The sequence below is a fragment of the Mytilus edulis genome, chromosome 10, assembly GCF_963676685.1.
Source record: "Mytilus edulis chromosome 10, xbMytEdul2.2, whole genome shotgun sequence".
In the NCBI taxonomy this organism is placed as follows: domain Eukaryota; kingdom Metazoa; phylum Mollusca; class Bivalvia; order Mytilida; family Mytilidae; genus Mytilus; species Mytilus edulis.
In genome coordinates, this window is record NC_092353.1 from 8,474,737 (window position 1) to 8,578,668 (window position 103,932).

Consider the following 103,932-nt stretch of genomic DNA (forward strand, 5'->3'; position numbering starts at 1 on the left):
AACAAAGATTACTTTGAGAACCAAGATGTATCGGTCATGCCTGCGCCTGTATAACCCTTCTGAGTTCTAAGTAAAATCTATATAATTATATAATTTGTTAACGTTTTCAATAAGTGCGAAAACTTATTTTAATAGTATTTCGGATAATGGGTTGTATTGTACTATAGTTATAAATACATTTTGTAAAGATACCCAAATTTAAAAAACCCGAATTGAAATGGATATATGACACATGTTGATAATAGGTTTAAATGAAAATTATGTAAATGACTGTTTTATTCATAAATATTTTAAGATAGTTTGAAATACAAATAATAAATAGATTTGTAAAAGCTATGTACTCATGACGTACGTAGGGATGTGATTGAGTGATAAATATATACAAATATTTAAAGTACAATATTTATAGAATGCAGTATATGATAACAACAATTACTCTAAGCGCTTCACATTTAAAAATAAATTAAATACAAAAATACATAAAAACATAAGTTAGAAAGCACTAAAAAGTACGAACCGAACAAGCATATTCAATTTATTTTAGGTATAACAAAGAAATACAAGAAATAAGAAATAAGAAATGAAAAGAACACAAAAAAATACAAAACTGTCTAAAATTTATGAAGCCAATAAAAAGGATATGAAATCTAAAATAAAAGCAGTTGCATTTTGAAAACATCTAAAGAATTTATTCTCCGCAAGAACGACGGTAAAATGTTCGAGAGTGTAGCCTTGTCATACGCATACCGTCGTAGCTTTTTGTTCTAACAATACGTTGCCTAGTCCAGCCATAATGCAACTAAGGACCACACTAGTGTTTACAGGCTTCCAAATTTGCTAAAAACAAGCCTTAGTGAATCATACTGACAAAAAGGGTTCTATACCAAAATTGTTCTTCATGGATTCTTAATGGATTTGACAACCATGTGTATTGTATATCATTGATGAATTACCCGTAGGTACATGGAATAAATCAGGAACGAAGACAAGTATAATTGCTTTGATATATTCTCAAAACATGTATAACATAGTCAGAGTTGTCCATAGGGTCCTATGTTGAACAAAGACCTCCGTTGGAGGATAACTTGGATGATTGATCGACTACAAAGTTACAACACTAGGTCAGTGCCCCATTTTATATCATTTCATTTAGTGGTTTTCTAGAAGAAGTTGTAAAAGTTAAGAAGACGACGGCGATGACGGCAACGGACACAATAAGATGAGAAAAAGCTCACTTTGCCATTCGGGCTAAATAAGCAAAAATGAAAACATGATTTGAATGCTGAATGAATATTTATCGATTAAGGACTAACACACGTTGAGCACACTTTACACGATTCAGGATGAATACACAATGAACGCACTTTAGAATACACTAATAACAATGAATGAACGTTGAGATCAATAGAAAGACTTCACAATCTCATTAAACAGTACTTTTTCTATAATAATTGAGATCGTAAATACAAATATACAAATTCATATTTGTGAAGAACTACACGGAATCTACCAGTCAATATACTTATAGATTATCGTTGATCATCTCAACGAGATTGATGTTCTCGTTTGATCCGGTACGGCGAAAGCGAGAAAAGCAATCGAGTTGAGATGACCAAATATAATCTGTTTATCGGAATTTTACCTATGACGACGTTGTCAATATTATGTTAATATCATAGCAACGCCACGTGCCTCCTGAATTTCGAGCGATAATTTTCGGGGATCAATGTTTCAACAGACAATCGGGTTTCCAATGGATACTAATTGTGCTTCTCTACTGGCCGATTTGTTTTTGTACTTGTATTAAACATAATTCATTCATAACCTTCTTAAAGGCAAAAAGAAAAAAGCACCTTGCGAAATTCTTTACATTTATTTTTAGATATATTGATGATGTCCTATCGCTGAATAACTTATATTTCAGTCAGTACTTATATTCCAGTGGACTTGACATTATGGATACTACTGAAACTAGACGGACTACTCCATATTTTGATCTCTATCTCAATATTGATACCGATGGACGATTACACATTACAATATATGACAAACAGGACGATTTCAACTTCTCAATTATCAATTTCACATTTCTCAACAGTAACATATCCTCTGTCTCATCATTTGGTGTTTACATATCTCACTTGATTCGTCATGCTTATGCATTGTCACACTATCCGGACTTTATTTACAGAAGTATGCTCCTTACACAAGAACCGCTGGAACAAAGTTATGAGGAGGAAAGATTAAAAATGACGCTCCGTAAATCTAGTCTGAATCTAAACCTACTAAGGACATGTTTACCTCGTCTTATATTGTGGTTTACCATTTATGCCTCTGCTGGTGGACTATTAGTCCCCGAGGGTATCACCAGCCCAGTAGCCAGTACTTCGGTACTGGCATGAACAAACGGATTTTTTGTGTTATTAAAATTTTCTGTTACAAAATATTAGAAATTATTATAAATTCTGGAATGAATCTCCCTCATGCAAAGCTCTGATTCCTTTCACGGATTTGGCTATACTTTTTGGACCTTTTGGATTATAGCTCTTCATCTTTTATGTAAGCTTTGGATTTCAAATATTTTGGCCACGAGCATCACTGAAGAGACATGTATTGTCGAATTGTGCATCTTGTGCAAGAAAAATAGTACCGTCAATTTTATTATATCGAACAAGACTTTTTCCTGAATGTTTTGCTGACTGTGATGTCGTTTTGCTATAAGCCTTGTTTTGGTATGTGTTTTTCAAACTTTCATGTATTTAGTTATGAAGTTTTATCAAATTTTCTTTTACGGCTTACAGTTTATAGCTGTACTTTTTTTTCTATTCGTTTGTAAAAATAAAGATAGTTGGTCACCTAGCTCATTTATATGATTTGAGTTAAAAGCAACTATACAGAATTTATAATTTAATTTAGAAGAAATACCGACATAGTAAGATACTACAATTAATTACACAATTACTAACACAATTCTATATTATTTTTCTGGCAATTGTTAAAAAAACACCAAATAACATATTTACATACCTTATCTTGATTTTTATCCAATGTTTAGAAAGAAGTAGGTCCAGTAAGACCCCCTTTCTGCCCTAAAATATAGAGTTTTACAAAATTGTTGAAATGTAAACTTTTATTGGTTTATTGGACAGTAGAATGCTTCTGCTACATAAATATGGGCTCTTTTTGACCATACAATGCACATATATCGGGTACTAGCACCATTAAGTCATGCTAAATTACTGAAATCTTCACAATTCTAGCATTTTAGTTAAATTTTAAACGGTTTTCGTGTAAAACGAAAGTGGCCGCGTATGTGTTCATCCTTAATATTGAAATGTAAGTTGTATTTTATGATAATACATAACATATATAAAGGTTGAGGATGAACACGGATGCGGCCACTTTCATTTTTGACAAAAACCATCTGAAAAGTGACATTTGTTTGCATATTTGGTAGATTTTTCATATTTGAGCTTGAATCGGATCATTTTTAATGACTAAATCAGTTAAAATCTTTCACATAAACTAATTGATTCAAAAGAAATAGACTTTTAAGTGTTTAAAAAGTGGTCAAAATCTTTCGTCAGATGAACCTGAAATTTGAGGCCAAAATCTGTCCTTACCGGACCTACTCCTTTACCTGCGACGTCACTTTTTATGGTGTCGATACATTCGTGTTATGTACAGTTCTTAATTACATTATGCTGTTTTTGTGTACTGTCCTAGATCATTTAGACATTCGTTGAAATTTTGTGGCTAACATGTCAAAATGTACTATTATAGTATTTATTTATGAATTTATCTGTCCTGAGTGTTTGCATTGTTTATTCCTGTCATGTAATGTTGTGATGTTATCGGTATATTTAACATGACCATAAAGCGCGAGGTTTGTCTCGCCACGAAACCAGATTCAACCCACCATATATTCTTAAAAATGTCCTGTTTTGGAAAATGAAAGTTGTTGTCTTATAGTTCGTTATATGCCCCATTTATGGGCATTTTTTCTGGTCTGTGCGTCCGTTCGTTCGTTTGTCCGTTCGTCCGTCCGGTCGTCCCGCTTCAGGTTAAAGTTTTTCGTCGAAGTTTTTTTATGAAGTTGAAGTCCAATCAACTTGAAACTTAGTAAACATGTTCCCTATGATATGATCTTTCTAATGTTACTGCCAAATAGAGATTTTATCATATTTTCACGCTCCACTGAACATAGAAAATGATAGGGCGGATGGGGAATCCGTGTATTGGGGACACATTCTTATTGAGTAATGTTCTAAATTAGTTTTAGTTATTAGTTGATAATTTGTGTTTAACATGTCGAAATGTACTTATATATTATTTATTTATTTATTTTTCAGTCTTGACTATTCTTGCATTGATAAATATTGTTTTCCTGTCATGTAATGTTGTCAAAAACAAGTGTCCTGTACCGAGGCAAGACTATGGCAATTCTGATCTTATCTAAGAGTTCGTTTTTCCTACTTAGTATTTCTACGTTTGTTAGATTGTCGTTTAGTTTTGTTGCAATTCAGTGTTTCTGTTGTTTCGTTGTTTTCCCCAAATAGTTGATGTGCTTCCCTCGGCTTTACTTTGTAACCAAGATTTGTTTTCACTCAATCGATTTATGACTTTTGAACAGTGGCTTGTTACTGTTGCCTTTATTCACACGATTAAAAATGAATGAACATTTTGCTGCACACAAGGAAGCTATTAAACCAAGAGTTCCAAATGGTGAAGTTGAAATCTCTCCGTCGTAAATTTTACGGACGCCATCACGAGTTGGTTGACAGTTATGGAATAACCGTTTTACAAATGATATCGGATATGTTCTTTATGTCGTAATAACAATCCTCTTCCCTTTCATGAATGTGATCTACCGAATTAGACTATTTACCGGTTTAAGAGAAGAGTACTGGATCAGAGAATTAAGTACTGCAACACCTTATGAATGCAACGATAAAATAGATACTTTAGATAACTTGAGTAGCCCTATCTGTAGTTCAGTGAATGTGATGGATTTATTCAATAGGTCTCTTCGTCGGCCGAGGAGCTATGTACATCGTCGCTATAATCCACCTGATATGCATGATGTTTCTATAGATGGCCTTGCCGAACATCAATAAACCTCTTGGAAATCATCACATTCGCTCTAAACTGTACTCACTTCCGCTTTCTAGGCTGAACTCTCTATTGAAAGCGTATGAAGAATGCCACACTACAGATAGTCGATCTACGAAGTATAACATAGTTGCCACGGTGATGGATATTGCTAACCATAGATTATTCAGATCCGTTTTTGAACATTCGGAGGAATAGCAAAAACGTTCACTCTTCAATTTGAAGTTCCCAAACAAGGGTGTTGATGCTATAAATATAAGCAATATTCTTCACCATAAAAGAGTAAAAAGCAACATTCCTTCTTACTTTAAGGATCAATCTTCTCCTATAGTATCGTATTCCTATACCAACCCTGTTGCATCTAAACTTTTTAATCACAAAAAAGTGTTGCAGTATCTAAATATTGATGACCTCAAAGCTAAACCACTTGATTGTGCCTGTTCAAATTCCCATTTTGTGTATAATCCTGCTGGACATGTACTTTCTGGAGACCTAAACATAGTCAATAACTACAAGTTGAGACAACTTTTGTCAAAGGGTCCAAATTATAGAGAGCCACAGCCAATCAATTGGAAGCAGAACTTAGAACTACTAATGGATTATGAAGGACGCCTCCGGGTGCGGGAACTTCTCGCTACATTGAAGACATGTTGGTGACCTTCTACTGTTGTTTTTTCTATGGTCCTGTTGTTGTCTCTTTGACACATTCCCCATTTCCATTCTCAATTTTATCTGTTGAGGGTTATTCAAAAGACTGGGCAAAAAGAGAAAAGGTTGAGGTTGACACTCTTTCGGAATGGGTAAAATCAGTGAGGTCATTGATTCCGATAAGAGTAAGTAAACTTAAAGGGTCAATGAGCACCAAAGCTCCTTCCATCTTTAAAGACCCTCAGGTCATAGAAGAGTTGTCTTGTCTCCATGACAAATATGTTGTCGTTCCAGCTGACAAAGCCTAAAACAATATTGTTTTTGTTTGCAAGAAACACTACATTGACTGCCTGATTATGGAACTGGGGAAAAATAACACACTTGGAAATCATACATATACACTAAGTACGCTTACGAAGCAGAAGATCCTGGAAAACCACAAATCGGTTCTAATCTCCTTTTGTGTTAATCCAAAGGATGAAAACCAGGATCTTCAATCCTTATATTGGATTCCTAAGCTTCACAAGAATCCTTATAAGGAAAGGTATATTGCAGGTTCTTCCAAGTGTTCCCCTAAACCCTTTCTAAAGTTCTTACTGCCATACTCACTGCAGTCAAAGAAGGACTTCAGAAATATTCCGAAACGGCATATTCAAGAAGTAGTGTTAATCAAATGTGGATACTGAAAAAATCAAAAGAGTTATTGGTGAATTTACAATCTCAATCATTAAAACCTTTGATTTTTCAAATTTTTATACCACTATTCCACATACTAAACTTAAAGCTCGACTGAAAGAACTCGTCAGCTTATGTTTCTTTAACAAAAAAGGCACTAGACGTTTTAAGTATCTAGTTTTGGGCTGGAATTCAGCTTACTTTGTAAAAAATCACACAGAGTCGGGGAGAAAATATAACGACGAGGATATCACTGCCATGCTGGACTTTTAAATTGACAACATATTTGGAGGTTTAATCCCAATGGCTACCAATTGCTCTCCTCTACTTGCAGATTTGTTTTTATATTCCTATGAAGCAGAATTTATCCAAGGGCTGGTACGGAAAGGAGAAAAGACATAAGCCCAGTCTTTTAATTTCACCTTTCGGAATCATTCAAATTAAGGTCATCACTCAAGCAATTTTACGGTCGCCATCATGAGCTGATTGGCCATTAAGACAAAAGTGTGTCAGAAATCATATCTGATATTCTTCCTCAGTCATGATAACCTGTCATCATTGCCGAACTGAACAAAGAAATAACACGACGGGTGCCATATACGGTGCAGGAAATACTTACCGTTCCTGAGCACCTGATTTCACTCCCAGTTTTTAGTGGAGTTCGTGTTGTTTCTTAACTATTATTTATAACTGTTGATGTAAATATCCTTTGGTTTTGTGAGTTTTTGTTTACTCCTGATTTTGATTGTTATTGTCTTGTTATCACATAAGCAACACGACGGGTGCCACATGTGCAAGATATGCTTACCCTTCCGGAGCACCTGAGATCACCCCTAGTTTTTGTTGGGTTTTGTGTTGCTTATTCTTTAGTTTTCTATGTTTTGTCATGTGTTCTATTGTTTGTCTGTTTGTCTTTTTTTTTTTAGCCATGACGTTGTCAGTGTATTTTAGATTTATGAGTTTGGCTGTCCCTCTGGTATATTTCGTCCCTCTTTTAGCTCTCTTTACACGATTTTGGTTCATTTTTGTGGTTAAAATTTCTATTTTGTTCACCGCATTTCATGATTGAAACTTTTGTTGAAAAGTAAAGACTAGCATGGTATACAAAACATATATTTGTGAACGATGTTTTGCACTACTGGTCACTTGAAGAATCTTATAATCTAAACACAAGTTTTCATTCTCTATTTCTTTTGTATGTATCCGTATTTACTATATATCTACACCAAGAAAATTTTGAATCTATATTGAATCGTGGAAAAAAGGGGTTGAAACAACTTCGAAATCATCCTTGATTCTGTGATAAGTAGTACAAAAATTGCATACATACTTAAATTCACATCCTTAAAATCTAATTAAAATGTTTTTTTTTCCAAATATTTAGAACAATTTGACATTAGTCTATTCTAACTATTTGTTTTTTTAAGATTGGGAGCTCGTAACATATTTTATTTGCTCATTTTTAAAAGAAATTGTTTTTGTGAACGTCACATGGCGATGTTTGCGTAGATTTTACTTTTGCTTGTTTTTTGTGTGTTTAAAGTTATTTACCTATGTTGAAAGATGTTTATAATGTCAAAACTTTTAAAAATACAAATGGTTTAGTCACAAAGAGAGAATTTGTAAGATTTATGCAGCTATTTTTGTTTTGATAAGGTGCATTTTGGGTACTCGGTGTAATTTGGGTACTACGACGTTGTAGTAATTATACGGTCATCTGTTAGAAGGAACTTATAAACACCCACTTAATTACTTTATGCAGTTTATATGCAAGATTTATTTACGTAATACACATGTTTTTTAAATCTTAACATCAATGATTCATTTCAAACGATACCCACAGTTAAAGTAAAATTTGTCAAACTAAACGTCGAGCATATACAATTTTGTAAACATCTAATAGATATTCACGCGCATATGATCATTGGAAGTTATGAAAGGCTGTATAATTTTAAGTTGTACATTTATTCTATTTTCGATCTTCAATTTGGATGTTGGTGAGTACGAAATATTATAATACATAATATAAGCCGTAAACAAATACCAAACTCCGAGGAAAATTCAATAAAGAAAGTTCCATATCGATGGGAAAAATCAAAATGCTCAAACACATCAAACGATAGATAATAACAAGTCACAATAACGAAAACAAACCCACAATAAATCACAAAATCAACACAGAACAGGCCAAATCACAAACACATAACAAAATCAGGTCAAATAAACAAAACGATCAATCACATAAACAAAATACAATCAGTCATGATAACGATAACAAACGCTTTAAATCAATAAAATCTACACAAACTGGGGCCAAATAAAACATGATCAATCACAAATACAACACACAGTCAGTCAAAATTTAGATTTTGTATTAATCATTAAAGCAATATACACTACAAACCATTAAAAGTCTGAAATGGCCTATATCTGTACTCGACTGTACTGATTTTTACTCGACCAGTCTGAATTTGTCTGAGATTTACTTGATAATACTCGACTGTAGTCTGAACCATACTTAACAGTCTGAATGTGTACTTGACCAGTACTTAACCATTTTATACGAGTCTGAACCGTACTCGACCTAGTCTAAACCGTACTCGACCTAGTCTGAACCATACTCGACCTAGTCTGAACCATACTCGACCAAGTCTTAACCAACCTAGACCTATTCTTTGTATCTATCAACTGAATTTTATCAATTTAGGAATTTGTTTTAATAAAAATGAAATTTGAACAACAACTTGAAATAAAAAATGTATTCAATACAGTATTGAAATTAAAATTTCACAATAATCAATCATAATATAACTTCAACTCAACTTTAATCAACACTTACATAATAATAAATATTAACTTTTAAAATATAAATAAAACAAGCTGATCAAATAATCTAAAAAAATGAATTGTGACTAATATTTTCAATATTATTCAAAATTTCTGTAGTATTTTATGGTAACTGGACTATTTTCACCATTAACTAAAGCCTAGTATAGGGTGTCAGTTGAGTTCAGGTAATAATGCAGTGAATGTTTTTTTTTATTTATATATATATAAAATAGTATATAAAACAACTGAATAATTTTTTTAAAACTGAGAGCTTAATTGTTTTGTTTTATTAAACCAAGAATTTAATATAATCATGATAATAGAATTTCCATAGCAATCCTTTATAACCTTTTTAAAAAGGGAAATGTATTCCAAAGTATCAGTAAAAAAAGATTTCAATTAATTTAAGTATTGTTTTGTCAAATTAAAATGTCATACATAAAGCACTTTAATATGTTCTAATTACCTCAGTACATGTGTGTTTTACAGGTAAAAAGAAAGCCCTATTTTCTGAAATTCGTGTATTACTTATCTAGTACATACATGTATATTCGAAAGGCCTTGTTATTTAATTTAAACAGGATGTTGCAATTTTGAATCAATGTTATTTAGAATTTAATACCTCTGACCAGGTGTGATCTTATTTATGAGTTTGCCCCCAAGCAGAGGTTATACTTTATATTTCACCACTAATCAGAAAAACAATTTTATTTATTTGTTTAATTTTATCCCTTTTTGATATAAGTTATATATAATATATTTTTTTTATCCTAAATATAATCAGAGATATATTTCTTTTATAAGGTTAAATTTTTTTATAAATTTTGTTGGCTGTTGTTATCTATGTCAGTTAAAAAGAAATTTATTTTAACAGTTAAAAAGGTAGAGGTTTTTTGGTCTAGTATGATTCAGACTGGTCGAGTATTGTTCAGACCTTTGGTTAAGTATGGTTTAGACTGGAAAAATAGGTCGAGTACATGCCGAGAATGGGTTAAGACTGTTTCAGACTGGTCGAGTAATAGTTCAGACTATTTTCAACGGCAGAAATAAGGGTCAAGTACGATTCAGTACAGTCAAGTATGGTACAGACTGGGGTCGAGTAATGTCAAGTAAAAGTCAGACCAATTCAGACTGGTCGAGTAAAAATCAGTACAGTCGAGTACAGATATAGGCCATTTCAGACTTTAATGGTTTGTAGTGATATGATCGTGCAAATAAACAACACGATCACTCGCGACAAAATAACACAAAATCTTGTTCATAAAGTTAACGAAGTTTACAATTACAAAACGACGAACACACAGTCAGACCCAAATATAAACTTGATCAATCACAACAGAACACAAAATCAGGCTAATCAAAGAATCACGATAAATTACAAAAACAAGATTGAAAGTAAATCTGGTATTTATAAAGAGCATATCAACACTTTATTTTGGTATCTTTATTTGCGGGCACATAACTATATTTATTATATACTTAGTAGTAAATACAGATAAATTGTATGTGTAATACAATCATTGGCAAGTGTGCTGTATCAGCCACCCGTGATTATATCGATATCAGCACGGTTGCAAAAGCTTTATCACACCTTTATTCTGTATGACGTCACGTCATCGATTGCAGTCACTGTTGCAAAGGCTTGATCAAATCGCTAATCTGTATGACGTCATGTCAAACCTACAATCTGTATGACGTCATTTCAAACCTCTTTATCTGTATGACGTCATGTTACATAAAAAAACATCTACTTGAGGTATATGTATATAATAAAGTGTATATGATATGGCTTTTTCAATATCACACACCATATCAACCCTCAACCAATATAATCCCTCGAGCAGAGCTCTTGGGATTATATTGGTGTCTCGGGTTGATACGGATGCGATATTGAAAAAGTCATATGATATTCTCTATATACATCTAATATAAGTTCAGGAGAAGTTTTAAACTTATATATGAAATTGACAAAAGAAAAATCTAAATTCTCTCTTCTATAGATTTTCATAAATGGAGTTCAAAATATATGCATAATAAATGCACCGTATCAAATGTATATTTAAAAAGAAACTACTTATAAACTGTTGCAGTTCGCATTCTATGTAATGTAGGGATATGCATCATTAATAAATCAATATAAATTAATAAAAGGTAAATAAATAAAAAAACAATTCAAAAGCTTCCTTCGTCAGATGTTATACTTACTTCTTAACAACAATTTTTAAATAACTTTTTCTGATAGATAGGTAAAAACTGTTTGTCTCGAAGTAAATTTAATTTATTTGAAATTTGTATTAATATACACTGTCGGAGATCACTGAGAGCAAATAAAATAAAATAATGCTGTATTTCATAGATGGCTGCTTTCAATAATAAAACATCGTCGTCGGAAAGTCTTATTATGTGATATTCGAAAAGACTCATTTCACACGTAATACAACAAAATATATTTTTTAAAATGTTATAAAACATTACAGATTTTTTTAACTTCAGTAGATTTATCTAAATATACAAAAACCCTATTCTTAGTCTAACTGTCGTGTCTATACACATAAAGTTGAAAGCGTTTTTCCCTCAATGACATTCTACCTCCTTAACCCTGGAAATGTAATGGCGAGTCAGAGTTGATCACAAAGACATTCCCACAATCAATTTCAAAGATAAAAAAAAACCCACTACAAACCAGTAAAAGTCTGAAATGGCCTATATCTGTACTCGACTGTACTGATGTTTACCCGACCAGTCTGAATTGGTCTTTGTCATTGAATATAGTCTGAACTTTTAATCGACCAGTCTGAAATAGTCTTAACCAATTCTCGACCTGTACTCGACCTATTTTTCCAGTCTAAACCATACTTAATCAAAGGTCAAAACTATACTCGACCAGTCTGAACAATACTGGATCAAATAACCTCTACTTTTTTAACTGTTAAAATAAATTTCTTTTTAACTGACATATAACAACATACAACAACATCAATAAAGTGTTTAATCTTATATAAGATATATATCTATTATCATAATTTGAAATAATTTGTTTTATATTATCTATACATTTGTAATTTATTTAAAAAAGGGATAAAATTAAAGAAATTAATAAAATTGCTCTTGTTATTAGTGGTGAAGTATAAGTATTAAGTCTGCTTTGGGGTACAAAGTATTGAATGAGAAATATATTGCTTTTGCTGGAAAGGAAAAATGGTAAAACCATCTTAATATGACTGGTATTTACTGGAAAAAATACACACTTTGTGTACAAAATATACTAGAAGCACTAAGCCCCGCTGGTTCCAATATAGCATTATCGATAGAATTTTAGGAACTTTTTCACTGCTTTACAAGATGAAAATAAATAGTACCAACATGTACATTTTGTAAAGCAGGACTCGTTTTGGAGTTGTCTGATGGTATCCAGTCTCTGGCAGGCACTACATATCTGGATTTTTGAAATGACAAATATTGAACTGCCTTTAAATATCATGATTATTCTATTTGGTATCTACAAAAATGTTAAATTGAATTTTTTAAATAAAGATTATTCAAAATAATATATTTACCAAACAAAATTAAAAGAGTTTTGCCAAATTTAAATGCTTTAAAAAACTATTTAAAGGAACACTTAATTAGAAAAATACATTTCATTTAAAAATCTCCCTGTAGAGGTATATAGCAAATACTGGAGTCCCTGGGCCCCTATTATAGAATAAATAATAAATGTTAAATTTTGATTGAAACACTACTTATAGATATTGCAAGAACAAATAAGATTCCAATGTTATAAGATAATTATTTATTTTCAACCGATTGGTGCACCATCATAAGTATTCAATTTTTGCTTTATTATTTAATAATTCCCTTGTGTGAATATGCCATTATGTATACCTTTTTCCATACATGTTGTGCTAGTCTATTTGTTACAATAAAGAAAGCTCATTATAAAAAAACTCTGCTTAGTGCAAACTCATTTAATTTAATAAGATCACACCTGGTTAGAGGTATCAAATTCTAAATAACATTTATTAAAAATTGCAACATCCTGCTTAACTCAAATAACAAGGCCTTTTGAATATACTACAACGTAGATAAGTATACCTGTACAACACACATGTGTTTAGGTAATTAGACCATATTAAAGCACGTTTTGTATCCCTTGATTTTAATTTAACAAAAAACTATTTAAATTTAAATGAAATAAATTTTGACTGTTACTCTGGAACACATTTCCTTTTTTAAAAAGAATACCAAGGATTGCTATAGAAATTCCATGATCATGATTATATAACTTCTTTGTTTCACAAACAAAACAAAGGTCTCAGTTTCTAAAATTTATCAAGATGCTTTATATAGTATTATATATATATATAAGTGTCTAAGAATGTAACTTTAACACACTATAACTCGTCTAAACATCAACCCAACAATGTTAGATCTGTAAATTTGCTTTCGCAAATTTTTGGTTCTTCCCTCGCCGGGATTCGAACCCATGCTACTGTGATATCGTGACACCAAATCGCCTGCACTGCAGCCGTCCCGCTAGACACAATAAACCTATACTACGCTTAAAAAAGAGGGAAGAAAGGTACCAAAGGGACAGTCAAACTCATAAATCGAAAATAAACTGACGATGCCATGGCTAAAAATGAAAAGGGCAAACAGACAAACATTAGTACACATGAAACAACATAGCAAACTAAAGAATAAACAACACGAACCCCACCAAAAACTAGGGATGATCTCAGGTGCTCCGGAAGGGTAAGCAGATCCTGCTCCACATGTGGCAACGGTCGTGCTGTTTATGAGATAAAAAATGCGGTAAATAGTCTAGTTCGGTAGGTCACATTCATGTCAGGGCATGGGATTGTAGTTCGACGTAAGGAACCTATCCGATATCATTTGGGAAACGGTTTTTCCATAACAGTCAACCAACTCGTGATGACGTCCGTAAAATTTACGAAGAGATAATTTCAACTTCACCATTTGGAACTCTTGATTTAATAGCTTTCTTGTACACAACAACCCTCTATCAAGAAAATCATGATAGGATATACAAGCACGGGAATATCGTATCAATTAGGACATATATACACCGTATTGCTGGAATGTTGCTACTTAGAAATTGAAAGTTCACAATTGGAAAGCTGAAATCATCTCTTTTGTCGTAAAGTTTTGTTTTCAATCGACCCTCATCGTCATTTTCTAGATGTAAGTCAATATATGAGGCCGACTTAACTGTATCTGTTGTATCCTTTATCTCTAGTCCAATTGGGGTAGATGCATTCGAAATAGTCACCAAATTTTAGTTGAAAGAAAACTAAATAATTCTTTAAGTTAAATTTTCTAAACCTAAGTTGATGGTGAACATAGTCCAGTTATCATAAAATACTTCTGAAACATTCAGGATTTTTTTAATAACATTGAAATATTAGTCGCAATTAATTTTTTGAGAATATTTTAACAGCTTAATTAATAATTTGATATTTTAAATTTGATATATATATAATTATGTAAGTGTTGATGAATATTGTGTTGAAGTTATATTATGATTAATTATTGAGAAATTTTAATTTCAATACTATACTGAATACAAGTTTAATTTCAAGTTGTTGTTCAAACTTCATTTTTTTTTAAAAACATTTCCTATATCAATACAATTCAGTTGATAGATACAAATAAAAGGTATAAGTTGGTTAAGTCTTGGTAGAGTATGGTAAAGACTAGGTCGAGTATGGTTCAGATTAGGTCGAGTATGGTGCAGACTAGGTCGAAAATGGTCCAGACTTGTATAAAATGGTTAAGTTCTGGTCCAGTACAAGTTCTGTTAAGTATGGTTCAGACTACAGTTGATGTTATTAAGTAAACTTCAGGACTGGGTTGCACAAACGTTATTTAAATTTAAGTGTCATTTAAATATACGTTAAACCATAATTAAAATTAAGTAACCGTTATTCCTGTTGCACAAAGGTTTATTAGAGGTAAGTAACACTTAAAGGTTACTTAAACTTAAATGTGGCAAAGGGGTACTTTTAAATATTTAAATATCGATTAAATATGGAAGACATGCTGCTTTTCGGCAACCTTGCTGGTAATATAAGGCCACCATTGGCACCAAGAAAGTATAGAGAAAGGCTACTCACCCTAAATGATTTGACAGACAAGCAGCTACGTTCCAGATATAGATTTGGGAGACAATCTATCCAAAGGATAACTGATATTGTTCGTGACGATATTACACACCCGACCCAGAGAAGTCGCGCACTAAGCGCAGAAATGCAGGTACTAAATGTAGATTTTAAACTCTTGTAAACATGGTTTTGAAAAACAATCACATTCTCCAACGTTTGTTTCTATTTTTGTGTGTTTACGAACATAACCACCATTTGCGACATCCTTTTTCTTAGAATAAAAACAGCTACACAAGATCATCTGCACACTGAGTATTAAATCCTTTCATAAATGCCGAAATCCAAAATATGTGTCAAACATTTCCCACCATCAACTTTGTTTACATTTTTTCAAAGGGACGTAATACATTTTACGGGGTTCATAAAGGGATACAGTTTCTTATAAAATTTAACTTTTTGTAAAGTCATTGGGGGAGGGGAGGGAAACCCGGAAACGTGTAATTTATCTATGAAATTCCTTACTGTTCGTGTGACATATTAATAGTGATATCATAGAGACACGCTGTTAAAAAACAATAATTATTATTTTCAGTGATTTTTTTAAAACACATAATTTCAACGTGCACAACTTTATACCTTTGTTATTATTTTAGAAATAATACGAATTAATATGAAGAAGGGGCAGGACCTTTTTTTGGACGTCGGGATCGGATGTTTTTATGATCGGGATTTCTTGATTGATCCTTTCGGGACCCGGTAATTCTTGTTTCGAATTTTAGGATGCCGAGATTTTTTGTTTAATTCTGGACCTCTGGATTTCATTAGTTTAAGCCCGGGATTTCGGGATAAGGACCCTCTTTTAAGTATCAATATATATATATGTATGTATAATAATTAATAATTAACGTTATGTTTCGAACATCATATACGGTTGTGTGCAAACGTGTCAAATGACGAAAAGGACCCGATACTTGTACCTTATTTCGGGGTTCAGGGATACATTTTTGCAATAAAATGCATGTAATATATGATTTTTAAATTCTGTATCTTAAAGCAGCGTTTTAAGTGTATAATCAGTGGCGGATCCAGAATTTTTCATAAGTGGGGGCCCACTGACTGGCCTAAGAGGGGGCCCGGTCCAGTCATGCGCCAGTGATTCCCTATTTAAGCAACCAATTTTTTTTCTCAAAAAGGGGGGCCCGGGCCCCTGCCCCCCCCTGATTTCGCCTCTGATAATGTATATATATAAATGGTTAATGAACTGTTAGCACGCAAATTTTAAAAATAAACTCATCATATATAATGTTTTAACAGGTGCTTGTTGCTTTGAGGTTCTTTGCATCTGGTAGTTTCATGCAGGTCATAGGAGATACTGTCGGTATAGATAAATCAACAGTTAGTAGATGTGTTAACAAAGTATCAAAAGCCCTTGCTTCTAAATCTGACCAGTACATCAAATGGCCGTCAGAACAGAGGAAACGAGATATAAAGCAAGGTTTTTATGACAATGGTGGATTCCCTGGAGTAATTGGTTGTATAGATGGTACCCATGTGAGAATTGCAGCACCCTCAAGCGACGAACCATCATTTGTCAACAGAAAGGGCTTTCATAGCATAAATGTGCAGGCCGTTTGTGATAATGAAGGTATTTATCAACATAAATTAATTTTTATTTTCCATTCATGCCACGCATATATATACATAATGGTTTACTTTTTTAAATTGTTGTTTAGATGGAGTGTTGTCTCATTGGCACTCATACCACATCTTCCTATATCTATATAGAACTATAAACATGCATCCGCAATGAATATATAACATTACTTTATCATTATTCGTTCCTGCAAAAAAAAATGTCAATATTTTTTTAAGTATATCAAAATATCATAGAGTGATTTAGTTAAATATTCAAGCAGTTATAAGCATAACAAAATATGCAGATCGTTTGTCCATTTCACTGATAAATGCCAGAAAATAAACCCACTTTTTAACTTGACCAATTAAGATTCCGCGTAGACTTCTGGCTGTTTGATCATCTCTGATAAAGTAAAATCCAGACCAGCGCTTACAAAGAAAATTCTATGAAAGGTATAAAGGACGACATCAAATGATAAAAAACTGAATTCACATAGTTTTTTACCGATCCCCACCCCCACCCCCTCTTCACTTAATTTGGAAAAAAATCGATTTTATATATATACAAAATATGCGAAATCTTAAACCCCAACCCATGCACCCCCAAACTATTTGATCTAAGTTTTTTTTATCCTACATGTATTGATCTTTTAATATCATTCCTAAGTTCCAACGGTACCGTTCCGACAAAACATTTGAAAAGGCAATTTTAAAACCTTTGAATGGTGTCATAAAATTCTCAATTCGGAATTTGCTATGAAATAAAATTGTGTTGTTTTAAAAATCAATAAAAAATCAAATAAGCTCTCAAAAACTTAAAAGATTTTGTTTTTGTTTTAGTATTTCTTGATTTATATTACAGTATACAATTATTATTTTCGTAGGTAAATTTACAAACATTGTAGCGAGGTGGCCTGGAAGTGTTCATGACAGTCATATCATGAGATGTTCACAAATATCTGAACATTTGGAGCAAGCTCATAAATGTGTAGAAGATGGATTAATACTTGGTGACAGCGGCTACGCATGTAGAAGTTTCCTGATGACGCCTTATATCAGACCGACAGAGCCTTACCACGAGAGATTTAATACAGCTCACACGCGCACAAGATGCTGCATTGAAAGAACATTTGGGTGGTGGAAGAAACGATTTTATTGCTTGCACGCAGAATTAAGACTGCAACCAGAGAAAGTATGCACCTTAATTATGGCATGTGCAGTTTTGCACAATCTTGCAATAGAGATGAGAGAACCGATGGAGGATCCTGACGATGAAATTCAAATGTTTTGGAACATCAGCAAAGATTTCCAAGGACCAGACGAAGGACGTGTTGTGAGAGATCACATTGCAAGGACATTTTTTGCATAACAGTTTTATTATATTACACTGAAGCACATTAAAGAATAATATCACAGATAACATAAATGTTCAAAAATTGTACATCATCTTTTTCTTTGTTTCATTGTTCATGCATTTAATGCATCAAGAGTTAGTAGGGCGTCGTTCTCTTGTATTTCCCACTGGTTCAGCCTTCTAATTTCAAGTTTAAGCTTTTCGTTTTCCAGTTTAATTTTCTCTACCTCAAGTTTAAATGTTTCTTCCTGGACTGTTAATACATCATATTGTTTCCTTGCTAGCATTTCCTGAGTTATAACATGTGAAGTCTTCACTGAGTTTTTCTTAGAGTATGGAGTGCTTGTGTATCTTGGTAACGAAATTGCAGTAGCGGGAGTGCACGTAATAGTATCATAGGTATCATTGTTTACTAACAAACAACTTTCTGGTTGAACTTCAACCTCACACCCTGAGAAAGATTCAGCTGGAGATATATTTGGTGAAAAGATTGAGTCTGAATTATCTGAAAATATAAAGATTGAAAATGCATGAATTATACGGTATCGATTAGACTGGCATGAAGAAGGCAGTGTTTGAATATATATTACAGAAAGAAAGTAAAATACTTATTGTTTTAACCTGCCAAAATATTTACATAGTATATACAATCTTCAAGAAAATGTTAATATGTCAATTAAAATGTTGATATACAATGTATATAAATATATTGAACTGCCGTCAGTAAAATTAAAATTAGATACATCATGGGCCATAGTTCATTCTGATTAAAATCAAACCTCTCACGGTTTGTTTGTATATATCGTGTGTTGGAGGCAGGGGCGGATCCAGCCATTTAAAAAGGGGGTCCCAATCCAGGAGAAAAGAGGGGCCTGATGGGGGAGCATCACATTGTTCTAGTAAAAAATAACCAATAAAGATGCCGAGCAAAACGAGCCAATTTTGTTAGGGTCTAGGCAATTCATTTCCAAAAATGTGAGAAAGAAAGTTTTTTTCCGACTAAAAAGGGGCCATACTATTCTATTCCAAAATAAACCCACGTGAGACCCCCATCCTAAATCTATATAACGTTACTCCTATTAATTTCTGACTGTGGGATATTTTGAGGAAGACGCACTGTACGAATTCAATGTTCAATGATTAGAGTAAAGAGAGGTGGTACAATTGCTAATGAGAGAACTAACCAGCAAGGTTTGAACAAAGTAGATGTATGCACTGATGGGCAACCGTGCCGCGGCCTTTAATAATGACGAGAGAGAGAGAGAGAAAAAAAATACAATGCAAATGCCCGACAGGAAAAATATGAAGCAATATATTAAACTTGGGAAACTAATGTTGTTTAGCCTAATTGACAATAAAACAATGATTCAGGAAAATTGATCGAATACACGACCTCTCGCAATGTAAGCAATGATATTATATATATAGTTCTTATCTAAATTATAGGACTTTAATTTATATTTGTCTCAGAAAAAAGGTAACTGCAAATTACCAGTTTTGTGTCAATTGTAGCAATAAACTAATAATAGTTACCAACATCTAAAGTATGTGTTAATGTTTATTGCATGGATTTCTTTCTATTAGCATTAAGGATCATAAATATTTTCCACGACTACATTGTACATTATTTTGAACTAAGATCAACTATGGCTACACAAATGCTCCTCGACGAAAATAAAAAAAAAGATGTGGTATTATTGCCAATGAGACAACTAAGAAAGCATTTATTATTTGAAAAAAAAAATGATATATGCTCCATTTAATTTTTGCGTAGTGAAAAGGTGGGGTAGGAGGGGTCCTGATTCCGAATTCCCGGGCTTAAAGACACAAAATCCCGATCGCGGTCCAGATTTTAAATAAAGTTAATTCCCGTCGATCCCAAATTAGAAAAAAAAAGAATTCCCGGATCCCGAAAGGGTCAATCCTGAAATCCCGAACTTAAAAACACCCGATCCCAAAGACCCGAAAAAACCCCTATACCCCTCCCCTCTAGTATGAAAATGCTTTTTAAATTAATAAAAACAATCATTTATCTCGGAACAAGTCGATTGTCTTTTTTTTAAACTCAATGTTGAAATAACGTTTACCCAAATTATTAATTGTGTTTGTGCAAGAATTATCACGTTAGACATGTTAGAAATGATACAAAAAATTCAAGTACTGTAACATAGAATAAATCGATAATGGTGTGCTTTAAAAACACCCATAATTGTACCTCATTACTACCGTGACGTCATGTTAAAAATCGAAACGCTAAAATATTTCTCTAAGAGGCAATAGTGCAGGAGAATTGAATTAAAAATAATAATATTTGTGAGAGTAAGAATATTGGAAAATATTGGATTATTACACAGAAACCGGTAAGGTTTTTTTCTATTTCTGAAGTAAGCTCGAGTGAATATCCGTTCGACTTTGTTGACGGTTGCGAAATGTGCTTGGTCACAGTCATATGGTTTCATTTTGACTTATAGAGAGGTCAGAGAATAAGAAATCGTAAATATTGAAAAATTAGTAAATAGCGAATGACGATATTCATTCCACAAGCAGTGTGTGAGCGTCCTTATATATACACTTAATTTTATTATTATACAAATGTGGACTACCCTTCAAAAAGGCCCCACAATTTATTTTTAAGGAATGTGTTTACAAATATTGATCAGATGATGCGTAGTTGAGAGAATTAGAATGTGTATTTCCTTTATTTTTAAATTTAAGAGCAAGACGATAAGAGAAAAAGAGAAAGAATAAGCACCTTCAGAAGTTACAAGAATCACTGAAGATTCACAACCATTCAGGACAACGAAACTGGAACAATCCTTCACCATTTCAACTATTTTCTCTGTTTCATTTGACATTGGTTTAGGTGCCGGCCCACCACCTGTTTGCTTTGAATATTTGTTTTTTTCAGCATACTGTGTTTTTGCCTTTGATTGCAAGTTTTGCCATTTGGTTTTAACTTCTTTGCCTGTGCGACAATGTAACCCAAGAGCATTGATTTGGCATGCTATGGTCTTCCAGACCCCTGTTTTCTGTGCATTTGTAATGGCGTTGGTCAATTTGCTTCTTATTACAGTTAAATTTTGTTCAACCAGTTGCCTGAGTAAGGAAATTTCTGATGAATCCCAGTTTGATGATTGTTTTTTTCTATCAGCGTCTACTTGGTTCTCCATTTTGATTCCGTACAAAATTCGCGAAAATGCACGCGAATAAGGGAACTGTTTTAGAACCAGTTGATTCTGGATTAAATAATACTTAAAGTTGTTAAATAACACTTAAGTAATTGAAGGCGTAATTAAGCTTTGAGCAACAGATTTTAAACTGTTGTTTAACTAATTATTATTTAAGAAGTTAAGTATCATTTATCTTTTAAATAATGTTTAAATTAAATGACGTTTGTGCAACCCAGTCCAGAATAATTCAGACTGGTCGAGTAAATATATAGGCCATTTCAGACTTTTACTGGTTTGTAGTGTTATAGAGACTAATACAAATAAATCTCAAAAACAAAAACAATTACAAAGACAACAACACATTAAATGACATAGACCAACACCCAGTCAAAAACAAAGACAAACAAACAATTACAAAAAGCCAAACACAACCAATCACAATACCTTAACACTAAATATATGAGAGAAACAACAAATCAATCACTAGATAACACAACAAACAATCAATCACAAAACAAACACGCAATTTTAATGTCTAACGTAAATGATTCACAAAGAGTAAAAAACGGTCAAGAACAAAGGCTAACATAACATCACAAAGACAAACCCACAGCGAATCACAACGACAAAAGCAAAACCAATCACAAATCCGAAAGAAACACACAACCAATCGCAAAGACAGCACACACAGTCAAGCACAAAGACAAAACACAACTAATCACGACGACATGTATAATCCAAATACCAACACGTTCAATCACAACATCCAACACGAGATAAATCACAAAGACCAACAAAAAGGAAATCACAAAGGACAATCACATAATCAAAAGGACCAACACAAATGTATCATCAATACCAACTTAACCAATCACAACACAATCAAACATTATCAATCACAAATAATACAACAGAATTAGTCATAAATGAAAACATAATAAATCATGAAGATAAAAACACAATCAATAGCGAAGACAAACACCTAACTAAATATAATCACCATTACTGGAGACTTGAATTTGCGTATTCCTTTTCAACCATATCATGCAATTTCTATCTTTTAACGGCTGATATATAAAAAAAGGAGTTCGGTAACTCCATGCTAAATTATAAATCCACTTAAAGAAAAACTCGACCATAATATTTTTTTTATAGAAAATCGTAGAATTGGTTTTAACTGCAAAATAAATTAAACTTAAAATTGCTTATTTTTGTTTCAAATTAACGGTATTTCTATGTACTTTATGTTGTTTCCTTCACTGGTGGTAAGCGGATGGTCGTAACTTAAAATAACGACCATACGAAGATTGGAGACAACTCTAGGGATCAGTTTTTCTTTTCCGATTTTCTTGCAGTAAAAGGTTCATTTGAGCGTAACCTCTTGTCTCATATACACTGTTCGTGAGTGCGTTTATATTGAAACCAAATTTGATACATACAATCATTCCAATTTTCGTAAAATAGTCATTCAAAAATTCAAGCATGATGGTCGTAACTTTAAATGTGTGATGGTGGTAACTTCAATTATAGTATTTTGGATGATGATCGTAACCGAGACAAGATGGGTGAAACTTTTAAAGATGACCGTAACTTTTTTGTTTATCTTTTAAAACAAAAAAGTTTTATTTATATTATATGTCGTCAGGAAAATGTGTCCACAAATCCGAAAGTTAAGCAAATATCCGAAATCTCGACCTCAATTTACACAAAAAGAAGCACATGAAGGTATATTTTTATTACATACTTAATTTATCAATTATAAAATAGCCTATATGCAAATTATTGATCAAAATTTCATCCTGGAATCAAAGCTGTATCTTATGTCCATAAAGATGACTGATACTCGAGTATTTAGGCGATCGTTTTTCGAAGTATTTTATAGTACTGTGCACGTAACCATGTTAATAAACTCTGAGTTGAAGCAAACAGTTCCGTCTTTCAATATTATCCCGGCTACATGCTACTCATACATGTATTTGATTCCATTCTTAAGTTCAGTGTGTATAGTGGATATCAGCGTCGATAATGTATCAACAACCTCCTAATTTCGAAGCTAACACAAGGTTATTTGCGACCCGGTTGATTCAGAATTACAATCCATGTCAAGAAATCATCACTCAAAACTCATATGGACCTTCTACGGCATCCATCAGTGGTTACCGATTTGATTTCATTCAATAAATAATTTTTTGACCTGCATGTATGAAGACGGTGATGATATAGATATAATTTTTATTGCAAAATTACACCCATAAGGGTCGAGCAATATAATGTAATATAATGTAATGCAACACAATATATAGAATAATAGAGCACATTTTATGACATGAATTGTCGAAATACTTCGGTATTTAGTTTTTCTAACGCGTTTTGAAGCCCATAGAATGTCTAAGACAGTAACACTAAATCATCTTCGAAACTGAGAGTTTGGATACTCGAAGTATAAGGAACTGGAGGGTTACAAGTTTCACCCAAAACTAAATGCAAATCAGTAATATGACAATTAAAACTATAGGCTCTCAAGAGCATGTGTCGCTCACCTGACTCCTTTTGGTTTTTGAAAATCATATGAAAAAAAATATAAAAAAGTAACAAAACTTGGTCCGTACTTCATAAGGAATATTCATGCCATATTTGGTTCTAAACCATTCAGGCGTTCTCTAGCAAAAGTTCAAAATGTAAAAAGTTGACGTCGACGACGGGCGACGGCCGCCAAGTAATGAAAATAGCTCACTTGGTTCTTCGGGCCAGATGAGCTAAAAAGTAGGATTTAAACTGTCCCTTTGTCTTACACCTCTAATAATTTGGAAAAAGAGTGTGTAGTACTAATTTTCAGTGCGGATTGTGATATACATGTTTTGCAAAATAGCATGAAATTTCACACTAACACCATCATTTTTCAATTTTTACAACATGTCATCATGCTAAACATAGTCAAAAGTACTACGCAAATCTACAAAACAAGCTTTCAACTCATTTATTAATCTTTTGTAAACTTTAAAAATCAATATTAAATGTTTGAAAAAGACTTATAAGCTGCTTTAGTATTATTAGAGTTAAATAAGTAATTGTCTTATTTTTTTCCAAATGTTTGGTGACAAGAGTTTTTGAAACAAATAGGCCATCAGACGTTCTATGATTTGAACGAAATCCAAAATGATGACTGGAGAACCTATACTTATAATGCTTTAACAATTTGTCTTTTATTCAAATAGAGCTATATAGTTTTGATAGACAGTTTAAAATAGAAATACTTCTATAATTGCATATGTCTTTTTTTATCTTCAGACTTATGGATTACAACAATAAAAGCTTTCCTTCAGCTGGTGGGAGAAATACCAGCTAATAAAATAAGATTAAACAAATATTTTCCGTTTCGCACTGAACATGTACCCCATCTCTTCATCCCTTTTACTTTTTATTATTTGGTAAAAACAACTTCACATATATATCATATAATATATTCATATAACAAAGGACACGTTTAAAACTATTGCCAAGCCTTATTCGGTCCAATACATTAAAACAAAATCGGAATTTTTATATTTCAAAACTTTAATCAAAATTAAAAAGAAACAACACTAATATTTGAAAACTTTTAAAAATTTTGAATTCATTAAGTTGTACACTGACCGAAATTCTTTATGACACGTTGTATGCAAAAATAAAAATAAAACTTCATAAATATATCATATCATATATTCATATAAAAAAGACACGTTTAAAGCTCTTGACTTGCTTTATTTAGTCCTATTTAATAAAAAAAAAAAATACGACTATCACAATTTTAAGTTACGACCATCATCAACATATTTGTTGTTTTAATAATGACCATAAAAAAATGGATAGGAGGTCTCAGATGTTAAATTTGAACCAACCGCTTTATCAGAAAAATTACACTGGTTATATTGTAGTTTAACACACACTTATTTTGATCATTGAGAAGCTTAATATTCCTTTAACAACACAACGTAATCAAAACGTTGAGCTGATTTTACAGAGTTATCTCCCTGTAGTGTTAGGTACCACCTTAAAGGTCTACGTGAAAAAATTTCATTTAAAAATCGCTAGACAAGTCATTCACGTACCTGATACATTAAGAAAAGGCAGGTAAACGTTAATCGGATAATGTCCAATCACATTTCAGACCAAGAAGGCATACTTGCTACAACCATTGATAATTTGACATTTATGTAAGAGGTCAAAACATACAGCATGCATCTTGTAACGTCAGACATACATTTTGTAGTTTTGTTGCTTCTCTCTCGAAACGAAAGAATACAGATGTGTTGTCTCCAAATTCGACGTGTTGTTTGTTGTCAAGTTATTTTTAACTGATGAGTTTGAATATCCCATCTTTGAAATATTATTATAGTATTTTTTTTAAAAATGTAGTGAAAACAGTCAATGCAGATTCAGTCTTTTTGGAATGTGGGAATATAACGTGTAAGAACGGTGCCTCAGACGGTCTTATACAATGCCGGTGATAAACTGGTCATCAATTGTGCTGCACGTCTAAATACATACTATGATCATCGTGTAAAACAAATCGTCTTACTTATCCATTTTGACGGGTCATGTAATGAATATTCAAAGAAAAGAATAACTGAGTGACTGGTCTCATGCAATGAATTTCAATTACAGATGCTGTATGTACAGGTTTACCAGTGGAATTACAAGGCAGCACGTGGGAAGATTCTGTCACCAAGCAAACATTTACTTTTGGAACCAAAACATTAAAAGGATTTTCGTTCTCATACATTGGGACAAGCTTTAAAGATTTCACCTGTACTGATAACACCGATAATGTATATGTCTTTGGGTAATGTATTGTTTGTTTTATTGTGAGTCTCATCAGCCTGACTCACTTACTCATATGAAATGCATTTTAAAAATCGTATAAGTAATCCAGTCTTATAACATTGGATAACACATGACTTTCCATCTATAATACTTTTTTTATTAACCAACTAAGTACATTATTGCCAAAAATTATATATTTTCTGTAATGGCCCAGTTTTTCTGTAATGACCCTGTTTTTTCTGTAATGGCCCTGTTTTTCTGTAATGGCCCTGTATTAATGCCCGGTTTGTCTGTATAAAGCACAGTTAGGTTTTGTAATAAAGTTAATAAAATTAAATTGTAAAGAATATAATACTTTTTTGTATTTTATTTAATTTAGTAACCAGCAACCAACATTAAAGAACCATACATGTATATAGGGATCACTGTTCATCCTGTTTTTCAACACATAACTTCTGTCAACTTAATATCTTTGATATTTGGTATATTAACACATATACTTTTATTCAGTTGGTTAATAAATGTATTAAAAAATGGGTGTTTTTATAATGGCTCTGTTATATGTCCTCGATCAGTAATAATGGCCTCGGATGTCTGTAATGGCCCTCGGCGTTGCCTCGGGCCATTACAGACTTTCTCGACCATTATTACAGACCTTGGACATATAACAGAGCCATTATAAAAACACCCATTCATTAATACTATAATATTGTATGCAGAATATGATGTTTTTTGTATTCCTTAGTGTTTTCATGTAAGTTAACATCTTTATTTTTGTACGTTAAACATCTGAGTTTTTTAGTAACAAATAGTCAGAATAATGCTGCAATTTATTCTGTTTGAAAAAAAACCTGTTAATAAACGTTGTGCTTCCACATGGATTTTCCTCTTATACCATTACATGTTACATTCATAAGGCTTATATCTAAATACCAAGAATATTAGAACCAAAACAAACTATGTGACGTTTTTTGCAACAGTTAACCGAGTTATATAACGGAATTACAAGTATCAAGTAAGTTTTAAGATTGCTGTATAGCCTAGCACTTTCATCCATCTTGTCGCGACTATAACGTTGTTTTGGGTTGAGAAGTTCTATATACATATTTATCGAAGAGTGCATTTGGAGTTCATCTTGGCACAAGATCCTCCAATAAACCTGTGTCAACAGTAACAACAGTGTTAACTCCACATACACACTGAGGGACAGTCAAACTCCTAATTTGAAAATAAACTGACAACGCCATTGCATGAAAAAAAAGACAAAAAGACAAATGATGGTTAACAAGACACAATATAGAAAACTAGAAGGACTAAGCAACACGAACCTCACCAAAAAATGAAGGGGAGGTCTCAGATGCTCTGGAAGGGTATGTTCATGTTATTACAAACCCGGTAAATAGTATAATTCGGTAGGTCATATTCGTGAAAAGGGAACAGGATAGTAGTGAGGAACATATTGAATATCATCTGTGAAACGGATATTCAATAAATGTTACATGTTAATCAACTCATGATAGCGTCCGTAAAATTTACAAAAGGATGATTCAACTTCACTATTTGGAACTTTTGATTGAATATAGCTTCCTTGTGAGCAACAACTTGCTATCAAGGAAATCATGATTGGAAATACAAGCCCCGGAATATCGTATCAATTGGGAGATATATACTCGGTATGAAGGGGCTGCTGGAATGTTGCTTCATAGAAATGGAAAGTTCACAATTGAGAAGCTGAAATCTTTATTCGTAACGTTTGGTATGTAAATGACCCTCATTGTCAATTCCTAGATGTAAGTCAAGATATTAGGCATCTTGACTGAGAACATCACGTATATAGCGGAAAGTACCTTTTTATGATATTGTTAACTTCTTCCAATCAAGTTCCTGTATAAAGCACCCTCAAAATAACAAAAGAACAAGTCTGACAAGAAACGAGACACAATAGGTTCCAATCAGAATGCTGAAATTTTGTTGAAAACACGCCCCCAAAACGTAACAAATATGTTGTCAATCAAGAAATCAATCATCTTGATAATGTTAGTTTCAGCGAATTTTTTGTTTGAATCAGAGTGATTCTTTACAAAGTAGGATTTATTCATCCCTAAGGCAAGATACTTGTAGCTACATTGATAATGTATTTTATGACACAAATCAATTCCAAATCTTTCAATTTAGTCTATGAACTGGAAGATGAAAGAGTCTTAGATTGCATGTACTCTAAAAGATCTTTAGAATTGTTAAGTCTTCACCTCTAATTCATGCCACCTCATGCCGCCTTTGAAACAACAATAACTGATAAAACAGATGTTAATAATTTCGAAAGAGGTTTCCTGGAGCACCTGGAAGACCCAGCACTATATCGTTGTTCGCAATTACACCTATGTAGTTCAAGAATCTAATACAGTTATTGAAGATCAATTAATTCATCTTTGATTGAAATTCCAAGAAGGACAGAGAACATACCTATGATTATCCAGGATTTACTATTTGGAAAGTGTCATACAAGCCAATTTTGCATAGGTACTATTTCTGTACTTGAAATCTGTAGTACTGAAAATTTACCCTTTGATATTTAGTACTATTTTTTTACTTTAAAATTATTGTACTATGTACGTACCTGTATTTTACAGTACTTGATTTGTAATTAAAATTTTGGTACTGAAATAATACCAAAAGCGATCACAATATTCCATGTTTTAAAATCATAATATTAAGAGATTTGAAGTAGACATACCATTAAAATGCTTAAAATGTAACGTTGTAACCAAAAATATATAGTACTTAAATTTTCAAATACAAATCAAGTACTGTAGATACAGTTACCTTAATATTACAAAACCTTTAGAGTAACAAAATAGTACTGAGTATGAAAAGTAGATTTCCAGTACTACAGATTTTTGGTACAGACATAGTACCTATGCAAAATTGGCTGTGTACGGTATATATTGATGTTCCAAGTGAATTGTCAATACCTTATTCAAGACGACTATACTTGTAATTCTCAAATTAAAAAACAAAACTAATGTCGATAAGGTAATTAATTAATTGAAGGTTTGCGTTATAACAAAAACATAGGGAGAAATATTTAAAAAGTTGTCTGGCTCTAATACGCTTCAATAAAAATGTTCCTAGTTTTTTTCTTCTTTAGAAGTGATAACAGCCATTCCTCACCAACCGGCTCAGCTGAGTACTTTTATCTGTGTATGAGGATTATCAAAGTTACTCACGATTTATTCTATTATTACTTATTAGCAGGTATGGTGAAATCTTAGTTAAATTATAATTCAAAAACCGCTTCTATAAATTAATGTGTACGCAAACAGATAAATATCGATTGATTGATCGATCTTTGGTGTTTAAACGCCACTTTTTGCACAGCATTTAGGCTATTTTGTTGCGGCCAGTTCTTATTGGTAGAGGAAGCCAGAGTGCCCGGAGATAACCACCGACCTTCGATAGGAAAACTGACAATCCTAGTCAATTAAGATTGGAGTCAGGTGCACCTCAATGAATATCGAAAAAGATACGCTAAACACAAAGAGAATATATATCACTTCAAATATAACGATTTAAATGATTAATGAGGTTCTTTTTGGTGTAAATGACAAATCAGTGGATCAGAAAAATGTTTTTTTTTAATATGAACATATATAAAAAAGACGATGTGGTATGATTGCCAATGAGACAACTCTCCATAAGATACCGAATGACCCACAAATTAAAATTTATTGGTCAGCGTATGGCCTTCAAAAATGAGCAAAGCCACATAGTCAGTTATAAAAGACCCTGAAATCAGAAATGTAAAACGAGAAAACTAACGGCTTATCGTATGTACAAAAATATGAACGAAAAAAACAGCAATCAACGACAACCACTAAATATAGGCCCCTGTCTGGCTGGAACATACACACATAATGTGGCGGGTGTTAAACATGTTAGCGAGATATCTACACTCCTCCTTACCAGCTTAGATAGTGGTATTACAGTACAACATAAGAACTACTATAAAAACCAGTTGAAAAAGGCTAAACTCATCAAATGGATACAAATAATAATACATATTAAACACGTAAATGTGATAGGGAACTTAAACATCCCAATACCAATACATGGTTACTGACAGCTAGTTCAAAGCCAACAACAGCTTATATAAAATAATCATGCATCTTAGAATCAGTACACAATCGATCAACCGAAGAATTCAGCGTAAAAACGTCATAAACAGATAAACCATATGACCTTGTGAAATGCCGATACACAGTAAGTGCATGCATATTAGAACACTCAGTCTGGTAATTAAATAGAATTGACACTATTATTAACAGAAACATAAAAAGTAATGGTTTAGTATGAACTTCAACGAAAAAGCTTATTTTTCGGCGAAAAAGAGAAACACGGTATCAAGTGCATTTACTTTTGAAGGCAAATCAGGTCTGAAAGTCAATTTCTGATGAGTATAATGATCGAAATCCTCCAAGGGATATCGATAAGTTGGGTTTTATATACGATTTAAAAAGCTATGTCCAAATCCCGAAATTCATTATTTCAAAATGATAACCCAAGTGAATATATAGTACACTTAAGAAAAACATTTACTAAGATAGATATTTCATATTTATCAGAACATGATTTTATCCCCACCACTTATTGACTATCGGGTTATGCATGTTAAAATTTAAAGAAAGCCATTCATCTAAGTTATCATACATTTCGGTTTCAGGGCTAACCGAATTCAAAGGGAAAGCTCGATTGTAAATGTTGATTTTCCTTGTTAATCTCGAGCAATAGTGACACAGTCATCATTACACACATATAAAAAAAAAATGTAAATTGGTTCACCCATCATATCGACCGGAAGTCCAAAAAAACAAATAACACAAAGAAAAAAGACTTAAGGTCAAGGAAAAGTAATAGGATGTGTCACAGATTCTGGTATAATTTTACATAAAACTTTGGATCGCTGAAATATAATTGAAAATCGGAGAAAATAATGCCTTTATCTCTTTTTTGTCTGATATATAACACGATATTTTAAAGAAATGGACATGTCACAGAAGATTTATAGATAATTTAAGGATTTTAAAGAGAAAAGGCGGTATCTCTGCACACCCTGTATACCTTTTATGGTCAATGTGTGTTTCCAGGTACAAACAGTGGTACCATTCCGAATGTAAGAGCTATCTCGTCAACCGTAACGCAGACTGTCGCCAGCACCCTTTCAACTTGTCATTTCTGTGAAGATATAACTTCGGATGAATCTTTCCTTCAGAGATCGGATGGTATTTTAAATATTCAATATTAAAATGAAAAGATGTTCCAATTCTACGATACTTGATTGAAAATATTGATACTGTTTTATTAAAATTTGATCTAATAACATTTTCTGCTTAATCAACGTGTCAACATGTATAAATAATTATTTTTCGATTTCAGATTTTTTTACAAATAATTGTTTATTTCATATTTAGTCTGAGCATCCATCTCTTTTGATTCGAAAATTTCTAGTGAATCTTATATGTAGATGACATGCGCATTATATTTTGTTTTATAATTGAAATACAGTTAATGGCTCTGGGACACCAGTAACAGCAGATGCATTATGTTTACCGTGCACAAAGACACAGGCAGAGTGTGATCACTCAGGTAATTTACCTACCACCATAAACAATATTCTATTTGATGTACTCTAAAGGGCAAATAAACTCATCGTAGATACCAGAATTGAAATTTTATATTTGTGCCAGTAGCGCGTTTCCTTTACAAAAGACTAATCAAAGTGATGCTCTAATAAAAAACAAAATAAAGGCCAAATAGTATGATGCTTTTGACACACAAAAATATGCACGTAATGACTAAATTGGACCAAAACATCAATTTCTTGTATAAGCTTAGTATCAATGTTTTTTTTCTCATTTGAATTCGTTCACATTTGATTATTCATTTGTATGCCATATATAACTAATTTAATATTATGAGTTTTTACATTGCTTAAAGGAATGATGTGACCTGTTATCAGATCTGTATTGGACTAATATATATTTCACTCTTTGAAAAGCTCTGTTCATTTGTATTAGCTTATTTACATTTCAATTAATACGTTGTACGTTTGCATTTTTGCATCATCGGCAAAGTTAAACTGAGAGGAACTTGACGATTCCTCTTAAATATGCCTTTACATTCAAAACAATCATCTTTACAACAAAGCATATGTATTTAACAAGCCAAACAAGCATAAAGTATATGATTCCTCCCGTCATGCTTTAATTCAGTAGACTGAAAATATTTCAGATAGGTTGGATAATGTCATTTTATAAGAAATCTCTCAAAACACTTATGTCCTCATTGCAGTCTTTTTTTTATCAATTGTGTGTTATTTTAGTTAATTACGACTTAACTCTTACTATTTACAACTAATTCATTCTGAATAACATTTATTATGAACGACTAAAGCAACACATTTAAAAGCTAAGTATTCGTCAGTACCGAAATACATGAAGTATATGTACAAAAACATAAAAATCAAAGGTAAGTACAACTTTTGATTGATATTGCAAATCCTAGCCATACTATTTTTTTTTATATAATTACAGGGACCAGTATGGGGACATCTTCAAGTTCACCAAGTAAGACAAAAACACACAATTGTTTTATTTTTTTCTTCTTTGAAATCACCGAACCTCAATATATATAGTCACTGGGCTAATACCAGATTATAATTCCAAAGACTCAGATATCACATTATAATGCAGTAAACAACTTTCGAGTTCGATGCATTTCCGTCAAAAACTCTGGTTTTAGTGAACGTCATTTGTGCGTTTAGGGGCGTCGTCACTTCCATTCTAATGTTGAACGAGTGGTTGGAAAACTATAATTCTATATTATACGAAGTTATTCGGCAAATTGTATTCTCAAAATTGACAATCAGCACTGCTGTCATTAGGGAATTGTCATTAAGTACCTACAGAACAACCATTATTTCTAGTTCACAACGACGATCACTTAGACGCTTGATGAACGTTAATAGTGCAGGGATACAGCCGAGCCTTCTCTATCTGGTAAATGACGTCATAAAGGCGCGCATAAGAGTGTTTTTTCTGGTGATGAATGAACTCGAAAGTGGTCTATTCTTTTGTAAGGGAAATTTTCATTAGTCGGTGACAAATATTTTAAAGGGTTAGATTTTTCGTTCCACTAACCACGAAAGCCATCATTTCGAATTTTTTATTGGTTTGCAATTTCTCAAAAGCAAACAAGATGGTCGCATTTTATGCATCAAAATCTTCTTTTTGTCAATTTTGACACAATTCCATAGTAATATTCATGTAATTGTTATAAAATACACCAAATGACAAAATTACAAACCTTATGTCGATTTTTATCCAATTCTTAGAAATATACCTGTGACGTCACTTTTTGTGGCGTTGATATAATAATTATTTGTTTGACACACAGTTCATAATTATTGTATGTTGTGTGTGTGTGTGTGTGTACTGTCCTAGATTAGGTATTCGTTGTTGTTCTGTTTAACACGTCGAAATGTACTATTATATTATCTATTTATTGCTCTGTCCGAAGTACTATTGTTCTTGCATTTATTAAACATTGTCATAAGCGCTTGGGTTGGCTAGCCATGAAACAGGTTCAACCAACCTTTTCTTCAATATCCTGTATCAAGTTAGGAATATGGCAGTTATCTTATAGTTCATTTATATATGTTGCATTGTCGTTTGTTTTTCGTTGCACTTCAGTGTTTCTGTTGTACCCCTCTTATAGTTGATGTGATTCCCCCGAGGTTTTGTAACTCGGATAGTTTCCTCTCAGACGTTTATGACTTTTGCATAGTAGTATACTACTGTTGTCTTTATTTGAAACCACGCAGTAGCGTAGGAAAATTATAAATACCTCTCGTTTTTATGTTAAACATCAAGAGTATACATATGACGTTTCATTGTTACAAATATTATTTACTTTGTTATGTGGAATTAGAATGGAGATAACTGTATTGTATTTTAAATAAATAAACTGAGTTCGCTTCGTACAACTTGATTTTTCTGTCGCAAATATCCGTTTACCTAACACGTTACGCGTCTCTAGGTACACTCAATTCGCGACAGTAAAATCTACGTTTTATGTAGGACACGCTTAAACACAATATGGTTGTCTTCAAATTTATCCGTAGTATCATGCATTATAAAGTATGATTACCTCATCGAATGATCTTTAATAATCATTATCAACTGCCAATACAAATAGCTCTTTATTAACGTTTATGTATGGAACGTCAAAGCTGTCTTATTACGCTCATATTCATTATATGGTATGCATTTACTTTTATATGATGTGCACTTGTAATAATATGATGTACAAATACTTTTATTTGATGTACAAATACTTTTATATGATGTGCATTTATTTTTATATGATATGGAAATAACATATATGATATGGAAATATCCTATATGTGAATTATTGTGTTGTATGACATGAAGTTATTCTGTAAACACACACACACATACACATAGTAGTACATAATGATTTACATATATATTACCAAATGCATTACATATATATCAGTACAACATTTATTACAAATATAGTAGAACATCATGAATTACAGCTCATTCAGCGGTCAACGACCAAGATAAACATATAGATTTATTTGTCAACTAAGACATGTTAGGGCGGGAGCCTCAGTATAATGAATATTGTGTTATTAAATGAAAATGTACCCGATCTGTTAAATTGCAGCTCTTTGTTTACAAAAATAGAAAACAGAATTGTACTTCCTTTTTGTTTTTTAAAAATTCCAGTTCTCGATTCTATACTATAATGTAAAATCCTAAGTTATTGTAAATACTTTGTCATATTGTCGATATTGGAATGCATGATTCCTATTTCGTAAAGTAAATGCAAATGTTATTAAGCGAGGCCCAAATAACCTATTAACTGTCAATTATCTTGCAAGAACAAATCTTGTGTTTTCTATATTATTTTAGATTCAGATCATCGTCCAGTCTCTTATCAACGTCCGTTCCTAAAAAAGACGTCCGAATCTGACGTCCCGTTCTCAAATAAGTGTGCTTTATTTTAACCCTTTAAAAATCAACGTCGAATGTGACGTTATGAATCGCATAAACGCTGATTTGAAAGCTACAAAAAGACGCCGATTAGAGGCACATAAAATTAGCCGTCAATTCTGTTATTCATATGTTATTGTGCTGTCAGATTTGGACGTCGATTTGAGGAACGGTCGTCAATTATAGGCCAGACGTCGATCTAAGTCTTTTCGTTGATGTGTTTCCCTCGGTTTTAGTTTGTAACCCAGATTTGTTTTTGTCTGCTATCAAACAGCGGTATACTACTGTTGCCTTTCTTTACACACACATACATACATATATATATATATATATAATTATGTATGCGATGTTTAAATACGCAGCCTCTGTTTTAATAATTTTATTGAGGCAATCGTTCTCGTAAACTCATATATATCACAATTGTCGTCACCGTTAAAGTTTTATAATTGTGCAAGTTCATATCGCACATTGTTATTTTTATTTGAAGCATATAGTTTCAGTCTCTGTTGTAATTACTGTGGATTCATTATTTTCGTTGGATACCAATTTGTCGTGGATTTCGTCGGTACAGTTGAACCACGAATTTAAATGTTCAACGAATAACAAATTTGCAATACACTTGAATGCAGATATTAGCAAAACCACGAAATCGAATATCCACGAAAGTGTAAGTTTTCCTCAATCCAAGAAAATTGGTTCCCACGAAAATAAATGGATCCACAGTATGTCATGTTTAATAAATGTTTAGAATGATGCAAGCGTCTTAACTGATGTTTGGTTTAACTTTTTTATTGTATAAATTTCAAGATTGTGATAGTTTAATCAAAGTAGACTGATATGATTCATTCAACATGACAATCATACTGATGAAGGATATCTGTTATCCGAAATATTTATAAATAATTACATTTATAGTTTCCTTTTTTTGTTATTGATGTTGTTTTGTACAGCTTTTAGGCGTTTATATATATATATATATATATATATATATATATATATATATATATATAAGTACGTCTGAGTCAGTGACAACCCTACAACAGATGTATCCATCGGATCGCCATCAATGATGGTGATACATGGCTGTGTACATAATGTATATGCAACTCGTCTAAACATCAACCCAACAATGTTAGATCTGTAAATTTGCTTTCGCATGCACATTTACAGATCTAACATTGTTGGGTTGGTATATATATATATATATATATATATATATATATATATATATATATATATATATATATATATATATATATATATATATATATATATATATATATATATATATATATATATATATATATACAACTAGTTGTATATACATTATGTACACAGCCATGTATCACCATCATTGATGGCGATCCGATGGATACATCTGTTGTAGAGTTGTCACTGACTCAGACGTACTTATATATATATATATATATATATACAACTAGTCTAAACATCAACCCAACAATGTTAGATCTGTAAATTTGCTTTCGCAAATTTTTGGTTCTTCCCTCGCCGGGATTCGAACCCATGCTACTGTGATATCGTGACACCAAATCGCCTGCACTGCAGCCGTCCCGCTAGACCACACGACCACCTGGGCTCTCAATAAAGAGCTTTCGCTGGCCGTGTGTTACCTTTCCTCGTCAGTTTTAATCTAGCGGCGTACTACAGTACATGATATATAAGGCATGAAGATGTTATTGTTACAGATCAGCTAAATTATCTATAGTAAAGGATCCTACAAATTATATATAATTTTTTGATATCACTGCAATATAAAGTGCATCTATCATTCGTTATTTAAATACAATTTCAAGATTAAAGGGAGAACATTTCATGAAGTAATATGTGTAAAGAAGCTCAAATAAGCTAAAAAAAAAGATAACTTTATAAAAAGTCAAAGTAAAAATTCAAATCACCTACTTTTACATTAATATCTTGCTCAATATATGTTTATTTTTTGTACTGTAAAAGTTGTCTTATTTCAGTGGACTGGTGGGAAATTTTATTGATAGTTTTAGCAGGCATAGCATTATCAATGATAGTTGCCATAATAATTCGTCATGTATATACACACCACAAAGTTTCAAAAATAGGTAAGAACATAACTCTATATCTCTCCTTTAGACACTGAATATCTAAAAGGCGTTTCTACACCTATTGATATTTTGCTAAAAATCTGTTTCCGAACTTTTGATATGAAACCAAAATCAGGTTATGGTCCTTCCGTTTTGATTTAGGTCATAATGAAATATCCTTAATTTTCAGTCCGTCATTTTGCCATTCCGTCATTTCTTCATTCGCAAACAACAGTTTGAATTTACATCTGGTACCATCTGCTGATTTATGTCGAAATTATGTTTTGGCATTTTTCCAATCGCCATCACATATTGAACTTATCTTAAGTATGATAGTCTACAATGATTAATGACAGACCGATTTTTCATTTGGCTCCGCTATGCTGGATTTTGTCAACATAATGAGCTTTGGACTCTGAAAATTTCAACTAATATAGATGGATTTATTTGTTTACGTGTTACATATTTGGTTTTCGGTCATTTTTTGTAAATAAATAAGGCAGTTTTTTCGTTTGGTTTGTTTTTCACTTGTCGTTTCGGGGCCTTTTATAGCTGACTATTGCTCAATGTTAGGGGCCGTATGGTGACCTATAATTGTGAATGTCTGTGTCATTTAGTCTCTTGTAGAGAGTTGTCTCATTGTCAATCATAACACATCTTCTTTTTTATATTCAAGCTTTTTTGCTAACGGGGCCATTCTGGGCATTCTTACATATCTATTTGTAAACGTGTGACGAAAATTTTTACGCAACCGTGTTTGACTTCAAACAGAAAAGGCTGACCAATATGCATACATAAAGGCAACAGTAGTATACCGCTGTTCAAAACTCATAAATCTATGAACGAAAAACAAAATCGGGGTAACAAAATAAAACTGAGGGAAACGCATTAAATATTAGAGGAGAACAACAACACAACATTAAAATGTAAAACACACAGCAACGGACTAAGCATTAGACAAAATCCGATGAGAATAACCAATATAACATCAAAACCAAACACATGAATTTGGGATAGAAATACACATGTAAATACGTCTAGGGTCCCCTAAGTAATGAATAAGCATTTTATAAGAAAGCAAACATAAGTTATTCAATATTATCCGATGTTTTGAAAGCGCCAAAGTCAGCGTCACGCAATTCCAAAATATCTGCACAGACCGGGGATGCAAGAAATAAAACTTTGTTTGGTAGGGCTCGTTTGAAGATATTTAGTTTTCGTACTTATATGAGTCACACGACGGGTGGCACATGTAGAGCAAGATCATTTTACTTTTCTGAAGCACCTGGCATCACCGCGTGTTGTTATCTGGGTTCTTTCGAATATGTTTAGAAAAAAACTTGAGTATAAATGTATTGATTTCTATGAAATTACATCATAAGGATTTATATCATAAAAGGAAGGTTTGGACTTATTTATGGTGGTGAAACCGTGATTAATTTTGGATCAAAAAGCACAAAAACTCAATCCTTTCTCTGGTTTCCGAAGAATAAAATTGAGAAAGGAAATGGGGAATGTGTCAAAGCGACAACAACCCGACCATAGAGTAGACAACAGCCGAAGGCGGCCACCAATGAGTCTTCAATGCAGCGAGAAAATCCCGCACCCGGAGGCGTCCTTTAGCTGGCCCCTTAAAAAATATGTATACTAGAACAGTGATAATTGACGTCATACTAAACTCCGAATGATACACAAGAAACTAAAATAAAAATCATATATTGTACAAGACTAACAAAGGCCAGAGGCTCCTGACCTGGTACGGGCGCAAAATAGCTGCCGGGTTAAACATGTTTATGAGATCTCAACCCTCCCCTATATCTCTAGCCAATGTAGAAAAAAAAACCAAACGCATAACAATTCGAACATTAAAATTCAGTTCAAGAGAAGTCCGAGTCCGATGTCAGAAGATGTAACGCTAACATGGTTAAGTGGGGCTTGTTTGAAGATATTAAGTATGCAGACAATAACTTAAGAATCAATGTATAATTGTGTATGTTATTGTTACACCATATATTTAAAACCACATAACGGAGGTTGAAGGTTGTTTATTCTTTAGTTTTTTATGTTGTGTCATGTGTACTATTGTTTGTCAATTTGTCTTTTTCATTTTTAGCCATGGCGTTTTCAGTTTATTTTCGATTTATGAGTTTGACTTATTTCAAACGGATTTAAATAATCTTCAAATATTTGTGTAATTCAATTTGATAAATCTTATAGTGTTTAGAATGTTTTATTTTGTTTTCAATTGAGTCCAAATAAGAGTGCAAAATTATACTTAGATTTATTTTGATTAGCTGTATCTAATAATGTATTTGGATGCTACTTTTGTTTGACCATTTTTCAAATCGGTTTACATCAGTATAACAATCTATTTTGTGTTTGTTTTAAATTAACAAAAATGTAATGATGTGTCTATTAAAGCATGATTCCTCTATCATCCCTTTTCCAATGTTCCCTAAACTTCATAAGATGTCAACCGCGATGCATGGCGAAATAAGTACATTGTATAGATGATAGTTAAACAAATATTTTCTCTCAATTTCCTTTGTTTGTGTATCTGATTAACTCTTCCTTATTGTTTCTAACATTTCAGGGGTGCAGAAATGAGATAAGAGTCTGTAATCACGACATCACCACGAAAAACACCAGTAACAGCAGGACGGTTAAGTTTCATTGACGAGTTGATATAAAACTGTATACACCATCCTTCATTCTCTTATATATCTATTGACATGCATATATTTTTTTTATTTTATGCTGTTATATGTTTTCGCGTCATGCCAAATATTTTGCTATCTTGCCGTCTTTTATTAATTGAATGTTATTCTACTAAATAGAAAACTAAAAAAAGCCTTCAAAAGAAACACATGTGTGTACTCTCCTTTTGGGAAGCTGTATTATTAGACAATTTAGGCGAAAAAAATGAAAATAAGTTTTTATAAATGTCATGCATTCGAAGTTTTTAGTTATTAGTTCGCAAAATCAAAAATTTAAACACATAAAACGAATGGAATACAACTGTCACATTCCAAACATGGTACAAAAAGTTATGTTCTTATAAGACGGGTTTTAAACGGCAGACTTTGTATTACCAGATAGTTCCTTATTCGAAATTAATGTTTATAATACCTGTTCGATCAAAGAACGTGCACAGATAGTTGAACAACCTCTATATGATACTTATATAGTGTTCTCTTATATATTGTATTGCGATTTCATTGTCTTCCCAACTAGCAGATTAGAATATAGATTTTAGCACAGAAATGGCTACTTGTTGGTTAAATCGCAAAGGACATTCATTAATTCCTTTCATATATTGGTTTTTTTTAATGATTAATGAACCGGTCTGGAGAATAACTTTCATGTTTGTTTAACTACATTTCTCTTCTTTTATGGTAGATCATAAGTATATATTCTTTGATATGATATTCGTATACTTTGCCAAACTGAAGTTATTACTTTGCTTTTTTCAAAAATATAATAAAAAGTATGGGTCAACGTGCTATTTTTACAAGCTATGAGTCGTTGAAAATTGCCTACATTTGATAAGATTGTTCATAAAAAAGTACGTTTGTGTGCATAAAAAAATTCTATAAGATAGAATTTTCATACAAATTGTGAGAATAAAGGTTTTATTATATGTTTTAAGAAAATAAAAATAAAAAATGGTGTCACCGAACTTGTTTTTTTTTATACAAGTAAAAATAAAAATTTCACTATCAGTCCAGTATATTTTTATTATTAAAAAAGTTTTATTCAATGCCTGTACCAAGTCAGGAATATGACAGTTCTTGTCCATTCGTTTTTGATGTGTTTTGTCATTTGAATTTGCCGTGTGATTATGGACTTTCCAATTGGATTCTTTTCTGAGTTCAGTATTTTGGTGATTTTCCTTTTGAATGGCTTATTCTAAAATAATGATTCTAAAAACAATAACAAAAAAAATGATATTTGTTTGAATTATTTGAATCACCAATTTTTCTTTATATAAATAAACAGTCTAACTATTTAATTGCAAATCTGTCTCCAAATTTGCAGATTTGAGCAAATAACTAGACCGATTTTGTCCTGCGATTGTAAAATCCAAGATGGTGGTATGCCATGAATCTATCTTAAGTAGTGTTTGCTACAAAAGCAGGGTTTAATAATAAAAAAACGATATACTTGCATATCTGATGACCAATGATGTATAAGAACCGAAACAGTTGAAAACCTATATGACAAAAAGGACATTAGAATAGCTTGTTTGAGTCATGATTAAAAACGTTGCTTCATTTCCTTAAACTTTAAGCTTACTATGTATGTAGTATTCGCAATATTCTGTTTTATTTTAATCCAGCGTGAAATTAAATAAATTAGAATTTCGTTGACATAATCTCAATAGTTATCACAATGAACGATCGTACATCAAGTTTTGAATATTCTGTTTCTTCAAACATTATATAACAAACCATGAAACTCTAACAGCATCCAAACATATTTAAGTTATCATCTCTCATGCAACGAATAATCACTACAAGTCTATATAACTTCTGTTATATAACCTTTTGATATTACAGTTGTTTATAATCGTTTAAGAAGCAATCACAGTAAAACCATTAGGAAATTTTAATAATGCTTAAGATTATCAGATAAACAGTTGAAAATGTTCTTAGTAGTTATGGCAACGATTTAATTGTAAAATACATCATTTGTATTAGCGAAACGATGGGAAAAAAAATAAGCCTTTAACAATCTTTTTTTCAAAACGGATACTTTCTTTTTTTTAAAATACATATATATTTTGTAAATTCCGTGATAGGATAGAATTAATTCAGCTAAGTCTTCCTTTTAGTTTACAGGGTGCATTTGCAGTGATATTAAAACTATTAAATAAATGAAAGCCAACACAAATTGTTAATTGCATGATCTGGGATCGTTTATCAATTTCCTATGCAAAGCAACAAAGGATATATCAGGCTTTCTGTTTCAGATATTCTATTATATGATAGATTTGCATATTGATTCGACCACCTCGTTCAATGCTGGTTAATGTGCATATGTTGTCTATAGTGAAGAACTACGTCAGCAGTGGTTTTCGTCACATCCTAATATTTTATTCAAATATCCGAGATGTGGTGGTTACAGCAAAGATTTCACTTAGAAATATTAACAAATTCAAAAATTGTTCGATTTAATCAATGAAATATTGCATAATTAACCTATTAATTATTGCAGACAGAATGTTAATTCGATATTTTATGGTTTTTGTTCTGTCGTTTTGTTTCTGCTATATTGAGGTAAATCCTCATTGACTTTTATTCGAATATTGACAAATTCAATTACTATTATTTGTTATACAACGTATCATGTAATATTGGTTTTGAAGAAGAAAGATATACATTCATGACATTGTGGAGGTTAAAAGTATGATATTTTCGCTAATATAAACAAATACTTCTGTTCAGCCATAACTTTTAATAACATCTCAAAGAGCCCCCAGCGACGTCACTGTAGTCGCCAACGTCGCCAATGGTAATTTACAAAGTAAGGAACATCGTTATCCTGCAATAATTTCGACATACTGGGGGCCGCAAAAAGTGAAAATTATCTTAAATTTCACATTAACTGTCCATATTTGTAAATAAATCAAATTAAAAAAGTATCTATCTCCATAAATGAACTACATTTAATTAACTAAGTTATTGTTCACATAAATGAACAATTTGAATTAACTTTGAAAGTCCTTTGGAAAATTGCTAATCTTCTTCATCATTTTCGTCTACATTGGCTGTCCACTTCCGTATCCTCTCCCGGGCCTTGATGCTCGCATTTAGTTTCGGTCGAGTACTCCTTTGCGTTGTGTCTTCATGTTGCTCGTCAGTATGATCGCTTGTAGCATCAGAATGTGTCCCCGATACCTCCAACGGAAATAGTTTTACGATTGGTAGGGATGTCTCACCATTGCTTGTCTGTATCCGTGCTGCCCGTATAAGTCCATCATTGCCTCTAATAAGTTCATTTACTATACCCAGTTTCTAATTGACTCTAGGCGATTCGTTATGTATTTGAACTATGTCTCCAATATGAAAAGATTGTTCGTTTTTCCCTAAAGATTTGTGAAATTCGCGCAATGAAGTTAAGTATTCAGACTTCAATCTGGTCCAGAAGGGTTGTATTAATAAAGTTTTTCTGTGTGCACATTTGTTGAGTTCTTTATGATTCATATAGGTTGGATCGATGAATTCCTCTATGTCTATTTGCGGATATGGCAATGCTGATATTCTTCTATCATACAAAAGATGAGAGGGGGTTACAGTCTCGCAATCTCTGATATCTGATGAAAAATATGTAAGTGGCCTGTCATTTAAAATTCTTTCTATTTCTGTCACGCAGTCTGTAGAGTTTTATATACTAACTCGAGTTCGTTCAAGTGTCTTTTTCAAGCTTGTCTTTGTTAGCGCAATAAGTCTCTCCCGGAATCCACCATACCAAGGAGCGCGTTTTGGTATGAACTTCCATTCTATTCCTCGTATAGACAACGTTTCTTTTAGTGTTGCCGATTCACATACTTGTTTTAGTTCCTCTGCTCCTGCAATGAAAGTAGTTGCATTATCAGATATAAGTGTCTTAGGTATTTATTTGCGACTTACGAAACGCCGGAAAGGTTGAGCAAACGAATGTTCGGTTAGGTTCGGAACCACTTTTAGATGAACGGCTCTGTTAGAAGCGCATATGTTTACTTTTTTAAAATTGTTATTTGGATGGAGAGTTTTCTCATTGGCACTCACACCACATCTTCCTATATCTATATATGTGATTTTGTTAAAATTCTATTTTCGTCTGTTACAAGTAATGCTCCTGTAAAGTCCACTGCAGTGACTGTAAAGGGGGGTGCTTCCTGTAATCTGATTTTTGGTAAAGGTGGTGGGTTTGGTACAACGTACGATTTTCATTCACTTTGCGGCAAATAACGCATTTGCGGAGTAATTTCTTTGCATACTGTCGAATAATTGGTATCCAAAACGTTTGTCTAATATAGGTGACTGTAGCATGCATTTCACTATGAAGTAATTGTTCGTGTGCATCCAATACAATTAGTCTAGTTAACAGATGATTTACCGGTATAAGGTACGGAAATTTTGCTGATTCTGGTATTTGTGCGTTGTGTATTCTCCCGTTTTATCTGATAAGACCGGATTCGTCTAAGAAAAGTCCCAATTGTTGGACTCTTGGTACTTTATTTGTGTTTCTGTATTGTGCTCCTCTCAAATATGACATTTCATCTGTATACGTAGACTCTTGACAATCAAAAATTCTAGTATTTACTGCTGTTTGAATTTCATTGACCTCCAGTGGTCCGCTTTTCCTGGAAATCCTATCCCGTCTACAGTTGCGGATAAAACGGATGACATAGGAGGTAATACGTAATAATTTCATGTAAGATCCATAGTTCCTAATATCCAATATATTTGTTACACTGCCTAGACTTTTTTGGTGTGTCCCATCCAAGTTGTCCAATTCCTCTTCATTTTCTCTGTCATCTATCAGTGACGTCAAAACGGTGTTTTTTGCGCTGTTTAGTTCTGGCCATTTTGTTCTATCTGTTAACCAATTTGGTCATTTCCGCCAAAGTATACTCTGGTCAAATTTTTCAATTGTAAGTCCTCTTGTAAGAAGATCTTCCGGGTTGTTATCAGCAGGGCAATACCGCCATTTGTATGGATGCGTCAATTTTATTATTTCCTTTACTCGATTGGCTATAAAACGTTTCAATGTCTTCGTACATGTTAGCCAATGAAGAACAATGCTGCTATCTTACCAAAAAACAATTTTTTGACAATTAAGTGTTGAATGAAGATGTGCAGCTAGTCGTGCAGTTCACGTTGTGGGAGGGTTAAACATTTGACTGGTGCTACTCTGGTTTTCGCCATTACTGAAGTTGCTTCGTTTTCGTTAATCAAATAAACTGCTGCGCCGTACGCTTTTGGACTTGCATCTGTAAATACATGAAGCACTAATTCTGTTGATGTTGATGGTTTGCTAAAATAATATCGAGGAATTGTGAATTGTATTGCCTTTTCCAAATCTTTGGTCAAATCTATCCAGTGGGACGTAGTCTTTAAATTATCTTGTACAAGTTCGTCCTAATCTAATCCACATTTCCATAACTCTTGTATCAGGATCTTCGCTCTAATTGTAACCGGACTAAGTAAGCCTAGTGGGTCATAAATCTTTGAAAAATATTTCAAAACTTCTCGTTTAGTTACATGTTGAAGTAGTTTCAGTGTAGGAATTTCACGCTTAGGGTATAAGATTTCGTCGCTTCGACTGTTCCACAACAATCCAAGTATTTGTGTATACTTATCCGTATCTAGGACGTTTTCTTCTATAGCTAATTGTAGTAATTTAGCACTGTTTGAACTCCACGATCTCAAGTTGATTCCAGCTCCAGCCATCAAGCTCCTTTCTTCTTTGAAATACGTAAGTAAATCTCCCTCTTTGTTCATACTAGACAATATGTTATCAACATATATATCTCTTTCTAAAATTCTAGCTGTTTCACTGTTTCCGAATAGTTTCAAATGTTTCTGTATTGTGGCGTTGAGTATAGAGGGCGAAGACGTCGCTCCAAATAACACTGCTGTGAACCTTTAAGTTTTCAGCTGACTACCTGGATTTGAAGGGTCACTAAGCCATAAAAATCGGGTAACGTCTCTATCTTCTTAGCTCAATCCAACATATAAGACAGCTTTCTCATTATCAGTACATGTAGCAAACTGGTTGGCTCTAAACTGTACTAGGAGTTTTGTCAAGTCATTTAATTTTGGTGGTGTGTCCATCAGACAATCATTTAAACTTGGATGACTTGGTGATTTACGACAACTGCAGTCGTATACTATTCGTATAGGAGTTGTGCTAGATTCCTTGTGTATAGGGTGGTGTGGAATGTAATGAATTTTCCCGCCGTTTTGTTCTTTTTCATCTACTGTCTCAACAAATCCTCTTCGTTCCTGTTCGGCGATTATATCTCCATACTTCTTTAGTAGTTTAGGATCTTGACTAAGTTTCTTAATAACGTTCTCTGTTCTTCTTCTTGTGACTGTATAATTTGATGGTAGTTCGTAATGTTACTGTCGTTTCAATGGCAATTTTGCAAAGTATTCATTTCCTTTGAGTTCAATCCAAGTGTCTTGATATGTTTCCAAAAACTCCGTATCGTCTTCGTCTGTTTCCATCGAGTTAATACCAATTGATTCCAATCTCCAAAATGTTTCTATATTATGCTCCTCCGTTCTTATGAGAAACAAGAATATTAAAAATGCTAGTACCCATGAACGAGTTATCCCTCTTGTCACTTACTGGACCGGAAAGTAAGAAATCTAACTTTGACCTCACGGCGGTTGCATCATTTCCTCGTATGACTTCATCCTCATCCAGTAGTCTACTCGGATTAATAACGATATTTCGAAAGTCTCTTTTTCAGCTAGACCTAATCACTACTTTACATTAATATTTATGACCCATATTATTTTACAGTGTCATTTCACCCTATTACTTGCTATATGAGACATAAAACTTTGAGAAATAAATTTGGAAGGGGTATACAAAAAGTTGGAAAGTAACACACTAAGGACTATATTCTTGGACAACGAAAATCAAAGGACGATAACTGTGTGCTCGGACCATATGCTGTTGGCTGTAATTTTTATTTTGCACGCTTTGTCTACTCCTGTCATAATCGTGGTTCTTGCTGTTGAATTGGCGTACAGTACACAGACTTGTGTGGTGTCTTTTGTTGCAATTTCGGCATTAGTGTTTTGACTTACATTCATTTATACGATGTGTTCCAAGTCAGTTAACACACACTGTCTCGCGTTTTACAATGTTCATGCGTGATGCTGGATCAGATACAATCGCGCAATGCGCTGGTGCGTGTACATCGCGGCACAATACTCAAGGTTTAGTGTCTAAAATCTGGCGTATATTTCTTGTATTCAGAGCTTGATTTTGGCGGGGTTTTGTTGATTTAGTTCCGGTAAAGAAAGATGATGTACTTGGTAAATTGTTAGAAGTTTCAGTGTCTTGTCCTGCATCAATTATGTTTATTTCATTGCAAATACTTTTCCGGAGGTCTAGTAAAAACATTTCTCTGTTCCATGTTCACGGGCAAGGTTTTTTTTTTTTAAATTTCTCTCGGTAATTTATTCAAAATAATTAATGTAATGTAACATACCAGTCTTGTGATTGGCCTAAAGATTCTAGCCCTCTTACATAAGTTTCCATTTGATCATAAAATTGTCTCAAGCTGACAAGATGGTTTCGTATTGATGGAATTTCTAATAATGCTTGTATGTACGCTTGCGTAATTTTGTGTGTTTGTTCGAAACTTTCCTTCAATGAAATAATGGCGTCAGCTGCGTAGTTTGCATTAGTAAGTGCAAAAGTTGAATGTTGCGTAATGATCCATTCTGTAACTGTGCTTTGAGGTAATTAAATTTCTGGTTCAAAGAAGGGTTTAAATGTATGGCGCATTCATACGAATCCCAGAAAGTTTAATTTGCCACTCTAATATATTCCCTGTGAATATCGGAAGTGAGAGTTTGGGTAAGTAGTGATTCTGACTGCTTGCGGATACATACGGATTCATATTAGTACTTACTGTGTTACTAGCTTGAGAGAACTGATTTTGGGATGACTGCGTGCATGAGTTTAGTGTGAGGTTTACTGAGACGAACGGTTGATGTTCAACATTTAATATTTGCGATGAAGTTTCACTCTGACGTGTCTTTGGTGTGGTATATATGAGTATCTTGAATAAAATTTCTTATGTGTCTTATTTTTGTCGCTACCGTAAAACAATACTCATCTGAGTCTAGAATTTTACTTTCAATATCTTCTGCTTCCGCTAGGTTGAGTATCTGCTCATTCAAATTGTTCAGTATATTTTGCTTCTGGAGAAGGTTTTCAAATGTTGCAGTCAATTCTTCTGTGTCGAAATCTGTATCTTGCTTCACTGCATCTATCTTCCGAACAAGTTTTGTAACAGCACTACTGTGCACGGATCGTATCGACTTGAGCTTGCATAAATCCATTGGTCACGGTACTATAAATGTGGAGGTTAAAAGTATGATATTTTCGCTTATATAAACAAATACTTCTGTTCAGCCATCACTTTTAATAACAATTCAAAGATCCCAAGGCGACGTCACTGTTGTCGCCAACGTCGCCAATGGTACAAAGTAAGGCACGTCGTTATCCAGCTATAATCTCGACATACATTAATAGTTTGAGTTTGTTCACAGCAATACCATTAGATATGAAATACAATTTCTAGAAGATATGTTGATATAAGTCATGCATAAATATGTTCTTTTTTCGAAGAAATTTATAATCAAGTGCACAGGTGTAAATAATTTTTAATACAGGCCAAACTTTACAGCAATTAATTTAAAAAGTGTGGTTAGTAAGACTAAAGTATGCCCTATATTTTGATCATAGTTAATGCTGGTAATGCTCTATTAATTTGCAAAAGTATAGATTATTCTAAATACTAAGGATTTGCTTATACCAAGCATAAAGGTTGATTACCTTAGTCGTATTTGGCACAACAATTTGGATTTTTTTTCCTCAATGCATTTCAACTTTATACTTGTTTGTATTTCTAACTATCTGACCCGAGTGTCACTGTTAAGTTTTATGAGGACAACATGCGCGTCTTGTGTATCAAATTTTGAAAATTGAACAGTTTCCCTTATGAAACAAGAAGAAGTCATTCTTTTTACAACGTCAAAAATCGCGCATACACATTTTGATAACCCACTTTATAGAATTAGGAAAAATAGCAATTTTGAGCTTTGTTGTGTTGATATAATAATGTATATACTATATCTCCTTTGTTTCCATTCAAAAATCGGCTATATAGTTATAAATAAGTTAAGAAAAAATTGTCACATGGAAAAAATAATGTCTTTAATATTAATTTGATACATTATATACAAGGGACTATCACATTTATATTTAGGGTAAACAAAATGTATCATTACAAATAGTTTTACCCTCAGTTCGAATGAATGCATATATAATTGGTTTACAATACGATTGTATTGCATGACAAACAAAATAATCATTCAACAAAAGAATTAATATGAAATCATAAAAAAAAGTTCCATCTTTAAAGTGTCAAACATCTCTTAAATATACAAACAGTGACTACTGCTTATTTTGCATATACATGTATCATACATACAGTCATTACTTGTTACACATATGTCTGAAATCAAAATATACCAAGGTATTTTGAAGATAGTATTTCTTTTTAACAAGTCCGGATGATGTTCGTCTCTCTGCTACTTTTTTTACTGATTAAATTAACAAATAGTATACAAGATAATTGTGTAGGAATAACATTCAACACAACTCATCCACGGACAAATATATTAAAGCCCATTATTGACGACCATGCACTTCTTTATTTCGGTGTATGTTTACCAATTATTCTTTCAAAACATTCTGTAAAACAATAGTCTTTGTGATAGTTTAATTCAGCTAACCCACGACAGTCTGTAATTTCTTGATGTCTGAAAATAAAACAAAAAAAATATAAAGACTTAATTCAAAAATTTTCTTTCCGTCTATCAGTCGTTTTATCTGTCAATCTTGTAAATTTAAGGTTTAAATGAAATATTACAATTTATTGGTATACATCTTATAAACCTTGAGTAAAAGTAATCTTTGATATAACATTATACTAAGTTTGAATTGTACATTATACAATATTTCATCTTAATCGGACAAGTTGACACTACACGACATAAGCTATTTCATGTAGGAATTTTGTTTTTAATTAAATTCCTCAAAAGATTCCAAAAACAAACTTTCATTCCATTAAAAGTTTAATGAAGCAATAAGGTCATCCTCATCGGCGATCACCATCCGCTTTTATAAGGTGGTTGTGTTGATAATTCTAATTTTGTACATGCTTCTTTTTATAACTATTTCGATCTGAGCGTCACTGGTGAGTCTTATGTAGACGAAACGCGCGTCTGGCGTATTAAATTATAGTCCTGGTACTATCTGAGCAATTTAATATAGATTTGTTTTATTCGTCGTTTTTCATTTTACCATGTATGTACCGGCCTGTTATCAAGCTTTGAGTTTTAATTCTTCCCGAATTTTCACCAGTATACTTTTAACACTTTCTGGAGTTACTAAGTGTATTTTATAGTTTCATATTCTCACAAGTTAAGGTTACAAAAGAATTTCCTATACCTTATTTCTTTCACACTTACATATTGTTAATTTAAATAAAAGTCCGCGTCTTCAGATTGGCCCTCATTGGTTTGTTGTATGGATATTCATCTGAACTCATTTGGTTACCTTGTTAGAAAAAATAAAAAGAATGTTCTTTTCTACCTTGCCTGACAGAATCAGACTCATCATTTCTTTTTCCATTTATAAAAAAATTAATTTTTAATGTGTTAGCTTTTTCTTCCGGAAACAGACTGCCAGACTGGCAAATCTATGTCCTGTCAATCGTGTTTATTTTTCAAAGCTGAAGTGGCTTTGGATACATACACTTTCTCAAGTGGTATTTAATTAAAAGTTGGGATGGTCTACGTATACCTTGGGATTTTGCATTTAATTGCATACGGATAAGACATGATGCTTTTATTAATACCCGATTATATGAATCCTTTTTAACGTATATCAAATTCAGTAATCATAACAGTGTAACTAGTAAAAGATCAACTTCAGGACCCCCGCAGTACATCATTACAGTGGAAAATGAACTTCAGACATATCACAGAACCTGACTTTAGTATAACTAGTGGAAGATGAATTGCAGTCCCATCGCAGTACCTAATTTATTTATAAGTTCTTGTGAAGTGTTGACATGCTAATATTATACTTCAAGAGGAACGCTTATTTATTTGCTTGAAACTTGAGAAGCATCTTCGTAGATTTCGAGAACAGCAATGATATAGTTTCTTATAAGTCGACATGCTGTTTTATGTATTCTGGCTACCTAAATAACATTCAAACACATAAGTCGAAACAACTGACAACACCATGGATGAAAACATAAACGACTAACAGATGAGCAACAATTCACAAAACACAACATGTAAAACACAATAATTAGTTACATAAAACTCAAAGACAAGACGTGATAACTAGTGGTCCTGAAAAGTGAGCATATCCAGCTCCACTTGCGGTACCCGTCGTGTTGCTCATGTAAGTACAAGCCACTAGTAGCACGATTTCAGTCTGAAATAGTCGTTTTGGTCTGATCATATCTTAATCAACTGGATTTACCGCTGGAAAAACTTCAAGACTTTTCAGACCGTTAAGACGCCGTTCCGATCGATAGTCTCATCAGGTAAATCAGTCCGTTAAGGCATGTCAAGATAAACAAGACTGAATCTCCAAGCGAGCTGTTTAGATCCGTTACGACGGTGTCATACCAAAACAGACCATGGATACAAAATTACATTAAGATGCTGTCAGACCGTGTTCAGTCGTGTTCAGATTTTAATAATTTGGACACAAAACGGGTGAAACTTTCCCAGTGTTTATCAGGGGTTGCTCCCCTTTAAAGAATAAAAAAAAAATTAGAAAAAAAACCCAGTTTATGTTAACTGAAAATCTACCATGTCCACTTAATAAAAAAAAAGAAAATAATAAATTCTAATTCTTACTTCTTCCTATTAAATTATTTAACATTTTCTTTATTAAAAAACATAAGCAGCTCAAAGTCATACTGCTACTCAAACCGCTGCGAATTGAGTTAAAAATCAACAGATTGCCGAAATAATATTTATTTATTTAATAAAAGCATCTGAAATTTTATATTTATGGTTTAAAAGTGATTGCAAATAAATGATTATGCAATTACAGACTGGTGCTGTGGTGAAAAATTTGCCAATTTGACGTTACAGATCATTTTTATTCCCTTAAAAATTACGAATGTCGGGATAAACACTTGAAAACGTGATCTAAATATGTTTAATTAAATGTTTGATGTAACTTTTTTTTTAAATATTGTAAATAAATATGCATCATCATTTAACTTTTTATGTTTTGTTGATAAATTTCATTTGAGTTATTGTAAATTTGAGACGGGGAAAAACTATAGCTATGTATGTCTTTTGTCGTTTTCCGTTTATTGTCATGGTATTGATCGTTCATTTTTGCCATAATTGTGCGTTTGATTTTTCCATCTTTATTTTTAATTGTGTCTATAATCAAGAGCCTTCTATAACTATTTTACATACCAGATTGAGATGCCTTCGTTAAAAATACAGTTTGAATATTATTGCACAAGTTTGTGAATATTTAAAATAGGGCGTTCAGGAAAACAAAAGTCGCTATATTGAATGCTTGTAAAACTCCGTTACATGTGGTACACTCATATTTAAATACCTTTCTGTTAAATATGAAAGTGTAAAAACAGTAATTAAAATCCGCCTGAATAGTGACTATCTAACTTATTTTTCAAATATCGAATACACAAATAAATCTCTAACCTATCCACGCTTGCAATTTGTTTTTACTGACAGGTGTCTGATGGCATTCGATTGGACATCAGTTTGATGTAGGCGTAACAATTCATCACATGTATCCAATCAGCTGTTTTGTGTGCGATGCCATACAGTCCACATGGATAAGTTTTTTTTATAATGATTGCGAACAAAATTATTCGTACAGAATATACATACACTATAAAACACGGTGGCGGATATACCGGGGTATAGGGGGCACGTCCCCCCCAGTTCATGTCACCAAAAAAATGTCTAACATTATATATCATTGCTACTGTATCTTCTTATCTAGAGCGGAAATTAATCACAGCTTGATTTGACTTCTTTAACTGGCCGTTAATTACACCCAATTTACAATAACCTTGACAAATCTCACTACTAGCCTGGTTGATAGACTGCTCGACTATCTTCTCTACTACTTTAATATTTATTATTGTCAGTTGTGTCCCAGTGAATTCTTCAGAAAACTATTTCGTGACGCTTCGAATACCAGATAATTGATTAGTTAGCTTGGCCGTATAAACTCGTCATTGAATTGATAAGTCATTGTTATATGATAAAAAACCTACAGATAAATTTCATTTGTCTAACTGGACAGGGCATGATATTGGTATCCATCGTATGTCCGAATTATAAATAAACAATCATTTGAATAAAATAAAGAAGATGTGGTATCTAACGAGATATAAGGAGTTCTTGGTTTTATTTACGTCAATAATATTGCAAACAAACAACGTTAACATAAATACAACCAAAAGACATCGAAAGAAAATTGAATTTTTCGTTTTGCAGTTCAAACTATAATTTTAAGTATAAAGAACAGTTATATTATAACTATACCACGCAACAAGTTCTCTGGTTCCATGTCATAGTAGAGTGAAAATGGCTCACTTTCATTTGACCTTTAAAGAGGCAGAATTTGTTGATGCAGATTTTGAAAATAATGATAAACAATATATAGCAAATACAATATTCATAAAAAAAGAATTCAAACAGTAATCACAGCTTATTAGTGAGGGTGTAAGGGAAACGAATTTAACAACCTATCTGGAAAAGTTATGTAAAATACAAAATTATGTGTTATAAACCTTAGGGGCGTTAGCTGTTAAGCTATGATTTCTGTTTGAATTCTTTTTTTATGAATATTGTATTTTGCTATATATTGTTTGCTGTATATTGTGTATGTGTTATATACACATTAGGGGCGTTAGGCTGAATGTGTGTGTCCTTATTACACCAAGATAATGCAGAACGACAAATTGAATAATTCAGGACAGGGGCTTTCAATACTAACGGATTCCCTGTTTAGTACATGTAGGAGATCTTACAGCAATTTGATAATATGCTATTGAAATGCAAGTATCCAATGTATGTATCGACAACTTTGCGTAAAAAAGAAATTTTGATAGAAAACAAAGACACTTTTCCTTGCATAATTTAATCTTGAATAATTGAAAATTATTATAATTTATGGGCATTTTTTTTTAACATGTTACACCACAGCCAAACTTTGTATGTTTGCATAACATATACTTGTACTGTTTGGAGTAACATAACAATTAGACGATATAGGTTAGAAAGTCACATAAAAAGAATTAAAGGACAAAACGTTATTATATGGATTGTTTTTTTCGGAAAATGTTTTTTTTTTGCAAATATTTTTTCGTTACTGTTTTTGTACATACATTAGACCGTTAATTTTCTCGTTATATATAGGATTGCATTTATACACAACAACAATTCAGACCTGAAGTTTCAACAAAGAAGAAAAAGGGGTATAGCTTGCTCCATGGAATATATGCTCTTTGTTGAAGGCTGTTCACCTATATTTGCTAACTGCTACGATATTTGATTTCTGGTGGAGATTTGTATCAATGATAATTATACATATGCCACATCTTTAATATAAATTATCTCGCCATTTAGTTATTGAAGATGACAGACATGCATTGTCATTGTGAGGCTTAAAATTAAGATTTATTTAGAGTTTGATTGTACAGGACTACTGGAGATAGATGTAGGGTGTTCATTAAGGAGACACAGATTGAATGCAGTAACATGACCAGCTTTATGTACTATGGCGATCTTGGTGGTGTTTAGACGCACCACCTTGTAAAATAAATAACAAGTTTAATAGAATAACTCGCACAGAAAAAAAACCAGCTCCTACGGTAATAGTAAACTAGGACATATCAACAGAAAACGAATTAAAGCAACCGACATTAAACAAAAATATGCATGTGTTAACTCCGCTTCATTTCTGTGGATTGTCTCAGTGGCTATTATTCCACATCTCCTTACTTTTTTAGGTTACGTTTAGGATTTTCCGTTGCTAATTTTTAAATACAAAAAACATTTTCACACGGTGTTCACAACATTTTAAGGTTAAATGTATGGCAAACAATTTTGTGTGTATACAATTAACATACGTCCTTGCAATATACATAAATAAACTAACATATATTAAAACATAAGCAACATATATAGACGAATAATTTATTAGTTTCTCAATAAAACATTAACAGAAATAACGAATCAACAGACGATTTAATCTTTAATTACTTTTTTTATTTATTCGAAAGATATACTTTAAATTCTATTAAATAAATATATATATATTAATATAAAATACATTATCAAGCAGAAGGGGCGTAAATCGTGTTATCATACTGGCATACTGAACGGATCTAAACATGGTCTGACAATTTTTAAAGTTTTTTTTGAGGTTTGGTCTGTTTTGGTCTGACACCGTCGAAACGGATCTAAACAGCTCTCTAGAAGATTTAGTCTTGTTGATATTGACATGCCTGAACGGACTGATACCTGATGAGACTATCGATCGGAACGGCGTCTTAACGGTCTGAAAAGTCTTGACGTTTTTCCCTAGCGGTAAATCCAGTCAATTAAGGTATAATCAGACCAAAATGACCGTTTCAGACAGATATCGTGCTACTAGTTAGCCAAGTGATAAGTATAATTCGGTTGGTCACATTTAAAGAAAAGAGGAAGGGTTTGTGGCCACTAAAACTGGTAAGTATAAAAATGATTACACATGTAGTCGTAGATGGATAGCACAAACCACACCTCTTTGGGGAGTTATATATTATAGTGATATATATTGTTTGCTTAACCTACTGGTTTTCATATATAATCTCTATATTCCATCTCGTAGAGACATAACTCGTGAATGTAACAATGTAACCAGTACAGATGCTCATGTATAGCAGTAAATTTGAATTCTAAAGCAGACCAAAAGTGCAAGAAGGTGTAATGCAGAATTTCAGTAGAAGTTTAAACACTCATTGTCGAACAGCACTTTATCTTGGCCTTTTAAACTATAAGCATATGAGCTCTCCATTCTAGGATATAATTATAACAATACGTCATAGTGAAAACGGTACAGTTTTAACCGTACACGGAAATCGCATTGTATACATTAACAGAAATACAACCTTTTTATGCTTTAACATATGGTAAAACATGATGATCTAGTTTGCGCCTGTCCCACGTCAGGAACATCTGGCTTGGAAATGTTGTTTGACTTTTTATTTTAGTTCATTTATTTATTTCTAAGTTCAGTATGACGTCTATTATCACTTAAAAAGTACACAGTTTTGTTAAGGGTCCAAGCTGAAGCACGACTCCCGGTGCGGAATTTACTTGCTGTGTTGAAGATCCATTAGTGCCCTTCGTCTGTTTTTTGCTCTAATGTCGGGTTGTTATCTCTAAGGACAAATTCCCCATTTCCACTCTCAATTTAATTAATGACACTAGAACAAGTTTAAACATACCTTTAAAATCAAATCTGTACTGTAAACCAGAAGACTACGAAAAGAATAATAAAAAGATTACACAGTTTTAATGTACAACGACAGGCATGAATATATGTCGGATTGTTTACCCAGTACATTGGAACTCATTCACTGTAAATAAAAGATGGCAGATACAATCTATTGTTTTGAAAATCATGCATTTGTATATTTCACACAACTATGACTTAAAGAGGGGCGAAAGATCCAGATGCACCTGAAAATAATCTGACAACGCCATGGCTAAAAATGAAACAGAAAAACAAACAAACAATAGTACTCAACCACAACAAAATAAAAAGTAAAGGCCAATCAACAGGAATCCCACCAAAACCTGGGACGATCTCAGGTGATCCGTAATGTTCAGCAGATCCTGATGTATTTGTGGCACCCGTCGTGTTGCTTATGTTAGTACAGACTCTGTAATAAGTATAATTCTGTAGGTTAAATTCGTGAAAAGGAAACGGAATTGTAGTAACTACTCAATTTTTATATGTAGGTCAAGATATGATGAAGATTTTTAAGTGAGAAGACATCATCTTTATAGCGAAAAGTAAGGTTAAAGGATGCTGCTTACTTCTTTTGTTTCTTCTTAAGAAGTTCCTGTATGACTAACCTTCAGTAGGGTAAAATACATACTATTAGCAAAATGTATTTGTACTAATTGTACATTGGTGAATGACTTTGCGTTTGTAGTTATCCTTGGCGTTCGATATCATTACTTGTCAGTTTTATTTGCAGAAATCATCATCATTGAAATATAAGACGCGTTGATAAATTCAATATTTTTTTTGCGTTTATGATTTTAGCGTCACTGATTAGTCCTTTATAGACAAAACGTGTGTCAGGCGTACACAATGTGGATCACGGTTAACTTAAATTTCAATTGTGATTCATATGATGACATTTTTAAGTTGTTTCTTAATCGTGCAGACATGTAAATTTTTCACAAACCTGTGTTTTACTGCTAGCTTTTAACATCGAGTTTGATCTGTATCTATGCACCGCTCTCCTGATTCCTTCGTGTAACTAAAATGCAATAAAACACTGAATGAATAAGTAAGATTATATGTCCTCTTTCAGTTTTTTCATGAATTATGAAACAAAGAAGGGTGTATGAACTATGTTGTCATAAAAAAAAATGTACTACTTTTCAATAAACGATCAAACCTTAAAAGGAAAGGAGATATAACTGCAAGTACTTAAAGATATACGATCTTATATTGTACTGTTACACCAATATTTTAGGTTAGGAGGAGGGCTCAGTGCTCACAAACCTGTTTAACTCCGACACATTATTTGATTGCATGTACCAATCCATGAGTTAGTTCGGTGGCTTTGTTGGTTCATATCTTTTGAATTTGTTACCTAAATTGATTTGTTATAATCTAGGCCGTTAGTTTTCTCAATTTAACTGTTTAAAATTTTTCATGTCGATTCTTTTTTAGCTGACAATACCGTATGATGTTTTCTCATTGTTGAAGGCCGTATGGTTGCCTTTAATTGTTTGAATTTACTCAATTCAGATTTTGATGGCTAGTTGTCTCATACGCAATCATACCACATCTCCTTTTTTTTTTTTATATTAACCCACCATTTTTCGGAAATACCTGCTTCAGGTGAGGAATATGGCATTTGTTTGGTTTAAAGTTTAACGGTTGCTTGATATAGTAGAATTTGTAAGTTGCTATTAAGTGTCCCTTTTCAAATTTGTTTTCAATTGTTTTGTCTCGAATTTAACTGAAGAGACATACGGTGTTGATATCGCATATGGCGCAGTTAATTCTTACTGGATGGTGTAGAATCAACAAGTCGTCAATATGAAACGTTTTCATTACATAATTCTTCTGAACTCACCTTTTTATTTGAAACTGCTTCTCTTATAAATATAATAAATCCCTGAAAATATATTAAAGCAACAAAAAGACTTAAAAACAGATAAGTCAAATTGATCAGATTGTATTGCCTATTGAAATGCAGATCGAGTACCAAAATAAACGGTACTCTTAATGTTTTTAAAATTACAAGCCAACAAATTAAATAACCCTCAGAAACTGCAGCTATGCATGTCACCCTGCATACAGGAAGTCGCGTGTTAAAGAGTAATGACTCTTTTCCTAATTTCGTTTTTGAATTAGCAAGACGATTGTATATCAGATTTTTTTTTTTATATATTTTTAACGTTTTAGTCGTTTTTTCGCTGTGTTGATCCATATAAGTTTGAATATCATTTTGGTATTATCTGCCTCCCTTTTAAGTTGAACCAAACTAGCTGCTGTGCTTTGAAAACGTTATTTCAAAATTCTGCGTTTATTACTTTTTAAAGTTAATATATATTATTTTTTATAAATCGTTAATTCGTAATTACTGCTTTTAAAGAGCAACTTAATATATAGTAATATAAATAATTATATATGAATATATACCTGGAGGGAAGTAGAAATACCAAATAAATACTGAAATATGATTGTATCTTCATTATATGCCAGAATTCCAAATAACCATGATAGTCCCAATACTGGTATTAATACAGCCATACATTTAACACCCGCTCTATAAACAATAAATACATCTTTACCTATAGAACTACTATATATAGTAGTTGATCTTTGATGACGCACTTATCAAGTCACACACTAAGTCTCGGTCCCATTAGAGTTCACGCGATGCCATCAGTTTTTACGTCCAACGTCAAGATGTATTATGGCATAAAAATGTCCACCCGTGCATTTTGTCGCCTGTCTTTCCATTCGTCCGTTAAAACGATAGCCCTGATACGCATGTAATGTTACAACGACATTAGGATTGACTTGAGAACGCTTTCTTTTGTTGTCACATCGTACTTTAAAATGGCATGTACTAGCTAAATTGAGCTTAGATAACTGTTTTTGTAAACTGAACACTTTTGTTGGTATTGGTGCATGTAGAATATCTTTTGATTTTTAAAATTCTCGGCTCGACTCTTTATAGAACTTTTAACAGACATAGCTGACACAACATGCATATGGCTGAATAGGAACATTCTCGTGCATATTTTTCAAAAAGATATTCGAATTAAATACTTGCTCAATAGCCAATTTAATTATTGCAACAGGTACTCTTGGTGCAGCTGTTATTTTTTTTTATCTTGATTTGTCTCTTCGAAATCACATTTTTACACAATGTTACACTAACACTAATCAATGATTAAGGAACTTCGATTACCTTCATTTTAGTTTTGCAACATTTCAATATTTTATCATCAAATACAATAATTAAAAAAAATAAAAATAAAAACAGGATAGAACAAGGCTGTGCAAACCATAGATATTTCTGATGTTTAGTAGTAGTCGTTTGTTGATGTGGTTCATAAGTGTTTCTCGTGTCTCAGTTTTTATATAGATTAGATCGTTGATTTTCCTGTTTGAATGGTTCTACACTAGTCATTGTTTGGGGCCATTTACAGCTTACTGTTCGGTGTGAGCCAATGCTCCGTGTTAAATACATTACTTTGACCTATAGTGGCTTTGTTTCTCAAATTGTGACTCCGATGCAGAGTTGTCTCATTGCCAAGAATACAACATCTTCTTATATCTGCACAAAGGAAAATATCTATCATGCTATAATTAGACTTATTTACTTGAAACAGACTTAGCCTACACTAAATACAAACCTGACTTTTTTCTTTAATCTTTCGTTCATCATAGCATTTGTAGAATAGATAGCTTTTAATACAACATGTATTATTCCTATATTAATCTACAATCAGGGAATATATATCAACAAAATTATGATAGATGATAATTTGTTGATTACTAGCAAGTCATTCTTTCAAAGAAAAATGGCCTTGGGACGAAATAATTATGTCAAACACAAAATATTACAGATGTTTCTATCTAGAGATACCAAGCGCACTTTTAAAATTCAGCAGCCTATACAAATAGGAAATACAATGAGCAAGCGGAAAAAGCAAAACAAGGCAAAAAATACCAAGTCGACATGAAAACGTTAAGATACAGAGGACGGGATTGTAGTTACGATATGAGAGAAAAAAAAGCCGTGAATTACAAAAAAACAGTTTTTGTTTGCGTCTTTTGTCAATTTTACGATCATCTTCAACTAAATAGTTTTCCCCTTTTAGTCTTTGTTCAATTTAAATGTTTCAAGAACTATGCACAATTTCAAATCCAGGGCCTTTCCCTTTGGCACTCCACGGTACTTTACCAAAAAAGCACCGTGGCACTCTAAGGGTTAAATAAAGAAATAGTTGGCATTAGTCTAGTTTTATCCTATCCAGTACTATAGAAAGCCAAGGTTGACAATGATTTTTCGAGGGGTACCAATCGCTCTGTCACCCTCTCAGCTAGGTATTATTTCATTTATAAATTGATTAAAGCATCAGTGGTATATGTCTATGTTTATGACTCAGAAATTCGTTACTGCAACGAAATGTAAAATTGATTTCCTACAATTTTTTAAATTCAAGGGTTTATTTGATTCGACCCGTAAACATTTGCAAATGGATGTGAGGTACTATGATTTTGATGGAATTGTACATTATAACTGACCAACTGTTATAAATGTTGGGGGTTTGAATAGCTATGAACTATGTTTAGCCCACTGTTTGCTATTGAAAAAGCCTGTACCGATTCAGGAACAGACTACTGTTTTACAGAATCTGTAAATAAACTTACCAGTATAATAAGTAAAGCAGGTCCAACAAAGGCCATAAATACAAAATTATTTGTGCTAAGCCAGCAACTGTAAACATATAATACAAAAATCAAATAGAGACACTTTAAGACTCTTTGAAAAAAAAACCAATTTAATTGTGTTCACTTGAAAAGGAATTGTAAATGTATGTTCATTTCTGTAGATATATTTTTCGAAACTGTACACGGAGTAATAGGAAGTAGAGTACATATGTACGTCAGAAATAAATTATCAAACAAAACAAACACAACTGTATTTGTTTTTTGTTTTTTTTCGTAAGTGTGTGTGTGTGTGTAGTTCCTTTCGATTTTCATTTAAAATCAAACATTTATCTGAGTTGATTTAAAATATTATATATCTCATATTATTTGTGTGTATTGTAATCGTATTTAGGTGTAATACCACCGACTCATGGAACGTCACATCCGGTTGAATACGAAAATAGGTCGAAAAAATATTCCCTTGAAATTTACAGTTGTAGGTAATTAATCCTACATTGTATTGTAGTAAAACATTTCTGTTTTTATAAAAATATGTCTTGGGTATTTCAATGCACCATTATTTTTTTTATTTGAGGTTTCTATAGAATATTTTGTAAACTTATGGTTACATGTTTACTTAAGCTTGTACACTGGTTATATAAGGGAAGTATTTGATTGGTTAACTTCCAGTGTTGAGATAACTGAATTTTTTTTCATTTCTAAAAGCAGAATTTGACCAGTGTAAATATATAGCTTAAAATTAATCTTAAATTGACGATTCAATTCTAATCAAGTCAAACACATGTTTTAACTATATTGCTGATTCATGTGATCAACATTAAATCAAAACATATAAATTCTAAATCCTGGTTAACTAAACAACAAAGAAACATGATGTAAACACGACTATATCAAACCATTGAATAACAAACGATTTTTATTGTTTGAAGTTAAAGTTTGTAAAACACAGGCTGTTAAATAGATCAACTATAAAACACTTTTCATTTTTTATTCTTATTCATACTAATTTATACATACTATTTTTCGGAATGATATCCTTTAAGGCGCGTTACTCCGAGAGTTATTCCTACAATCACCAACGGAACGCCTGAAGAAAACAAAATGTGTTACTGCCTACTGTATTATTTGTATGCATATGATATTTTTCTTTAAATCAATTCTTTACATACATGGATAGAAATAGTTGAATCGAACCTATATTGTTTTAAAGTGGGGATAACATTGATTTGATCAAACTTTGAATATATCAAATACACAATTAATCAGAATTCATATATTGACTCGCATCTACAAATTGGCTATGGAGTCGCTGCAGCTTTACGACAAAAAGGGGGATTTTAACTTTCCAATTTCTTACTTTCAATTTTGACGAAGCAACCTTCAAATTGCTGCATATATGCAGTTCATCTTTCCTAGTTTTAGTCGTCTTTTAATTCTTACATTTTTTTTCTCGGTCTTACTTTGGTTTATTAAGAAAGATTGCCCATTCAGTATATTGGTTTTTTTTTAAATCATTTATGTTAATTACCAATATTATAATTTATAGTTTCGGCTTCCTTTTACTTTTCTACATTGGTTAGAGGTATAGGGGGAGGGGGGAGATCTCACAAACATGTTTAACCCCGCCAAAGTCAGGAGCCTCTGGCCTTTGTTGGTCTTGTATTATTTTAATTTTAGTTTCTTGTGTACAATTTGGAAATTAGTATGGCGTTCATTATCACTGGACTAGTATATATTTGTTTAGGGGCCAGCTGAAGGACGCCTCCGGGTGCGGGAATTTCTCGCTACATTGAAGACCTGTTGGTTGCTGTGGTTTTTTATTTGGTCGGGTTGTTGTCTCTTTGACACATTCCCCATTTCCATTCTCAATTTTATTCCTTTATTTTTTACATTTGGTAAACTTTTAAATGGAACATAGTGTCTTTTTACAACAATCACCTTTTAAATTAATTATGTACTAGTCAGCTATTTTTTATACAACAAGTAAGCAAAAATGTCAAAAAAGTATATTCTTACCCCAAGCAAATGGTAAATAAAAGCGTACTTCAGATTTTCTCTTGAAAACAACGGTCACAGATCTAGCTACTGATATTCCTTCACATAACATGAGAAAGAATACAACCAAAAACACGTAATGTAGAACAGCTGTTACTATAATACAAGCAATCTGAAACAGATATGAAAAATTTATCTGTGAACGTTAACTTAAAAATTTAAAATACAATAATTTTGCTGTTCTAAGGCAGTATTTATAAGGCAGTTCTTAATGGGAGTTTGATATGATCTTTGTTAACGTATTTTACTGTTTCTCGGCATGCCTGTCCATTGCAGGACACGATACTCTGTTTCAATTACTAGGCCTGTTTACGGATATTGTGTTATTGAAATTTTCTGTTACAAAACTTAAAAAAATAATTAAAATATAGGAATGTATGTCCCTCATGCAAAGCTCTGATTCCTGGCCTTGCTATGGCTATACTTTATTGACCTTTTTTTTTTTTTAAAGCTCTTCATCTTTTCAATAAGCTTTGAATTTGCAAATATGTTGGTCTCACTGAAGAGAAATTGATTATCGAAATGCGTATCTGGAGCTGTTAACATTGGAACCGATTACTAGTATGTAATTACCCTATAAGCTAATATGACTGATATTGGAACATGTGGAATATATGAACTACATGTTACCATATTTATCATTATAATTGTAACAATACTCACATCATTGTCTGTGACGGTTGTAGAACTTAAGAACACAGAATATCCAATGATCAATACAACACACATATTCGATAAAATAACAGTCCATTCATTTTTAACATACCTAAAATAGTGCGTACATATTCAACTATCACAACTATAAAGTATAATCAAAGAAAATACATGTATAAAAAATAAGATGTTGTTTGATTGCCAATGAGACAAATCTCCACAAGAGACGCATACATTTAGACGGAACATTAAATTCTATCGAAAAAATCAAATGTCTGCATCATTTTATCGACTACTACACAATGTATATAATAGATAAAATAGGTAAAAACTAAGAATCCTTGACAGATGATTATAATGTAATTTTACCAAATTGTATTATCATATATAACATGTATAAACGTATTCTTGTTTTTCATGCACATTAATTGTTATGTTAACGTTGTATATAACGAGTTTCATGTATTTGCCTTACGGAGTTAAAAATCAGTTTAGATGGATTAATTTGGTCAAACCATACTGCAACTCCGGAACCAAATTATTGGAGCACTCATAATGCAGATTAATCCACACCAGAGTTTCGGACGCACCGATTTCATAGAGTGTTATTTCTATTTGAAAGGATATCAATGTTCTATGAAGTATGTGACAAATTAACATTTTTCAATTGTAGTATAGCAAGGAATCTTTTTAGAAGACCTTTTGCTTCACTTTTAAGATTTCTGAAATGGTGTTGTATTACTGTCTAGTTAGTTAATGTCCGTTTTTTTTCTTTTCTTAAACTGCTTTTTTTTTTATTTGTGCACACATTTGTCTGAATAAAAATTCCTTTCTATTGTGTATTCTGATACAATACGCGTGTATTATTCTGTCTTTTTAATATCTCACCTCCAGAATATGTAGTAAGTAATAAGGGTAAGAGTACACCCTAATATTGATAGTCCACATCCAATAAACGTGATAATTTCTAAGGCTATCTGGTGTAGGTCTGTCTAAAATGTACATAAAATTGAGAATGGAAATGGGGAATATATCAAAGAGACAACAACCCGACCATAAAGCAGACAACAGCCGAAGCCCATGTAATTAGGCTTCGGAAAGGATGTTGCATTGCTCTCTAGTTTTTTTCTTCTTTTATCGTAAACACAATTTGTTCTGTGCAGACATTTATCTGCATAACAATTCCTTTCTACAGTGTATTCTGACAAAATACACGTGTATTATTCTGTCTTTTTAAAATCTTACCTCCAGAATACCTCCGAATAATATGTTTCTTATTTATTGAATGAAAATATCTATGTTTTCTTTAAAGTGCATACAATGTTTTGAGAATAAAATAATATATTAAACATTGCTTAAAACCAAATAATGACACAGGTATATTAGGATTTTGAAAGCAACACTTCGCGTTTTAACTTATCCATGGTATAAATGATACCAGGGTTGCGTTCAATATCGTAGCAGCTACATATATTTGTGCTTCTAAACGAGTAGCTAGTCTAGCTGCTATCAATATATATGTAGCAGATGGGCTAGCTACAGTTCAATAGTTATAAATCTACGTAGCACTATGTAGCCGATACGATGTTGAACGCAACCCTGGTTGATAATTAAGTCCGCAAAATTCGAGTTTTATCAACAAAGGACACTGGTGTTAGAATCAATACAGCTGAAAGGCGAAAACCCCAAAACGAGGTGCAAGAGCAAAAGTTCACAAAGAACATGCTACACCTGCCTACCAGATACCGTACTTGAAAATCAAAAGTTTCCTTCGTTCTGGTTTCCTAAACAGAAATTTCAAACAAACCTAATAAATATATTTTTTTGTAGATCTAAAAAATCGCTTTGGATGCAGGAAATGTATAAGTGTTTTTTTATTAGAATAATATAAGAAATTCTTAGTCGTCAACAGGTTTTTTCATGAACACACAAGTTTGTGTATGCGCATGTAATGTAAATAAAACTTACAACTTCAAAATCGCTAGGACTCATCAATATAGCAAAATTTGTTAAATGATTGCATGTGCATGTAGAAACAGTATATTCAGTCTTTTTGAGATAACATCCACTATTAGCCCAACTTCTAGCGCTGAAATAATAGCCACATTTAAATCGAGACATAATGAAAGTTCAGATCATTATTTAAAAAATCTTGAAAAGGTTAAATTATTTTATTTATTTTTCAATCTTCATAAAGATTTCAAGATCAAAATTAAATTAAGTTAAAATAATTTTCAAACAGAAACATGAATATCCGGGTCATTTGAGATCGACAACGCGATACAGTTCAACCAGATAAAATTATTACTCAGATACCGTTTACATCATTTTATAATTTAAAAGACAGGAATAATTACAAAATTGTCATGTTAGATTGAAATAAAAAGTACAATATCATACATATAGCGTTGTCTTAAAGAATTACAGATCTGAAAATCAGTTTAATGCATAGACTTAAAAGGTATAATACGAGATATCCAGGTACATCTTTAGACAGGAGCTGATATAATGGTAACGATAATAACGGTTGGACAATGGCAATACAGTACATTATCTTACCTCCTATACATTTCTAGGAATACGATTGGTTAAAAGCGTCCTCATGGAAACCGTGTATATTTAATATTAGGTTAGTTGGGAGGCGGGGCTTATTTCATACACGGTAAGTAGTGGAGTTACGTCCCTTTATATTCCATATAAGGTAATAAGGAGGCCGGGCTTATTTCATAAACGGTTAGTAGTGGTGTTACGTCCCTTAAGAAAAACAAAACAGTACTGAGAAAAAATCTTAAGGGTTTCGACAGACGAAGAAAGTGATGATAAAGTGAAATAAATTCATAAAACACATTTAAATCTAACAAGTTGTCATTGTTGGCATCTGTTTTTTTAGGATCAAAGGAAGTAGTTTCTAAATGATGTTAATGCTAACTGTATTGAAGACTTGCTCATTTTGATAGGTTACTAGTCTAAATTAAGATAGTCGGTAAGATAAATTCGTTACATAGTGTGCTAGTGATGTAATACGGTATATATGGGGTCAGTAAATTCCATATGGGGATTCGAGCTTCGCTCTCACCCTATATGGAATTTACTGACCCCATATATACCGTATTAGGTCACTAGCACACTATGTAACTAATATTACACCAGCTATTATTTTGACTAAAACATATACCTGAAGTTCCAATATCCACATGATATCTTGGGATCTGTGAATGGCACCTGTAGTTCGGGAAAATAATATGATGTAAATAACAATAAAATTCATGATAAAACTGGCAATAACATAAGGATAGAATATAGTAGACGATATCGACAAACTCACATTTGACTTTAACTTTTTTTTTCATTGGATGTATTTTATTTCTTAGAAATATTCATCGGATACCAAAAAAAAATATAATCCATTTACACGATACAAGTCAAGGTAAACACAACTAAAACTTCACGAATCGCAAAATTTTTCAACAGAAATATACCAGGTACGTCGACAAACCAGTGTTTTGTTCTTTGTAAAACATTGCATAAATTTAATGTATTGGAAAAGTTATATCAGCTATACGCTTTCCTAACACGTGAACATTGATAAAATCTATTTTAATTAAACCGTGCTATTGACATTGGACGTTAACCTTTAACAGTTGGGACTAATGTGTTATGCCTTTGTTTTGTAAATGTATTGCATTTCTTTTTAAAGATTTGTCTTTCTAGAAATCAGGTCTCGGTTGTACAATATAATGAGGGTATATATGGAAACACGTATCGTTCTTACAAAAAAGAAGTTATACGTTTATGTTTTTAAATATTATCCTTTCAAATTACTATATGATATACAATATGTGTGTAATGATTTATTTCAATCACTTAACTCTTTAAACGTGAAAATTATTGTTCACTTAGATATATGCAATACTACTAAAAATAAGTCAGTGTACAATTTACCTTTTTATTTTGTTCAAATCTGATTGTAATATTTTCTGTTAAGATGTGAATAGCTTGGCCAAAAGATACGGAAATCACGTCAGAACCAACTGATCTGAAACAAACATGTTTGCCTTGATTTCTTAAGTTAAGACATGTTTTTTTGTAACCTCACCGGTTCAGACAAACTAAAGAAACAAACATATTCTGTCTTGCAATTGTATAAATATGCATAGGAATAAACAGTCAATAACCCAACGTCCTTTTAAATAGTAATGAGTTTTGATAATTAGCGATTTGTTCATAAACTTAAGAAAACACGATGGAAACAATTGTAAACGTTTTCTTCCTTTTTGGTTTATAAATCAATAAATTTTAAAATATTTTTTCCTCGAGCATCACTCAAAAGCCATTAATAGTAGAAATGCAAATATGGCGCAGAAATATTGGTACCGTTTTTGTTTTTAAACCTTTTTTTTCTATTAAACACAGCTTACAATAGATCTTTAAGCGAAAAAGCAAACAGAAATTCTAAACAAACAAAAGACTCCAAACTGATGTGCAAAAAAGAAGCCTACCTATATTCGAGTTGATCCGAATCGCTCAGTCAGAGTTCGTTATACATCTTTCAAAGCGCTTCGGACGCATAGAATTATTAAACGTGTTGTTGTCAACATTTCACAATATCCATCGTCCGTCATATTTTATTAGATAACTACTGCTTTTTGTGGTAATATTTAAAGAACCTTTAGCGATTAAAAAAACGTTTTCAAATTGTTCCGATTCGAATTTTGATAGAGATTAAATTTCATAAAATTGAACGACAAGCTAACAAATGGATATATAAACTCATAAATCAATGACAATGTGACAATACATTGAAAATATCCCCAGAAATACAATCATCGATGTAAAAATTACATACATTGTAATACAAAAAAATGACTGATCAACAAAAATTCAACCAACCGGGATTGATCTCAAATGCTCCGGATGGGTATGTTGTTGAATAAGATGGTTCCCACATGGCTTACACTTATTGTAAAGGAAAACCATTAATCTTAAAGCGGTATGTCATATGGGTGCAGCAAAAATAAAAAAAAAAAGCAGAAATACACTGTACGAAAAAATAGATGAGATATGACAATGAGACACCACTCCACCAGTGACCAAATGACACAGGTTTTAACAACTATAGGCTTGGTAAAATATATACACCATAGTCAGCTATAAAGGCCTCAAAATAACAAATGCAAAACTACTTAAACGAGAACCACTGAATTCGATTCCTTCAATAGAAGAAAGTCATCAAATATTTAACTCTATATGAGGAAGTTACTGTTAGTTAACGATGTTAAAGTACGTTTTATATGGGGACGAAGTCCCCAATTACGGTAGAAAAATCAATAAAAAAAAAAAAAAAAAAAAAAATCGGGAAAATTTCCCGAACTTTTCATTGTACTAATGAACTCAAAATCGTTAACTTTTTTTTCAGATCTACTTCCGTTTCCGGTCTTCTTCCGTTTCCGATCTTGTTTGCATGAGACTTTGAATAAAATGTATATTTATCAACATATAGGAAGGAATTAAACACCTAATCATTTTTAATAATTGTTTGATATGAAAAAAAACGTTACCTGGATAACAGCGTTTCTTTGTTTACATTGAATATGACGTCATAACTTAAATAACGTCACAACTAAATCCCTAACAACAGAACCATTATCGGAAAACGTTACGGCATTTCCGTTTCTTTTATCAACATGTTTTATTCAAAAAAAGATACAGACTTCGTCCCCATTCACAGGTTATGCCTGCCTCATATTAAATACAAATAAATGGATTTACCTAACTTAATATAGTAGAAGTTAAGTAATGTACATACCTATTTGGTGTTCTTGGAAGTATACCGGACAATGTTCTGTAGAGGGCAGCTGTGTAAAGTGTATCTAAAAAATATATAATATATTATGAGTGTACAGTAATCAATACCTCAAATAAATTTACGAAAATCGTAAATACTAGTATATTTAAATTTCAAATCTTTTACCTCTTTAAGTTTAAAGTCTGAGCTGTTTGTGGTTATTATAAGAAGCAAAGTAATTATAAGAAAGACAACGAAGGAAATACTAATTCACAATGATGATGCCTGCCCGTTATTTATAATACTATACACATGGAAAAAAGTATTGCAACACCTTGATTTTTCAACAATTGAAAAATCAGCCTCTTTTTTTGGATGATATATAATAAGATATTTGTATAATATTATTGAAACATAGTTTATGATAACATTGGCATTGAAACGAACAAAAAATGTTTAAAAAAAAATGATTTATATAACCACAATTTTAATAACAAAATGAAGCGTTTTTTGTACAAAAAACTGCATTTTACAACTTTGACTGTAGTCGAACTTTACAATGTCAGACATTTCAAAATTAATCTTCAGATGACTGTTCACATCATGGTTGATCGTTACACGCCAAAGAATTAGTACTTTGTGCGCAGCCTCCATTCAAACGGATAACCGCATCTTAACGTCTTCTGATTCCTGCCAAAAATCGACTAATTTGTTGCTAAGGTAGCAGCAACCATTTCTGATGAAGGGCATTGTTTATTTCATGATGTGTTTGAACTGGGGTGTCCTTTCGCGCACTTCCCGCCCAATAGTGTCCCATATATGCTCGATATGGTTCAAATCTGGGCTACGATCCGTCCACGGAAGATGACCCGAATTCCATTGGAACAATGAATCTTCCTCCATGATGCTAATTTTCAATTTTAGCGAGATCTGCACTACATTGGATACGGAAAACTGTGTGTCTGTTCGTGAACAAAGGTCTCCGAAATGGTCTTATCGCACGATAACCAGTAGCGATGAGTCAATCTCGAACAGTTCTTGTTAAAAGGTCCCTGTATGCCAAACACTCTCTTTTTTGGATTGTATTGTATGCAAGGGATTTCCTTCTGACCAACCTTTTTTATGCTTGATTTTCCCTAGCAAATGGTATAGAGGGTCTTCTTTATTTCGGAAGGTCTTTAACATCGTTTAGTGCCATTTTTAATTCTCAAAACGACTTCTAGTGGAATGGTGATGACCAACAATACGTGCAGTTATTACAGCGACCTCCTGCTTCACTCATGCTGATAATCTGTCATCTTGCTGCAGTTAAGAGTTGTCGATGACCCATTACAAGGTGTCAATCACATAACTTTAAAATTTTGGTTATTTAAAGTGTTGAAAACAATGAGGATGAAAACACCTGTTTTGCTGTTTACGGGTACAGTAGCTGCATGTGCAGATAAAAACTTACCGAGTCGATATTTATTGATTAAACTCAGGTGATACTTAAATAATGTTTAAGTAGTTCTATTTTACCAAATTATATCACAAAAAAATAAAAAGTGTTTTTTTAATTTCAATTTCAGTTTGGTGTTGCAATACTTTTTTCCATGTGTATATATAAATTCAATAGACATAAGACATATATTAAACTTCATGCGACAAGCAAGGATTTTTTTTAGTTTTTTAGTTTTTTGTATTGTTTTTTCATGGATTCAATCAATTTGTCGATGTAGTTTCGGAAGAACATAAATGAATTTGTACGAGTCATATTTTTAAGAGAGTAAGTGTAATTTAAAGTTGTGAATATACATGTATCAATGCACTCATCTTCTAAATTTACTTTTCAATCAAAATGCATTCTTGTATTTTTAAATATTCTCATAGTTTATTTAGTATACATTAAGTTGAAAAAAAAACATTTCGTTTTAATTATATATACCTTGTAGAGATGGTTGATTTGCAAGAACTAATTTTGAAATCGAATTTGAATCTGGCGGGAATGAAAGTTTCTTCTTTAATGTTGAAACCTCTATAACTAAAAAATAAAATTCCATTCATTTTGTTGATGAGTAACATTTAATTGATTTCATCATATAGAATAAAAAAACCTTTTTTTTTTAGTTTTTAATATTTTAATAACCACACTATAAGCATTTAGATAACGAACACTGTACTACTTTTATACTGTATACATTTTTGTAAGTACCCAAATAGACAGTTTATCGTCATAAGTATATACATTTATACTTTTCTCGATACCTTTAATTCAGCGTTCTAGTTTGAAAACATAAAATAAGACTCAATATAATGACATTTAAGTTATCGGCGTCGGAATATGTATATAGAATAAACATACATTGTCTCGAAATATCAATGTTATTTGTACAAGGCTTAGAAACAGGTAGAACGCGAGACTGTGCCGAGCATTTCTACCTGTTTCGAGCCGAGTACAAATAACAGATTGATATTTCGAGACAATGTATGGTTATTCTTTATATACTGCAACTCTTTTAACTGTTCAAAATGAAGTATTTAGGGTAAAACCCGTCATTCTTTAATTATGAGCGGACAACGTAAAACCTGTATGTTTTATTGACGTCATAAATAAAACTCTACGGAAACACATTGTCAACGTCATAAACAAGGTGATATACGGTCAGTGACTGTATATCACACATGAATATACAGTCAATGTAATTTGACTGCTCAAATAGCACAGCTGCAGTACATATCTTCCTGCATACGGGGTATATATCTCCCAATTGATACGATATTCCCGTGCTTGCATTTCCTATCATGATTTTCTTGATAGAGGTTTGCTGCTCACAAGGAAGCTATTAAACCAAGAGTTCCAAATGGTGAAGTTGAAATCATCCCTTCGTAAATTTTACGGACGCCATCACGAGTTGGTTGACCGTTATGGAATAACCGTTTCACAAATGATATCGGATATGTTCCTTACGTCGTAACTACAATCCCCTTCCCTTTCATGAATATGACCTACCGAATTAGACTATTTACCGGATTTGTAATCACTTAAGCAACACGACGGGTGCCACATGTGGAGCAGGATCTGCTTACCCTTCCGGAGCACCTGAGATCACCCCTAGTTTTTGGTGGGGTTCGTGTTGTTTATTCTTTAGTTTTCTATGTTGTGTCGTGTGTACTATTGTTTTTCTGTTTGTCTTTTTTATTTTTAGCCATGGCGTTGTCAGTTTGTTTTAGATTTATGAGTTTGACTGTCCCTTTGGTATCTTTCGTCCTTCTTTTCCTATTATTCGGTTTTGACTGATGTAGATAAATCTAGCAAAACTTTAGACGAATATAATTATTACGTGTCATTTTCATATTTTGATGATCCAATTTAATCTTGCAAAGTAAGAGTTTTCGTAAATTAAAATACTACTGATATGTGTATGCGCATACAGGATCATTTTCTTTTTATCAGTTTATGGTTTGTTTCACATGCATTACCTATATAGTAATATGTATCATTGCTTGTATTCATGTAGTTCAGACAGTATACTAGACAGTGTGCTTACCTAAGTTTGTTTTGTTAATGATTACGGTTTCATTAGGTAGTAAATTCTTTTGAACGAGACTACCAAGACTATCTACTATTCCCATAATTTTTGATGCACCTTCGTCGGATTGGTCCTGTAATGATTTATATGATATCATTTTTAATGAAATATGTAAAAAATATAAACTATTTCAAATCATTTATGATAAAAAAGGAAAATGTTTGATTTCGTCATTGTCATCTTCAAAAACAAGAATCAAATTTCAATATTCAACGTAACTATATGGAACGTTCACAATTGAGAAGCAATCTATTTTGTCATAAAATCCTGTTTTTAAACGACCATCATTATCTATATCCAGATGTAAGTCAAGATACTTCACTGTGTCTGTTGTATCCTTTATTTCATGTTCGATGACATAGATGCGTTCAATTAGTTAACAAATTTGTATTCATTAAGTGAGAGAACGCCATCTATATAGAAGAAAATAAAGTTAAAGGATACAACTAACTTCTTTTCCTTCTTCCTGATATATTTGTGAATGAAGTCAGTTTCATATAAATAAAGAAACAACTCGCAAGCGGAAAGGCACAGCTGGTTTCCATGGGGATGCTAATTGATTATTGAAAAAACGTCCTATTAACGTAGGAAATGTAGTGTCAGTCATCAAGTGCCACATGTGAAGCAGGATATGTGTCCCCTACCAGAGAACCTGAGATCACCCCCGTGGTTTGTGTTAATCTATAGTTTTCTATTTTATGTTTTGTACAGTACTACTATTTGTCTGTTTATCTTGTTTCTTTATTAACCATGACGTTGACAGTTTTGTTTTCGATTTATGGTTTGTATGTCCTTCTGGTATCTTTCTCTTTGATAATGTATCAAAGAGTTCTTTATTTGAAACAGAGATATTCAGAACAAAGTAGAATGTATCCGTCCTGAAGACCAGACGCTTATATATACGTTTGTCATTTGTTCTAATGAGGCTAATGCTTGCAATAGAAAAGCTTCGTTTAGATGTAGTAAAAACCATACAAGAAATTGCTCATCTGATACAAACTTTACCTCCGAATTAACTTCATTCCAGCTACCGCTATTATCTGTATCCAAAACAGAATTTAGAACATCTCCGAATTTCTGAAATGAAATTTGATAAATATCAAATTAATCTATAATATTTTGTTGTTAGATATGGACGATTTATACCACTGTTTGTTTATGTCATATTTATTTCCTTAATGAGCTTTTTAATTCCACAATATTAGGTTGCAAGATTATTGTACCTTTTATCGACCATTAGTACACGTAATGCATCTTGTACTGTTTTGGCTTAAGTATATCATATTTTTGTATTGGTTATGTTTTTACTATTCAATAATTGGTGTGAAATCCTTTAAACTTTAAATGAAAACTTGATGATAATAAAAATCCAATACATGTATGTCATCATCATGATGAGACATCTTTCCCCATTAAACATGCTTTGTCCGTTTTAGTCATGAGACTGATATTGAAATACAAACAAATTGCGGGTTTTCAGTCAGTACTAAATGTACATAGATAATCCTGTTCAGATGACATTTACATTCATGATACGTTTGGCTGATGAAAAAGATGGAAAATTTACCTCGGAATCCACAGACGCATTTGCCGCTGTCCCTATGTCAATAATATCAGTCAGAATAGTAGTGGTATGTTTCAAATCTCCAGATGTGGGAGGATTTTCTTTCCCTATAGTAGTATCTATAATATCCAGTACGCCAGTTATACCTTCTGCTACCTTCATAGGATCAGTGATGTTTCTAAGAGTATTCACCTTCAATATAAATACTATATACAATAATTTTGTTAAACATAATGGTATAAAAGTGTCAATGAGTCAGTTGGTGAGGATTTCGATATGACTTTAACTTATTGTTATATTAGAATTGAAGTGAAAAGGGAGTTGATTTATATTTGTAATACCTCAAGTATCTGTTATAAAAAAAGAATACATGCATAAGATACAAAAAATAATTGACAACTTAGCAATAGGTATAATGGCGAAATCAGTCAACAATTACCGCTTCTGATGTTTCATGAAGTACCATATTAACACATTCTATATACACCGGATCTACCCAATCACCGTTGTCGTTGCATTTTCGAAAGGCATTACCTACAAGTAAGCACAAAGATCAGTAATAATCATAGGTCAGACTTTACAAATTATTAACAAGTTTCTGAATTAATGAATTACTTAAAATTAATAATCATGAAGAAAAATTATGATTATGAATTACAAGTTCATAAACAAGAAATCTGTTTGTTTGTAAGGCTAAGATTATTTCTACTAATTAAAAGAAAAAACAATCCATGTTTTTGTATATGCGTATGTCTGGTAGAAACAGTACTGGTATATAAATGTAGCTGAATGCCAATATCATCATTCTTTATATGTTTGCATTACTAACCCTTCTGTTCTTTTTCTTTAACCGATCAGCGGGCAGAAATGGGAAATCATTGAATTATGATGAAGAAAATATTTCATTACAAATATATTACTCGAATTTGGTATTTGAAAAAGCATTCCCCTCCCAAATCAACAATGACAGTTCAAATATATATGATTCATAGTGCAACCTAATGTGTGGACTGACTGTCATCTTTTTCATTTTAATAGGATCAGAATATTCGTATGTAACGTGAAATACCTGTATACCCAGGCGGACTTTTTTGTGTGTCTTTTTGCATTTTAATAGGAACAGAATATTCATATGTTACATGAAATACCTGTATACCCAGGCGGACATTTTTGTGTTTCCTTTTGTCCTGCTGCTATATGTGACCAAGTTATATTGTTTAATATTTCTTCTGGACAATAAGCTGCAAAAGATTCATGTTAGAACTATAACTATTTTTTATTAATGTGGATTGGAATTGAAAGAGCTGTCAGTTACTGTGAGTACTTTGAGATAAATATAGTTTGCGTTATTTCTGTTGGTAGGAATGTAACCATACCCGGTTACATCTGGTAAGTGCTTTTGCTAGATATTTTTTTTCCTGCATTGTATTGATGAGTTATACGGATTTTAACTGACTTTCATAGTTTGTTCTAATGTAAGTGTTATGTTATCACACTGTAACATCACTGTCCAAGGTTCGGGAGACCGTTTGGTGCCTCAATACATGTCTTACGTTACCATATTCCGTTTCAGACTGTCTGAAGGCATACGTTTGAAGTGCAGTGGCTGTGGCTGCTTCATACATGCATGTCTAGCGTGTTGTGTTTTTTGTAAATTGTGTTGTCATAAATAAGCTGTTTGTTATCCATTATTGATTTAACTCATATTTATTATGTCAAAAACTTTTATAGCCGACTAAAAGGATGTTTTTTCGCATTGTTTAGGTCGTACGATTGCCTTTAATTGCTATCAACAACTTCATCCGAACTTTGGTGGATTCTAGTTTCATTGAAAATGATACCACATCTCTAGAATGTTTTAATGTTTCTGTATATTACATTGATATTACTGATGTATGTTTATTGTATGAATGATCATAGGTGTTCTGAAGGGTATTACTATCTAGGTTTAGTTGTTACCTGTTTCGTAATGATCATGGCATGTAAACATTTATGAAATGGTAACTTTATGTGATGTTTCATTTAATGAAAAGATCATGGTATAATCGATAACTAAATTAGAAACATATTTTCGGCATCTATTTATCATACAAATGAAATTAGACTATTTTTTACCGATTTTGGCAATAAACTGTGATTCACATCATCAACATACTTTCACCAGAATAAATCTGCTATTAAAAGGGTGTCCATATGATAACCTACAACCTGTCGGTAAACTGAATTGCCGAAACGTACATAAAGGTAGCCAAGGAGAAAATGTTCAGCTTTAGTTATCTCGTCAAACCTCCAGTATTGTTAGCATAATTACCATACTCCTTAGAGAAATCGGCTGTATATAAGTTATTTCTCTAAAACATCCATCGAATGTTTAAGATTTTAAATCAAGTAAAAGTAAAATCCACTATTTGCATATGATTTATTTCAAAAACGAATGATAAGTTCCTGAAATTAGCTAAAGAACATTATTAGTTAAACCCTAACTTGAAAAGTTATGTACTATATATGAAACGACATACCACGGTTTTTATAGTTTATCTGACCAATACATAGAAGCCATATACTTTTATTATCTGATCTGTGGTAGTGAAATAATTATATTGAAATTTTGTAATTTCCATACATTTTGTATTCAAATATACGGATAGTCATGCATAGAAAATATAAATGTTCAACTGCAATTTCTTGTTCTAGAGTAGAATAGATATAACTATTATAATTGCATTACTCATATTTACAAATAAATTCAGTTACCAAGCATGTAAAGTTCCTGTAGATTTGTGCAGTGATGACTAGTATCATTTTTATGCCCCACCTACGATAGTAGAGGGACATTATGTTTTCTGGTCTGTGCGTCCGTTCGTCCGTCCGTTCGTCCGTCCGTCTGTTCGTCCGTCTGTTCGTTCGTCCGTCTGTCCCGCTTCAGGTTAAAGTTTTTGGTCAAGGTAGTTTTTGAAGTCCAATCAACTTGAAACTTAGTACACATGTTCCTTATGATATGATCTTTCTAATTTTAAAGCCAAATTAAACTTTCGACCCCAATTTCACGGTCCACTGAACATAGAAAATGAAAGTGCATGTTTCAGGTTAAAGTTTTTGGTAGTTTTTGATGAAGTTGAAGTCCAATCAACTTAAAACTTAGTACACATGTTCCCTATGATATTATCTTTCTAATTTTAATGCCTAATAAAAATTTTTCATCCAATTTCACGGTCCGTTGAACATGGAAAATGATAGTGCGAGTGGGGCATCCGTGTACTTTTGACACATTCTTGTTCAATGTAGATTTTCGAAAAACAGAAGTTTGCGTTATAATAAAATAAAATTTATACATTTTGATATTTTGAAAACCTTTTCCTATTGATTTTTTCTACATCAATTTTCAAACGGCTTTTCCCGAGGCAACAGTAATAAACTATATCAAAATCTCATATACTCATTCGAAAATAAGGTAAATAACCATAACCATAACCGAGGAAATAACATTAACTCTTAAAGTAGTATTACCTAATGTGTCGACAGGTAAAGAGTCGTCTGCTATGCATGTATATATGAAATTTCATTGATTCTGTTATGTATGTAATTTTGTTTCATACCTTTTTCAAAACTGTCAGAAATTATTGAGTGTCTTACCTGTTACAACTTTTGTAGATGTTGTAATCTTCAGAGGGGATGACGTTGTAAGTTGTACGGACGTTTTAGTTTCTATATTGTGTGTTGTCGTAACATCCTTTGAAGTAGTTAAAGGTGATGTCGTTGTCTCCTTAGTTGATACCGTTGTCGTTACATCGGGAGAAGTAGTTAAAGTTGATGTCGTTGCCTCCTTAGTTGATACCGTTGTCGTTACATCGGGAGAAGTAGTTAAAGTTGATGTCGTTGCCTCCTTAGTTGATACCGTTGTCGTTACATCGGGAGAAGTAGTTAAAGCTGATGTCGTTGTCTCTTGAGTTGATACCGGTGTCGTAACATCGGGAGAAGTAGTTAAAGTTGATGTCGTTGTCTCCTGAGTTGATACCGTTGTCGTTACATCGGGAGAAGTAGTTAAAGTTGATGTCGTTGCCTCCTTAGTTGATACCGTTGTCGTTACATCGGGAGAAGTAGTAAAAGCTGAAGGCGTTGTCTCCTGAGTTGATACCGTTGTAGAAACATCGGGAGAAGTAGTTAAAGCTGATGTCGTTGTCTCCTTAGTTGATACCGGTGTTGTAACATCGGGAGAAGTAGTTAAAGCTAATGTCGTTGTCTCTTGAGTTGATACCGGTGTCGTAACATCGGGAGAAGTAGTTAAAGTTGATGTCGTTGTCTCCTGAGTTGATACCGTTGTCGTAACATCAGGAGGAGTAGTTAAAGCTGATGTCGTTGTCTCTTGAGTTGATACCGGTGTCGTAACATCGATAGAAGTAGTTAAAGTTGATGTCGTTGCCTCCTTAGTTGATGCCGTTGTCGTTACATCGGGAGAAGTAGTAAAAGCTGAAGGCGTTGTCTCCTGAGTTGATACCGTTGTAGAAACATCGGGGGAAGAAGTTAAAGCTGATGTCGTTGTCTCCTTAGTTGATACCGGTGTCGTAACATCGGGAGAAGTAGTTAAAGCTGATGTCGTTGTCTCCTGAGTTGATACCGTTGTCGTAACATCGGGAGAAGTAGTTAAAGCTGATGTCGTTGTCCCCTGAGTTGATATCGTTATTGTCGCATCGGGAGAAGTAGTTAAAGCTGATGTCGTTGCCTCCTGAGTTGATACCGTTGTCGTAACATCGGGAGAAGTAGTTAAAGCTGATGTCGTTGTCTCCTGAGTTGAAACCGTTGTCGTAACATCGGGAGAAGTAGTGAAAGCTGATGTCGTTGTCTCTTGAGTTGATACCGGTGTCGTAACATCGGGAGAAGTAGTAAAAGTTGATGTCGTTGTCTCCTGAGTTGATACCGTTGTCGTAACATCGGGAGAAGTAGTTAAAGCTGATGTCGTTGTCTCCTGAGTTGATACCGTTGTTGTAACATCGGGAGAAGTAGTGAAAGCTGATGTCGTTGTCTCCTGAGTTGATACCGTTGTCGTAACATCGGGAGAAGTAGTTAAAGGTGATGTCGTTGTCTCCTGAGTTGAAACCGTTGTCGTAACATCGGGAGAAGTAGTGAAGGCTGATGTCGTTGTCTCTTGAGTTGATACCGTTGTCGTAACATCGGGAGAAGTAGTTAAAGCTGATGTCGTTGTCTCCTGAGTTGATACCGTTGTTGTCGCATCGGGAGAAGTAGTTAAAGTTGATGTCGTTGTCTCCTTAGTTGATACCATTGTTGTCGCATCGGGAGAAGTAGTTAAAGCTGATGTCGTTGTCTCCTGAGTTGATACCGTTGTTGTCGCATCGGGAGAAGTAGTTAAAGCTGATGTCGTTGTCTCCTTAGTTGATACCGTTGTTGTAACATCGGGAGAAGTAGTGAAAGCTGATGTCGTTGTCTCCTGAGTTGATACCGTTGTCGCATCGGGAGAAGTAGTTAAAGCTGATGTCGTTGCCTCCTTAGTTGATACCGTTGTCGTAACATCGGGAGAAGTAGTTAAAGCTGATGTCGCTGTCTCTTGAGTTGATACCGGTGTCGTAACATCGGGAGAAGTAGTTAAAGGTAGTGTCGTTGCCTTTTTAGTTGATACCGTTGTCGTAAGATCGGGAGAAGAAGTGAAAGCCGATGTGGTTGTCTCCTTAGTTGATACCGTTGTCGTAACATCGGGAGAAGTAGTGAAAGCTGCTGGCGTTGTGTCCTGAATTGATACTGTTGTCGAAACATCGGGAGAAGTAGTTAAAGCTGATGTCGTTGTCTCCTGAGTCGATACCGTTGTCGTAACATCGGGAGAAGTAGTTAAAGCTGATGTTGTTGTGTCCTGAATTGATACTGTTGTCGAAACATCGGGAGAAATAGTTAATGCTGATGTCGTTGTCTCCTGAGCAAATATTGTTTTCGCCAAAGTTGATGCTGTTGCTGTTTCAACCAGCGAAGATATACTATCTAAAATTGATGTCTCCAAAGTTGATGCCGTTGTTGTTCCAACTGGAGAAACGGGAAAAGTAGTTATAGCTAATGTTGTTGCCTGCTGAGTTGACGCTGTCGCTATTTCCACCGAAGAATATATTATTTCTAATATTGTTGTCTCCAAAGATGATGCCATCATACTTAAAGCTAATGGTGTTGTCGCCTGAGTTGATGCTGTTGCTGTTTTAACCGGAGAAGATATTATATCTAATATTGTTGTCTCCAAAGATGATGCCATTGTTGTTTCAACGGGAAAAGTACTTATAGCTAATGTTGTTGCCCGCTGAGTTGACGCTGTTGCTATTTCCACCGAAGAATATATTATTTCTAATATTGTTGTCTCCAAAGATGATGCCATCATACTTAAAGCTAATGGTGTTGTCGCCTGAGTTGATGCTGTTGCTGTTTCAACCGGAGAAGATATTTTATCTAATATTGTTGTCTCCAAAGATGATGCCGTTGTTGTTTCAACGGGAGAAACATGAAAAGTAGTTATAACTAATGTTGCTGCCTGCTGAGTTGACGCTGCTGTTGTCTCTATCGAAGAAGTACTTATAGCTGATTGGATGGACTCCTGATGTATTGATGATGTTTCATCGGGAACATTTGTTAAAGCTAATGGTGTTGTCGCCAAAGTTGATGCTGTTGCTGTTTCAATTGAAGAAGATATTATATCTAATATTGATGTCTCCAGAATTGATGCCGTTGTTGTTTCAACGGGAGAAACGGGAAAGCTAGTAACAGACCATGTTGTTGCCTGCTGAGTTGGCGCTGTTGCGGTTTCCACCGAAGAAACACTTATAGCTGATTGTATGGACTCCTGATGTATTGATGATGTTTCATCGGGAACATTAGTTAAAACTAATGGTGTTGTCGCTTGAGTTGATGCTGATTCTGTTTTAGCCGGAGAAGATATTATATCTAATATTGTTGTCTCCAAAGTTGATTCCGTTGTTGATTCAACGGGAGAAGTTGTTATAGCTAATGTTGTTGCCTCCTGAGTTGATTCTACTGTTTTTGCAACCGGAGTTGTATGAGATGCAGTTGTCGACTGAGTTGATGCCGTTGCTATATTATCGGGAAAAGTAGTTGTAGGTAATGTGATTGTCGTCAAATTATTGACAGTAGTTTCAGTTGTGGTCGTTGCAGTAGACCCAGGAAGAACTAGACATAATATACACAAAAGAATAGTTATGTCAAATATATATTTGAATTTATTGCTGAATTATTGAAATTTGGATACCATTTCTGAAGATTTTTGACTTATATGGATTGTATGCGTGTGTTTAGACCACCCCTTTCACCAGTTAGTTATCCCATTGAAATTGGCTGCAAAAGACGTACTACTTCCGTATTGAATTAATGTGTAATTTAGGTAACTGGTATAATATATTACACGACTACTTCATTATTCAAGTTTGAATAACAGTAAAATAACAAAAATACCGAACCCGAGGAATATTTTATACGGAAAGTCCTTATTCAAATAGCAACATCAAAAGCTCAAACACTTCAAACAAATAGATGATAACTTTTATATTCCTGTCATTTTTCTAATCTTAAGATGATTGATGAAAACTGGTTTAAAGCAAGCTAAACTTCACATTTATATGACAGTAGCATACAAATCTTTTACCATATGTATGTTTATACCTTTAACTGCTGTATATGTAACTATGTGACCCCAAGTTGCTAATGTCCATGTCATTTATTTGGTCTCTTGTCGGGAGTTGTCTCATTGGCATTCATACCACATCTTCTCTTTTATAAACAAGCCAGGAAGACACAAAACACAAGATAAAAGGATACCAAGACTTAGCTAATACAGCATCACAACAAGGTTATAATTCATGTAAGCCGGTATAGTAAGAAGGTTCTGGTGAACTTGCGGCATCAATTTACATTTGACTTTTCCACTTGTATCTTCACTTATTACAATTACAGAATCCTGCCGTATAAGTAATTATAATATATACCTGTAACTGTAATTATATTCACAATCATAAATGTACAAGGCAATGTAAACACTCTCCACATTTTCTGCGGCAAGAGCATCTGCAAGAAAATTTCAATTTGTCAGAGCATTCACTTATATGTTGATTCACGTTCTGATAATGAATTTTGTTTTATCAATTTATCAAATTTGCTTACAACAAACAAAAGTACAATTCTGTAGATGCTTCGTCAGAGGAGCTTTTCTAGATAAAATTCAGCATTCAAATGCCATCATTTCGAAAGGCGATTATGCATATGGTTTCATGGAAAAAGCACAAAGCCATTCTACAGTCAATACAGTTACATGCGGTACGCTGACCCATAGTTGTTAATGTCCGTGTCATTTATTTGGTCTCTTGTCGAGAGTTGTTTCATTTGCAATCAAACCACATCTTCTGTTTTGTAAACAAGCCAGGAAGACACAAAAACAAGATAAAAGGATGCAAAATACAGCCTCACAACAAGGTTACAATTCGTGTATGCCGGTAGAGTAAGAAGGTTCTGGTGTACTTGTGGCATCATTCTTGCTGTTCAGTTATGCTATAGAGATATAGGAAGATGTGGTATATGTGTGTACATATAAGCAAAACTTTCATTGGCAGATTGCAAATAAAAAAAAAACGATGCACCGAAGTATTGTCGAATCGTGTGTTGTTTATCAAAAGCAAACAAATTATCCTACTATTTCTCAATACTCCTTTCAACCTCAATCTTTTGCAGAAGAACAAAATTGGAATATTTTTTTTTATCAAAGTACAAAAAAATTGGTAGCTTTAACAATTTGTCAATCGCATCAACGTTTTTATGCCCCGCCGAGGGGTATTATGGTTTACAGGTTGTTTGCTCGTCCGTCTGTTCCGCCTAAAATTCAATTGAAGTGGATGTGGGAGTGGGGAATCCATGTACTTTATTGTTCAATAAGGTTTATTTATGTAAACCATATTAAACAAGAATGAGTCTGTAGTACACGGCAACAATATTTGACTCCTTAGAACGCCAAGAAAAAGTTCTACTATATGATTAACGATATTGTACGCAAACATGCATCTGCAATGTATATAAGCCGCGAACAAGTGATATTGTAGGAATCAAACTAAATTTTACCTTTATTACAAAGAAAACCAGTCAGTAAAATTTTTAAACCAAACAGTTATTTGTTTATGTAGCTCATAAACTGATGAATAATCTCGTCTTTTTGTTCGTATGTACTTTGTTCGTCTAATTGGTCATCTATCCGTCATACCAAATTGTAATCAACCCTTCCTGTACATTCATCAAAGATTCTAATAAAAAAGTTTACAAATTAAGTATTCTTTAAAACAAAATACGTATGAAGGCATCTTCCAGTATAGATTAATTCAGTAAGGTGTGTATGTAAAGAAACGTCTAAAGTTAGAAAAAATACTCTATAAAGAAAAACAAAAGAAGAACTGGAATACCGGGTTTCCCTTATATAAAATGAATAATAAGTGTTGTTTTTTTTTCAAATTTGATTGCACACACTGTTAGATCTGAAAATTTGGAAGGAAATTGTTGTCCTTCCTTCGCCGATATTCGAACTCATGCTATTTGAATATATATATTCCAAGAACGATATGAAATTCCCTCTTTCGTGATAAGATAATCATTTATTATTGTCTTGATGTCAAACCCTTATATACCACACTTTTTTTTCATTTAGAATTTCCTTTCTGTGAATATGCAATTCTGAATATCTTTGTTGTACCATCCTAGTTGTTACTATTAGGCAAAATCATAAGAGAAGAAAACAAGTAAGAAGGGTGATAACATTCTTCTTCAATTCAATGGTAGATAGGTCTGGTAGACTTCACTTGGCAACAAATCAGATATGTTTGACTTCTCTGCAATAGTTTTGAAACATAACATTGTATTCAAAAATACTAGACAAACTGACCTGATATACTGTGGATTCATTAATATTCGTTGGATACTAATTTTCGTGGATTTCGTGGATAAAGGGGAACCACGAATTTTAATGTTCAACGAATTACAAATTGTCTAAACGATTAACTGTCTAGGAATATGCCATTTTTCCTCAATCCACGAAAATTTTCAAAGGAAAAATGTCCTGTTTGAATGACAGTTATCAGTATTTTAATACAGTTTAAGGTAGCACAATACAAAGATTTCATAACTCCAACTCCCATGTTTTAAATGCTGTAACTTTCTTAATAATGCTTGAAAATTTATAAAAGTGGTAGTTTTGGATAGCTAACAGATTACTCTTTCGAATTAATGCAATGTTAGTATTATGCAACAATAATGTAACCAATTATAATGTTAACTGTGTCTAAAATATTTTTCACCAAACTTTCTGCTTTTAAATGAAATTAGCTTCTGCATTGGTATTCCTAGAGGGTTGATTATATTAATTGTTGTTCCTATGGCCATTATCTACAAAAGGGTGTCTCAGATTTCAGATAGAATGTATAGAACAAATTTTACACCTAATTAAACATTTTCGTCTTTTATGTGGTTAGGATGTTTACACTAATTACAGATTTATGAGAGAATGGAATCCGATATGGACAATTTGAGACATTCTTTTGAAGCCCATGATGTGGTGATTGAGATTTCGTTAAAATTTTCTGTATAGTTAAAGAGATGATAGAGCTAAATGTATTCAAGTGAACTGACCGATTTTGCCACTAATTACACAATAATTGATTACATAATGATTGCATAATAAAAATATTGCATTCATATAAAAGATTAATCTTTTATCTATCTATATATACCTCTTTTATTATTTTTTATGCATTTATGAGAAAGTTACGGCATTTTGAAGGTTAGTGATTGGAAGTAAATAAATCTTTGCTACCTTAAATGAAATATTTCTAAGAGAAAGAGAAAAACGTCCTGTGATTGAGATATTGTTAAACAAACTCGTTTGACCTTCCTTCTTTTTTGTGCTTTTTCAATTCGCCTGTCAAGAGAAATTTATTCAATAACAAATGCGAAACTGACTATAAAACTATTTCTTCAAAAGAAATTCCAATGAAAAACTTTTGCATCCATACTCAGTCTGAAAGTTTTATATATATTTATTTTCGTAATCTGTTTACATATATATAAATTGATACGTTTCGCTCTTTTTATTCACGCTCTCATGACTTATTTAACTGGGGTTTACATTGAGAATGGAAATGAGGAATGTGTCAAAGAGACAACAACCCAACCATAGAACAAACAACTTCAGAAGGTATTCAATAGGTCTTCAATGCAGCGAGAAAATTCCGCAACCGGAAACGTCCTTCAGCTGGCCCCTAAACAAATATATATATTGGCCTTGAATGTTTGTTCCTAATATTTTATTGACTGTGCATTTGCATTCAGATATCGAAGATCAAATTAATTCGTTCATAGTGTATTAATTTACGTTTTTTGATTGAATTAAGCCTGCCAATTAATATTATATCGTGTGTTTTTCTATGTTGTGATCTTATGCTATTGGGTTAGAAAAAGGGAGAAGGTTTGAATCCATTAAAACGATTAATCCCGCTGCAAATGTTTGCACCTGTCCTAAGTCAGGAATCTGATGTACAGTAGTTGTCGTTTATTTATGTAATATATACGTGTTTCTCGTTTCTCGTTTTTTTATATAAATTAGACCGTTGGTTTTCCCGTTTGAATGGTTTTACACTAGTAATTTTGGGGCCCTTTATAGCTTGTTGTTCGGTGTGAGCCAAGGCTCCGTGTTGAAGGCCGTACATTGACCTATAATGGTCTACATTTTTTAAATTGTTATTTAGATGGAGAGTTGTCTCATTGGCACTCACACCACATCTTCCTATATCTATAGACTGGTTCAGTGATTATGAACATACTAAACTCCAAATTATACACAAGAAACACAAATTAGAGATAATACAAGACTAACAAAGGCCAGAGGCTCCTGACTTGGGTCAGGCAGAAAAAAAGCGGCGAGGTTAAACATGTTTATAAGATCTCAACCCTCTCCCTATATCTCTAAACAATAGAGAAAAGTAAACACATAGCAATACGCACATTAAAATTCAGTTCAAGAGTAGTCCGAGTCTGATGTCAGAACATGTAACAACAGAAAATAAACAAAATGACAATAATACATAAATAACAACATACTACTAGTAGTTAACTGACATGCCAGCTACAGACTTCAATTAAACTGATTGAAAGATTACGTCTTCATCATATGAATATTAGGCACAATCCCTCTCGTTGGGGGTTTAGTATTATACCCTCATAACATATATGAGAAAATCGTAAACCGGGTCATGCCAATAACTGGTTTTTAAATAAATATGTTGAGTTCCGATGCAAAGACCCTATAAGTGAATGAATATTAAAGCCGAAAAATGCAATCTTTGATGACCTGATAACAGTATCGTAACTATATCCCTTCTTAAGAAACCATTTAAAGGTCGTGTTAGCTTCTGAGGTGAATACTAACAATTTTGTGCTTCATAAGGAATATTTCCATAAAAGATTGGATGTGAAATACCTGAACGTAAAAAAAGTCTGCATGTTGAGCTATATTTACAAATGATGTCCTTGTACCGATGACAAAATTTAGTTAAAGTTTTGACTAGTAATTGATATCGAAAACCCTAGTGTAATAATTTTTCAGTAATACATAAATGTGTCTCATTAAAATCTAAAACGTTGTAACATACACGGGCGAATCGTACAAGTTAAAATATATAAACACCGTAAGATGGTGACAATGGAACGTCACCATCTAAAAATGGATAATTAACGATACTAAATGAAAAATCATCTCTTTTATCATAAGTTTTAGTATTAAGCTTTCCGTTAATGATATATATATATATATATATATATATATCAAGAATGAGGAAAGGGCAGTGGTCATTGTTAGTATTAGCTTTATTTAAAGTAGGTTCAACCGCATAAATTTCTTTAATATACATACTGAATTCGTCATTATTGAGAGCCAATATATCATCCAAATATCTAAAGTATTATTAAATTTTTGTACCAGATCTTGTTTCGATGGGTCTTTTCTGATTTTAGTCCTAAATTGTAACTCATAGCAATACAAATACAGGTCCGCAATAAGCTATGCATAGCTTTTCCCCATTGGAATTCCGACAACCTGACGATATATGAAATCTCCAAAGCGAACACAAATGCTATCGAGTAAAAATTCAAGGGCAGATATAGTATCCAATCATGTCCAATTGACATAGTTCTATTGTTTATTGTTAATAAAAAATGATCTAAACGAGTTTGAACATATATATTCACATTATGACTTTTTAAATGCCAATTTAATTGGGTGTGTGAATTTTTTCTCAATGAGAATGTGAGACAATGTGGTATAAAGGGTAGACAAATCAAAACTTTAAACAGATTCAAAATCACCAATATAAGCATGCAGTTTATCAAGTACTTCCAACGAGTATTTGACACTCGAAAAGTAATAAATTCCACTATTTTCAAAGGCCTTATTTGAACAATTTATTATCTGTTTTCTAATTGTACCAAGTGCACTAGTAAGAACAATTTAGAAGTGGAACAATGGCTTGAAGACGAAATAAATTTATATTTGTAAGGTGTTATGTGTAGCGTCGGAAGCAAATACATAGTTGGGACTCTCGTTTTATTTGGTTTTGCTTGTAAAGGATTAGCTAAAAGTTTATGTTTGTTACAGATGTTGTTTTCTAAAAATGGAGTCAGTTGTAATGTTGGTGAGTTGGTGATTTCTTTTTTCAGAACCTCAATGTAAAATTTACGTCAAACAATGATAATGTTAATAGCAGCTTTATTGGCGGGACAAAAACAAATTCCTTGGCTAGTTCTTTTAGTTTATGTTTGATACGAGAAATAGTTTTATTTGGGTTGTTGTTGAGAGTTAAATGTTCTTTAAAATGTTGAATACGTATATCAACTATGTTCATAACTGAATTAAAAAAAAAGAGTCCAAAGATTTTTTGTCAGCTTTTTCCCGTTTTATCCATTTCAAACAGTAAGTATGGAGTGAGTCGTGGATGAAATTACGACACTCGTTCCAATAATAATTGACGGGGACGATATTTAGGTCCTTTACTGAGAAATGCTTTTAACTCTCGGTCTTGAACGATGTTCAGATCTCTTGTGATAACATGGGAAATAGGTCCATATATATATTTAGAATTACTGCAATTACATGAAGTAGGTGTATTTTCACTGATATTAACATCTTAATACAATTGGCTATAAATAAACACATATGTCCAGGTAAATTTCTTGTTAATATAAAAAATAAGAGGGAGCTCAGTATTATCAAAATATCCAGGAATTTGTTCTTAAACAGAATGGTCGTTAAAAATACCAGCAATATTTACAAAATCAAAACCTTTACTGACATACTTTATTTTAATAAACGTCAGGTCGATCAATTTTGGGAAAATTTTAGAATAACAATATGCCATTATAATTGAACGGTTTCATACTTAGGATTGCTAAGTTCTTGAAGGCATAGTTGAAGTTCGTACGGTATCCTATAGTTGTTAATGTCTGTGTCATTTTGGTCTCTTGTGGACAATTGTCTCATTGGCAATCATACCACGTCTTCTTTTTTTTTTTATATATAAAATAGTGTTACAATCCCTAAAATTTTCTTTAACTTATTAACCGGTGCTGAACAGAGCTTTGCTAACAGATAATGTCTACCGTTGTTTTTTTAAATAGAAATAAGGTCCGAAATATTGGTAATTGGTCCGAAATTTTCTTTGATTGCGATTTTTTCTACGACCATGAGAATGGTTTTTACGAACAGTTTAAGAAACTATATCCAAAATGTTTACAGAGTCGGTTCTAGATATATTACCAATTCCCATGATATTATCATTAAGACCGAGAGGGTAGACTGTAATTCCTGAATCCAATTTATTTCAATTAGTTTTCGTGATCGTACAAACTTTAAATGAAATTCACCAGGCTGCTTATTTACTACTTCTAAAGGTTGATCATCGTGCTTCTTAAGGTGTTGATACATGATACTTTTGAATTCATTGGGTCTTTAAAAACGATACAGGTGTTCTTGTGAGCGTTAAGATAAATATCGTGCAGTTTCAACTACGCACTAAATACCGCATCCCGGTTTGTTTCATGTGAGTAAATAAATAATACTGTTTGTTTTCAAGTTATATCAGTTTCAAAATTTAACGCACATGTGCGACTCTAAAACGTGGACCTTACCGTATTGTTAGTGGAAAGACGGGGACATGTAAGTCATGCTTTGGATGGAGAGTTGTTTTATTGGCACTCACACCACATCTTCTATGTGGTGTGACACTAATCGATAGAAGGGTAACCACAATGTTTGTTTGTAAAAAGGTTAACGATAGTAGTATATTAAGATTTTGAGGATTGAGACGTGTGGATACCCTTTGAACGAGTTTAGTATTTAAGATTTCCATTTCTAAGCTTCATATTTGTTTTTTGTTTTTTTGTGAATTATATATTAGAAAGGAACAAAGACAGTCGTCCAGAACATGAACCAGCATAAAATAAATTAAAATTATGTAAAAATGATAAATCTGTTCGGATAAAGATGTCGAACGCTATACGTATTAATTACCCGAAAAATAAAACAAAAGATAGGATATATTAGGGAAGCGACTGACGTCTTACTAAAATGTAGAATGGGGCTGAATATTAAAATACTACTTTTTGATAAATATTCCTAAAGTAATGAACTAGAGAAGTTCTCGCTCGGACACACACTCCATAATCTAGAATATTATAAGAGCATCAACCTGAAGCACGGGGAGGCACTCTACTGTCTTCACACGGCACTAAAGACAAACTCTGTAAAAAATAAAATTGAGAATGGAAATAGGGAATGTGTCAAAGAGACAACAAACCGACCATAGAACAAACAATTGCAGAAGGTCACCTATAGGTCTTCAATGCAACGATAAAATTCCGCACCGAGGTGTCCTTTGGCTGGCCCCTAAACAAATATATATACTAGTTCAATGATTATGAACATACTAAACTCCAAATTATACACTAGAAACTAAAATTAAAAATAACACAAGACTAACAAAGGCCTGAGGCTTTTGACTTTGGACAGGTGCAAACAAGCGGCGGGGTTACACATGTTTATGAGGTTTCCCCCTCCCCCTATACTTTTAGACAATGTAGAAAGGTAAACGAAAAACAATACGCACATTAAAATTCAGTTCAAGAGAAGTCCAAGTCTGATGTCAGAAGAAGCTACTTACATAAAACTACTCAGAGCTAAATTGATACTAGATATGTTGTGTTTTCCCCATCACGAATTCGCTTCCTGATAGGATATTTCTGTGTCAGATCTCAGTAGCGACATGTTTGTTTACACTTCGTACGCTAATTGGGAGAAAACTGTATTGTATTTTAAGCTTGGCCTTCGTAAAACGTAGAATTTTACTGAGCTAGGTAAACGGATATTTGCGACAGTAAAATCAAGTTACCTCGATTCTAATGCCACATACTAAAATAAATTCAATTTTATATTATTAAAAAATTTTGGCTAAAAAATGTAAAAAAAATGAAAAGTCCGCGAAATTGTTGTATCGTCTTTAGCATCTAACTATTGACGACATGTGTATAATCCGGATGTCAAACATCAACACTAGACGTATTTATACTTTTTGTACGCTTCAGAATGGTTTCAATATAAACACAAAGTAGATTTTGATACTAAAAATGTTACTTGTTTGCTTATCTTTTGAAAAATTACATACCCAAAAAAATATCGGAATTCAAAATGGTTGCTTTCTTAGTTACGGACTGGTAGAACGTGGAATCTAACCCTTAAAAATATTTGTCAACATCCAATGAAAATTATCGTTACAAACTAATTGCATTAGAAGTGATACTTGTACGTTATCAGGTTTATATTTTTAAAAAGTATAAGAATGTCATTTTAAAATAGATTTCTTTCTCATGGATATTGGAGAAAAATAACCAGGTTTTTGTCATTCATGGTACTTGTCGACATTAAATGGCTCACCATCCACGAGACAACCTAACCATTAGATCTAGGAAGTTGTTTGAAACAAAAAAGATTACTAATATTGGATTGGTACGGCATAATTTTAGACATTCATCATATTAACTTTCATCCGTATCGATAAAACTTTTATTTATCTCAGAATCACATTTTTTCAAGATAAAAACAATCGACAGAGCTCTACAAACACTTCAGTCAATTTATAAGACAGTAACAAGTATTTTATCAAAAAGTCTTTATTTTTATCACACGTCGGCTGAAATTAGTGTATTTATAATAGGTTAATATTTAAATATTTCCTTGGCAAATTAGCTAGACCGCTCAAAAGTAAGTATCACTGTCCTTATAGAGATATAATAGTAACTGTCAAGACTCAGAGAACAAACAAGAAGATGTGTACATTCAAAAATTTAGGAAAAATATTCTACTTTGATATTATCAACAAGCATGAATCATTTTCCATTATGTTATGCAAATGTAATTTGATTCTAGAACTTTATTTGAAGATTCAAAATGGTAATATTTCTTCATTTTAGAAAATGCTTATATATATTTAGAAAATTCTGTTATGTATTTAGAAAAAAAATTCAAACGTCCATATGTACTTTAAAATATGTTTAACACAGTAGTGCTTTTTTCTAAATTAAGGTACAGTCTTACATATTTTATTTTTAAAAAATCACGTACATGACATACACATATAAATACAGTAATAAAATAATACTAAGGGATTCGGAAACGAGGTTTCCCTTATATTAATTCGTCTCCCTGTAAAAAAAGACAATAACTGCAAATAACAAAGTTGATCGTTTTTTCGTCAAATCTTTCCTATATAAATAGATATGTGCCGGCGGCGAAGTGTGTTTTCAGGACTTTGTCAAGACTGTCTCACCCAATTACGATCCTTATCATGCACGAAGGACGCTTTAAGCCAAATCGCTTCAAATCTACCAAAAATTGTTGCACTTGTTTAAACACGAGCAGATTTTCCTCTTGATTGAGGTTATTGCAGCCAAATAGGAGTGTTTCTATATTGTATGGGAACGGAATTTTTTCTATCGTACGTTTACGGACAAGGGAGTAATTATTATGCTCGAGAAGAAAATGCTTACTGCTCTCAATTCTACCACAGGTACAGTTTTTACTTTCTACAAGATTCCTCTTAAATAAATGTTCGTTCAGATTACTACAATCCATCCAAAGTCTGGCATGAAGTATTTGTCCTTTCCTGTCTCCATAAAAATAATAATTTGGTATTTTACTTACATTTTGATTAAGGTAACACCAAGGTGTTTATGACTTTCTACTCCGTTTGGTCGAATCATCGATCAACTGTTCTTTTGTGGGTGTTAAATATTAATATTAGTCTACTTACCTTATTTTACTTTTTTACGAATACCAACTATACACTTAACATCTAGGTCTTATTGATTTGAACAATGCCATTTCATTTTTTGTATTTTTACCGCACGTTATATACCTTAAGTATCCTTTAAAATGACAAGATTTGAAATCGATATTGTCAAGTTTAACAAGGGATCAACGGAAAGTATAAAACAATTTTATAAACAAACAATTTCGTCAATATGTAATACTAAACCTTCGTGTAGTATTATACGCAGGTGGCAGTTAGGTCCGCTGCTGTATGCCCTGAGGTAATCGGTGCCCTGAGGTAATCGTGGTAATGCGTCATTGATTAAATACGCACGAAAATAAAGTTCTTATTTAGATAGATCTTAATACCAAATTTTAATGTGACCAAATACCAAAGATGTCAACAAACTTCCCAAATGATTTTATTATTTGTTTTCACCGATCATTCATTTCGTATGTACGTGTAGGGTGGGGATGGCTGGTAAAATTATAAACTTTTTTTAAATTTTTTTGTAAAAGTTCAATTAATGATCTGAAGTATTCATTCATGACAGGGTTACCTGAGGTAACCCCAATTATAACAACAAATACAACCATTAAACTCAAGTCAACTGAGGTAACTTTATATATACATCACATAAACAATACAAATCTATGAAGTCCTTCATTCTATTATAAAATTAAGAAATTGTGTAATTAAAATATAAATGTATACACTAGCAAAGTATGTACTAAAAATTCTTTCATAACAGGGTAACCTGCGGTAACCCAAACAATAACAGCAAATACAACCTATTTAACTCAAGTTAATTCAGATCACCTTTACATATACATCACATAAACAATATAATTTCAATGAATTCCTACATAACAAAAGAAGAAAGTGGTTTATTACAGCATAAATGCATATACTAGCAAAGTATCTACTAAGTATTGTGTTATGACAGGGTTACCTCAGGTAACCCATAAAATAGCAACAAGTATTATCCATTGATATCAAGTTAACTAAAGTCGCTTTTCCGATATATCACATAAACAATACACATTTATGAGGCGTACATGTAAAATAAAGAAATTGTTTGATTACAACATAAATGTTTTCGCTAGCAAACCATCTAATAAGATTCTTTATAACATGGGTACCTGAGGTAACCCCAGATATAATTACAATTATAACCCACTTAACTTAACTGAAGTAAACTGAGATCACTTTTACATGTAAATCAAATAAACAATACAACTTTCATGAAGTCCTACATTTGAAATAAAGAAGTTTGTTTATTACAATAAATGTAAACACTACCAAAGTATTACGAAGTATTCATTCACGACAGGGTTACATGAGGTAACCCCAATAATTACAATAAATACAACCCATTCAACTCAAGTTAACTCAGGTTACATTTATATAGACCTCGCATACACAATACAAATCTATGAAGTCCTACATTTTAAATTAAGAAATTGTGTCATTACAGCATAAATGCATATACCAACAAATTATCTACGAAGTATTCTTTCATAACAGAGATACCTCGTGTTATTTCAAAAATAACAACAAAATATAATCCATTCAAATTAAGTTAACTAAAGTCGCCTTTCCTGAATATCATATAAACAATACTTATCTATGAAGTCCAAAATGATAAAGTAAATGGTTTATTAGAAGTTAAATGTATACTCTGAAAAACTATCTACGACGTATTTTTACGTGACAGGGTTACCTCAGATAACCAAAACAATCACAACAAAGATAACCCATCTAACTCAAGTTCACTCAGGTTACCTTTAAATATATATACATCACATAAACAATACAAATCTATGAAGTCCTACATTTCAAATTAAAAAATTGTGGAATAACAATATGAATGTATACACTAGCAAAGTATCAGCTAAGAATTCTTTTATATCTGGGTTACCTGAGGTAACCAAAACAATAACAGCAAATACAACCTATTTAACTCAAGTTAATTCAGATCACCTTTACATATACATCACATAAACAATATAACTTCAAAGAATTCCTACATTAAAAATTAAGAGGTTGGTTTATTACACCATAAATGCATATACTAGCAAAGTATCTACTAAATATTCTGTCATGCACGGTTACCTCAGGTAACTCATAAAATAAAAACAAGTATTATCCATTCATATCAAGTTAACTTAAGTCGCCTTTCCAATATATCACATAAACAATACCCATCTATGAAGTCCTTTATTTAAAATAAAGAAATAGTTTGATTACAACATAAATGTTTACACTAGCAAACTATCTAAAAAGCATTCTTTATCACATGGGTACCTGAGGTAACCCCAGACATAATTACAAGTATAACCCACATAACTGAAGTTAACTGAGGTCACCTTCACATGTGCATCACATAAACAATACAACTTTCATGAAGTCCTACATTTAAAATAAAGAAGTTTGTTTATAACAATTAATGTAAACACTAGCAAAGTGTCTACGAAGGATTCATTCATGACAGGGTTACCTCAGGTAACCATAACAATAATAGCAAAGATAACCCATCTAACTCAAGTTAACTGAGGTCACCTTTATATATATACATCAAATAAACAATACAACTTTCATGAAGTACTACATTTAAAATAAAGAAGTTTGTTTATTACAATTAATGTAAACAATAGCAAAGTATCTACAAAGAATTCATTCATTACAGGGTTACCTCAGGTAACCATAACAATAACAACAAATACAACCCATATAACTCAAGTAAACTCAGGTATCACCTTTAAATATATATGCATCACATAAACCATACAAATCTATGAAGTCCTACATTTTTGAATTAAAAAATTTTGTAATTAAAATATAAATGTATACACTTACAAAGTATATACTAAGAATTCTTTCATAGCAGGGTTACCTGAGGTAACCAATTCAAAAACAACAAAAACAACCTATTTAACTCAAGTTAATTCAGATCACCTTTACATATACATCACATAAACAATATAACTTTAATGAATTCCTACATTAAAAATGAAGAAGTTGATTTATTACACAATAAATGGATATACTAGCAAAGTATCTACTAAATATTCTGTCATGACAGGTTACCTCAGGTAACCCATGAAATAGAAACAAGTATTATCCATTCATATCAAGTTAACTTAAGTCGCCTTTCAGAAATATCACATAAACAATACACATCTATGCAGTCCTACATTTAAAATAAAGAAATTGTCCGATTACAACATAAATGTTTACACTAGCAAACTATCTCAAAAGCATTCTTCATAACATGGGTACCTCAGGTAACCCCAGACATAATTACAAATATAACCCACTAAACTGAAGTAAACTGCGGTCACCTTTACATGTGCATCACATAAACAATACAACTTTCATGAAGTCCTACATTTAAAATAAAGAAGTTTGTTTATTACAATTAATGTAAACACTAGCAAAGTTTCTACGAAGGATTCATTCATTACAGGGTTACCTCAGGTAACCATAACAATAACAACAAAGATAACCCATCTAACTCAAGTTCACTGAGGTCACCTTTTAATATATATACATCACATAAACAATACAAATCTATGAAGTCCTACATTTCAAATTAAACAATTGTGGAGTTACAATACAAAGGTATACACTAGCAAAGTATCTACTAAGAATTCTTTCATAGCAGGGTTACCTCAGGTAACCAATACAATAACAACAATACAACCTATTTAACTCAAGTTAATTCAAATCACCTTTACATATACATCACATAAACAATATAACTTTAATGAATTCCTACATTTAAAAAGAAGAAGTTGGTTTTTTACACCATAAATGGATATACTAGCAAAGTATCTACTAAATATTCGGTCATGACAGGGTTACCTCAGGTAACCCATGAAATAGAAACATATTATTCATTCATATCAAGTTAACTTAAGTCGCCTTTCAGAAATATCACATAAACAATACACATCTATGAAGTCCTACATTTAAAATAAAGAAATTGTCCGATTACAACATAAATGTTTACACTAGCAAACTATCTCAAAAGCATTCTTCATAACATGGGTACCTGAGGTAACCCCAGACATAATTACAAATATAACCCACCTAACTGAAGTTAATTGAGGTCACCTTAACATGTGCATCACATAACAATACAAGTTTCATGAAGTCCAACATTTGAAGTAAAGAAGTTTGTTTATTACAATTAATGTAAACAATAGCAAAGTATCTACAGAGAATTCATTCATTACAGGGTTACCTCAGGTAACCCAATAATAACAACAAATACAACCCATATAACTCAAGTTAACTCAGGTATCACCTTGAAAAAAATATATGTATCACATAAACAATACAAATCTATGAAGTCCTACATTTTTAAATTAAGAAATTGTGTAATTAGAATATAAATGTATACACTTACAAAGTATATACTAAGAATTCTTTCATAGCAGGGTTACCCGAGGTAACCAATACAAAAACAACAAAAACAAACTATTTAACTCATGTTAATTTAGATCACCTTTACATATACATGACATAAACAATATAACTTTAATGAATTCCTAAATTAAAAATAAAGAAGATGATTTATTACACCACAAATCGATATACTGGCAAAGTATCTACTAATTATTCTGTCATGACAGGGTTACCTTAGATAACCCATGAAATAGAAACAAGTATTATCCATTCACATCAAGTTAACTTAAGTCGCCTTTCGGAAATATCACATAAACAATACACATCTATGAAGTCCTACATTTAAAATAAAGAAATTGTCCGATTACAACATAAATGTTTACACTAGCAAACTATCTCAAAAGCATTCTTCATAACATGGGTACCTGAGGTAACCCCAGACATAGTTACAAATATAACCCACCTAACTGAAGTTAACTGAGGTCACCTTTACATGTGCATCACATAAACAATATAACTTTCATGAAGTCGTACATTTAAAATAAAGAAGTTTGTTTATTACAATTAATGTAAACACTAGCAAAGTGTCTACGAAGGATTCATTCATTACAGGGTTACCTTAGGTAACCATAACAATAACAACAAAGATAACCCATCTAACTGAAGTTAACTGAGGTCACCTTTAAATATATATGCATCACATAAACAATACAAATCTATGAAGTCCTACATTTCAAATTTATAAAATTGTGGAATTACAATACAAATGTATACACTAGCAAAGTATCTACTAAGAATTCTTTCATAGCAGGGTTACCTGAGGTAACCAATACAATAACAACAAAACTAACCTATTTAACTCAAGTAAAATCATATCACCTTTACATATACATCACATAAACAATATAACTTTAATGAATTCCTACATTGAAAATGAAGAAGTTGCTTTATTAGACCATAAATGCATATACTAATAAAGTATCTACTAAGTATTCTGTCATGACAGGGTTACCTCAGGTAACCCATAAAATAGTAACAAGTATTATCCATTCATATCAAGTTAACTTAAGTCGCCTTTCCTAAATATCATATAAACAATACACATCTATGAAGTTCAAATTTATAAAAAAAAGTAAATCGTTTATTACAACTTAAATGTATATTCTGGAAAACTATCTACAAAGTATTCTTACATGACAGGATAACCCCGGGTAACCATAACAATAACATCAAATAAAAAATACAAATCTATGAAGCCCTACATTTTTAAATTAAGAAATTGTGTGATTAAAATACAAATGTATACACTAGCATAGTATCTACTAATATTTTTTTCATAACAGGGTTACCTGAGGTAACCCAAGCAATAACAGCAATTACAACCAATTTAACTCAAGTTAATTCAGATCACCTTTACATTTACATCACATAAACAATATAACTTCAATGAATTCCTACATTGAAAATGAATAAGTTGGTTTATTAGACCATAAATACATATACTAATAAAGTATCTACTAAGTATTCTGTCATGACAGGGTTACCTCAGGTAACCCATAAAATAGCTACAAGTATAATCCATTTAAATCGAGTTAAGACAGATCGCATTTTCTAAATATCGCGTAAGCAATTTACATCTGTGAAGTCCTACATGTAAAATAAAGAAATTGTTTCATTACAACATTAATGTTTACACTAACAAACTATCTAATAAGCATTCTTTCATAACAGGAGTACCTGAGGTAACCCCAAATGTAATTGCAAATATAACCCACTTAACTGAAGTTATTTGAGATCACCTTTACATATATATCCCATAAACAATATAACTTCAATGACATCCTACATTCAAAATGAATAAGTTGGTTTATTACAATTAATGTAAAGACTAGTAAAGTATCTACGAAGTATTCATTCATGACAGGGTTACCTCAGGTAACCCCAACTATAACACCAAATACAACCCATTTAACTCAGGTGAACTCGTTTAACATTTACATATAATCGCATAAACAATACAAATCTATGAAGTCCTACATTTTAAATTAAGAAATTGTGTAATTACAGCATAAATGCATATACCAGCAAAGTATCTACGAAGTATTCTTTCATAACAGAATTACCTCAGGTAACCCAAAAAATAACAACAAATATAATCGATTCAAATCAAATTAACATAATGTTGCAGTTTTTATTGACTGCTCCATAGGCTTACATGCAAAACAGCTGATCTTAGAAAAAAAATCATGTTCATATCATGGATGTACCAAAGCGAAATGGTGATTTAATTGAAAAAAGGGGGTCTTGCCACGAAGAATAAAACGTTACGCAATCCTGAGGTCAACTCATTTTTTTCTACTTTCTGTTTGCTATTTTTACTAGACCTCACCACTTCAAATAAACATGATATCCTTCCACTTTCCTGGAATGATATCCCCAAAAGATGCAAGTTTTTTTTAAAAGTCTATATTTATGTTTCCGTTCACCATAAACCTATAAACAAACAGAAAAAAATGAGTTCAGAAAAAAATTCAGTCTACTAAATTATCTGTAAATCTCATTCTTGTCTATCTTTATGAATAACCTGACCATGCACAGTTGTACAGTGGTTCACTGAGGTAACCTGACCATGCACACGAGTACAATGTTTCCCTGAGGTAACCTGACCATGCACAGTTGTACAGTGGTTCCCTAAGGTAACCTGACCATGCACATTAGTACAATGGTTCCCTGAGGAAACCTACCATGCACAGTAGTACAATGGTTCCTGAAGTAATCTGACCAGACACAGTAGTGCAATTGTTTCCTGAGGTAACCTGACCATGCACAGAAGTACAATGGTTCCCTGAGGAAACTTGACCATGCACAGAAGTACAATGGTTCCCTGAAGTAATCTGACCATGTACAGTAGTACAATGGTTCCCTGGGGAAACCTGACCATGCACAGTAGTACAATGGTTCCCTGAGGTAACATGACAATGCACAATATCACAATGGTTCCCTGAGGTAACCTGGCCATGCACAGTAGTACAGTGGTTCCCTGAGGTAACATGACCATGTACAGTAGTGCAATGGTTCCCTGAGGAAACCTGACAATGCACAGTAGTACAATGGTTCCCTGAGGTAACCTGACCATGCACAGTAGTACAATGGTTCCCTGAGATAAACTTACCATGCACAGAAGTACAATGGTTCCCTGCAGTAACCTGACCATGTACAGAAGTACAATGATTCCCTTGGGAAACCTGACCATGCACAGTAGTACAATGGTTCCCTGAGGTAACCTGACCATGCACAGTAGTACAATGGTTCCCTGAGGTAACCTGATCATGCACAGTAGTTCAATGGTTCCCTGAGGTAACCTTAAAATACACAACAGTACAATGATTCCCTGAGGGACCATGACCATGCACAGTAGAACAATGATTCCCTGAGGAGACTTGACCATGCACAATAGTACAAAGGTTCCCTGCACAGTAGTACAATGCTTTCCTGAGGTTTTCTGACCATGCCCAGTTGTACAGTGTTTCCTTGAGGTAACATGATCATGCACAGTAGTACAGTGGTTCCTTGTAGTAACATGACCATGCACAGTAGTACAATGATTTCCTAAGGTAACATGGCCATACATAGAAGTACAATGGTTCCCTGAGGTAACCTGACCATGCACAGTAGTAAAATGGTTCCTTGAGGTAACCTGACCATGCACAGTAGTACAATGGTTCCCTGAGATAAACTTACCATGCACAGCAGTACAATGGTTCCCTGAGGTAACCTAGCAATGCACAGTAGTACAATTTATTCCTGAGGTAACCTGACCATGCATAGTTGAACAGTGGTTCCCTGAGTAACCTGACAATGCATAGTTGAACAGTGGTTCCCTGAGTAACCTGACAATGCATAGTATTACAATGGTTTCTTGAGGTAACCTAACCATGCACAGTAGTACAATGGTTCCCTGAGGTTACATGACAATGCACAGTAGTACAATAGTTCCCTGAGGTGAAATAACCATGCACAGTAGAACAATGGTTTCCTGAGGAAACCTGACAATGCAGAGTAGTACAATGATTCCCTGAGGTACCTTACCATGCACAGTAGTAGAATGGTTCCCTGAGGTAACCTGACCATGCACAGTAGTAGAGTGGTTCCCTGAGGAGACATGACAATGCACAGAAGTACAATGGTTCCCTGAGGTAACCTGACAATGCACAGTAGGACAATGGTTCCCTGAAGTAACCTGACCATGTCAATAGTACAATTGTTCCCTGGGGAAACCTGACCATGCACAGTAGTTCAAAGGTTCCCTGAGGTAACATGACAATGCACAGTAGTACAATGGTTCCCTGAGGTAACCTGACCATACACAGTAGTCCAGTGGTTCCCTGAGGTAACCTGACCATGCACAGTAGTGCAATGGTTCCTTCGGTAACATGACCATGCACAGTAGTACAATGGATCCCTGAGGTAACCAGACCATGCACAGTAGAACAATGGTTCCTTGAAGTAACCCGATCATGCACAGTAGTACCATGGTTCCCTGAGGTAACCTTACCATGCACAGTAGTACAATGGTTTCCTGAGGTAACCTTGTCATGTATAGTAATTTACATATGACCTGAGGTAACCTTGTCATGTAAAGTAATTTACAGATGACCTGAGGTAACCTGGTCATGTACAGTAATTTACAGATGACCTGAGGTAGCCTGTCCGTGAAAAAAAAAAGAACATAGATGTAATCTGTACTGACTAAGCTAACGAAGGGAGTTATGAACATTCAATTGTGGTAACCTGAGGTTTGTAGAAAATTAGCGTTTTGCAAAGTTTATCTGTGGTAACATGCAGCTGGTACAATGACCATGAAGTTGTGACCTTAGGTAACCTCACCATATTCTAACATACAGAGGTATTCTGAGGTTACATATTTATATACAGTAGTTAAGAAATGACATTAGTTAACATGTGCACTTGGCCATGTATAGAAATGCAGAAGTGCCCTGAGGAAAACTAAAGAAATAGTGTTTTGTAAAGTTTATACAAAGTGTGGTAATACGAGTATGTGCAGTAATACAGAGTAACCTCACCATGTACAGCAATACAGAGGTAATATTAGGTAACTCACAATGTTCAATCATACAGAGGTGACCTGAGGTAACCTCACCATGTGAGCAATCATAGATATGATCTGAGATACAGGAAATACACAGTAATTTAGAGATGACCTGAGGTTATCAGAACATGTACAAAAGTCCACTGGAGAAGTGAGGTTTTTCCTTGAAAATATCCAACATCTCTCAAATAAGATTGATTAAGACAATTAACATTTTAAAAAAGCAGTTATATACTATATAACCCGTGCTTGTAACTACGTTACTTTCAAAGTAATGTCAAATGAAAAAAAAATAGATTACTGTTCGTACTGCAATGTTTCTCTTTTTTAATACTGGTGAATAAAATCCTTACAGTATGTACTGGCTGGTCATCATCGCGTATGATACGATTTTGATACTCATACACAGCTAATGAATATTATGCATGAATATAGATAAGATCAGCACGTGTAGCCATAGACTGAGAGTTGTAGATTTGTAGTGTAAATATATAGATGCCGTTTATAGAATACAAAATTAGATCAGAAACATAGTTATTAAAATTGAGAAAGGAAATGGTGAATATGTCAAAGCGACAACCACCCAACCATAGAGCAGACAACAGCCGAAGGCAACCAAAGGGTCTCCAATGTAGCGAGAATTCCCGCAGTTGTGGGTGTCCTTCAGCTGGCCCCTAAAAATATGCATAATAGTTCAGTGATAATGGACGTCATACTAAACTCCGAATTATACACAAGAAACTAAAATTTAAAATCATACAAGCCTAACAAAGACCAGAGGCTCCTGACTTGGGACATGCGCAAAATTGCGGCGGGGTTAAACATGTTTATGAGATCTCAACCCTCCCCCTATACATCTAGCTAGTGTA

At 32.9% G+C, this 103,932-nt stretch overlaps 4 protein-coding genes across 6 annotated transcripts; 1 reads left to right on the forward strand and 3 right to left on the reverse strand.

Annotated features, from left to right (window-relative positions):
• Nucleotides 1-8,240: 8,240 nt before the first annotated feature.
• On the forward strand, nucleotides 8,241-41,221 carry LOC139493298 (uncharacterized). 3 transcript variants are annotated; one of them, XM_071281551.1, is made up of 8 exons: nucleotides 8,241-8,432; nucleotides 26,190-26,367; nucleotides 29,497-29,603; nucleotides 31,493-31,627; nucleotides 31,911-31,991; nucleotides 32,939-32,971; nucleotides 37,411-37,518; nucleotides 40,094-41,221. In XM_071281551.1, the coding sequence occupies exons 1-8, from the start codon at nucleotides 8,369-8,371 to the stop codon at nucleotides 40,105-40,107; spliced, it is 720 nt and encodes a 239-aa protein (XP_071137652.1). In that variant the 5' UTR covers nucleotides 8,241-8,368; the 3' UTR covers nucleotides 40,108-41,221. The 3 variants fall into 3 exon arrangements, with proteins under 3 accessions (XP_071137652.1, XP_071137654.1, XP_071137653.1); XM_071281553.1 differs by lacking the exon at nucleotides 31,493-31,627; XM_071281552.1 differs by lacking the exon at nucleotides 37,411-37,518 and having other exon boundaries at nucleotides 40,094-40,234.
• Nucleotides 41,222-46,205: 4,984 nt separating this feature from the next.
• LOC139492563 (uncharacterized) lies at nucleotides 46,206-48,575 on the reverse strand. Its single transcript, XM_071280715.1, has 2 exons — nucleotides 48,368-48,575; nucleotides 46,206-46,582 (listed from the first exon to the last, which is right to left on the reverse strand). Exons 1-2 carry the CDS (start codon nucleotides 48,573-48,575, stop codon nucleotides 46,206-46,208), a joined length of 585 nt encoding a protein of 194 aa, XP_071136816.1.
• An 857-nt stretch (nucleotides 48,576-49,432) lies between these two features.
• Nucleotides 49,433-76,426, reverse strand: LOC139493304 (adhesion G protein-coupled receptor L3-like). Its single transcript, XM_071281578.1, has 22 exons — nucleotides 76,303-76,426; nucleotides 75,594-75,688; nucleotides 75,158-75,346; nucleotides 74,596-74,667; nucleotides 73,549-73,663; nucleotides 71,946-72,041; nucleotides 70,043-70,106; nucleotides 68,179-68,272; nucleotides 67,412-67,458; nucleotides 66,205-66,325; nucleotides 65,125-65,228; nucleotides 64,246-64,348; nucleotides 63,544-63,694; nucleotides 62,545-62,614; nucleotides 61,507-61,573; nucleotides 60,486-60,571; nucleotides 59,260-59,386; nucleotides 58,691-58,732; nucleotides 57,788-57,862; nucleotides 56,816-56,849; nucleotides 50,772-50,859; nucleotides 49,433-50,060 (listed from the first exon to the last, which is right to left on the reverse strand). The coding sequence occupies exons 2-21, from the start codon at nucleotides 75,618-75,620 to the stop codon at nucleotides 50,783-50,785; spliced, it is 1,761 nt and encodes a 586-aa protein (XP_071137679.1). The 5' UTR covers nucleotides 75,621-75,688; nucleotides 76,303-76,426; the 3' UTR covers nucleotides 49,433-50,060; nucleotides 50,772-50,782.
• A 2,266-nt stretch (nucleotides 76,427-78,692) lies between these two features.
• LOC139492564 (mucin-2-like) lies at nucleotides 78,693-82,871 on the reverse strand. The gene is made up of 2 exons (XM_071280716.1): nucleotides 82,817-82,871; nucleotides 78,693-82,327 (listed from the first exon to the last, which is right to left on the reverse strand). The coding sequence occupies exons 1-2, from the start codon at nucleotides 82,869-82,871 to the stop codon at nucleotides 78,765-78,767; spliced, it is 3,618 nt and encodes a 1,205-aa protein (XP_071136817.1). The 3' UTR covers nucleotides 78,693-78,764.
• Between the last annotated feature and the right edge of the window lie 21,061 nt (nucleotides 82,872-103,932).

What these genes read in the sequence shown, in the direction of transcription:
- LOC139493298 (XM_071281551.1), top strand. Translation starts at nt 8,369, where the DNA reads ATGAAAGGCTGTATAATTTTAAGTTGTACATTTATTCTATTTTCGATC. An exon ending in GATAATGTATATGTCTTTGG is followed by an intron (nt 26,368 to 29,496) that starts GTAATGTATTGT and finishes TTTCTTCTTTAG; the next exon opens with AAGTGATAACAGCCATTCCT. An exon ending in CTATTATTACTTATTAGCAG is followed by an intron (nt 29,604 to 31,492) that starts GTATGGTGAAAT and finishes GTGTGTTTCCAG; the next exon opens with GTACAAACAGTGGTACCATT.
- LOC139492563 (XM_071280715.1), bottom strand. Translation starts at nt 48,575, where the DNA reads ATGGATTTATGCAAGCTCAAGTCGATACGATCCGTGCACAGTAGTGCT. An exon ending in GGAAGCAGAAGATATTGAAA is followed by an intron (nt 46,583 to 48,367) that starts GTAAAATTCTAG and finishes CAAATTATACAG; the next exon opens with TCACAAGAAGAAGAACAGAG.
- LOC139493304 (XM_071281578.1), bottom strand. Translation starts at nt 75,620, where the DNA reads ATGGTACTTCATGAAACATCAGAAGCG. An exon ending in CTTCCAAGAACACCAAATAG is followed by an intron (nt 68,273 to 70,042) that starts GTATGTACATTA and finishes TGTTTGTTTCAG; the next exon opens with ATCAGTTGGTTCTGACGTGA. An exon ending in CAACCGTCACAGACAATGAT is followed by an intron (nt 63,695 to 64,245) that starts GTGAGTATTGTT and finishes TATCTGTTTCAG; the next exon opens with ATTGCTTGTATTATAGTAAC.
- LOC139492564 (XM_071280716.1), bottom strand. Translation starts at nt 82,871, where the DNA reads ATGACATGGACATTAGCAACTTGGGGTCACATAGTTACATATACAGCA. An exon ending in TACATATACAGCAGTTAAAG is followed by an intron (nt 82,328 to 82,816) that starts GTATAAACATAC and finishes TATTATGTCTAG; the next exon opens with TTCTTCCTGGGTCTACTGCA.